Source organism: Acanthochromis polyacanthus, chromosome 21 (genome assembly GCF_021347895.1).
Source record: "Acanthochromis polyacanthus isolate Apoly-LR-REF ecotype Palm Island chromosome 21, KAUST_Apoly_ChrSc, whole genome shotgun sequence".
NCBI classification, from domain to species: domain Eukaryota; kingdom Metazoa; phylum Chordata; class Actinopteri; family Pomacentridae; genus Acanthochromis; species Acanthochromis polyacanthus.
The window spans coordinates 28,757,789-28,901,967 of record NC_067133.1 but is presented as its reverse complement, the minus strand read 5'-3'; the positions used below and the strand labels follow the sequence as shown (position 1 = coordinate 28,901,967).

The 144,179-nt window shown below is 39.8% G+C and overlaps 6 protein-coding genes, 1 long non-coding RNA gene and 1 other non-coding gene across 14 annotated transcripts in view; 5 read left to right on the top strand and 3 right to left on the bottom strand.

Annotated features, from left to right (window-relative positions):
* Window positions 1-192, top strand: part of il12rb2l (interleukin 12 receptor, beta 2a, like) — a 16,567-nt gene extending 16,375 nt beyond the window's left edge. The window contains exon 15 of the mRNA XM_022215567.2: window positions 1-192. This exon is cut by the window's left edge and continues 1,568 nt beyond it. The gene's annotated coding sequence lies outside the window, so the exon portion shown is untranslated.
* A 199-nt stretch (window positions 193-391) lies between these two features.
* On the top strand, window positions 392-23,482 carry LOC110966253 (transportin-2-like). Of its 3 annotated transcripts, XM_051941200.1 has the most exons (26): window positions 392-517; window positions 2,050-2,149; window positions 2,605-2,680; window positions 3,963-4,112; window positions 4,365-4,471; window positions 6,285-6,418; window positions 7,941-8,022; window positions 8,134-8,256; window positions 8,458-8,576; window positions 8,767-8,827; window positions 9,629-9,800; window positions 10,016-10,168; window positions 11,652-11,877; window positions 12,039-12,210; window positions 13,671-13,757; window positions 14,022-14,129; window positions 14,225-14,383; window positions 14,465-14,552; window positions 15,681-15,779; window positions 16,293-16,328; window positions 17,267-17,362; window positions 18,848-18,923; window positions 19,003-19,102; window positions 19,184-19,258; window positions 20,013-20,162; window positions 20,355-23,482. In XM_051941200.1, exons 2-25 carry the CDS (start codon window positions 2,051-2,053, stop codon window positions 20,118-20,120), a joined length of 2,706 nt encoding a protein of 901 aa, XP_051797160.1. In that variant the 5' UTR covers window positions 392-517; window position 2,050; the 3' UTR covers window positions 20,121-20,162; window positions 20,355-23,482. The 3 variants fall into 3 exon arrangements, with proteins under 3 accessions (XP_051797160.1, XP_051797161.1, XP_051797162.1); XM_051941201.1 differs by lacking the exon at window positions 16,293-16,328; XM_051941202.1 differs by lacking the exons at window positions 392-517; window positions 2,050-2,149; window positions 2,605-2,680; window positions 3,963-4,112 and having other exon boundaries at window positions 6,259-6,418.
* LOC127531739 (small nucleolar RNA SNORD41) lies at window positions 1,688-1,756 on the top strand. Its single transcript, XR_007938832.1, has one exon. It is a non-coding gene; the product is annotated as a small nucleolar RNA SNORD41 (small nucleolar RNA).
* Window positions 23,483-25,048: 1,566 nt separating the features above from the next.
* On the top strand, window positions 25,049-33,558 carry fbxw9 (F-box and WD repeat domain containing 9). 3 transcript variants are annotated; one of them, XM_051941108.1, is made up of 8 exons: window positions 25,049-25,377; window positions 25,552-25,669; window positions 26,910-27,042; window positions 28,528-29,542; window positions 30,281-30,429; window positions 30,567-30,770; window positions 30,845-30,910; window positions 32,582-33,558. In XM_051941108.1, exons 2-8 carry the CDS (start codon window positions 25,563-25,565, stop codon window positions 32,654-32,656), a joined length of 1,749 nt encoding a protein of 582 aa, XP_051797068.1. In that variant the 5' UTR covers window positions 25,049-25,377; window positions 25,552-25,562; the 3' UTR covers window positions 32,657-33,558. The 3 variants fall into 3 exon arrangements, with proteins under 3 accessions (XP_051797068.1, XP_051797067.1, XP_022070415.1); XM_051941107.1 differs by having other exon boundaries at window positions 25,523-25,669; XM_022214723.2 differs by having other exon boundaries at window positions 25,049-25,669.
* On the bottom strand, window positions 32,422-35,115 carry LOC110965614 (guanine nucleotide-binding protein G(I)/G(S)/G(O) subunit gamma-7-like). Of its 2 annotated transcripts, XM_022214728.2 has the most exons (3): window positions 35,001-35,115; window positions 34,812-34,913; window positions 32,422-33,768 (listed from the first exon to the last, which is right to left on the bottom strand). In XM_022214728.2, exons 2-3 carry the CDS (start codon window positions 34,908-34,910, stop codon window positions 33,643-33,645), a joined length of 225 nt encoding a protein of 74 aa, XP_022070420.1. In that variant the 5' UTR covers window positions 34,911-34,913; window positions 35,001-35,115; the 3' UTR covers window positions 32,422-33,642. The 2 variants fall into 2 exon arrangements, with proteins under 2 accessions (XP_022070420.1, XP_022070419.1); XM_022214727.2 differs by lacking the exon at window positions 35,001-35,115 and having other exon boundaries at window positions 34,812-34,994.
* Window positions 35,116-37,721: 2,606 nt separating this feature from the next.
* dhps (deoxyhypusine synthase) lies at window positions 37,722-48,099 on the top strand. 2 transcript variants are annotated; one of them, XM_022214726.2, is made up of 10 exons: window positions 37,722-37,878; window positions 39,362-39,561; window positions 40,358-40,510; window positions 40,854-40,975; window positions 43,199-43,295; window positions 43,409-43,495; window positions 43,882-43,987; window positions 44,059-44,162; window positions 44,822-44,947; window positions 46,465-48,099. In XM_022214726.2, exons 2-10 carry the CDS (start codon window positions 39,367-39,369, stop codon window positions 46,558-46,560), a joined length of 1,086 nt encoding a protein of 361 aa, XP_022070418.1. In that variant the 5' UTR covers window positions 37,722-37,878; window positions 39,362-39,366; the 3' UTR covers window positions 46,561-48,099. The 2 variants fall into 2 exon arrangements, with proteins under 2 accessions (XP_022070418.1, XP_051797069.1); XM_051941109.1 differs by lacking the exons at window positions 37,722-37,878; window positions 39,362-39,561; window positions 40,358-40,510; window positions 40,854-40,975 and adding an exon at window positions 42,463-42,610.
* A 31,747-nt stretch (window positions 48,100-79,846) lies between these two features.
* Window positions 79,847-127,160, bottom strand: LOC110965617 (Na(+)/H(+) exchange regulatory cofactor NHE-RF2). The gene is made up of 6 exons (XM_022214731.2): window positions 126,466-127,160; window positions 125,041-125,340; window positions 94,632-94,850; window positions 86,196-86,349; window positions 84,732-84,850; window positions 79,847-84,619 (listed from the first exon to the last, which is right to left on the bottom strand). The coding sequence occupies exons 1-6, from the start codon at window positions 126,670-126,672 to the stop codon at window positions 84,458-84,460; spliced, it is 1,161 nt and encodes a 386-aa protein (XP_022070423.2). The 5' UTR covers window positions 126,673-127,160; the 3' UTR covers window positions 79,847-84,457.
* Window positions 127,161-142,100: 14,940 nt separating this feature from the next.
* LOC127531595 (uncharacterized) lies at window positions 142,101-143,575 on the bottom strand. The gene is made up of 3 exons (XR_007938732.1): window positions 143,343-143,575; window positions 142,509-142,617; window positions 142,101-142,349 (listed from the first exon to the last, which is right to left on the bottom strand). It is a non-coding gene; the product is annotated as an uncharacterized LOC127531595 (long non-coding RNA).
* Between the last annotated feature and the right edge of the window lie 604 nt (window positions 143,576-144,179).

The following is a 144,179-nucleotide window of genomic DNA, read 5'->3' as shown; positions in this document are numbered from 1 at the left end:
CTTTTTATCACGGTGCCTTGAAAGATGTAAATACTGTTTATTGCCTTTTAATACAATTAGTTTTTCTATAGATTTTAAAATGCGAGTTTTTTTTTGTTTATAGTATTGTACGTTGTTATTATAGTTGTTATATGTAAGCTGCTGAATACTTTGAATTTCCCTTGAGGTTAATAAAGTATCTATCTATCTATCTATCTATCTATCTATCTATCTATCTATCTATCTATCTATCTATCTATCTATACACATATATTTTCTTTGACTGTATTATTTGTTGTAGAGTAACTTTATTTTTGTAATTTTAACTCTCGAGTTTTTTTTTATTAACTGTTAATATAAAAATTATGTGTCTCCGGGGAAGCTCCGCGTTAATCTCGCGAGGATAGCGAAATGTGTACTGAACGGAAGCCGCCATAGGCCAATTTCAATCGGCGTGCTCATTTGAACAAGTGGAACCGCTACGAAGCACGGGAGGAGAGCGGCCCAGTAGTGATCATTCAACTTCCAAGTCAACATTGTACGTATTGAATTAGCCCGCCTGTAGTTTGACTAAATAACTTAAATACGTCGATCTGACCGTCTTCGCGGGTAAGGCGTTGAAAAAAGCAAGTAGTGAAGCCAGTGTAGGTTAGGTAGCATTAGCCTAGCTTTAGCATTAGCACACTTAGTGCAAGTCAACCTCCGCACGGCTTAGCGGCTAACGCCAGCTTGCAAAACGTGTTCGCTAAGATTCCATCCAATATAGGCTTTCATTGTTGTGTTAACCGCATTGTCTTAGTCTGCTATTCAGCTCTTAGTCTTCTGTTAAAAGATACCGCGGTACAAGGCTTCCTTTAGATACGTGAAGGTGATATTTGTTCATTTTCATGCCGGGCACATTGCGAGCAGCGAGCCGGGAACTGCCCCGTCGACCAGGCCCAAGCAAGAAGGACAACTTTAGTAGCATCGGGTCAACTGTGTTTAGCCCAACTAACCAATCGATTATTCGGTGATGGGGCCTTTATAATGGGGGGTAAATCAGCCGGCAGCAGTCAAATGTAGCGGGGATAAAACTGCCTGATTTCTCGCCTGAAGCCGGACAGGCAACCCAGCTCCATAGCTAACTTATTTCCTGACAACTTTTCGCTCTGTGGCCGGCTGGAGGCAGGCGACCCTTCAGGTTCATCTCCGGCCCACGTGTTGGACAGGGCGGCGTTGAGGGAAAATAAAGATCAGACCTGGAAAAAATACGGAGACACAAAGCGTTTCCGTAAGTTGGACCGTGTGGGGGTGGGGATGGGATTAACTTGGAGCGGTTAAGCCGGGTCACAGAGATTTTACTAGGTCGTGTTGTCTAATGTCCTCGTTTTTCTGCTGCAAGCCGATTTCCAATTACAATTTTAGGTGTTGGCATGCCGGCAGTTGCTCCTGGTTCAGTGCCTCTCACATTACCCAGCTCTGGGGGGTCCACCTTGAACCATGTGCAGCTTTGTCTTCCTGCAGACACGCTTCCAGCTTGAATATTTTCTCTACTTTTAAGTACAGAAAACATGGTTTAGATTGTTAAGCGGTGGGCCTTCTCGCAGCCAGGACCATGAAACGACATTCACACAATAATCATTAGAGATACGTTTGACTGTATGAAATTTAGTGGATTTTTTTAAAAAAAGAGTATATTTTAGAGCTTTTAGTTTGCTCTACATGTGGTCTGGAGATGATGCATTAAAAACCATCTGACTGTCACTGATGGTGTTTGTATTCATACTGTCTGATCCAGAGACCACCCATGTATGTTTTTCCTCATTTACTGCCTTCAAAAGTTTGGGGTCACCCAGACAAAATGTAGATTCCTGGTAAAACTGAGGGCTGCAAAACACTTTTCTGAGTGTTCACATAACTGCACAAGGGTTTTCAAATCAATGAGCCTTTCAACGCCATTATCTTCAAAAATAAGGACATTTCTAAGCAACCCCAAACTTTTGAACGGTAGTTTGTGTAAATAATTGTAATATTTTGAGAAATGCTGTGCAGCAATTTGACGTGTGGATTTTTTTTTTGCGTGTTCCTCAGGATGGAGTGGCAGCCAGATGAGCAGGGACTCCAGCAGGTCCTCCAGCTGCTCAAAGACTCCCAGTCGCCCAACACAGTCACACAGAGAGCTGTCCAACAAGTATCCTGTCTGTCTAAAGGGGGGGAGCACTGGAAAGCTACTTCATTATATTCTACACAACTATGCCTCTTTAATGATAGGATTTTATGCTCATGTAGGAGGAGTTTTTTGAGTTTTAAATGTGATGTTAAGTTGAAGGTTTTGCACATGTTGAGTTACCGGAGCAGAGAGGGTGAGCAGTTGTTCCGGCTCTGATATCTGACACTTGAGTGATCTGCAAAGCTTTGGGAAGTATTACTTTACCCAAGTGTAAAATTGCACATAAATGCACTTCTGCTGCACACTTTTAAACATCTTCATGCTTTTCAACTGCACAGATAGCTAGATAGAGGCACGTGTAGACAGGAATAAAACACTGCCAAGTAAACAGGCTGTGTATTGAATATGTACTTCGCATGTATGTTGGAGGTTTTGCTGCTTAATTGAAGTGAAACGCTCCTTAACTGCCGTCCTAGAAACTTGAACAACTCAACCAATTCCCCGACTTCAACAACTATCTCATCTTTGTGCTCACAAGACTCAAAACTGAAGGTGAGTAGTCAGATTTGGGTTTCTTTTAATCTCTTGGGCTTATATTCTTGATCTTTAATAGTTAAATTTTAGTACTTGTGATCCTCCTGCTTATTACAGCAGTTACTCTGCCATAATGTCTGTCATAACCACAAACCGACATTAACAGCTCATCATGCAGCAGCACCCTCAGACACTCCATAACTAATTAGTACAACTTGCTTTAAATACTGACACTCACAGGCTTGGTAGAGTATATTCAGCCGTAGAGATTGAAAAATCTTGAAGTCAGACTGAACAGGAAACGCCTTCGTCTCAATCAGTCGAGGAGGTAAACTCCATTCACATTCCCTGATAAAGGTTTAAACTCATCTTAGCTCCATGGGGAATTTGAGCTGACTGAGATTAAGAATCTTTAAGTACCATGATTATTACATACATTTGGTTAAAACTGAGCTGAACCAGAAGGCCAGTAGTGTGAGTTTAGGTAGAACTCAGAGCTAGTATCCGTGAGAATAAGGCTGAATTTTACTGGTCACCTGGAAACATTTAAATACTATTAAAAGCATGTAGAGTTTGGGTTTTGTTCAACTTTATAGCTAATGTTCCTGTCCTCGGTATATGAGCTGAATATAACCAATAAACACCTTCCAAACATCAAGACTCTGAAGACATTTGACTCCTTATCCACAGGATTAATGACATTAAAAACTGAAGCAGACAAAAGGTAAAATAAAAGATAAATGCTGTGCTAGCTTTTAACGTGTACAGATATACAGCTCAAGTCACTGTCTAAAATAAATGAAATCCATACGTTGATGTTACCTGAAATATACAGCAGTGTATTTTAACATAAATAACTAGTCTTTGGACCTGTTTATTTGTAATTACTCTCATATGAGCTTATTGTAGAACGTCGATTAGCATATGTTAACGCTAGTAGCTGGAGAAAGTTTACAATAACAAACTTCTCAAACATAAAACTGTCTCAAAAATAAGCATGTGCAACCGTACATGGAAGCAATATGAATCCCTACACATCCACGATGCTGCAAAAGGCATAGGATGTATGCAGATGTGGCTGGATTAGCCCACATGCAACCAGAACAGCTGTTTTCAGTCGCATACTGCTCTGCTTCCTGACACTCCAAAAGTTCCCTCAGTTAAAAACAAAACACAGAACTTTGTAAAATGTTGCATTAGCTTTAACAGAACGGTTTCATTCCAGATCTACACTGATAGCTTTAATAATTTGGCTGCTTTCTTACTTTCAACGTTCTCTTCTTTCCCCTCCTCCTGTCAGATGAGCCGACCCGCTCCCTGAGTGGTCTGATACTGAAGAACAATGTGAAGGCCCACTACCAGAACTTCCCTCCAGCTGTGGCTGACTTCATCAAGCAGGAATGCCTCAACAACATCGGCGATCCGTCGCCGCTCATCCGTGCCACCATCGGTGAGTTTGTCATTTGGCATCGCTCTTGTTCTTGTTCTTTTTGTGAGCTGGCTTCTATAAACGCATCTGACGCTGCGTTTCCTCAGTCCTTTAACCTTCAGCTGCCCTCTGGAAGGGATGCATAATGTAATAATCTGAGTACCCGTGAAGGTGTTTGTATTCATACTGTCTGATCCAGAGTTGCTGTAAAGGCAGCTGCTTGTAGTCCTGTCAGTTGTAAACCACTGACCTGGAGTGTGTTTGCTCCTCCAGGCATCCTGATCACTACCATCGCCTCCAAAGGAGAGCTGCAAACATGGCCTGAGCTGCTGCCTCAGCTCTGCAACCTGCTCAACTCAGAGGACTACAACACTTGCGAGGTCTGCACTCATTATTATTATTATTTTGAAGGCGGGGTTGTAGCTTTTTTAGAGATCTACATAGCAGGATATCTCCTCAACTATCTGCACTGTTTAATGTGTATGTGTATTGAGGTCATGAAACCTGAAGTGCAGATAGAAAGATGAAGGTTTTATTTGTCCCTCCAGCAGAGTGAAAATCAGGTTAGTTATAACTGCGCTGCTTCCTGGAGCAGCAGTGTTAAACATTCTAGCCCTCGAGACGAACCAGCTACATAATATTCAAACTATTTAAAGTCTCACCTCCACTTCTTGCAGAAAAGTAAGCAAACTGCATCCTACCTACCATTTCCTCATCCAGACTTGTTTAACCTTCTGGTTCTGCGCTCTGCTTCCTGATTGCTCCCTGTGGCATGATAATGTTTATCCTGTAGTGTAGGAGTGTCAAACTGATCTTAGTTCAGGTCCACATTCAGCCCAGCGTGATCTCCAGTGATCCGGACCAGTAAAACCACAGCAGAATAACCTATAAATAACCATGTTTTCTTTGTTTTAGTGCAAAAATGTTCACATTTAAGGAATTCTCTTTTTACAAAACCTCATGAACAATCTAAATTTACTTAAGGAAAATAAATTCAATTTTAACAGCATTATTCCTCAGTTTATCATTTACACATTACAACTGACAGATGAGTTTATCTGCAGACACAAAACATTTAGTCACAGCTACCTGGAACTGAATGATGTAGTATTTTACTTTATGATCAAAACAACAAAAGTCAGACAAAAACAAGACAAAATGTTATAAAAATGAGACACAAAATGACAAAAATAAGACAAGCGACACAAAACGAAACAAAAAAGAGGCAAAAGAATTATAGAGCAACAAAAATATGGACAAATGACAGAAACAAGACAAAAAAATGACAAAAGCAAGAAACAAAATGACAAAAAAATAAACAAGAAGCAAGACAAAAAAATACAAACAATATGCAAAACAATGAAGAAAGCAAAATGTCAAAAATAGACAAAAATGAGACAAAAAATGACAAAAGAACAATTTAGTATTTTACTTTATGATCTAAACAGCTTGTCATGGTGTAGAAATGATTTTAAATTTATAGTTTTACTAATTTACAGTCTCCAGTTAATGTCTTCTCTGTAATTTTTACACTTTGAGGGCCGGATTGGACCCTCTGGAGGACCACTTTTGGGCCGTGGGCCACATGTTTGACACCCCTGCTTCAGTGTAATACGCTCTTATTTTGAAATGCTGTAGTGTGCACATGACTGCGATTAGAGAAAAGAATATGTGAATGTTGTTTATGTAGTCTGAGCGTTAGAGGTCTGATCAGGCAGGATGCTGGAGCACTGCACGGCCTTTTATAAAGAACAGACTGACATCGTCATAATTTATCTGTTTAAAACAACACTGTGGAAGGAAATGTAACTATTAACTTTAATTACTGCTTTTTCCCAGTTAGATGCTCTCATTAGCCAGCATACGTGTGACTTGGATCTGGCTCACCTCAATGTAACATGGATGTGATTAGTTTAATGTAGAGCCAATGAAATAATCTCCATTATACCTTCTGATAATAAAACCAAAATTTAAATGTTAGTTGTGCTTGATGATTGACAGAGGAAAACTTCTGGACGTGACAAAACCATTTCTCTGTAAAAACAAACATTCCCTTTTAAAATGAGCGTCTGTGCGGTTCATTCAGTGAGATTTTTCTCCACTTTGGTTTTCTGATGCGGTGTCGTTCTCTCCTCTGTGTCCTTGTATGTTTGCGTTTATTTGACAGCCTCTCTGTGTATGTCCGTGTCTCAGGGCTCGTTTGGTGCACTGCAGAAGATCTGTGAGGACTCGTCGGAGCTGCTGGACAGCGACGCTCTGAATAGACCCCTCAACATTATGATACCTAAGTTCCTTCAGTTCTTCAAGCATTGCAGCCCCAAGATTAGGTACAGGAGGAGCAGGAGGCGCTGTGGGTGGTGTGTGGGGATGTGGCATGCTAACATGTGACTGGCAATGAAAGCGTTTGATCCAGAACGTCATTTTAACCTCTCACACTGACACATGGCTTAGCTACAATGCCACACTGATTGATAATTGGATTAAATGTCACAATTAAGCCGCTGTTGTTGGCATATAATCTTTCTATCTCAGAAGGAGGTTTGCTTAGTGTTGACATTCTGACTTATAAGAACCATCATAAAGCTAACAAGAACCGCAGTCCTCCTCCAAGGCTGTCCATTCCCCTTTCATTCATATGGCAGTCAGAAATGCAGCATTTATTTATTAGTTATTGATGATCAGAAATCACTACAAGCTAAAATGTGTCTATTTAATATAGATGTACCCACAAACTAAATGACCTTGGGCTGATCACAGGTGTGTGTTCTGCATGTGTACGTTATGTACGGATACTGAATCATGTGACCTAAATATGTAGCGGGAATTGATGGGACTCAGAAACACCCCCACAGTTAAATCAATTGTTCCTTGTATCATTTCCAACAGATAAGTCCCGATAAGTCCACAGCGGTGGATGTTTTCCGCCTTAAGCCAGAACTCTGGTTAAAATGTAAACAAAGCTGTTACATGCATCGTGATAAGGATCAGTTCTTCAGAAAAGTCATGAATACCAACTACTTTAATGCATGTATGAATCATCTTACAAGCAGATAACAGAATATGCTGCCCTGTTTTTACAGCTTCAGTGTTTTATTATCCCCCCGCCTCCACGAAGTGGAAAAGAGGGATATAGGTTTGGCCTCCGTCCGTCCGAGATGAAGGGGACAGCTTTTCTCGGAAACTATTACAGCTAGGATTAAAGTATTTAGTGTGTAGCTTCACACCATGGACACCTTGATCAAGTTTGAAAATGAGACCTGTGCGATAATATTTAACCGAGTTATGGCCCTTTATCACTATTTTGGATATAGACTCATAGACATCTCATGTGGCGGGGGATATTGATGACCATGTCGTCTTGTTCTAATTTCACTTCCACGGAGACGACTTTCCTTTTCTTCCAAACATCACAAGAGTCTGACTTATGCTTGGAGCCGTAATGATGGGCAAAAAGTTAGTGAATGTAGCACAATCCGAGGTGGTGTAGAACTGGAGAATGTAAACAAAGTCGTCTTATGGCGCTGCATTTTCAGCTAGTTCCACATAACCAGTTCCATAGGTCGTAAACCGAGGACCCCCTGTAGGGATAAATCTACTTCTGTGCTTTGCTTTAGCTTCCATGATAGTCCGGCACCATTTCAGTTTTCTGGTGTTTTGCTTATTTTTTATCGCAAACTAAATATTCCTAAATTTGTATGCTTTTTACTGATATGTTTCTGGTGTCGTTCAGTTTGATTGGGTCACATGTTTTCCTAAAGCAAACTTCTGTACAGATGTTACTAAACGTGTGTTTTGCATTCTGATCGGTCTCATAAATCCCTGCTCTGACTCCATCGATCCCTCTGTCAGGTCTCATGCTATCGCCTGTGTGAACCAGTTCATCATCGGCAGAGCTCAGGCCCTGATGGACAACATCGACACCTTCATAGAGGTGAGCCACATCTTCGAATACTGATCCGACTATCGCTGTTTGGACAGAACCCGCTTTGTCCAGATGTTGAGCTAATTTCTCCCTCGTCTGGTTTCTTCTCTGCCCTATCAGAGCCTGTTTGCGCTGGCAGCAGATGAGGACTCTGAGGTAAGAAAGAATGTGTGCCGAGCGCTGGTGATGCTGCTGGAAGTCCGCATCGACCGCCTCATCCCCCACATGCACAGCATCATCCAGGTGAGTCACAGTCACCCAGAAGGCCGTCTAGCATCTGGACATGATGAGAAACCCAGCTCATTGATTCAAATGATACCTAAAGTTCCTATGTTTTCTGATCCAGATTCTAGGTTATTCCATGGCCGTAGTATTATTTCCTCTGAATCTCTGCTCATGTTGTCAGTTCTCACGTCTCATTCCCTCCTTGGTTATTTCCTGCAGTACATGCTGCAGCGGACCCAGGACCCTGATGAGAACGTGGCTCTGGAGGCCTGTGAGTTCTGGTTGACTCTAGCAGAGCAGCCCATCTGTAAAGAGATGCTGTCGGGACACCTGGTGCAGTGAGTAGCTCTTTACTTTCAGCTCATGTCATACGTTTGCATTATCTGTAACACTAAAAGCCAGATTTTATGAAACTTCTGCTTCATTAATGCATTTTAACACATTGCAAGCACATTTTCAGCTTCTATCCAAGTATTTTTTTACCATTTTTACCAATGAATTCTGTTTTTCCTCTTCCTCCCAACATAGACTGATCCCTATATTAGTCAATGGGATGAAGTACTCTGAGATAGACATCATACTACTGAAGGTGAGCACAGTCTCTGTTCTTTTACTGCTTTACTTTTAATGTGATTCAGAATATGACTGTGCAGAACTCGTTTCAGGCCTGATCAGTGTCTGCACAAACCGGAGTCTGATCGTTTTAAATCCGCTGTCGCACAGATGAGCTACACTAATGTTCTAAAGTTCAGTGTCATTCAGACAATTCCACGTTTTCCATGAAAACTCCCACTTTTATCCATGTGCTAACATAACTGCACAAGGGTTTTCTAATCATCAATGAGCCTTTCAACAGCATTAGCTAACACAATGTAGCATTAGAACACAGGAGTGATGGTTGCTGGAAATGTTCCTCTGTACCCCTATGGAGATATTCCATTAAAAATCAGCTGTTTACAGCTACAATAGTCATGTACCACATTATCAATGCAGACACTGGATTTATCATTCAATGTTGTCTTCATTGAAAGAACTGATTATAAGGACATGCCTAAGTGACTCCAATCTTTTGAACGCTATTGTGCATGAATTATAGTTGCTCTATATTAGTTGAGTTCTTCTGTGAAAGTTGCTCTAAATGACATATAAAATAAATAGGGACATTTGTAAGTGACATCAAACTTTTGCAGTGATGTAATTCTGGATATTTTTCCAAATAAATGCCAGATCATCAGTCTGTCATTGAGCTTTCTGGATGTGTGTCCTGTGCAGATATTACTGTTTTTAAACTCTTTGGCTGTCATGTCCCCACATAGACACTGGGGTTCTGTCTGATGACAGAGGGATAAAGATGTACAGGTGGTTCAGCTCACCGTTTGTGTTTCTGCAGGGTGATGTGGAGGAGGACGAGGCGGTACCAGACAGCGATCAGGACATCAAGCCCCGCTTCCACAAGTCACGCACCGTCACCTTACAGCACGAAGGAGGCGAAGGAGAGGAGGGCGAGGACATCGAAGAGGACGACGACGACGATGACGACACGCTGTCTGACTGGAACCTGCGTACGTGACGGGAGGATCTTATTTTCTGTCAGAGGCTATGAGCCTGAATGTTTGTGTCTGATTTACCTTTAAACAGCCAGAATGTAGCAGGACTCTGAATGGAAGCCTTTTGTTTTCAGAAGACTGCGGTTAGTTTTAAGGAAACCAAACATTTAAGTAGCTGCAGATTGGGCGTTTAAGAGTGATTTGTAACTAGGCTTTTCTTTCTGATGTAGGAAAATGTTCGGCAGCGGCCCTGGACGTCCTCGCCAACGTGTTCCGCGATGATTTGCTCCCCCACCTCCTGCCGCTCCTGAAGGGCCTCCTCTTCCATCCAGACTGGGTCATCAAGGAGTCCGGCATCCTGGTGCTGGGGGCCATCGCTGAGGGTAAGACTTCAGGAACTTTGACAAACTACAGCTTTGTAGCTGCCCCTAAACTTTGTTGTAAACGTTGAGCTTGTTTGCTTCCTCGTTTAGAAGCACAGACTGAACTCTTTAAATCTGCGTCTCCACTTGAACAAATGTTTCCACTTGTGGGATAAACTGAGGGGGTTGAGGCTGGACCGGAGCGAGAGGCAATAATGAGTCATTTGAAGTGAAAACTACGCAGTTCACTGACCTACTTAAAAGCTAAGCATGGCCAAATTGGGTTAAAGTTGGCAGATACTGGTTTTTGTGAAGCCTGTTCATATGACATGTGTTTGTCTTCTTTAAGGGGTTGAGTGTTTAGAAATGTAAGAAATTTAAAGCATCCACCAGCACCACTTGCTGCTGATTCCTGTTTTTCTAGTTCCTCACGGCTCAGTACTTTCAGGTTTTCTCAGTGGGAATGAGGGAATATTCAGAATACGCATGCATCTCTGTGCTGTGATTATCAGCATTTATTTATGTACCATCCTTTAAGAGGAGGCATTAAGTACTTCACAGTTGTTGTTTAAGTTGAACGGAATTACAACAGTGTTGAAAGTTTTCCTAAAAAGCCTGGGAGCTGTGAATCCTGATCTAAAGACCAAAAGCAAAGTGATGTTCTGGTTCAGAGAGCTGCAGCACCTGTAACGCTGCTCAGAACCCGACCATGCAGACTCTAAATGTAAAATAAAACGCCTCATTTGATGCACGTTGATGCGAAACTCAACTTCACACTTGCATGAAGATGTTCTGCTTTGTTGAATACGTCTGCATATTTTAAGTTGCCACACGACGAGGTTTTACTCTAAAGCAGGGGTGTCCAACATGCGGCCTGCGGGCCAAAACCGGTCCTCCAGAGGGTCCAATCCGGCCCTCAAAGAGTAAAAATTACAGAGAAGACATTAACTGCAGATTGTAAACTAGTAAAACTATAAATCTAAAATAATTTCTAGATCATGATGAGTTGTTTGGATCACACAGTAAAATGCTAGATTGTTCATTTGTCATTTTGCGTCTCATTTTTGTAAGATTTTGTCTCGTTTTTATTTTTTTTCCTGACTTTTGTCACTTTGATCATAAAGTGAAATATTACATCATTCAGTTCCAGAAAGCTTTGAGACTCTGTAGACACTCTGATCTGGAAGTCGTAACGTGTAAATGATAAACTGAGGCTGAATGTTGCTGAAATTTAATTTATTTTTCTAAAGAAATTTCAAGTTGTTCATAATATTTTGTAAGAAGGAAATTCCTTAAATGTGAATTGTTTTGCACTAAAACAAAGGAAATATTTGGAGTTGTGCTTATTTATAGGTTATTATGCTGTGGTTTTACTGTGGGCTGAATGTTCCTCCTGAACTAAGATGAGTTTGACCCCGATGCTCTGAATCATAAACTACAGAAGGAAAAAGCTGATGGTCTGTTTACCTTCAGCTGTTAACATTCTCCTTTGTCCGTACGTCAGGCTGCATGCAGGGGATGGTGCCCTACCTGCCGGAGCTGATCCCTCACCTCATCCAGTGTCTGTGTGATAAGAAGGCCCTGGTTCGCTCCATCGCCTGCTGGACCTTGAGCCGCTATGCACACTGGGTGGTCTCCCAGCCCCCCGACTCCTACCTCAAACCCCTCATGACGGAGCTCCTGAAGCGCATCCTGGACAGCAACAAGCGGGTGCAGGAGGCGGCCTGCAGGTGAGCAGCTTCACGCTCATCCTCTCCTGTTTATGTGGACATATTGATTTACAGTGATACTTTGTTCCCATGTTGTTCTCTGATCCACGTCCTGCATGCAGTATTATGTACACTCTGAGTACTGTTTGTGGATTAAATCTCAATGATGTTGGTTTGCTCAGTGCGTTTGCCACCCTGGAGGAGGAGGCGTGCACAGAGCTGGTGCCCTACCTGAGCTTCATCCTGGACACGCTGGTCTTTGCCTTTGGGAAGTACCAGCATAAGAACCTGCTCATCCTGTATGATGCCATAGGAACCCTGGCAGATTCAGTGGGCCACCACCTCAATCAGCCGGTGAGTGTGTTCAAGTTTAGATCTGCGCGTTTCTTTTGGTTTTTGTAGCTACATGAAAGGTCGTATGCAGTGAGATTTTATTATTTTATTGGTCTCAGGTTTGAGAACTTGCATTTTGCCCATAGTGAAGAGCAAAGTAAATACAGCTATTTGCAGACTTACTAGGGACTGAATAAAATAATTGATACTCGGTGTAGAGCTGAAACGATTCCTCCAGTAATTTATTACTAAAATACCTCAGGGCTTCATTTAGTCCACTATAATACTGTATATGCACAATTCTTATTTATGTTCTATCAGCTTCAGCATAAAAACATATTTATGTGATTTCTGCATCAACAACTAAATACATGTGGGCTTCCCATGGCTTTAGTTCTAGTGGCGTACCCCTGTACTTTATAATATCTACAGTATTCATGTACTATACATGTATGTACAATACACTGCAGATGTCCGTCTGTTCTGCCTGGATGGTTATTTCTGTTGCACAGCGTGCTCACTTCCTGTTTTGTTGCTGTAATGTGTATGGCAAGCGCCAGATAAAATACTCAGTTATTAAACTAACCGATAGCTGCAGCCTCAGTGTGAAGCTGAAGCCAGGAGATGGTTAGCTTAGCTTATGCAGTCATACAGGCTGGAGACAGGTGGAAACAGCTAGCCTGGTTCTGTCCACAGGGAGCTAAATCTGCCTCTTTTAAGTCTCACTTATTGACATCATTAATGTTTCTGTTTCCTGTGTTTTCTCGCAAATGCTTGCCTTCTCTGAAAACTAGTTCCGGTGTCTGGACATGATGAAACACCCAGCTCATTGACACAAAATGATACATTTTGTTCCATGTTTTCTGATCCAGATACTGTGTAACTCGTGTTTCAGCAGACTCTAGGTGGCACCGCTGAGCGTTTGTCGTCTTGTGTTCAGACAGATCTACAAGTCTGAGCAGATCGCTCGTTGTTCCCTCCAGGCAGAATGTTTCTGAGACTTGTGGATGTGTGCAGACGTTACTTGCAGTTAGGATTTTGTTTGACCTTGCCTGGTTGTGAAAGTGTGTGTTCACGGTTTGCCATTCCTCTGAACACCTCTGCCTTTTATTACACATTATGTATCGTTTGCTTCACCCTCACAACAACTTGACGTTGTTCTGTCTGTAATACTCAAGTCATGTCTGTGTTGAAAAGTTTATAATGTAAACTAGAGCTGCAGTGATTTGATTAGTTGCCAACTAAGAAATGAATCAACTAATGCGTTATTAATCGAGGAAAGAAGTAAAAACTCTGATTCTAGCTTTGTAAATGTCCGGTTTGTTTAAGGACGTCGTCTTGGGCTTTAGGAAACACTCATGAACATTTTTCACTTTTTGGCTTTTTATTGACCAAAAAAACAAATGAATCTGATAAGAATAATGGTTGTTGGCAGCTGTAGCGTAAACCCTGAGGTCTTACCAGTTTTTATTGTTTTTCAGGAGTACATTCAGAAGTTGATGCCCCCTCTTATTGCTAAGTGGAATGAGCTGAAGGACGAAGACAAGGATCTTTTCCCGCTACTTGAGGTGAGTGTTTAATTAGATATTTGTGGAGCAGTTAGCAGGAAGGTCTCTTTTACCTCTACGACCGTCTGGAGTGTTTCCTACACAAAGACTCATGTTGGGTCGAGGTTTTATTCTGGATTCTTTGATACTAAAATGACACAAGTCATTAGTTTGTCTCTCCTCACCAAACATGCACAGAAACTTCAGTTTTCAGTTGCTTTTGTGTTATTTTTTATGGGTATACGCTCCAGAAACCAAACTGTGCCGTCCTTGAATGTCTTTCAGTGTCTGTCGTCGGTCGCCACCGCCCTGCAGAGCGGGTTCCTGCCTTACTGCGAGCCGGTCTATCAGCGCTGCGTCACGCTAGTCCAGAAGACGCTAGCTCAGGCCATGGTGAGAATCCAGACACGCACAATAGATGTGGTGCATATTTAGTGACGTTTTGTGAACCGGTACAGAGGAGACGCTGACCTGTTGTGTCCGTTCAGATGTACAACCAGCATCCAGACCAGTATGAGGCTCCTGATAAGGACTTCATGATCGTGGCTCTGGATCTGCTGAGCGGCCTGGCCGAGGGTCTGGGGGGCCACGTGGAGCAGCTGGTGGCTCGATCCAACATCATGACCCTGCTGTTCCAGTGCATGCAGGTGTGTTTTTGGACCGTTTCCTGTGAACTGTGGGCTGTAAACTGCAGGAGTGTAATGCTGAGGTGTGTGGTTCTGTTGCAGGACACGATGCCTGAGGTGAGGCAAAGCTCCTTTGCTCTGCTGGGTGATCTAACCAAGGCGTGTTTCCTCCACGTGAAGCCCTGCATCGGTGCGTGTTCTTTATCAGAGCAGCTCTGCCACGTCAGCTGTCTTCTACTTTTTAGTTATCGAGGAACAACCGGGGTTTACTGATTGTGATATCTATTATCTGTTATTTATTAATAAATGTTGTCAAACTGTTTTTGAACCATAATGAATTTATTAGATTTGATGGTCAGTTACTAATTAAACTACATCAACATATATCACACTAATTCAGGTTAGACATTATGATGTTCTGGACCTTTGCTTTAACCCTCATGTTGTCTTCATTTGTGGGCTCCACAAAATATTGTTTCCTTGTCTGAAAAAAAAAAATCAGCAAAAAAATTCCTCAAATTTAAAAAAATTGCAAAACGTTCTGGAAGAAAATTCCAATAATTCCTTAAAAGTTTTCTTTTAAAAAATTCCCACAAATTTGGCAAGAAAATTTATGGAAAATTTTCAAAAAATGAGTAAAAAATCTTCCCCAAAAAATCCTAAAAATATCTAAAGTGATTCCATATTCATCACTACTACTTCAAATATTTAAGAACATTCTCAAAAAAATCTACCAAAATCCAGCGAAATTTGCTGGATTTCGTTAGATTTTTTTTTTTAAATGGTCTTAAGGAAGCTTTTTTTTTTCCACCAAAAAATGTTCAAAAATTTCCCAAAAATGTTCTAAATGTGAACATCAGAAGTTTCACTGTGGAAATGTAGAGTTCTTTTGCAAAAACGGGTAACTCCATTTTCAGAAAACTCATTTTTTTTTTATTGTTTACTTGAGCTAATAATAACAACACTAATAATTTATCTTTTCTCTATTTTGTCATGTATTTCTCTGAGTCAAATCCACTCAACTTCAGTTTGATTGATATTATCTCAAGTAAACAATAAAAAAAAGTTTACTGAAAATTTATAAAAACAGAGATATCTGTTTTTGCAAATGAACTCTTCATATATTTTTTTTTCCACATTTTCAAACTTTAAAACGAATCAGTTTTGACCTGCAGGACGACACAAGGGTTAAAACATTTTCTCTGACCGGACGTCTCTGAATTTTATCTGAATCCTCCTGTTGTAAAGAACTACATGCGTATAAATAACGTGATGTCATGCTTGTGTTGTAATCGGTGTGTTCACGTCTCCCCTCCAGCTGAGTTCATGCCCATCCTCGGCCTCAACCTGAACCCAGAGTTCATCTCGGTGTGTAACAACGCCACCTGGGCCATTGGAGAGATCTCCATGCAGATGGGTGAGAAAGCAGGACTGACTGGAGATGCCTTTTCTGTTCGGTTTCCTGTTCTTTTTCTCACATGCTTGCCGGTATCTGGACATGATGAAACACCCAGCTCATTGACACAGAATGATACGTTTTGTTCCCATAATGTTTTCTGATCCAGATTCTGCGTTGCATCAGACTGAGTGTTTGCCCTCTTAAACCTGCAGGTTAACGTGCAGTCAGACAGATCAGACCACACTGACTTCATCATTAACTCTGGTTTTGGCAGAACGTGTTCTATTGTTGCCTCCAGGCAGTGTTTTTTGTAGACGTGTGCAGACGTTCCATACGATCAGGACTTTGGTCGACTTTGCCTGAGTGTGGAAGTGGCTCTTGCAGTTTGCTGTTCCTCTAACACCTCCGCCCATAAATGAGGCGGCAGTAAAACCAGTGGTGTTGCTGTGTGAGCATGTCTTTGTGTGACTGCATGCCCAGCAGGCCGTTATTCCAGTCAGCCCAGTGATGCTCTGTGTGATGTCCTTACAGGCACAGGTGTCAAGCAGCAGACAGGCAGCTGTCCAGGTGAGCGTAGAGACGTCAGCAGTCAGGGAACAGATGATATCCACATCACTTCGCCTCTTCAGCAATCCATCTGGGATTTTTGAATCTTTTAATGTTTATTCTGACCAGTTTGCTAGTGTCATGTTGCTGTTGGATAAACTGAATATCAGTAGTTCAGTTTCCACAGAAGATGTTCGTTCTGTGCCTTTAAACTGCTGTCTGTAGTCACGACATCGTTAAGTAAATGATTTAAAGCTGGGAAATGTCCACCAATCCTTCAGTGTCCGTTTTTACAGAGAATTCATCAAAGAAAACAACTAAATATAAAGGATCTGCTAAACATCTGTTTCATCAACTTATATTTTATGCATTTGTGAATAGTTGAACACGTTAGTAAGACGGGAATTTAGGTCTTGGACTAAAAGTGTGTAGAAATTTGCGGTTTAAAATGTATGTACATGTCATCAACTTATCCTTATATCACATCTTAGCGGTAGAATCGTCACCTAAGTTTTAATCATTTAGAGCTTTATCTCTGTATGGCTGCTGGATGCACAATTTAAGAGTAAATTTATAAATTAAGTACTACTTTTTTTGTGCATAACTTTGGATAAAGTCAAACTGTTGCATCCAAAAACATAATTTATCACCTCAGCAACACTGTGTAAAAATATTTGAAATTTGTAACATCTCAATGATTAAACAGTAAAATATTTATTAAATTGATAGAACAAACTGTTAATTTTATCTGCAAAACACTTAAACTCTGCTGAGATTTCAACTATGGACAATTAATCATTAAGACGAGATGATCGTCCAGAGTTAAATCAGTTTTGATTAAATTCCTGTATTTGTATTTCTTTGGGCTCCTTATCTCAGAAGTTTATCATCGTGACGTTTGTACACTAGAAGTCTCCCGTTCTCCTCAGGTGTTCACTCTGTGCTGTTTGTGTGTTCAGGTGCAGAGATGCAGCCGTATGTGGGCATGGTGCTGCCACACCTGGTGGAGATCATCAACAGACCCAACACACCCAAGACCCTGCTGGAAAACACAGGTACGCTCAGTCACACAGGTTTACAGCGTGGATTATGCTTTAACCACCGCGAGAGAACACTGGTGGCTTTTATACTCCGCTCCCAATCTGCAGGATGCAGCGTATCGTAAACGCACATCTACCACATAATAATCTAGAAAAGCCCTCAGAGAACACAGTCCTCCTCCAAGGCTGTTATTGATCAGATATCAAAACAACATAGAATGTGTCCATTTAATATAGATGTACCCACAAACTAAATGAGCTTGCTCTGAACACAAGTATGTTATACATTGTGTACGTTATGTACGGATACCGAATCACGTGACCTAAATATGTAGCGAGTGGCGGGAATTGATGGGACTCAGAAACACCCCCTCAATTTAATCAGCTGTTCCTTGGATCATTTCTGATGGATAAGTCCTGATAAGTCCTGATAAGTCCTCAGCAGTGGATTGGTAGAGGGATCACAATCAGCTGATGTAGTGTTCACTTGTCATGGTTACAGTGACACCATGCCGCTTTCTGGCAGTGATACAGAAATCTCTAACAAATCTGTGGATCCAGACTATAAGCCGCATCACTGCCAAAATCTAATCACTTGGTCCTTGTTTCATTTCTGGCCTTCCCTGAAAGTTTCATCCAAATCCGTTTGTTTTTGAGTAATGTTGGTAACAGACAAATCAGGGCTGATCGTCACATAACTCCTGTGTTCCTTGGCAGAGTATCTAGAGTAGAAGAAGTTTTCATCGTTTACATCACTTACAACGTAGCATTTATAATAATACAGGGCGTCCTCAACTTACGTTGGATTTCAGTTCCTGCGGTGCGACGTAATGTGATTTTCACAGGAAGTCGGAACTCGCATAAGTACAGTTTTATTATGTTTAATTTCAGTTCCATGGAGATGACTTTCCTTTTCTTCAAAGCACTGCCATCAGAAGAGTCTGACTTCTGCTTTGGAGCCATAATGAAGGGCATAAAGCTTAAAAATAACAACTCGGATGAAACAAATGCAGCTCAATCCAATGTTACTGTAAACAAAGCTGTCTTCCTCGTATTGAGCCACATGATGGCGCAGTGGTCCGCTCACTAACGAGTTCCTGCACAAAATTAGTTTAAACGTAGCAAACGACGTACGTTGGACTGATGGAACAAGACTTTCTTAATGAATTTATGGCCCACCAGGTCCTCAGTTTATGACATTGACGATGTTGTAAACGGAGGACCTGGTGGAGCTGCATTTCAGAGGTTTTAGTTTCTCAGCATGAATTGTTCATAACCCAGTTGCCACGGTGATCTTTGTGATGAATCATATAAATACCTGAACTTCTGCTGCTTGGAGCTCCTGTTCTTCTGTGCGTCTCCGTCCACGTTGTTAGAAAAGTTTGGAGGTGTGATGATGAGGAACCTTCCTGCTAAAATGATGTAATTCATGAAGCTTAAAACAGGCTTAGGTCTGATGGTCACGTTGGAGGTGAACGGTTTCTTTTCTTCTGTGTGCAGCCATTACGATCGGCCGACTGGGCTTCGTCTGTCCCCAGGAAGTAGCACCACAGCTGCAGCATTTTATCAGACCATGGTGAGTCCTGTGTGTCAGTTACTTTATAAAATCACCAGATCAGTTCCTCAGTCTTTACATTTTTTTAACTTCTTTTCAGGTGCACGTCGTTGAGGAACATCAGAGATAACGAGGAGAAGGACTCAGCTTTCCGGGGAATCTGCGTTATGATCGGCGTGAACCCTGCAGGAGTCGTTCAGGTGAGCGGATGTTGGAGGTTTACAGAAATGAGGAAAGTTGTGCCTCAGTGAGTGGTGAAGTAACAAACCTTCTCTGTGCAGGACTTCATTTTCTTCTGTGACGCTGTGGCCTCCTGGGTGAACCCCAAGGATGACCTGAGAGACATGTTTTATAAGGTGAAAGGACTTCATCTCACTTTAGATGAGTTTAATCAGAGCACTGACTGTCCACACTCTGTGATGATCACTCATCAGACATTCGAAATCTGATTACATGGTGCGGATGATTTGTGAGTCTGACAAGTGTGGTAGAGCTTTAGGAGGTAAACGTCTTAATTTAGGATTATTTAGGATTATTGTTAGTCATGATGAGCTAAACCTGGTGATAAAATAACAGCAGTATGTCCCAGAAACAGCAATAAGAACATTATTGGATAGTTTCAAATAATTCCATCACAAAGCACGTAATAAAAACGGTTATCAAGGTTATTTCTGTCTGTAAATGTATGTTTTACATCGTTAACATCAAAACTACCTCGATAATTAGGCTAAATCTGACTTACTTTATCGATTCCTGAGGGAAAGCTGCTCCTGTTAAAAAACTTAGAAATTTAAGCTGAAAAACAAAAATACATTGGTGTAGGTCAACCTGAACTCATTTAGAGCAACTTTAGCTCTAACTCACTTTTGACCAAGTTTAGCTAATATAGAGCAACTTTAGCTCATTTTTGAGCAACTTCATCTAATACAGAGCAGCCTTAAATAATGTAGAACATCTTTAAGTCATTAAGTGCAACTTTGAATGTTTTGGATTTTGAAATGTGTAGAAGTTAAGCAGGTTTGGAGAATGTTTATGCTCCAGCAGCCTGTATTGGCAAAGACGGCAGTGAATCCTGTGAATGTGAAACCTTTACTCTGTTCTTTTTCCCAGATCCTGCACGGCTTCAAGGATCAGGTCGGAGAGGAGAACTGGCAGCAGTTCTCTGAGCAGTTCCCTCCTCTGTTGAAGGAGCGCCTGTCGGCCTGCTACGGTGTCTAACCCGACGCCCTCCTCGGTCCACGCAGGACGCTGACCTGTTAGGTACGTCGTCCAGCAGTTCAACCCGAGATTCTCTTCTGGAAGTGATGAAACACCCAGCTCATTGAGAAACCGTGATACACTTTGTTCCCAAATGAATTTCCTGATCCAGAATCGCACTTTTCTCCGACAGCGTGCCGCTTTTTGAGACGTACCGCCTCTGATTTGACCTCTGATGTGATTTTTGTTTTCCAGGTTGTGAAGGGGAGGGTACCAGGGGAACTCATTGCACTGCCCAGATCGTGGGGAGAAACTAGAGCTGGAGGGATGTGAACCCTCCACTCTGCGGATGGCCTCCTTTCCCCCCGCGCCCTGTTTGTCTCTGTGAGGGAGGGTGGGAGGAGGGTGGTGGGTGTGGGAGGGTAAACTGGGGATATATACATATACCTCTCGGATTAAACGCCTCACTAAATCCAACACGCTCAAAAGTGACTTTCGCCAACAGCACCGCAGGGATCCTAGGTAGGCGAGGGGCAAAAAACGGGGGCAGAGTTCGACCTCCCCCTCCTCGATTTGATTATTTGATAGATGACGGCTGGGAGGGGAGGGGGGTGGCAGATAGGTGCATAACAAGGAATTATCCGAACCAGCATAGGGTGCCACAGTCCCAAACACCACCTGTAGGCTTGTGCCAGAGGCTAAACATAAACTTTACTCTGTAACTAAAGTGCACAAGATTTATTTGCACCTTTTACTGCATCACATACATGGGTCTTTATTTTCCATATGTACATTTAGCTGAATTTACTTTCCTTCCTCTTCCCTTGGTTGCTGAATTCCTGTTTCTTTTCCCCCTCATCAGAGGCAAAACAAACAAAAAAAGGTGCAGTACGTCTTTTCCTTTCCTCACCACCGCAGTATCAGAACATTGCATGGTTTATGATCACCTCTTAGTGACGCATGTTTGAGTGAATGTTAGTAATCGTCGTCGGTTTGGGGAGGCTGCCATAAATTCGAAGCTGCCAGGTGCTCGGTTGTTTCGTCCTCCCGTTCTTGTGTGTCGTCTAATCAGTGGAGTTTAATGAAGGCAGATTGATGCAGGACTCAGCGTGATTGTTTGGAGACACTGCAGCAAGAGTTCAAATACTGTAGGCAGAATCATATTCGCTGCTTCTTCTTCTCTTTTTTTAATATTTACACAAACGGACGTAATGAGAGCGATAAGACATCACCAAGAATGAATTGGTTCTTTCTGGTATAAATGCACTTTTTTTCTTTTTGTAATAAATTTAGAATTTCTAATGTTAAGACGTACAGTAATATACTGAACTGAGCTCTAGGTTTTTTTGATAAGTGATTTTAGGACTGTTAACGGCTTGCTAACGTAAGCGTAATGATAATGTTAAGCAGTGGTAAAAGTGACTCGGTAAGACCTGAGGCCTCTTAACGTAGTTTTATAATGTAGCTCCTTTAAAATGGACTGAATAGGATTTAAGAAGAGGGAGGCGTCTTAATGACGGTGTTCTGCTGCCTCCGTCGGTCCATATCTGTCTGAGGACGTCGTTTTCATCCAACATCGAGGCTTCTGCTCGTCATGAACATTGCATGCTTTCTGACAGGTCTTTGTTCCTTTTAGACATTTTTCTAACGGATCTCTCGGGGGGGATCCACCTTTAAGAGCTTTGTCGATGGCACTGCACCTCGCTGCTGGACTAATAAGGTACTCCTCCAGCTTCTGATCAAACTAGTGATTGTCGTTGCCATATATACACCCGTCGATACTGTGTAGGAAATGCCTGGGAATACGCCGAGTCCTAATAGTTCTCCCCTGACAGAGGGAGCGGGGGTCTTTATTCAGCTTTATCTTTTAGTCTCTGTCCACAGTGGACGGTTGTATGGCTGTCTGCCTGTCGGTGTTTTACTGTTAAGGTGTTTCCAGGAGTACTACTTAGACATAATTTCGCACCGGCCCTGCTCTAGAGTCATGTTTGGGGGTATATTAGTCGTGCCTGTTGATGTGGCCGCTGAGTACCAACACTTTCCTGCCGGTTGACGGTTCGTCAGGATGCGAGCAGCTCTTAGGATGAACACTCAGATCTCAGAAGCATTAATATCTGCAGGTATCTCTGGATCATGTATTAGATGAGTTAAGCTTTAAGAGGAGACACTACAGGTGACTGAGGTTTAACTTCACCAGGTGGTTACTCACAAGAACACTTTTTTATTTTAATTTTGTAGAGCACATTTCCGGAGTGCAATGGGGCGTACGTTTGGATATCGACACTGGATACAATCACAATTCCTGTTTCATTTTGTTGATGTAGTTCTTGCAAATCCACTTTTTTTTGCGTTTTTAGGGATGAGATGTTCCATAAGGCTGATTTATGAACAAACCTCCAGTAGAAACCATCAGAATATAGATGAGGTTTATGATTTAGAATTGAAATCTGCAGATGCAAATACACAAAATGTACTAAACTACACACCTAGATGTGTGTTGGATGTTTTCTCTGAACTAATCTCCCCGTGCATGGAGGAAAGAGGACATATTTTTGCCTGTAGTGTCTCTTTTAAAATGAACTAACATGGATTTAGTTAGTTGCTGATGAGTTTTTGGATCTTTAACCACTTGTGTGAGCAGCAACGCTCCGCTGTGATCGCATCCTGTTCAGGTTAGCTGGTGGGGACGTGTTGAGATGCGAGGCGGCCGCTCAGCCATCAGACTGTTTGAAGCAGCGACTCGTGAAGCCTTCAGTACGACGTTTAGGATGGAGCTCTGTGCCGCAGAGGATTGGTCAAAAGAAGTCTAGACTCCACTACTTCTCACCACGTTGGGATAAACGAGCTGTGTACAGAAGGAAATTTAAATGCAAAGATGTCCGTTTTTTTTGTTACTGTTTTTTTTGTTTTAATGCTCGTGACAGTTTTTTTTATTTATTTCGTTTTATATTTTATTTTTTGTGCTCTGGCGCACAAATTTTTTTGGACTTTAAAAGTTTTTTCTTTCCTTTTTATTCTTTTTATTTAAAGAACCATTTGTTTTCGTTGTTTTATAGCGGACCATCTGATTATGTCAGGTTTGACGTGGTTGGACTGAAGGCGAGTCGGCGCTTGGTGCAAACCGTAGGGAAGAATGTGGAAAACAAATTCATGACTTTGTTTCAATCTATCAAGGCTGCCAGTTGACTTTAATGTAGTACCTTTTTTTTTTTTTTTTTTTGCTGATCCGTGGTGCAGGTGGGATGTAATCTGATGTATCCCTTTTTATTTAATTTTTGTGAATAGGGGAAAATAAAAGTTTTTCTATTAAGCTTGGTGTCGACTGAATGTTTTCTGTGTGGTCATCAGTATGTTGGAAACCTGAAATAAAACCATATAGCGTCCTTCTTTTGTGAATAAAATCCAGTAGTGTTTAATGGACCTTCCTGCACACCTGATGAAGTACAATTTGTGCCAGTGGACGGCTGAATAAATGTGTTAATCAGAAAACCTTGTTGAACCTCACAAAGCTATCAGTTTTAATTCTAATTAAATGGCATCAATGGTATTTTTAGTTTGTCTTTTACCGCTATAAGTACTTTTCTTTGAATGTTTGGGAGTAGAGATCCTGATAAAGTGAGATAAGACTGCTTGTTGAAAGGCATAATTCTGTAATAACGTCAAATATTCATTGCTGAGATCACAGCTGCATGGTTTGACCGGGATAATTTAGCCAATATATAATTGTGGGGCTTATTGTATCATAGTTGACATTTTTGCTGTTTTCAGGCCTAAAATCAACATGGCCGCCTGTAACCAAACACCACATGGCATTTTTACAGAAAGATTCTTTGAAATATTAAATAACTCAGAAAGCCTTGGAGTCTTTTCTTCAGGAGGAAATGACATCATGTGGAGCAGGTCATGTGATCTGGAATTAAACTTCCTTGAGAGGTGTTTTTATGTAGAATAACACAAATGACTCCATGAAACATAATTATTATATAAAGATACAAAATGATGAGGGACGCACAAAATAACCACAAAAAGTTGCAAAATGACTGGAGAGGGACACAAAATAACCACAGAACACCTAAAATCACCAGAAAACTGTCTGAAAATGACCAAAAAAACCTCAAAATGACCACAAAATACTTAAAACGACTACAAAGAGACTGAAAACGGCCAAAAAACTGCACAAAAAGACCTAAAATACCCACAAAACAGTCTGAAAATGACCAAAAAAGAAACGAAATGAGCACGTCATGTTATCTGGAATTAACATATTTCCCAGAGAGGTGTTTTTGTATAGTGGAACTTAGCTGAAAGTGATTTCTCAGACACAGATACAGTTTATTTTCTGTATAAATTTTGACATCTTGCCAAAAAAGAAACATCTGTCATGATTATCTCAACTTAATAAAAGAACACAATCCAAACTATTTTTGAATCAGCTCATTTTATTATTGTTTAGCGGATTAGAAGGTGTTTGGTATTAAATAGATGGTTAAGTAGACGGTTATTTAGTTGACATTTTTGTGATATTCAGTCATTTTTTATTAATAAGTGATTGTTTCCATAATAAATAATTATGGAATTTTTAAAGACATGATCATAATGAACATAAAAAATGTTTTTTTTTTAGCTTTTAGTAAAAATGTATGCAAGATACATCCCATGGACTTCAAAAGTCCCTCTGTTATATATTGTTCCAGTTGTATTTGTCAGATAACATTCATCGTCAGTGTTTGTGGGAATAATTAAGGTCTTAAATGCTTTTAAGATGGAAAATGTGACCCCAAGAATATTACTATTATTGTTATTATTAATACTTAATATAAATATGATAATATTAAAATAAAAATAGTAATTAATGTTATTGTTATTATTATTATTGTTATTATTATTATTGATGATGATGATAAAAATAAAAACTAAAAACTGACGGAGTGGTTGATGACGACATCTTTCTACACCGGAAGTACTACTTTGAATGTTTTCCTGGACTTTGCGCTGCTGACAGAAGACAAACAGCAGCTGTTTTTGCTGAATTGCTTCCGTCTTATTTAGGTTTATATTATAATAATGGCTCAGTTTTCTTAGCTTGACTCTGGCGACAGCTTGTTTCCCGCGGCTAGCGTTGTGAAAGCTTGTTATTAGCATCTTAAAGCTAACGCTAACCTCATGAAGTTACCTCAGACGTTTCCTGGTTTTTCTCTGAATATATTTCTAACAGACAGAAGCTGAATTCACAGCTTATCCTGAGAAACTGAAATAAATCAAAGGCGTTATACTCGAGGCAAGTGGCTAAATCTTTCTTCCAGTAATGTGCCTGTGGATCTGAACCGATGGAAACGAAGCTAAGAGCTAACATTTAGTCATTTTTAAAAATGATTTCAAACCTTTACTACACATTTAGAGATTACATTGATGCTGGCTTTCAGTGCATGAGGTGTTGGTGTTGTGTTGGAAGGAGAAGAGGTGATGTCTGAGGTCAGGGTTGATCTGAAGGAGCCGGAGGCAGAAGCTGATGGAGACCAGACTGGATCTTCTGACCAGAGCAGTGAAGCTTCCAGACTGGACCTGCAGGGGTGAGAATGTTTTCTGGAGTTCTGCCCTCAAACACCTGGATGTTCATATCACTGCACATCATGAGACACAAAAATATAAAAGCAACATGCACATGGTGTTCTTCTCTGACTCAGCGAACAAGTTAAAAATCCTATTTCTGTAGCTGTAGTTGGAAAAAAAAGGTTAAATTTAGACATTTCTGCACGAATTTGAAACTAGAGTTAATTCAGCCCCTCATCAAGTGTGGCTTTATCCCTCGTGTCGTACTGGGGGTCAGAATTGACCCGTTTTAAAGTTTGAAAATGTGGAAAAAAATATTTTCACAGTGAAATTTCTGATGTCCACATTTTCAGAATTTTTGGGAAATCTTTGAATATTTTTTGGTGGAAAAAAAGAAATATTAAAAATGTTTCTTAAGAACATTCACAAAAAAATCAACCAAAATCCAGCGAATTTTGGATTTCTGTTGATTTTTGTTGTGAATGTTCTTAAAGAAAATATTAGAAATTTTACTGATATATATATATATATATATATATATATATATATATATATATATATATATATATATAATCACTTTAGATATTTTTAAGATTTTTTTGGAAGATTTTTACTCATTTTTTGAAAATATTTCCAAGAATTTTCTTGCCAAATTTTGGGGATTTTGTTAAAAATTAAACTTTTACGGAATTATTGGAATTTTCTTTCCTCCGAAAGTTGCATAAATTTTCAGAAATTTTTTTGCCGATTCTTTTTTTTAAAAAATGTTTTCAGACAAGGGAATTTTTTGGTGCCCGTAATTGAGGACAGCAGGAGGGTTAAAGGACAATGGTGACATTTTTATTGTGACCTTTTGCCACCATTGTGTTTTCTTTGTGTGCCTTTGGTATCATGCTTTTAGTGTGGCTGTTTACTTTTCACCTGCCCTGCGACTGCTTATATAAATGATCATTGCTGCTATATTCCTGCATGTTTATGTCTATTGCTGCCTAAATAGATGTTTATAAACATGCACTGTCCCTGTCAAATAAATAAATGAACATTGTGTGACCAGTACACAGATGTTCCTATAAAACACCTTAAAATGCAGCTTATTTATACGACACGATTCTCAGATGACAAGTGAAAGATGAGAACAACTTTTTAGGGCTCTAGACCGGCCCTTGAATGTCCACAGCAACACCGTTCAGTTTAATTTAATAAAATCTTACATACGTCTTCCTAATAACTGAGCCTCATCGGTCTTCTTATTCCTTCCAGGCTGCTCCCTGCATCCTCTGCAGATGTTAGTCCTTCTGCTGAGCCGAGCGGCTTGCTGTCGTTGCCGTGGGAGATCTTAACCCACATCGCCTCACACCTCCCAGCTCAGTGTGTCATCACTGTGCTGCCAAAGGTGAGCTACAGGTGTTTTCTGGGCCCATTTTTCTCCCAAAAAAATCCTATAAAGATGTCACATCATCATCTAATCTTCTTGTCCACTTGTATTACCTCGCTAACTGGATAATTAAATCCTAATCAGTCGATTTCTGTCTTTCACTGCACACAGGACTTAGTGTTTTTCTGGAATACACAAAGAAACATGAATAAATTTCCACATATACACTACTGTTCAAAAGTTTAGTGTCAACTAATACAGAACAACTTTATCTCATTTTGAGCAACTATAATTCATGCACACTGGCATTTAAAAGTTTGGGATCACTTACAAATGTCCTTATTTTAGAAAGAAAATCTTTTTTTCAATGAAGATACCATTAAATGAATGATACAGTAAATCCAGTGTAGACATTGTTAAGGTGGTAAATGACTATTGTAGCTGTAAACGGCTGATTTTTAATGGAATATCTCCATAGGGGTTGTTATGTCCCTAGTCTAGTGGAACCATGAACACAACATGATACGCTCTGGACTCAGCCACCCCCAATGAAGCCAGCCTGGAAAACTCCTGAAAAGTGTACAAAAAGTTTATTTTTCAAACAGAGCAAACAAAAGTAACTTAAAACTCCCAGTAACATAAAACGCTAATTTTATAAAGCGAACTCTAAACGGGAGTTCCTAGAATAAACAATTACCGAAGCTTAGTCACTTACAAGTTTTTGGGCTTCCTGCCCCTACCACAGAATCAGTCTCAAAGTCTATCACACTGACACACAGAGCTGGTAGCGGGCGGCTGGATCCAGAGAGCACTGAGCAGGTTGCAGCAGCTCGTATTTGTAACTTCCAGATAGGCTCTCAGGTGGAAGCAGTCCAATCAGCCCCAGCACCAGGATCTAATCACTGCTGCAGATCCACAGACACAGCTACTGACTCTGCTGGACAGCCACACACACACACACACACACACACACACACACACACACACACACACACACACACACACACACACACACACACACACACACACACACACACACACACACACACACACACACACAGGAGGAGGAGAGGAGATAAAATTTCTTCAACATAAACACAACACAATATGACCCAGGGTCATCACAGGGGTACAGAGGAACATTTCCAGCAACCATCACTCCTGTGTTCTAATGCTACATTGTGTTAGCTAATGGTGTTAAAGGCTCATTGATGATTAGAAAACCCTTGTGCAGTTATGTTAGCACATGGATAAAAGTGGGAGTTTTACTGGAAAACATGGTATTGTCTGGATGACCCCAAACTGTTGAACAGTGATGTTTGTGTTCTTGAAGTCTAGCAGAAATATTGGATGTGTTACCTTCTTCATGAAACACTTGAAGACATTTTATATGCTACATTTATTATTTTCATCTACTAGTTAGCAGTCCTTGTGTTGGCTTCTTTGTTGCTGCGTTTCTTATTGAGAATTTAATTTAAAATAAAATATTCCCCTTTCCTTTAGGTCTGTCATGCACTCAGTGATGTGGGTAATGACAGCACCGCCTGCCAGCTCCGGGCTCAGAGACTCATCGGACCACGAGCAGCCTTCCCAGTGGGACCAAGGCAGGGCTTCGACTGGCCCACTGCTTGCCTGGAGTTAGAGCAGCTGATAACCTGCTGGACTCGAGAAGCAGATCGTGTAGCCAAACAGAAACGAGAAGGTGAGGAGGAGCGGGAGCAAGCGAGGAGGGAAGGAAGAGATGATGAAGCAGCCGCAGAAGGACAAGAAGACAACGGAGAGGATGAGGTGGAAGGGGTGGGAGTGCCGGCGCAGGAGGTGGCTTATGGTGTCGATGAAGAGATGGAGATGGCGATAGAAGGGGAGGATGGTGAAATGCAGCCAGTCCAAGGCGACGACCAACTAGCAAGACTGAGAGAGGAGTTGGAAGACAGACTGGAGGATGATGCAGCAGCACTGATGGAAGAAGGAAGGGACCCCAGGAGGGTTTTTCCGGCTGATGAGCTGCAGGAAGCAGTTCTTAATCACCAGCAGGACCTGGCAGAACCCGAGAATCTGGGTCACGGAGGGCAGGTAGAGGTGATGCAGCGTCAGTCCCCCAGAAGTCCCAGCCCTCCCCCAGCGCTGGAGTGCATCACGCTGCCTTCAGCCCACATCGCCCAGACCAACGCGGTGCTGTTCCTCGGAGGGGAGGGGAAGGTGTGCGCCACGGCCTCCAGAGACTGGAACGTGAAGCTGTGGGATCTGCAGGCAGGAACTAACGGAGCGCTCCTGTACACACTGGGAGGCCAGGGGAACTTCAGCACCCATCGGGGCTGGGTCTGGTGCCTGGCGTCCCGGGGGCCCCTGCTGGCCTCGGGGGGCTTCGACAGCACCGTGAGACTGTGGGACCTCCAGGCCGGCGGTGCAGAGAGAGGCCTGATCCGAGCCGGAGCTGCTGTCCTCTGCTTGTCCTGTCAGCCGGACGTCTTACTGGCTGGAACCTTCGACAAGAAGGTCAACATGTACGACCCCAGAGGTGAGGGGCTCCGACACGTAGCTCTTTATAGTTTAGTGGCTCAGTGTGCGTCACATGGAAAGTAACGTTTTCTAAATGTTGCTCCATATTAATTAAAGTTGCTCTAAAGGAGTTACAGTTGCTCTGTATTATTTAAAAATGCTCGATAATAATTAAAGTTGCTCTGTAATAGTCAAAGTTCTTCTACATTAAAGTTGCTTTAAATTATTTTAAGTCACTCTCAAGGAGTTAAATTTGCTCTGTTTTATATAAAGTTGCTGTTTCATGCTACAAAGAAATGCATTTGGTGTAATTCAGAAGTTTTAGTTTAGTTAATATTAATAGATACATTTGCTCTATATTAACTAAAGTTCCTCTAAAAGAGTCAAAGTTGCTCCATATTAGTCAAAGTTGCTCCATATTATTTGAAGTTGCTCTATATTAACTAAAGTTCCTCTAAATGAGTCAAAGTTGCTCCATATTAGTCAAAGTTGCTCTATAATAATTAAAGTTGCTCCATATTAGTCAAAGTTGCTCTATATTAATTAAAGTTACTCTTAATGAGCTAAAGTTGCTCTATATTAGTTAAAGTTGCTCCAAAATAATCTAAAGTTGCTCTATTTTTGTTGAAGTTGCTCTAAATGAGCTAAAGTTAACGATGCTGAACTTTATTTGTCAGAGTATTGATTTGTTTTACGATCCTGGTTATTGAATTTTAAAGACAAACTGATTCTGATTGTGTTTAAATTTCCTCCACAGCTCCTGACCCGCTGATTAAAAGCCTCCGTCTCCACGGTCACGCTGTGATGTGCCTGGCAGCGGACGACAAATACATCATCTCTGGGAGTAAAGACTCCACCGTGGCCGTGTACGACCGCAGGGCAGGCAGAGGCTTGAAGAAACTCCGGGTAGATGCAGAAACAAACACACAGTTCCTAAGGAGTTTATATTTATGTGCAGATACAGAATATACATATATAATACAATACAGTACAGAAGATACCTGTACGCCCTGACTGAATGCAACCAATCGCTGTCTTTGTAGCTGAGCTCCTACCTGATGTCCATGAGCTACAGCGGCAGTGAAATCTGGGGAGGAGACAGCAGCGGGATGCTCCACTCCTTCTCCATGCAGGCGGGAACCTTCAAGCCTCTGTCCCAGTTTGACGTGGGACACACAGCTCTGATCACCGGCATACAGAAGACACCTGGAAGCCTCTACACCTGCTCGTCTGATTGGACCATCAAGGTAGGCGGAGTCTCACTGTGAGCTCATTCAGCTGCAGCCCAACCGTCGCTCATCGTCTCTGCTCCGTTCTGCAGGTTCACATTCCCTGTTCGCCTCCGAGGACGTTGTGCACCCTGCAGCACCAAGCCGCCGTCCACGGGGTTAGTGCTGCACCTTCATGTCACTCTGATTTCATCAACAGTTAACTGCAGTCTTAAACATTTTCCCTCTTTAGTTAAATTCTAGACAATAACTGCCAAAATTGTGTGGGAAACATATTAATTTGTATATAAAACCCTGAAACAACAGGACAAAACTGTAAGTAACTTACAGTAATTTGATCTTTTACAATATTTTACTGTAATATTAGTAATAAATAATACATTTTTCTGTAATTTAATTAGCAAAAGAGAAATTTACTAATATTTTCCACTATTAAAAAAGAAAAATGAAAGATTTAAAAGTAGTGAATATGTTTTTTGTGTTATTTTACAGAGCGTCTTAGCTTTGTACAGATGATATCATTTAAAATCACAGGAAAAATGTGAATGTTGGCTATAAAAAAGAAAAGGGAAAAAAGCTGTAAATGATATCGATATTTTTGCAAATACTAATTTGTTCTTTTTCAGTCTGTGACCAAAAAAATGTGTTTTTCTGTATTTTAATTCACAAAAAATCTTATTTTGCAGAGATTTGCAAATATTTTTTCATAGTTAAAGTGTACATTTAGGATTGAAAAATAAATGTTATTTTAGAGACTTTCCCTGGTTTGCTGTAAAAAAAAAATCATTTAAAATCACATAAAAAAATATTAATTTCTACTGTGAATAATATCCACGTCAGAAATCTTTATTTTTCCATATGTGAATTTTTTAAAAAATATTTTAGTATTATTATTTTCCTGCATTTATTTTGCAAAAACTGTTATTATTTTACAGACATTTTTAAATATTTTAAAGACGTTAATAGATTGATGGATATTTAAATAAATAAATTTGGTTTAGTTAAAATACAGACAATATCTATTAAAATCAGAGCAAAAGAATGTATTAATGTAAAAAAAACGTCCGTAATTGTAAATCATTTTATAATGTGTGAGCATAAAAGTTAAGAAAAACCCAAAGGGTAGAGGGAGGAGGGGGACCCTGTAAATCCCCCTCGACCCAACTAAATTAATAATTGATCTTCAGAGAATCACTGGTCTCCCTACCCCCCCTCCTCAGCTCTCCGTCTAAAGGGTCCAGTTCTCCAGCCCAGTGGGTCTGACCCACCATTCTGAAGAACATTTAAGCTGGTATTTCGAGGAAAATTCGCCTAGCCTCTCACTGCCTTCATCCAGACGCCTGTCCTGCTTCCTCTGATAATTAATTTAACTGAGTAGCCACTTTCGAATGGTTAAATTAACTGCCAGTCACGTCTGTTAACGGCAGCTTTTCCTCTCACTGGTTTCGACACTTGGTAAGTTGCTAGGTTAAAGTTTAGAGGTTAGGAAAAAACCTCAAGGATATGTTTATAATAGGCCACCCACGACCCCAAAGACTAGTAACCTTTCAGAACCTCTACTATTGTTATGCACTGCATGCAGGCATTTTTTTTGTATTTTCCTGGATTTAAATGAGCTGAAAATGTCATTATGTGTCACATTATATCAATAATAAAGATGAACAATCTATTTTTATTGGCAGTATTCTGGCTTTAATTTGATTGTAGACACACAGAAATATCAGTGAGTAGAAACATCTGTTTGTGTTTTTCTTTGCATTCAGAAATATCTTAAACTAATTAATCTGTTCGTCTCTGTGTCTTGGTTCTCCTCATATTCCTCCTGTCAGCTGAGCGTGGAGGCTGGAGTCCTCGCCGTGGCCTCGGGTTGCGGAAGTGTGGAGATCTGGAGGCCCAGGAAGTAAAAATGGGAAAAACCTGGACACTACATGACACCACCTGAAGCATCTCGACACCTGCTGACCTCAGTGATCCTCCTGCATCGTCACGTTTAAATAAAAACGTAGTTAAAGCTGCAGCGTTGGTCGGGTCCTTACATCCAAGCATGTCCACCAGGTGGCGCTGCGACTGATCGCGTGTTTCTGCCTGTGTGTGTGTATCTGATGAAGGCCGGACTCTGGTCATACATGTAAAGTTAGAGGCAGATCTTAGCATGTTCAGGCTAGTTGTTCATCACTTCCTGTTTCATGGTGGAGTGTCAAAATTCTGCCGGCCGCCATTTTTACACCGTCAGATGTTTGTGGAGCATTTTGAGAACTTTTGATCACCCATGCCTGGTGGACATCCTGGACAAATTTGAGCTCTGTCGGGGTTACCGTGTTTGAGTTTACAGCTTTTGAAAATGTCCAAAAATGACCCAAAAACGTCCAAAATATGACACGTAATTCAAAATGGCCGACTTCCTGTTGTGTTTCGGGCATGGGTGTCAATCTCGGACCCTGAAAACAAACATCTCTGTTGTCCTGCAGACTGGCCGGCCACGTTGACCGAGGCAGAAGAGATAACTTATGAAGGTTTTCAGCTGAAGTTTTTGGAAAATGGCGCTTCCTGTTTAATTCAACGCTGCTATTCAGTTTTCTACATGTTTCCCAAACCTCCTTAAAGCTGTTTATTTATACACTACCATCACATCTACTCAGCATCATCTCATTTGTGTGTCTCAGTATACCTCGTGTGCATTAGTTCTGACAACATTTCATGGTGTGGATGCCGCTGTAATCCTGAATCTATAAATCGTTTACTTGACAGATGAAAAACACTGACAGACTGTTTCAGTGGAGGATGCATTAAATCTAGTGAAACTCCAGCGTGTGGTGGATTATTGGCTGCGTTTGTAGACGGTTTGTGGCTTCACTCTCAGACAGAAGTTGTTTGTTTCTGCTCAGACGTGTCAGAGCAGCACGCAGGTCTTCTTGTCTTTGAAAGGGTTGGACGAGGCAGCGATGCCGGTGAGCAGAGGGTCGCTTCTCCGGTGCTCCTGACAGTACTGGACTAAATCTGCTGCTGTGAGCGAAATCTGCAGGGAGGAAAGGGACGTTTCTAATGCAGGCGTGTGAGTAGAAACAATTAGAATTTAGTCCTAGCATGCAGAATGTGACTTTATTCCATGCATCTGGAGTTAAAGTCAACATGAATGGAGCGATTGCAGTATAAAACGACCTAATTATTGCAGCAATGTCTGTTTAGCAAGGTAAATGCAGTATTATGTTTACTCATATTTACTTTAAAACAGTTACTTTAGTGTTTCTATTGATTTATTTAATGTTGTAGAAGGAAATTATTTTTAAAATTTGAGCCTTCAGTTACAAGGTTTTGACTTAAATCTCAAAATAGTGACTTTTTTCTTGCAAATTTTGACTTAATTCATGCAAAATTAAATAATCTTGCAGTCTGTTTTGTTAAAAATACAAATAATATTTGTTAAAATCACAGAAAAAGTATTAAGTTACATGTTTACTGTTAAAAGAAGAGCCCCAAACTGTAAATAATATTCACATCGTCTTTGTTTTTATAAATAATTTTCTCTTTCACAATGTGTGATCATAGAATGTATTTGTTTTTAATTAGTAAAAATTATTATATAGATATTTGCAAATATTTCAAAGAAAGTTTTGTATATTAAGGTTTAAAAATCATTTAAAAAATAGATGTTATTTTGCAGTGTTTACCTGTTTTTTAAAAAGTACAAATAATATCTTATAAAATCACAGAAAATAAGTAATAAGTTACAAAAAGGGCCAAAACTGTAAATAAAACAACAAAAATTTGTATTTTTATAGATGACAGTTTGTTCTTTTATAATGTTTTTCTGTTAATTTACATGTTTTTTCTGTATTTTAATCAGCAAAAATATAATTATTTTGCAGATATTTGCAAATATTTTAAAGAAGGTTATGTATGCTAACTTTTAAAAATGGTTAAAAGAAATCCATGTTATTTTACAGCGTTCCTGTTTTGTTAAAAATACAAATAACATAACAGCAGAAATGATTCTGAATAACTACTTTACAAACTGCCGTTGTATATTTGGTCCTTCTGCAGGTTCAGATCCTTTCATACCTTGAATCTCTCCATGCTCGCCTCCACCCGCAGCTGATCCACCAGTTTCTGAGCCTGAATGATGCTGCTGCTGCTGCTGCTGCACATCTTCCCTGACATCACCTCCAGCGTGGAAAAACACAACAGAAAGTCAAAGGAAACATCAGCTTTCTTGAGCGAATTAAACGAGAAGCAGGAGAAGCGGTTTACCTGATCCACGGAGCAGAGAATCTGCCCAGAGCAGCTCCTGACTTCCTGTTCTGACCTCTTTTATTCACCGCTGGGGTCGGTTCAAAGCCTCTGTGATGGAAAAGGTCAAACGGAAATGTCACAAACTTCACACGTCGCTTCACAGCCGCTCTGATGAAAAGATTCGGTCCTTCAGGTGAGCTGTAAACTTACAATTATCTGTTTGTTTTTCCTTTCTGTTAACAGGCTTTGCAAAAGAACGGATTTCCTGTTTTTCCTTCAAAAAGGGAAGTTTGAGGTTATTATTTGGCTCAGCGTTTGCAGAGATGAACTTAAAAGTAAATACACTATTATGTTTACTCATATTTGCTTCAAAGGAGTTGCTTCAGAGTTTCCATTGATTTATTTAATGTTGTAGATGGAAATTATTTTTTAAAATTTCAGCCTTTAATCACAAAACCAGGACTGAAATCTCAAAATGTTGATTTTTTTCCTCACAAATTTTGACTTAATTCTCCAAATATTATATTTTTCCAGAAAAATGAGCACTTGTTTTTTTCTGAAAAATAAAATTTAATTTTTACAACAGACCTTTGTTTCCTTAAAATGGTCTGAAATATATAGTTACATTTTTACATTTTTTATTATTTATGTAAAAATATGATCATTATTCCATAAATCTAGTATTTGTTTCCCTCACCTGAGTTATTTAATGTTGCAGAAGGAAATTATTTTAAAAATTGGAGCCTTTAATTACAAAGCTAGGACTTAAATCTCAAAATATTTACTTTTTTTGCACAAATTTTGACATAATTTACCAAATATTGTAGGGTTTTTTTCTCAAAAAATGAGCAGTTATTGTTTTCTTCTTAGAAACATAATTTAATTTTTACAATAGATGTTTTTCCTTAAAAATGTCGGAAATTTGCAGTTTAATTTTTCTGATATTGGGATAATTATGTTCAAATATGAGGATTATTCCAAAAAAATATGCACTAAAACAGAAACAGCACAAAAACTTTTCCGTTCAGGATTTCATCCATGTGAAGGATTCTAATAGCTTTTCTCCCACACCCTGTTAACATTTTTAAAATGTTGTAATTATTAGAAATGACAGAATTAATGAAATAAAGAATTAAAAAACTAGTCTTCTCATAAGCGAATGTTTGTCCTGAGAAATATTATTTAAAGGGTTCAAATGAAGCTTCTGGTTCTGATGTTCAAGGAAAAGTTAAATTACATTTCACTGACAGACCTTTTTTAAAAATTTTTTATACATTGTGAAAACAGTGTTTGACATTTTACGTTCACGGTGTCTGAAATCTACTTTTCTATTTGCAGTAAAAAGGGAAATTTCTGTGCTTTTTTAAATCCACATCTGGTCTGCATTAGACCAGGTCGAGGCCAAAAACCATTATTTATACTGAACACATCTGGACTAGATTGCTCCTGAGAGGCGAAAGACTCTTTAAAACAGTTTCTGATTTGTGAAAGTCTGACTTTATTTATGAAAATGAAAGAAAAGGGAGATTTTTCTTTTCTTTTCACATCTGGAGTTTATTACACTCCATCCAGATCAGAAACTGCTACGCTCAGACAGGTTTGTTGTGCACTGGATTGACCTACAGAGGCTAAAGACTCTTTAAAACAGTTTCTGATTTGTGAAATCTTTGTTCTATTTGTGAAAATGAAAGAAAAGGAGATTTTTCTTTTCACATCTGGACATCTAAAACTGCTGTTTTTGGAGGAGGAAAATCTGAACCAGATTATCCTGCAGAGGGCAAAGATTCTTTAAAACACAGTTTCTGATTTTTGAAAAAGCAAAAAGGGAGATTTCACTACTTCTTCCAAGCTCAGACCAGGTCCAGATATAAAATAATGATGCTTAGACGGGTCAAATCGGAACTGATTTTTCTTACAACACAGTCTGTGTGTTTTTATTCTATCTATGGGAAAAAAAGAGAAGAATTAAGTGTTTTTTTAAAATCTCAACAATATAGGACTAAGTACAGATGTAAACCCACTTTGCTTCGATGAGTCAAATCTGAAAGTAGATTATGGCAGAGAAGCTGGAGATACTTTAATGCACAGTTATGGGTTTGTGAAACTCCAAAAAAGCTCGATTTCACAAGGTATGTGTCATATAAACCACATTAGGGTTGTGCTGGGGCGGAATGGCTCAAGGGGAAGAGGCCATGTTGCAACCAGAGAGTCACCGGTTCAATCCTTGGCCTGGAGCTCATGTTGAGACTTGAGCAAGACACCAAACCCCTAACTGCTCCTAATGAGCCGTGGTTAGCGCCCTGCATGGCAGCTCCCTCATCAGTATGTGATAGCAATCTCATTGTACACTGTGTAATGACATGAAAGACATTCTTCTTAGACCAAGTCTAGATCTAAAACCACAATATTTAGACAGCTTGAATCTGGATTATTGTCCATTAGAGGCTAAAGATCCTCAAAAATTGCTGATTTCTCAAAATGCAAAATTGTTCATTGGTTCTGAGAGCAAAAAAACCCTTTAAGATACACTCTACAACCTCAGCTTATAAAGTCATATTGAAAGAGAATAATCTCTGCAGTTATTTGAGCTGAAAACTGAAAGACACACGTGAGGATGCTTTGATTTATTTACAATAGAGACAAACATGAGAAAATACAAGAACTTTTTAACACATACACACACACGCACACACATCGTGTGAAAAAAAAAAACAATTCGCAGAAATACAACGTCTCCATATTTGTCCCTTCGCGGTTTCCGTAGACGGAGTTTCCTGTCACTGCGACCCATGCGATGTTTACAGGAGCACAAATCCTCAATATCTGTGTTGTTGTTCGTCCTGGCAGCCGTTTACTTCTTGAACCCTTCCATCACCTAGCATCTGCTCAGGAACAGGTTCGTTTTTAACTTTTCTTGAAACGTTTAATTGCGTTTTAAAGCTAAAAGCAGCTAATAGCTAGCTAGCCGGACTGCCAGCTAACGTCAGACCACATGGATGTTTTCATCCAGGTTTTGTTCTTTTACTGAGGTTTTAGCATCAATTTGTGATTTTCTAGAAACGTAAATCCCTCTTGGATGACATCCTTTCCCAGGGGGTGGAATTTAGCATGTAGAAAAACACGTTTTAGGTGATAAAGCTGATGCTATGTCTTTAAAAACACAGAAGCTGTGTTAGCCAGTTTAACTGTCTAATAGGTCTGATATCAGATGGTTCTATCATAAAGTTTACTAAACCCTCCAGATGTATATTATAGCTAAATAATATGACCCCTTTCTAAAATGTTTAATCTTCTGTAATGTCTTGTTAGTCCAAGTTGGGATTCTAAGACAAATATAATAACTGAAAACAATCCTAAACCCATATTTGCCTTTGTGTTAATAGATTATCATGTAAAACTGGATTATTATAGATGCATTTAGGTTTTAAATGCATTTTTCTGCTGTAGTTGGTGTAGATGGAGCTATTTTACACTGGTTGGTTGAATAGTCATATTTAACAGGCTTTAATGGCCACAACATCCAAATTTTCTGGTTTCATCTGTTGGTGTCAAAAAGGAAAAGACAATAATAAAATAAGTGTTTTAGATTATTATGTTTAGGCAGACTCCTGAACTCAAAACAATAACACAGTGTCACTTTTAATGGTTCAAATACTGCAATCTCCTGCCCATATTTATTGGATTTTATACTGTATTGTATAAATCATTTATTATAACCCTTATTATAGTCTCATTTTATATGTACATTTGATTTTATTATTATTATTGTTGTTAATTCATTTAATTTGTTATCAATACACTAGTGGCAGGTATTTATATTTTCATCATGCCCCCATGTATGATGACAATAAAGCTATTCTATTCTGACTGGTGAAACCACCGTCTTAAGTTGCTTTATGTTTTGCACGCTACAAGAAGCAAACGTTTGAGGAACAGTGAGCCAACAGGCCGGATAAACTAGTTGGTTCCTGATATGTAATTATCTCACTAATTATACTCAGAGCCTGCAGGAAGATTAATTCCACCGACACGATCTCCTGTGAAAACCTCCTAAATGTCTTCTGGAGAGCCTGTCCTTCTGGATGTCGGTGGAAACATTAAGTCACGCTAATCTTATGCTATTTAATAACGGATAGATCAGATATATTTTATTGGCTCACACACCAAACACATTTCTCTGTAGCAAGAATCAGCAACTTTGCGTAAAATAGAGCAACTTTAACTCATTTTAGAGCAACTTTAATATAAAACAACTTTAACTAATATAGAGCAATTTTAACTAATGTCACTGGTTAACTCAAACCTTTGAACAGTTTTGTATTGTTGCTCCATCAGGCCTCTACTAGGTGTCTCTAATTTGTTCCCTTTTATTTTTGCAGTGAAGATGGCAGACAAGGCTCCTTCTGTTGCCATGGAGGCCGTCCTGAAGCCCAGCTGTGAGCTTCCTGAGGACATGCCGAAGATCCGAGGCTACGACTTCAACCAGGGGGTCGATCTCCACGCCGTGCTGAAGTCCTACCTGCACACGGGCTTCCAGGCCAGCAGCTTAGGCCTGGCCATCCAGGAGATCAACAACATGGTGAGAGGAGCGGCTGCTATCAAACACATAAAACATACAGAATTTATCTTATTTACCCCTAGTAGCTTTGCACATAGTTTTGTTTTTTCTTGCCACAGTCGAAGTGATTTCAGGATTAATAAATACAAATACAGCCGCATAATAAAACCAGAAGAAATGCAAAAAAATGCCCAGAAAGAGTTTAAAACTGATGCAAAATGAAACAAAACAACAGCAGATGCACACAATTACTGAAAATAAATATGGAGAGCTACAAAAGAGCATAAAACAAAGACATACACAACTACAAAGACAGACAAAAAGTGACATCAAACAACCACAGAACGACAGAGACACATAAAACAATAAAAAAAGAGGTAAAAAAGACACACAAAATGACCAGAGAGAGACTAAAACTAATGAAAAGAGACACAAAATGAACACAAACAGCGATGAAGCATGAGTTTTATTCAACAGTAGCTCATTTAATTTGATATCTGCAGCATTTATCTTTTTAGAGGTTATAAATTCCACAAATGCCTGATTAGTTTCTTATTGTCTTCCTGTGAGGATTGCATTAGTTGTAGATTGTATGTAGTTAAAGGGGCTTCTCTACTGTGATTGGAGGGATTTATTTCTATAACAGTGTTTGTATATGGTTCAGTTTTTGTGTATTTTTGGTTCTGTGAATGTATTTACTTTTTTGATTTGACTTAAATTTTTTAAAGAAACATTTTATGCTCTTATTTTAAGAGAGCAGTCCAACAGCAGGGTGAAATCCTTTGTCTCTAATTTGACCTGTGGTTGGTCGCCACAGATAGAGAAGCGTCTGGAGCCGGTGGAGGCAGCTGAAGGAAATGAATCCGATGAAACTCCTAAGTCCGGCTGCACCATCTTCCTGGGATACACCTCCAACCTCATCAGCTCCGGAGTCAGAGAGAGCATCCGCTACCTGGCCGAGCACAGAATGGTACAAATTCAGCAGTAGTCATATTTCTACATTTTAATTTATATTTTATCCTCAGTGACGTACATCTGAGAGTAGATCCAACACCAGAAAAGATCTAGTGAAGAGAAAACAACCTGGAAAAGAACCATAAAACAAGTTCTAATGTGATAACAGGACTCTGGTGTCTGCAGGCAGTGCTGATGTAATAGAAACGTTTTATTTATTTTGAATTATTGGCAGCCTGATAGGTGCAAAGGTGTTCAGTGAAGAGCTGTTTAAAGTCGTTTGTTAAAGACTAAAAATGTACCCAGTTTAACAGGATGACTGTGATGTTTATCTGTCGCTTGGTGCTGCTTCCTGTCAGGTGGACGTGATCGTGACGACGGCTGGAGGCATCGAGGAGGATCTGATCAAGTGTCTCGCTCACACCTATTTGGGAGAATTTAGTTTGTCTGGAAAGGAGCTCCGTCTGAGAGGGATCAACAGGTTGGTGACCGCTTTACACTGCTGTGTTCATATAATATAATTATTCTAATTATTTTTTCTCTTCTTCTTTCTATAGTTATTTTCTTATTTTTATGATTACTATTATTTTTTAAATTTATTTTTCTTTCCTTCTACTCTTTTACTCATCTTTCTATAATTATTTTTTATACATACACACACACAGTGGGGCAAAAAAGTATTTAGTCAGCCACCAATTGTGCAAGTTCTCCCACTTAAAATGATGACAGAGGTCTGTAATTTTCATCATAGGTACACTTCAACTGTGAGAGACAGAATTTGGAAGAAAATCCAGGAAATCACATTGTAGGATTTTTAAATAATTTATTTGTAAATTATGGTGAAAATAAGATTTGGTCACCTACAAACAAGCAAGATCTCTGGCTCTCACAGACCTGTAACTTCTTCTGTAAGAAGCTCTTCTGTCCTCCACTTGTTACCTGTATTAATATCACTTGTTTGAACTCGTTATCTGTATTAATGGCACCTGTTTGAACTCGTTATCTGTATTAATGGCACCTGTTTGAACTCGTTATCTGTATTAATGGCACCTGTTTGAACTCGTTATCTGTATTAATGGCACCTGTTTGAACTCGTTATCTGTATTAATATCACCTGTTTGAACTCGTTATCTGTATAACAGACACCTGTCCACAGCCTCAAACAGTCAAACTCCAAACTCCACCACGACCAAGACCAAAGAGCTGTGGAAGGACACCAGGAACAAAATTGTAGACCTGCACCAGGCTGGGAAGAGTGAATCTACAATAGGCAAGCAGCTTGATGTGAATAAATCAACTGTGGAGCAATTATTAGAAAACAGAAGACATACAAGACCACTGATAATCTCCCTGGATCTGGGGCTCCACACAGCATCTCATCCCGTGGGGTCAAAATGATCATGAGAACGGTGAGCAAAAATCCCAGAACTACACGGGGGGACCTGGTGAATGACCTGCAGAGAGCTGGGACCAAAGTAACAAAGGCTACTATCAGTAACACACTACGCTGACAGGGATCAGATCTTGCTTCAGCCAGTACATGTCCAGGCCCGTCTGAAGTTTGCCAGACAGCATATGGATGATCCAGAAGAGGACTGGGAGAATGTCATGTGGTCAGATGAAACCAAAATAGAACTTTGTGGTATAAACTCAACTCGTTGAGTCTGGAGGAAGAAGAATGCTGAGCTGCATCCCAAGAACACCACACCTACTGTGAAGCATGGGGTGGAAACATCATGCTTTGGGCTGTTTTTCTGCAAAGGGGACGGGACGACCGATCCGTTTTAAGGAAAGAATGAATGGGGCCATGTATCAGGAGGTTCTGAGCCAAAACCTTCTTCCATCAGTGAGAGCATTGAAGATAAAACGTGGCTGGGTCTTCCAGCATGACAATGATCTCAAACACACCGCCCTGGCAACAAAGGAGTGGCTCCTTAAGAAGTATTTCAAAGTCCTGGAGTGGCCTAGCCAGTCTCCAGACCTCAACCCCATAGAAAATCTGTGGGGGGAGTTGAAAGTCCGTGTTGTCCGGCGACAGCCCCAGAACATCACCGCTCTAGAGGAGATCTTTATGGAGGAATGGGCCAAAACACCAGCTACAGTGTGTGCAAACCAGGTGAAGAACGTTTGACCTCTGTCATTGACAACAAAGGTTATATTACAAAGTATTGAGCTGGACTTTTGTTACTGACCAAATACTTATTTTTCACCATAATTTGCAAATAAATTATTTAAAAATCCTACAATGTGATTTCCTGGATTTTCTTCCAAATTCTGTCTCTCACAGTTGAAGTGTACCTATGATGAAAATTACAGACCTCTGTCATCATTTTAAGTGGGAGAACGTGCACAATTGGTGGCTGACTAAATACTTTTTTGCCCACAGTTTATATATATATTCATATATATTTAATTCCTTGTGTCCGTCTGACACACTTTCTCTCGCATTCACTCCTAATGTGAAATATTCAGATTGTCTTTCTTGCTGGAAGTTAAATGAGAAGATTGATCTTCTGTCAGTGTGGATGTAGCTGCAACTAGCTTAGCTTAGCTTAGCACAGAGTTCTTCCAGTCCTGATAAAGGACATAATGTAGGGTTAAGCAGGTAGATGCTCATATATTATATTATCATATAAAAGCCCCAGCTTTTCCATCTAACTTGTGTCTGTGTGTTTTTGTCGGTCTTTGTCTTCTCTGACTGTAGAATCGGGAACCTGCTGGTGCCCAACGATAACTACTGTAAGTTTGAAGACTGGCTGATGCCCATCCTGGACCAGATGCTGCTGGAGCAGAACACAGAGGTGGCTCTCACTCCAAAGCTGGGCTGTTGGGATGTTCCAGATGGGCCTTTAGATTTTTGTTTACACCATGAGAATTTTAATTTTTTTATAAACTTTGAGATTTCCTCTCTCAGGGCACCCGCTGGACTCCTTCCAAAATGATCCATCGACTCGGCAAAGAGATCAATAATCCGGACTCGGTCTACTACTGGGCGTACAAGGTCAGTCCTGGATTATATTAATAATGATTCTTAAAGGAATAGTTGTCAGCATCAGCCCGCTGCATATTTAGGTCACGTGAATCGGTATCCGTTCATAACGTACACATGCAGAGCACACGCCTGTGCTCAGTGTGAGCTCATTGTGTTTGTGGGTTCATCTGTATTAAATGTCACTATGATTTCTGATCATCAATAACTAATAAACAAATGCTGCATTTCTGACATCTGGGGGAATGAGCAGCCTTGGAGGAGGACTGGGCTCTCTGAATGCTTTTCTAGTTATTGGATATACGTACTTGTTTTTTTCTTGCTTTTTCTAACGCCATTCCTGGTGTCTACTGCGTGTTTTTCGCTGCAGATGAGTTCAATAACTGTGTCTTTTTCAGAACAACATCCCGGTGTTCAGTCCTGCTCTGACCGACGGCTCTCTGGGCGACATGATCTACTTCCACTCCTTTAAGAACCCTGGCCTGGTTCTGGACATCGTTGAAGGTGAGAAGAACAGCAAAGATCTCCATTGCAGCTTCAGTTTGTCCCGTCATGACTGTGTTTGTTTGTTCCAGATATTCGCAGGATGAACAGCCAGGCGGTTTTTGCCAAGAGGACGGGAATGATCATCCTGGGAGGAGGGCTGGTCAAACACCACATAGCTAATGCTAATCTGATGGTAAATACCTGCTGTGGTCTTTAGCTTTGTCAGGGTTGTCTGCAGTTCTGCAAACTCATGAATGAAATGAGCCACATGTCCGTTTATTTAACCTCCAGTTTTATGTACATGTGCTTTTCTTGATTATTTCCGTTTCAGGCTTTATCTTACTACACTGTGAAGTTATGTCAGTTATGCTCTGCTACATTCATTTGACAGCTTTTATTAATAACTGTTTACTAGATTAAGATTTTACATTAAAACAGGATGAGCTCATAAAGTAAGAAGCTCAAATTTTATAAAATATTAACATCTTCCAACTGTAACAACAAAAGCTTCCCACAGTACATTTAATTAGAATAATTAACACGTAGAACCGTACTCAAATATGCTATATTTCTTAATTATAAATATATTTAGCTAATGATTTAACTACATTTGATTAAAAACATTTTAAAGTGCACTTCATACAAAGATGGTTACCCAAAGCACTTTTGACGTTGTTTATTTTTCATTTCTTCTCAATAAAATGGAGATTTTTCTGTGAAACTGCAAAATCATGATGACGTTCAGAGAAATACAGTTTGATCCAGTGAAGCAAAGCTGCTCATAAACCTAAACCAGCATGCAGAATCAGTTTCCTGTCCTAATCCGCTCCTCTCTCCTCGGTTTCCCTGCAGAGGAACGGAGCTGACTATGTGGTTTACGTGAACACCGGTCAGGAGTTCGACGGGTCGGACTCCGGAGCTCGACCCGACGAGGCCGTTTCCTGGGGAAAGATCCGGACCGACGCCAAACCTGTGAAGGTACCGAGTTTATTTCAGCAACTTAGACCGAAACGACTCGGATGACGTCTGATTATTTGTTTGATTTTTGAGAAGGCTTCCTTTCATTTGTGTCACTTTTCATTTCCCAGACCTGAACTGTTTTTAAATATGGATTTTTGACATGATTTGTCAGCATTAGTCAAATAAAATCATCTAAAACAGACCTATGACAACGTTTAACAGGATGTTTTATGCAGTTTAAACGTGCTTCATGTACAGCGTTGAGTAAATGAACCCTGTAGATTTTTCTGCAGACAGTAGAGTCACATAATAATAATAATAATAATAATAATAATAACTTTATTTATAAAGCGCTTTCCGTCAAAGTGCTGTACACAGAAAAAAAAACAGATAAATAAAAACAGATAAAAATAAAAACAGAACAATAAAAAAGACATCAGTAAAACAAACAATTTAGGATTCATATGTAAGAGAAAACAAGTGGGTCTTCAGCTTAGTTTAAATACATTAATGGAGGATGCCTGCCTGGTTTCAGCAGGCAGACTGTTCCACAGTGTAGGAGCCCGGAAAGAAAAAGCCCGTTCCCCCACCGTCTTTTTACAGACCTTCGGGATATTCAGAAGTCCAATCCCCTGAGAATAGAGAACCCGAGCGGGGACATACAGATTCAGCAGGCTGGGTAAATAAGACGGGGCAATTCCAGTAACAGTTTTATAGGTTGGTAGCAGCACCTTAGTCTGCTCTAACATGAACTGGTAGCCAATGCAGAGAGACCAGCACTGGAGTGATATGCTCGTATTTGTTAGCTCAGATAAACACAATCTGAGCTAGCAAAGACACATTAGTGTCATCTGTACCTAATAACAGAGGTAGAAAAATATACATGTATAAAAATAAACAGAAGTAAAAAAATATGTCCTAAAAATGTAAACGTATGAATACGACCAAAAATATAAATATAAGTAGAAAAATGTCCTAAAAATATTTCCTAACAATAGAGACATACAGATATGACCTAAAAATATAAACATAAATAGAAAATTAACCTAAAAATATTTCCTAACAATAGAGACATACAGATATGACCTAAAAATATAAACATAAATAGAAAATTAACCTAAAAATATTTCCTAAAAATATAAATATAAGTACAAAAATGCAGTAGAAAAAGCTTGTTTTTATTTCACTTCTGTTTTTTTTCCCTTCTTTCTTTCATTTGACATCCTTCATTCCCGTTGAAATCAGCTTTATGGGGATGAAATGTGTTTAAAAATGATTTTATGTCACATCAGAATTTCCACATTGCTACGATCCTAAATAACAGTTTGCTGTGGACACGTGAAGCGAGAAAAAAGGACGTTTTAAACTCTTTTTCCTGTAAGCCTGAGCTGCGTCGCCCGTTTTGTCCTCACGGTGGCAGCGTCTGCACAGCCTTCCTGCTCTGCTGGCATCGAAGCGCCCAAACATAAATGTGGAGACTGTGGGCTGGTTTTAATTACGTATGACAGAGCGCTGATGTAATGATGTGTTCTCAGGTGTACGCCGACGCCTCCCTGGTCTTCCCTCTGATGGTGGCTGAGACCTTCGCCCTGCAGGCCCACAGGCTGACCGCCGGCAACAAAACAGAATAACCGGCTTCAAACGCTCCGTCAGAGACAACAAGCAGCTTTGTTCCTTCGTCTGGGTAATTGCACGCATGAGTCTGAATCTTTTAGTTGAGAGTAGCAGCTTACTGTGGGATGTAGTGAAACTGTAAGGGAACAATGGTGAGGTTTCCTCTTTAACGCCTGCCGTCCCCGTGTTTTCCTTTCTGCTCAGACAGCATCAGCACCAAAGAGACTGTTAGGAGGTTTGAGACGAGGCAGCCAAGAGTTTTATTTCCGTTTAACACACAGCATGTTCCTCTTTTCATTCATTTTACTTCACTGCTTCTGTGTTTTTATCATGAACCTGTTAGAGCAGAGGTGTCAAACTCATCTTAGTTCAGATCCACATTCAGCCCAGTTTGACCAGTAAAACCACAGCATAACAACCTGTAAATAACCTGTTTCCTTTGTTTTAGTGGAAAAATGTTCACATTTAAGGAATTATCTTTTTTTAAAAAAACATTATGAACAACCTGAAGTTTCTTAAGAAAAATAACTTCAGTTTCAACAATATTCAGTTCATCATTCCCACATTACAACTTCCAGATCACAGTTTATCTACAAAAAGGCACAAAACATTTCCTCACAGGGATCTGGAACTGAACCACACAGTATTTTACTTTAAAATAGACAAGAAACAACAAAAACAAGACAAAATATTACAAAAATGAGACAAACGACATAAAACAAAACAAAACGAGACGATAAATTTGACAAAAAAAGTTATAAAGCCACAAAAAAATTAGACAACACAAGCGAGATAAAAACACTACACAAAACAATGAATAAAGCAAAACACAAAATGACAAAAATGAGACAAAAACACGCGAGGCAAAGAGGAAGCAAAATGACGTGAAACAAAAGGACAAAAACGAGGCAAACGACAAGTCAGACAAAAACAAAACAAAATACTGCAAAAATGAGACACAAATGACAAAAAATAGACAACACAAGCGTTTTGCAAGTGTTCAGTGTGCAGTTAATGTCTTCTCTGTCATTTTTACTCCCGTGGGCCGCATTGGACCCTCTGGAGGGCCGGTTTTGGCCCGCAGGCCGCATGTTTGACACCTCTGTGCTACAGGATTAAAGACGGGGCTGAGCTGTTCATAGTTCAGGAGGTTTTTTCTGTGTTTAACGGAGGTTTAGTGAACTTTTACTTCTCTATCTGCTCTGAGTTAAAGGCTCCATGTGTTGTTGTACACTAATCTGATGCATTTAAGTGATGTTCAGGAAAAACAAAGGCTGTTAGCTGCAGAGAATGAGCAGTTTATTAGGTTAGAAATGAAACCGCTTGTCTGCCTTCACCTTCAGTTTAAATGTGTGAGTTCTGTCGTATTTTAATGACGCATTTCCAGGTGAGGAGGTGTTTCAGGACAAGTCTCTTTCTGCTTCCATTTCTCTGCCACTAACCCGATCATTGAATAAAACTGAACGTTTTCCGCCTCATTAAAGCAGATTTTATGGCAGAACAGTTGCATTGGGTTGTGTCATGTTGTACCTAAAAATAAACTTGTCTTTACATAACCAGTTTTCTCTTTTTTCTGTAATTGCTACATCTGAGCGTCTTTCTGTAAACTCTGACTCAGCTTCCAAACAGTCGACATTCCAAACAAACAAAAGCCCGTCATGCACTCCGTTTCTGCATCCAGTCAAAGAAAAAGCAGAAGAAGCTGCAAACATCTCACTGATTCTCCACTGAACGATGCTTCTGATAAACGCAGCGAGGCGGAGGGTCGATGTGTCGGTGGACTCCTTCCCTTTGAATCCAGAACCGTGATAAAACATTTCCCTCTGCATGCTGTGAGGAATGGACGCTTCCTGTGGCTAATCAGTGACTTCACTGCTAGATCTGGACCCGTTTTTCCTGTTGAATCTGTTTTTATTTTGTTCACTGGAGCCTCGTTTTGTTGTCTCGTTTTTTTTTTAAAGTGTCAGTTGTGGTTTTTTAGTGGTGACCTTTTGTGGAACTGGAGCTGGGATGAGGTCGACTTTCCCAAACCTCAGCGTCATGCTGCTTTTCCATTCAGTCCTTCTGGAGCAGGGGTGGCAAAAACGCAGCCCCCGGCCCAAAAACAGTTCTCAAAGAGTACAAATTACAGAGAAGACATTAACTGCAGATTGTGAATTAGTAAAACTATAAATTTAAAATAATTTGTAGACCATGACAAGTTGTTTGACCATAAAGTAAAATACTGGATTGTTCTTTTGTTGTTTTGTGTCTCGTTTTTGTAATATTTTGTCTTGGTTTTTGTCTTTTTTTTGTCTGACTTTTGTCGTTTACTTCATGTTTTTGTCATTTTGTTTCTTGTTTTTGTTGTTTTCTGTTTCCTGTTTGTCTCTTGTGTTTTCTTATTTTTGTCATTGTGTTTTGTTTTATTCATAGTTTTGAGCATCAGTTTTGTCATTTTGTGTTTTTTGTCTCACTTGTTTGTCTATTTTTTGTTTTTATTTCAAATTTTTGTCATTTTGTGTTTCCCTTTTGTCTCATTTGTGTTTTTTGTAAAAATTTTAGTCGTTTTGTTCCTTTTTTGTCAAACTTTTTGTTTCTTTTTTTGCTTTGTTCCGTGTCGTTTGTCTCGTTTTTGTCATTTTTGTGTCTCATTTTTGTAATATTTAGTCTTATTTTTTTTTGTCTTTTTTGTCATTTGTCTCATGTTTTTGATTTGCTTCATTTTTGTCTCGCTTGTTGTTTTGTTTCATTTTTATCACTTTTTTGCATGTTGTTTCTCACTTTTGTCATTTTGTGTCTCATTTTTGTAATGTTTTGTCATGTTTTTGTTGGTTTTTGTCTTTTTTTGTCTGACTTTTGCTGTTTTGATCATAAAATAAAATCCTATATCATTCAGGTCCAGACAGCTGTGACTAAATGTTGTGTTCCTTTGTAGACGCTCTGTGACCTGGAATGTGTAAATGATAAACTGAGGCTGAATGTTGCTGTTGTTTAGTTTATTTTTCTTAAGAAATTTCAGGTTGTGTTTTTTTTTTTATTATGCTGTGATTTTACTGATCTGGATCACTGGAGATCAAACTGGGCTGAACGTAGTCCTGAAGTAAGATGAGTTTGACCCTCCTCTTCCATAGTTTCCTACTGGCGGCGGCGGCTCTATCAGACGAGTTTACCCAGGGCTTGACAGTTATAAAAGATTTCCCCTTCAAAGGCGGCGGTGTGCGGATCCTCAGCCCTATAGAAATGCATGTTTGCTCTGTGCTTAAGGTTAAGATTACAGAGAGACTGCGAGGCTGGAATAAAGCGGCTGTGGATGAGCTGGAGTCACGCTATCATAATATTGTGTGGCGTCTGCACAGAGCAGACAGTGTTTCCACGCCTCCTCCTCTGAGGAACAATCAGCACACTGTGATGTGCAGAGAGCTGCACTCATAATGGCAATTATGTCTTCTCCTGGCCAGATCAGCAGCTTTTTCATGGTGAGAACCAAAGAGGCAGACAGAGAGGAAGAAGAAGAGGAGGGGAAGACGGAGCTGACCTGAACAGCTGCAGGGTGGAGCGCATCTAAGAGGGAACGCTAAAGAAATGTCTGCACGTTTACATATTTATGTCAGATTTGGAGTTCATAATTTATAAGTCTATCCTCGTAATAATATCCAGCCACCACATTCCAGGTAATAGATGAGTACTGATAGTATATGTAGAGCTTTAGCAAATACAGAGCAACTTTAATTCATCTACCATTCAACAGTTTAGGGTCACATAGAAATGTCCTTATATTTGAAAGAAAAGTGTTTTTTCCCCCCATGAAGATCACATGAAATGAATGATAAATCCAGTCTAGACATAGTTAATGTGGTAAATGACTGTTCTAGCTGGAAACAGCTGATTTTTAATGGAATACCTCCATAGGGGAGCAGAGTTTTAGGACGTAATTTTCTACTTATGTTTATATTTTAAGGACGTTTTTCTGCACTTACATTATTATTATTTGTAATTTTATATGCTTTGTCTGCTGCTTTAATTTCCCTAACACAATGTAGATTTTTACATGTTTTTGATTTTCTATATATGTTTATATTTTTGGGACATATTTTTCTACTTATGTTAATATGTTTAGGAAATTTTATTCTACACTAACGTCATTATTATTATTATTATTATTATTATTATTATATTTTTATTTATTTATATATCTTTTTAGTCATGGTAATATTTTTAGGATATATTTTATCACACTTACATTTTTTATTATTAATTTTTTCTTCTTTATTTTTCGATAATGATTATTATTATTATTATTATTATTATTATTATTATTACCATTTAGATTTTTATTTTTTATATATTTATATTTTTACTTCTGGTAATATTTTTAGAACATATTTTATTACACTTACATTTATTTTTGTTTTTATTATTAGATTTTTCTATTATATTTTTCTATTATTATTATTATTATTTAGATTTTTATTTTTATATTTATATTTTTACTTCTTGTAATATTCTTAGAATATATTTTATTACACTTACATTTATTTTTGTTTTTATTATTAGATTTTTCTATTTTATTTTTCTATTATTATTATTATTATTATTATTATTTCTAAGAATTTGAATAGGAGCAGCTTTAACTTCCGTTTTTAGATCAATAAATTATAAAGAAAGATGAATGTTTAAAGTGCGTGTCTTTTACTTTCTGTTTCACTGTCAGCTGTCTGATGAAGCCCAAAAAAAAGAGCCAAATAAATGTATTTATGACCCGTTATTAAATTATGATTAACATTATAAAACACATTACTGCGTGTCTTCCTGAACCCAGTCCACGCCCTCTCTTTACTCTCTTTTCCTCCCCTCTCCTCTGCAGCGTCCCGGCCGCTTATCTCCACCCTTGTTTACCTGTTGTGTTGCCATGGCAACCCCCCACCTGCGGCAGCAGGTGAGAGAGGGCAAGTGCGTGGGCGGAAAAGAAAAAAAAAGAAAAAAGACGCAATGTATTCGGTGAGGAGGGGCCGGAAAGATAAACGGAGAGATACCGGAGGAACCGTTCCCGCGGTAGAGACGCTTCGGAGGAACCGGAGCGCGTCGCTTCTCAGAAAAGGGAACTCGTCCGTCGAACCGCCGCCTCCTGTGACGCAGCCGCTCTGTGATGACGGTCATGTGCCCGCGTTGCCATGGCGACCGACCGGCAGAGGACAAACATCTGGGCGGCTGCCGTGTCACGGCGAAAACCGCGTTATCATGCGTTGCCATGGAGACGGACAAACGAGCAGACAGTGTTGACAGGATTCAGTGGAAGATTAAACCTTTTCTAGATAAGAAAAGCACACCGTGAGAAAAATAAAACCTTTATTAATAGATTTATTCAACTAGTACAGAAAATAATTAGTAACGTCACAGAAAAAAGTCTTATTTTATTTTATCTTGTTCAAAAGACAAATAGTGTATTTTGAAGTTTGAAAAATGTATGTGTTTATTTATTTATGTATTTTAACTGTATTTAGATCAGTAAAGCGCTTTATTTTAGAGATGTTGGCTGTTATCTGGAAGAGAAATTACAGGTATTAAGTGGTATTACAGAATATTTTTTCAAGTTTTGCACTTTCACAAAATAACAGACAATAACCTTTAAAATCACACAAAAAACTCAAATTACCTTGAAAAAAAAACAGGCCAATGCTATAAATAATGTCCACGTCAAAAATCTGTATTTTAAAATAAATGTTATTTATTAAATGTTTTTTTAGCACTTGAGTGTAAAATTCCACTTTTTTTTTTTTTTTTTTTTTTACTGTGGATAAGAAATTCAAAAAAATTGTTTTGGAGATACTTGCTGTTATTATTAATATAAATTATGTAGATTAGGATTAATCATTTTTCTAAACAGTTATTTTCCCTGTTTTGTTAAATTGCAGTTCAAATATACAGACACAGAATTTTATGTTTGATTTTTTTTTTTTAATTTTTAATTTATTTCTTTTCTCAGTTTTTTCTATATCTGAAACACCTCTTATTATTTTATTTCTGTTTTTGTTATACAGCATTTTATTTTTGTTTTTATACATGATTTTATTTTACAGTTTCGGAGACTCAGGCCTCAAAATAGCAAGAAAGTTGATTTACAAAACATCTTTTCCCCCACAGTGGTTATTTAAAGTTTGTTTTACAGGCAACAATAAAGAAAAAAAATAAAAGTGTAATAAATGAATGGAGCTGAATACATGAAAACAGTGCAGACGTGTTGATAAAGTGCACAATTTATTAACAGACACATCAGAAAAATACAAACATAATTGGTGTAATTAAGCAGACAGCAGTGGGTTTGTTTCTCAGTTTGGTTTTTTTACACCCCAGAATGAAGAATTAGTTCCAGCTTTCATGTGGTTCTTTAGATCCTCGTCAGTGATAATCAGTGAACGTTCTGCTCCTCTGAAATAAATCATATCTTTAGATGATCATGGTTCATGCATTAATGTGCAGTTTATCACTGGTTTTAATTATTTCCTCTCACATTTAGCCACATTTCCACATGTTCCAACCTCAAAATGGTTACAGATAAAGTCAAATTAAATACAAAAACCTGAAATTTCAGAGAAAACGGAAAAAAAAAAACTAAAAGTTAACTTCAATTAAAAAATGTACAAAAACAAACTGGAAAAAGTGACTTTACATGTAAACAGGCTGTGTTCTAGTTTTATTTCTGACATTTTTCTCCTGTATTTGCAGTTTTCATGTACTTTTACTTTCTTGGCAACTCTGTACTTTAATAAATTTTAGACTAAAGTATGTGAAGTAAAGATAGTTGTAAACAAAAACAAACGTACCAGTTAAAATTAACCAAATTCAACCACGACATTGGGTGGTAAACACACAGAACGTCATATTTTACAATCTCTCTTTAGATTAAGTGATAGTTTATGCCTTTTATTATGTGCAGAATGTCTTCATGACGGTAAAACTTACAGATTTTAAAGAGAAGAGGGGAATTTGGTGACAACATGGCTGAAAAAAACTACAATTTTTTTCTGCTTTTGTTTGTATTTTAAGGAAATACTTCTGTACTGATGTGTATATTTTGAGGACACATTTTTATACTTCTATTTATATTTTTAGGACACGGTTTTCTACACGTGTTTGTATTTTTAGGACATATTTTTCTACTTATCAGAATTTAAAGCTCTTCACTCATAACTCAGATTTTCATTATTTCAGCTTTAAATAAGTCTGTGAAAAATAAAAGTGCATTCAACATGAGGCAAATTTAAACATGTCTGATCTGTAGTACAGATATATTATCTTCCTTTGTCTCCTGTCTGACATGTTTTATTACGTGGTTTTCCTGCCAGCTAGAACCACAACACTGTGTTTTCATTCTTGGTTTTTTTTCTTAGTACCACCATGAAAGTGAAAGCTCGTTACGTCTGTCGGTTTTCTTGACGTTCTTCTTTCTAGTCTACAGTACGTCTCATAAAGACTTTCAGCCACGTAAACGTGTGGAAATGTCTTCTCACATAGGAAGTGAAAGGTTAATGTTGCGTAACTTTACAGAACTTCCAAAATGACCCAACAACTCAGTTTCCCACCTGCAGACTTTAACTTAGGTAAAAATAAAAAATGAAAGTGAAGAAGTCTTTTTTTGTAATTTTCAACCTGCAGGGTTTTTTTTCACTCGTCTGTGACGTGTTTTATTTCCTGTTCCTGACCTCAACAGATCAACAGACAAAGAGAGATGGAGAGAACAGAGAGGTGAAGGGTGAACGCCGCATTTGTGAAATTTATGATGCGATAATGAGTTCTTTCAAAGAGTTATGTGATGAGAGTCATTGGTTTGTCTGTCTGTTAGCAGCATTACTCAAACACAGACAGTTATGACCACAGTTTTTGCATATATGTCATCCTAAAAACAAATACAGTACCGTTTAAGAATTTGGGGCCACTCATTTTTGAGCAACTTTAACTCATTTAAAGCAACTTTAATTAACATAAAGCAGTTATAGTTCATCTAAGCTACTGTTCAAAAGTTTGGAGTCACTTAGAAATGTCCCTATTTTTGAAAGAGAAGCATTTTTTTTCAATGAAGGTAGCATTAAATGAATGATAAATCCAGTGTAGACCTTGTTAATGTGCTAAATGACTATTCTAGCTGTAAGCGGCTGATTTTTAATGGAATATCTCCATAGGGGTACAGAGGAACATTTCCAGCAACCATCGCTCCTGTGTTCTAATGCTACATTGTGTTAGCTAATAGTGCTGAAAGGCTCATTGATGATTAGAAAACCCTTGTGCAGTTATGTTAGCACATGGATAAAAGTGGGAGTTTTGACCCCAAATTTTTAACAGTAATGTTTATTAAATGTTAAATTCACTAACTGTTGTGCTGATAATGGAAACATGCTGTAATATTTATGCTAGGTCACACAAATTTAATTTTATATGGTATTTTCATGTACATTTTCAAGTAAAACTAAATATTTTGTAAAGATTAAAACACTTTTTAACTGTAAAATCAACACTATGAATACATTACTGTACTTTTGTGGTAGCGTTCTTTTCGACCACAGCTGATGGAATTTTACTGTATAAATGACTGTTTCTTTACTCCACCAAGGAACACGGTGAAGGCATGTGACAATCAGCGTTGGTTTGTCTGTCTGTCTCATTGTTTAAAAACAGACAAACAGATTTGGATGAAATTTTCAGGGAAGGTCAGAAATGACACAAGGACCAAGTGATTAGGTTTTGGCAGTGATGCAGCTTATAGTCTGGATCCACAGATTTATTAAAGATTTATGTATTATTGTGAGATAGCGGCACAGCGGCACTGTAACCATGACAACAAGCGCCTGCTGACGATCACATGATTGTGATCCCACTACAAATCCACCTCTGAGGACTTATCAGGACTTATCCATCAGAAATGATCTAAGGAACAACTGATTAAATTGTGGGGGTGTTTCTGAATCCATCGATTCCTGCCACCTGCTGCATATATAGGTCATGCAATTCAGTATCCGTACATAACGTATACATGCAGAACACGTCTGTGCTCAGTGCAAGGTCATTTAGTTTGTAGGTACGTCTATATTAAATGTTGTCATGATTTCTGATCATCAGTAACTAATAAACAAATGCTACATTTCTGACATATGGGGGAATGAGCAGCCTTGGAGGAGGACTGCGCTCTGTGAGTGCTTTTCTTTTTCTAGAGGTGAAGCAATGATGAGACACAACACAAGACACAGATGCTGATTTTTCAGAGAGTTTGCAATTTTTAATTCATCGAGCCACATTAACAGAAGACGCTGGATTTATACATGAAGCAGCAGCAGTTCGGTAAACACACAAAAACACTGAATTTATTGCAGCAAGACGTTCATGTTTTTTACATTTATTCATTGCTTGGTTTGTGAACGATACAGATTTAATGTGCAGGAAGAAAAGCGTCTCAGTAATACTGTCAGGATGTGAAAGTGTGTGTTTGTGTGGAAATGAGAGCAGTCCCCTGTTCCTGCTGAACTGAGCCAGCCGACGTCACACACTGATTATCAGCACAGCAGGCACAGGAGACCGACCCAGCAGGGGCTGTGGACAGACACCACGACACAAACACACACAGACATGGACAGAGCAGACACACAAACACACACAGACATGGACAGAGCAGACACACAAACACACACAGACATGGACAGAGCAGACACACAAACACACACAGACATGGACAGAGCAGACACACAAACACACACAGACATGGACAGAGCAGACACACAAACACACACAGACATGGACAGAACAGACACACAAACACACACAGACATGGACAGAGCAGACACACAAACACACACAGACATGGACAGAACACACACACACACACACACACACACACACACGCACACACACACACACACACACACACAGCCATGCTTCATGCAGAAAACCAACAAGTGCAAACAGAATATGACACACTTTCCTTGAAGACGACACATCGCTCGCCCTGCAGGAGCAGCAGCAGCCTCCAGCACTAATGAGACGGCTGACATTTAGCAGACTAAAGCTAATTCAACAGATCAGCAGCTCTGATATACCTGCATCCCATAAAGAAAAGAACCTCACATGCTGTCAGCTGATCAGGTGAGAGGTCAAGCTCGGTCGCCCCATAAAAGCAAAGTCAGGAACAGCCTGATGTGATATTTGACACTTTCTATCATATTTTTATGTGATTTTATTCACTCTGTAACAGCAGAATTTCCCCCCGGGCTTCACATGAAGTGTTTCTGTTCTATTCCGTTCACATGTTACCGACATTAGACCGCTTTCTGACACGCAGTTTTCACGCCAGCCGGGTTTCCGTTTAAGTTCAGCACAAAATATTTGCCAAATTTCCATCTGCTACAGTTAGATAAATCAACAAGAAATAAATGGTGGCACTAATTTTTTCCACTCAGAATGAAGGATCATCTGTAAAACCTCTCATTTATCAAAGAAGGTCCTCGCTTGATGAAAACAGATGCTTACAAATGCACTTTATTTTGAAAAAGCTTCAAAATTGGAATCACATGCATTAAAGAACATCTTCAGTGGTTAAAAAAAGGCGTCTACAAATGCAATTGAGAAAGTTTCATATTTGGGGGGGTCTCATGTATGAAAAAGTGTCCTTGGTGATTAAAAAAGATCTCAAAAAAATGCACTTTATATGAGAACGTTTCACATTTTAGGGTGTTGTGCATTTAAGAAGGTCCTTTGTGAATAAAAAAGGTGCCTTCAAAAGCAATTTATATTAAGAATGGTTTGCATTTTAGGGTCTTATGCTTTACAGAAGGTCCTCAGTGATTGAAAAGGATACTTAAAAACGCATTTTATATCGAGAAAGTACAAATTTTTGGAGTCTCATGCAATAAAAAACATCCTCAGTGGTGAAAAAATGTGCCTAAAAATTCAAATATATTGAGAAAGTTTCATTTTTGGGGTTTCATGTATTAAGAAGGTCCTTATTTAGAAAACAGGTGCTTTAAAAACACTTTATATTGAGTAGGTTTCACATGTTGGGGTCTTATGTATTAAGTAACATCCTAACTGATTAAAAAAGATGCCTACGAATGCATTTTATATTGAGAAAGGTTTGTATTTTGGGGTTTTATGCATTAAAGAAAGTCCACAGTGGTTCAAAAAGGTGCCCACAAATGCAGTTTATATAAGAATGTTTAACGTTTTATGGTCTTGTGCGTGAACAAAGGTCCTCGGTGATTAAAAAAGGTGCCGACAAATGCCATTTATATTGCTAATGTTTCATATTTTGGGGTCTTATGTACTAAATAACGTCCTAACTGATTAATAAAGATGCCTACAAATACATTTTTGTGAAATACAAGTTTCATATTCTGGGGACTCGTGTATTAAAGGAGGCGACACCCTTAAAAATGCAGTTTATATTGAGAAAGTTTCATATTCATTTCATTTTGAGGTTTCAGGTATTAAGAAAGGTCCTCCCTCATAAAAACGAATGCTTATAAATGCATTTTCTATAAGAATATTTGGTGCTTTAGGGTCTTATGAATAAAAAAAAGTGCTTATAGAAGCATTTTGTGTTGAGAAAGTTTCATATTTCTGGTTCTCATGCATTGAATGAGGCCATAAACTTACAAATGCATTTTATTTCGTGCGTGTTTCATATTTTGGGGTTTTTTGAGGATATGACTCGTACGCAGGAAGCAGTGCTGCAGCTTGTCGTGGTCATCTGAAGTCTGGTGTTGATGTTGGGGAGGTGGTTTTGACGCAGTGCGGCCCCTCCCTGACCTTTACTGCCCCCCCGCAGGCTGCAGCCCTGTGGCGGCAGAACTTAACCACTGTGAACATGGCACTCACTCACTGTTCACATGTGGGCTAAGTCCTGCTGCCGCACAGCCGGGCTCAGAGCGAGCATCTGGTGGCGACAGTCTGTGTGTGCGGATATGCAAATGAGACGTATGAGTGAGCAGACTGGTGAGAAATAATGCCGCTTTCTTTCGTGTCAGCCATTGGAAATCCCTGGCAATGTGATTCAGTCCTGTAGTTTAAAAAATCACTCTGCCAGGAATTCCCCTGGCCGACAGAGACACACGGACCTCCACCTCACGCCGTCCTCACATCTGTACCGTTTGCATGTTTGTGCTGAACACGCTCGCCTCTTGTCAACTCCCAGACTTCCCGTGGCCTCTTATAAAAATAGCTTTTCAATGACAGAATGGAGAATTGGGTTAGAAGGAAGTGGCCGGTCGAGTGGCACTCCCTTTAAAGACGTTTGCCCTGCTCTGCTCTGCCTCTTTATCTGTGCCCCTTGTGTGGAAAAAAAAATAAATCAAAAAAGACCGGAGAGCACCGAGCTGTGTTTCATCTCGCTGCTAAATCTCTCAAGAAACTGTGAGGAGTTCTCATGTCGTGTAAAGATACTGTATTTCCTACTGCCACAAGCTTACAAATGCAGTTTATATTGAGAAAGTTTCATATTTTAGGCTTTCAGGGATTAAAAAATGTCTTCACTCATAAAAATAGATCCTTACAAAAGCACTTCATATAAGAATTTTTAGTGTTTTAGGGTCTTATGCACTAAAGAACGTCCTAACCGATTACAAAAGGTGCCTACAAATGTAATTTATATCAAGAAAGTGACATTTTTTGGCATCTCATGTATTTAAAAACATCCTCAGTGGTTTATAAAGTTGTCTAAAAATGCACTTTATGCAAGAATGCTTTATGTTTTAGGGTCTTATGCATTAAAAAAAGGTGTCTGCAAATGAACTTTATATTGAAAATGTTCCATATTTTGAGGTCTTATGCATGAAGAGGGTCCTCAGTATTTAAAAAAGGAGCCGAAAAATGGAATGTACGTAAGAATGTTTTGTGTTTCAGGGTAGTATGCATTAAAGAAGGTCCTCATCAATTGAAAAAGGTACCTACAAATGCACTTTATATTGAAAAAGTTTCATGTATTAAAGGAGGTTCTAACTTATGAAACAGGTGGTTAGAAATGCAATTTATATTAAGAAAGTTTCCTATTTTGGGGTTATATGTATTAAAGAGCATCCTCAGTGGTAAAAACAGAGGTGCCTAAAAATGCATTTTATATGTGAATGTTTCATGTTTTAGGGTCTTATGCATGAAAAAGATCCCTGGTGAATAAAAAAGGTACCTACAAATGCAATTTATATTAAGAAAGTTCAATATTTTCAGGTCTCGGGTATGAAAGCAGGTCCCAATTCATAAAAACAGATGCTTACAAATACACTTTCTATAAGAATGTTTCATGTTTTTAGGGTGTTATGCACTAAAAAAGGTCCTTGGTGAATAAAAAAGGTGCCTACGAATGCATTTTATGTTGAGAAAGTTTCATATTTTGGGGTTTTATGCATTAAAGAGCGTCCGCAGTGGTTAAAAAAATGTTTATAAATGCACTTTATATAAGAATAATTTTTAAAAAATAAAGTCCGGAGAGCACCAGTCTGTTTCTTCTTGCTGCTAGGTCTGTAAAGAAACTGTGAGGAGTTCTCATGTTGTGTAAAAATACTGTAAAATCCAACATATATGTTCAAATTCCTCCTTGTTGGATGTCACTTGTCTGGACAGGACACATTTAGATAACTGAATGAGCTCCCGGAGGCTACTTTGACGTCCTCTCCTTGAGTTGTTTTTATATTTAGCTGCATGAATATTCCGCCGTGTACAAGGTATGAGTCAGTGGGACGCTTTTGGGGAACTCCAGACTCTAAATAAGTGTTCTCCGGCTGCCTGTTGTCACCGTAGGCCTGCTGGAGATTAGTGCCAGGGACACGGTGAACTCAGGCGCTATCGCCAACGCTGCATCATTGTTGTCACAAACCACTGCAGCCGGGCCCACGGTTTGGAAAGAGCTTCCGAAAAAAGCACAAAAACCTCAAAAAACTCAGCTGTGACCACATAAAATGTAAAAAACATGCAGTTTTCTCCAGGCCAGTGTTCTCTCTCTCCGTCTGTGGTCCAATCAACTGATAATTCTGAATTAGAACCGCCTCAGAACAAATGTGATTTTAGCGCTACTGGGAAGAAAGCATGGTCCTTTTTTGTTTGTTTTTGTACATTCTGCCACAGATCAAAAGCATTTCTGAGGCCTCGGCTAAATGTGTATAATTTTAGAATATCTACATGAAGTTTGCATGTACACCACCGTTCAATGGTTTGGGGTCATCCAGACAATTCCGTGTTTTCCATGAAAATCCCCACTTTTATCCATGTGCTAACATAACTGCACAAGGGTTTTCTAATCATCAATGAGCCTTTCAACAGCATTAGCTAACACAATGTAGCATTAGAACACAGGAGTGATGGTTGCTGGAAATGTTCCTCTGTACCCCTATGGAGATATTCCATTAAAAACCAGCCGTTTCCTGCTAGAATAGTCATTTACCACATTTACAATGTCTACACTGGATTTATGATTCTTTAATTGTTATCTTCATTGAACAAAAAATGCTTTCCTTTCCAATATAAGGACATTTCTGAGTGACCCTAAACATTTGAACGGTTGTGCTTTCTCCTGGATTTTAGCTGTAATCTTCTCCTTGAATGAATTCCGTTTGTCACTCTGTCTCCACACGGTCACAATAAGACGTTTCAAGAAGAAAAAAAAAAAAGGTCATTTAAGGTCCGCAGCAGCCATCAAAGACATCACGCTAACTCCTCTTTAGCTCCTCTCCCCCATCAACCTAAAACCCTCGATCCCGCCACCCTTTCATCTGGCACTGGCTCATCTTGTGTGTTATTTTCTCTGCCTTTTCATCTTTTCCATCGGTTTCTCTCTTCCCCTTCGCGTTCCCCCAGTCGAACCCGCAGCCGTTAATGTCTATGAGCTCATTCCTTCCCTTCCCCTGTAATGACGGCATTCTGGTTGACGCAGGCCGTCCAACACCTCACCTCAAACACTCGCTGCTGTGAGGATCTCAACACGTCTCCTTGCTGTTTTTTCTTTTGCATTTGGCCTGTTTTTACTTTGAGTGAGGAGACAGGCGATCCTGTTGTTACACTCTCCTCAAATTGGATGTTTATTATGGTTAGAAATAATCATACGGTTCTGGCATGTGGGCTTATTGGTTGCTCACGACTGTGCCAACATGTTGCATCCTGACGAGGCGTAGAGTCGGAAAATTAGTATCAGCGAGCAACGATCGCCAGCAGATGTACTCAGAGTGTTTTCAGGGAGCGTCTTCATGAGCCCCAGCCTTGTGTGCAAACAGTGTACACTTTACACTATGTGTGTGTTCCGCCGTGTATACGTTCATGCACATGGAGGTCTATGTGTGGACGTGGCCACTGGCTGTTTTCTCTTCCCTTCAGTTCAGAAGTGACATTGCCGTTTATACAAGGGCACACAGTTAAGTGGAAAAGCCTCTGTTGAGACAGCTGGATCTCAACCCCTTGTTGTTTCAACACATATCTTCTCTCTCCCTGTGCCCTTGTGTGCTCTCTCTCTCTCACACACACACACACACACACACACACACACACACACGATCCACCTTCTCCACACACAATATGCTCACGATCAATAAACAGTTATGTCAGTGAGCTGCCGGGTGAACACGGTGTGTGCGTTAGCTGGGTTTTTCACCATCCCATAAAACAGGAATAGTACAAATACATACCAAAGTGACATCATTCACACCTCTGAGCTGTGAAGTAATTAATGCAGAGCAACTTTAACTAATATAGAACAACTTTAACTCATTTAGAACAACTTTAACTCTTATAGAGCAACTTTAATTCATGTACACTACCGTTCAAAAGGTTGGCTTCACTTAGAAATGTCCTTATTTGTTGAAAGAAAAGCATTTTTTATAAACAAAAATAACATTAAATGAATCAGATATAGAGTCTCGACAGTTGAAAGGATCATTGATGGTTAGAAAACCTTTGTACAGTTATGTTAGCTCATGAATAAAAGTGGGAGTTTTCATGGAAAACATGAATTTGTCTGGGTCACCACAACCTTTTGAATTGTCTGTATTGAAGAGGAGTTATTTTGGTATCTTTCCACTGCATCACAGAATTTTACAGAAGGTCCAGTTTTTTCCACCCCGATGAGAAATCAATGTGTTTAAAGTCTAATAATTCAAGACGCTGTGTCAACACTGGAGCTGAAGGGCCACAAATACGTCTGAATTCTCTACTGAAAGTGTAAATATGCCGGGTTTGCTTTTCGTAATTACCGTTGTATCCATTACGCCTCTCTGTGTGGGCTTGCAGTGGAATAAAATGTGGAAAAGTACACGAACACCTGAGTCTGAAAACACCGAGTGACAGGCGCCCGCCGCAATCACACCTGACGCAGCAGAAAATGTGGATTTACTGAACATTTTAATCATTTAAAACAGGATTCCAAATCATCTCTCTCACTATAATATTAAACTAAAATAAAATAACACAAATAACTAAAATAACACACCTCTTGGAAAAATGCTTCTGAGATCTGTTCCAAACCTGCAGTGAAATTGCAAAACACCGTCTGATCCTACACACCTTCTGCATTTCCACACCTTGGCTAAATTGCTGCACAACAGTGTGTGTGTGTGTGTGTGTGTGTGTGTGTGTGTGTGTGTGTGTGTGTGTGTGTGTGTGTGTGTGTGTGTGTGTGTGTGTGTGTGTGTGTGAGCAAGAATGCGTTTGTTTCGTGTTGCGTGTGAGGGCGTAATTACTGCCGAGGCCGTGACATTCAGTGACATTCAAACGAGAACTCGGGCTCTACTATGGGCCTTCTTCTGTTGCAGTTTTCCTGAATTAAAGGCGGACGTTCATTGGCTGGCCTGGAATCAATGGAACGCGCCACATGTGGGACATTAGTCTGAGAATAAAAAGTATTTCCAGAGCGGATTCAGAAAAAAGAGAAAAGCTCAAAGTCTCTCCGGGCTGTAAAGCTAGCCTCAGCAGAGCGGAGCCCAGCCCAAGCCCGTGGTCCACTCCCTGTAGCCCGATGCGTGTAACTCTATCCTCAGCCTGATTCGCTGCCAAACACCCTCACCACCACCAGCCCTGTACTTAGTGTACAGCTGCCCCGCTGCCACCGAACCACACATGCACAAATGGATGCCGAAACTGTATGCACACACTTTTATTCCACTACGCCACGGTTTCCTGAGCCCAGGCCCAGTCCTGCAGACTTCTGCTGGGCACACCCACCCACTCAACCAGCCGCCAAAGCCAAGAGCTCTGGATCTCCACCTTCTCTCCTCCATCCATCCATCCATCCATCCATCCATCCATCTATCCATCCATTCCCAGTCACTGTAGAAGGCAAAATAACAACACCTCTGACCTCCGCCCCGTCTTTCCCATGTCCTTTGCTTTAAAGGTTATCAGTCGGATCCCGTTGGGTTAAATTAACTCGTCTTGTCTCTTGACTGAGCCGAACCTCCTCCACCTCCAGTTTTCTGCCTTCTGCTGCCCAGATTGGTTTGAGCAGGAAGGCAGAGACAGCCGGCCCTGATCTGTGGCTCTAACTGGGTTAGCTACTGTAGCCGCTGGATTCCCTTCCTTTCATGGAGGTTTGGGAGCTCGCAGACTTACAGGGCCTCTGAACAATGAGAGGAATGTTTGAGCGGCTCCGGCCTCGTTCAGCACTACCATTACGCCTCTCGGCTGCTTTTCTACGGCTTTTTATGACCTCTGTTTGCACTCTGAGCTGCCAGCGACACCCCACACACTGATGGACGTGTAGACAGACAGATGACACGCACGGGCAGACGGATGACACACACACACTGGAAGCAGACGGTTGCAAATGAAAGCAGTCAAACAGGTAGAGGCCAAATCATTACGCAGTAAATCACTCAGACGGGCGGTGATGAAATCTCTGGATCAACAGGCAGGCAGAAAGACAGGCAGAAATGAAGCCATCCCGTTTAAAGGAACTATTTACATCTGACCTTTGTAATGGAGCCGGTCCACAGTGGCAGAGCTCACAACAGGCAATATTCCAACATCACAGTACATTAGAACAGCAGGCGGACTCTACTGGGCTCCGTCTGTCCTGATCAACAGGTTGCAGAAAGTCTTCTCTGTGGAAGACCGGCGGTTCAAGATGTGAAAAAACAACAAAAAGTCAAAGAAAAGCGCACAGTTCTGCTGGGTCATGAAGTCATAAAACAGTTAAAAAAAAGGCAACAGTCATCTTCTGAGGAGGGGCGATGCTGCACCTACCTGACAACACTTTTACTCCTTCTCATGTCTCACTTTCTTGACGCTCTCCAGTGTCTCACTGTAAAGTTGAACTTCACACTCTACCTTCCCTCTCTCCCACACCGTCTCTCGGTGTCTCTCGCCCTTTTGTCTTCCTTGTCGGCCTGCCTCTCCTTCGGCTGTGCAGACAGGAGTGTGTGAACGCGAGTGTGTCTGGGAGCCAGACGGGGTGAGAGTAAGCGAGGGGGCGGGTCCAGCCCAGTGGAGGGGATTCCTTTATGACGATGTCAGAGGAGAGGAACCCTCCCCTTCTCTCCCCCGCCTCCCTCGCCTCCCTCCCTGTTGCTGCTGCTGCTGCTAGAACACAGGAAAGGGGGCAGGGAGATAATTGGCCGCACAGCTGCTAATAAATGAGCAAAGGCTGTTTGAGTCAATAGCAGGCAGGAAGAGCATGAAGCTAAATGTGCAGAGCGACAAACACACTGGGACGGTCTGAGGGGAAAGCTGGACAAAAGTTTATCCTGGAGAGTCTTTCTGTCTTTTGTTTGGATGCAGAACTTTTCCTGATTGTGACATGACACAAAAGCAAGTTAAAAATCATATTAAAATGGTTAGAAAAGGATGGGACGCAAACCAGGGATCTTCTAGTTGCAAGGCGACGGTGCTAACCACTGACCACTGTGCGGCCCTGCTCTTCAAGATGGACACAGAAATGCTTCGTACAAAAATGAGAGAGGACTTTGAAGCAGCAGGTGTCACACTTGTTGTGGGACATCAATAAAGAAAATGTCATTTTTTGTGTTTGTGCAGCCATTTAGAAAATGGTTTTGTTTTTGCACCTACAGAGGTCTAGATTATCAGTTTGCTTCAAGTTAGATGCAGTTTCAGCTCAGAAGCAACGACAAAAATGAGAGGCTCTTTAAATCAGCAGGTGTGACACTTCGTGCATTAACATCAGTGTCTTTGTACAGGATATGAAAAATGCAAAAATATGAGCAGTGATGTTGGTTTCAGGACTTCTTATAAGAAGAAAATATCACAAATCATTGTTTAAGCAGCTTTAAATCCAAGAAAGGTGATTGTTTTTGTGCAACCACAAAGAAAATGTTGCAAAAAAAAAAGTTTATTATGTGCTTTCTGGAGCTTTAAGGTGCTTTTTGTATTCTGAGAGAGGTTGTTTAGCTGAGACTGGAGTGAAGGTTCAGCAGTTCAAGTTCAAGTTAGACACAGTTTCAACTCAGAAATAATAAAAAAGATCTTAAAATCAGCAGGTGTGACACTTAGTGGATTAACATTAATGTCTTTGTCACAGAAATAAATACGTCTTTTTTCTGTATTTTACATATAAAGGACATAAATAATCAATAATGTTTAATAGCAATTAGTAATAGTAGTTTCAGGATTTCTTATGTGAAGAAAATAGCAAACATTATTGTTCTCATGACTTTAAATCTCATTAATGCATTTTTATTTGTGTAGTCAGGAAGAAAATGTGGCAAAAAAATAATTTATGAAGTTTATAGTGAAGCTTTAAAATGCCTTTTTATGCTGAGAGAGGTTCTTTAACTGAGACTGCAGTGAAGGTTTAGCGGTTCAAGTTCAAGTTAGACACAACTTCAGCTCAGACGTAATAATGAGCAGGAGAGAGAGCTATGAATTAAAAGATGCAACACTTACTGTGGGAACATACTAATAATAAATAATTAAAAATGCATTAAATGATTGTGATGGTTTCAACAAGAAAATAGCAAAAATCATTGTTTCTGCAGCTTTAAATCTCAGTAAGGTGGCAGGTTTTGTGCGTCCACGTCAGGTGTTGGTGTCCACACTTGGTTTGATCTGCACCTGTCAAACACTGGAGTTTCCTGTCCCCCCCCCCCCCCCCCCCCCCCCCCCGCCCGCCACCACCACCACCACCTCCTCAGCTCTCCCCCCCACCCCCACCCCTCCACCGCCCCCAGGCACAGGGACGGTAACCGGAGCTTCTCAGAGGGGCTATTAGGAGCTTTACAACTTCCCCTTCTTCCCCTGAAGCCTCTGGGTGTGTTCGTGTGAGTGGCAAAGTCCTGCACAGTCGACGACCACGCCCCTGCAGACGTCACACATTCCACACACACACACACACACACACACACACACACACACACACACACACACACACACACACACACAGAGCGCGTCTCCTAGCAACACACACACTCAAGCTTAGTGAAATGACTATGCCAGTAAGACACATGACCGCGACACGTCGTTTATCTTCAGATGGGATAATGTTTTGTTTATGGACCTCAGTTTCTATGTTGTCCTCACGGGGGGATTTACAACTTTGCATAACAGCCAAAGTTTAATGAGTGCCTTCGTTTTCTGATTGACGGTTAGCAAAGGTTGCATGAAAGAGCTGCAAAAAGCCTTATAAGATTCATCTTTTCCAACTCGTCTTGCTCTACACGTGCGATGAATCATCTGAGTGTGATTCTGTCATTAGATGAGCTGAGGGAATATGAAGTTGAACACCGTTTCATCTCTTTCTCTAAACCACAGTGCGTGCCGTGCATGCTGCCCTCTTACTTTGCCTCGCAGACATGCTAATTAGCATCGCCACACGCTACCCCAATACTGTAATGACTGAGATCTGAAACAGAGATGATCCGCTTATCATCAGAGCTGCTGACACAACTTTCAGTTCAGGCCAATACTGGCTGTTTCACTCTGAAATACGAACCCAACGAAACTGACGTGAAACTGTAAAACTGATGCCATATCTTGCAACTTTTCCATCCATGCCGGTTTACTGAGGGTTCTGAATTTTCTTCCTGCTGGCAGTGAGGGTGGCGGTATTCGGAAAATGGAGTTGAAAGAGAGTTCTGTGCTTCGTTTCCTCCTCAAGGCCGTAATCTAGACTTTATGCATCGGCACAATGAGATGTAAACGTGTGTTTTACCTGATGTCTGTTTAGTTTAGTGTAGCATACTTTGACCTTCAGCTTCTCTGTGGGCTGCAGAACTCCGTCTACGTTTGTGGTTGATTCTGTGGAGTCATGGTGGTGTTGTTGTGTCATCTTTGGTTATAGTAGTCAACTGAGAAATATTCTCCACAACATGTCCTGCTGTTTGGTTAGAGGTCACACCAACTGTACATGTACGTACACCACCATTCAGAAGGTAGGGTCACTTACAAATGTCCTTATTTTTGAAAGAAAAGCAGTTTTTTTCAATGAAGATAACATTAAATGAATGATAAATCCAGTGTAGACATCGTTAATGTGATAAATGACTATTCTAACAGGAAATGGCTGATTTTTAATGGAATATCTTCATAGGGGTACAGAGGAACATTTCCAGCAACCATCACTCCTGTGTTCAATGCTAATGCTTATGTTAGCTAATGGTGTTGAAAGGCTCATTGATGATTAGAAAACCCTTGTGCAGTTATGCTAGAACATGGATAAAAGTTGGAGTTTTCATGGAAAACATGGAATTGTCTGGGTGACCCCAAACTTTTGAACGGTGTAGATTTTTACTGTATTTTTGTTATATTTTTTACTGTAATTTTCCTATATTTTTACCATATCTTTACTGTATTATTACTGAATTTCTACCATATTTTTACTGCATTTTTTACTATATTTTTATTGTATTTTTTGCTATATTTTACTGTATTTTATTACAGTACCGTTCTAATGCTACATTGTGTTAGCTAATGGTGTTGAAAGGCTCATTGATGATTAGAAAACCCTTGTACAGTTATGTTAGCACATGAATAAAAGTGTGAGTTTTCGTGGAAAATATGGAATTGTCTGGGTGACCCCAAACTTTTGAACGGTAGTGTAGATAAGTAGACTACAGATTCTTGGTAAAGGTTTACCAAAACTTCACCAACTTCACCAAGAATCTACAGTCTATTAGCCTGAACTTTATTAAGAATCTATAGGTCTAAGAATCTATAGGACTAATGTATATAGGACTAATGTATGTAGATACTGTATTTAAAACATGTTTTTTAGTGTTTTCCTACACTACATGTGAATTTTTTGTTTATATTTTCCGTGCATACTAGTCTGTAAAATTGTGTTTTCCTGTTGTGGATGTACTGCATGCGTGTCTCGGTTGGTCACAGGGGACATTCAGCTCAGTGATCTTCGACAGTGAGTCAGATGACAGTAAGTGACTCTAATCTGGGCCACAGGGTCTGGGAAAAAAAAATAAAAAATCAACTTCCATTTGGTTGTCATGGTGAGTCAGATCCAATTATGCAACAAGCATTGGAAAATGGTTTTGGAGAGGGAAGGAAATTCAGGGAGACTGAGAGAAAGAAATGCTGCTAATGGTGCCAGCTGATCTGAAAGGTATCAGCGTTAGCCTTATTTAACCAGATACGCCGGCTGAGAGAACATTCCAGTTTACCAGCAACAGTTTCCCACATTCTCCTGTGGAGGTTTGACAGTGTTCTTCTGCTCTCTGTCGCCCAAAGGTACCTTGACAAAAACAACCTATTCACACTTTCTCTGCATTATTTACAACCCGTCTTTAGAATTAAAACAATCCAGCCTCCCTTCACCACATGCAGATAATACTTGCCTGATCAGTTTTTCATAAGTATAACACGTGCAAGACTTTCTGTCCACTGGGTAAAGATAGTTTTTTGATTTTTAACATTCTTGATTTGTGTAGATTTTTTTCATCTTTGCATTTTTGAGCCTTGCAAGGATGGATGGGAATGTCATTTTGACAAAATCAGCAACAGAATATGTCATTTTTGACAGAAGACAATAAATCTAGTGACTTTCCATGCAGTCACAACATCCCAAAGTCTCAATTTGTGGATTTTTTCGGTTTATGAGCAAGCACCCTACCTGTACAATTTTCCCCGGCCTTGTTTTCAGCGTTTGATAGACTGCAGGTTCAAGCTTGCTGCTGGGAATGCATTTCTCACAACTTTCTCCTCCACTTTTGCTATCTTCATGAGCTACACAAGCTTGCAACCTGCCACATTGAAAATTTCAAGTTTGCAGAAGATTTGGGATCATGACCACCCTGTTGTTTAGTTTTTATTTGCTGAATTACCATTTTATTGACAGCAGTTGCCCGTCTGTGTACAAATGTTTTACCAAAACAGTTAGGGGAGACTGCTGATGCATCATTCATTTAGCTTCGTCCCATACGATTCTAACTGCCAGACAATTCTTTGTGCAAAACATCTGCACAGTTGGTCAAAGCCCCACTGTGCTTTAGAGATCATACAAGTCTGAAGAAGAGCTGGATACCGTGTTTAAAGATGGCACCCGTTCCTTCATGAAAGCTGCTCGTTGACAAAGTGACTCCACATTTTGGGAGCTTTTTCTAGCCGAGGTGGTTCTAAATGTGATTATTTTCATGTAACTGAATGAAATAAGTTGACATCTTGTTCGGGGGATCTCCAGCAGTATTGGTATGGTTGCTAGGGAGGACAGAACCAGCTTCCTAATCAACCTGTCAACTCTTCATCCCTCTCATCATCCTCATCTCCACCCTGAATTAGCACCCTCAGGCATTTTCCTCTCATTCCTGGCCTCCATTTTCCCCCCCATCCACCCCCTGACCCAGTCCTGGGACATTTGAGGTCATAACTTTTCTACACCTCATCCATGCTGGACCGAGTCCCTGGAAACCGGTCCAGAACTCAGTCATAAAGTCCACGAAAAGACCAGCGATGTCTCAGCCGAAGCTCAGAGCAGCCGAATGGATCCACTTGACTTTGACTGGTCTGGCCTTATTTTTTCTTTCCTCTCTCTCTCTCTCTCTCTCTCTCTCTCTCTCTCTCTCTCACTCCCTCTCTCCTGCCTCTCTGGTATTTATGTGTTGGCAGTTGCCGTGGAGACAGGACACACAAACACTGTGGCGGTAGACAGGAAGTGCTGTGGAACCACAATGGCGTCACTGCGGCTCTGCACTCGCTCTGCTCTCTCTCTCTCCCCCAGCCAGCGTGCATGCTATTATCCTTAGCAAGCTATCCGGAGACCACACCGCCTTTTCTCTCTCTCTCTCATCTCTCTCATTATTATTAGCATTGCTTTTTCAGCTGTCGGCCTGTCTCTCTCCCTCTCTCTTCGACTTTATACCACATTAGCTGCTTCGGTGTTTGGAAAATTGCTGTCTGATTTGCGGTGTCTGGAATGCCTGGTGTTGGTGGATGTGCTGAAAAGCAGTCGGGCATCGACCCGTTTTCAGTATTTTCGACCTGTCTGCAGGGCGTTCACTGTCGAGAAACTACTCCCCTGCTTCAAAACTGGGTCAGGAATGTGTGTGTGTCGTGGAGTTTGTGCAAAGCCGAAGGGTGAAAAACATCAGCGTTGGATTCGTGTACGTAGACATATACATGAGGCCGCATGCTGCGTTCTGTAGAGGCAGAAACAGCGAAGGGCAGCGCCACAGAGGGAGAATAGCAGGAATGTGTGTGGTCCTATTGCACACTCTTACATCAGACAGACTGGAGTGTACAGTGCACATCCCTCCTGTTCTCCCTCTGTCTTTTTTACACATCCCGGCTCTAAATATACTCCTCTGGAAAAACCCCTTGAGAAGATACCGCCCTCTTCCACTCACCATGCTAAAAATATCCTGCCAAGACCACCTTTGCACCCCTCACCCCCCACCACCGTCTTTGCTTTTCTTTCGACCCTCACTCCCCTCGTTTCACTGTGGCCCCCACTCACTTGTTCACTTGTTGCACTCAACACCTGTTCATTATCTTCAGCTATTTGCTTTTTTTAACCTCCAACTGCTTTGACTCCGCTTTCTGCTCCCACCTACTCCTCCTATCAAGCCCCTTTGGAGAGGTCGCCTTCAAAAATCTCCTCAATCTGTCCATCCATCCGTCCATCCATCCATCCATCATCCATCCATCCATCCTTTCATCCATCCATCCATCCATCTGTGTGTCTGTCCATCATCCATCCTTCCATCCATCCATCCATCTGTCCATCCATCCATCCATCCGTCCATCCATCCATCCATCCATCCGTCCATCCATCCATCCACCTGTGTGTCTGTCCATCGTCCATCCATCCATCCATCCATCCATCCATCCAGTCTGGTCGTCGGAGGCCTGACCCGTGTTGAAACTCGACAAACAGACAAATTCTCAGTAAACACAAACAGTGAAGAAGAAGCAGAGATGGATTTTCTTCAAATGAGCTCATCGCATGGGAGTGAGCGAAAGTGCAAAGGGGAAAGATTAAAAGCAGATACGTTCAAGATATTAGTGGTTTGTATCCATCATCCTTGTGTGTCAGTAATGGGAAGGTTAAAAGAATGGCTCAGAGCACAGAGGAAACACTGCCAAGTAAGAGAAATAAGCAAATAAATATGCTGATTCTAGAATTTATGTGCTTTTAAATCAGTACAATGTATTTAATCACATAATAAGACTCAAAATATGCTTTTTTATACAGCATCTCTGATACTTTGAGCAGTTTCTATGTTGTATTTTCACTTTTATTTGACAAACTCTGTATCAAGTCATCCATTCTCTATACACCGCTTTATCCTCACTAGGGTCATGGGGGGTGCTGGAGCCTATCCCAGCTGACTCAGGTGAAGGCAGGGGACACCCTGGACAGGTCACCAGTCTGTCACAGGGCTACATATACAGACACACAATCACACTCACAATTTAGAGTCATCAATTAACCTCAGCATATTTTGGACTGTGGCCAGAGAAAACCCACACATGCACAGGGAGAACATGCAAACTCCATACAGAAAGATCCCAGGCCCACCCCGGGATCCTCTTGCTGCAAGGCGAACATGCTAACCACTACTCCACTGTGCAGCCCTGTATCCAGTCAGTTTAATTTAAATAGCTCAATATTACAAGGTGTAAATCTGCATAGCAAACTATCTCCTACTCAATTTGAGCATCTTTTTTTGGAGAAAATGAGCAGTTAATTAGCATTTCAGTAAATATTTGAACTTTTCTTAAGCCATGAATATACCTGAATGAGACTTTTTTTCCATTTCTGAGTTGAAGTTTTTCCTTTTAGTTTGCATACAACTCTAAGGTCAGGTAGCTTATACACTACCATTCAAAAGTTTGAGGTCACCCAGACAATTTCATGATTTCCACTTTTATCCATGTTCTAACATAACTGCACAAGGGTTTTCTAATCATCAATGAGCCTTTAACAGCATTAGCTAACACAATGTAGCATTAGAACACAGGAGTGATGGTTGCTGGAAATGTTCCTCTGTACCCCTATGGAGATATTCCATTAAAAATCTGCCGTTTCCAGCTCGAACAGTCATTTACCACATTAACAATGTCTACACTAGATTTTCATTTAGTTAAGGTTGCTCTAAAATGAGTTAAAATGGAACCACATTAGTCAAAGTAGCTCTAAATGAGTAAAAGTTGACCTACATGTAGCCTGAGAGGCAAACCCAGGGTAAGAAAACAGTTTTATCAGCTCTGATCTTCTATCATCTGTACAGACTGTTCTCATAACAACTCATTAAGAAAATAAATGTCCCAGTGGCCGTAAAAAAGTGGAAGAAGAAGTGAACCTCCAAGAATAATGAATGAGAATGAAGTAAACTTGTGCAACCAGCTTGGTTGGTTTGTTTTTTGGGGAACTGATGAAAAGCAGCGTACTGTACACGTGGGACAGTCATTTTCGGTGTTTGTTTGCGGTGGTCAGGAAGCCTATCTGAGGCCACATTTTCCCTCGTTCGACCGCTGACATCATCCGGAGTGACACATGGCCGAGTGACTTCCTCCGTCTCATTAATCACTGGAGTGCTAACAGGCGGCTAACACACTAGCGGCCTTTACAGCTCGACACCACATTCCCCTGTCCCCCGATAGCTTCCAGCCTCCATCGCCCTAAAGAGGGACAACTTTACTCATGTTAGAGCAACTTCAACTAACATAGAGCAACTTGAAATAATATAGAGCAACTTTAACTCATTTAGAGCAACTTTGACTCATTTAGAGGAACTAACTCATTTCAAGCAACTTTAACAATTATTGAGCAAATTCAACTAATTTCTGAGCAACTTTAAATAATATAGAGCAACTTTAACTCATTAAGAATTCCTTAAGAGCCAGAGGAACTGGGAAGCTATTGAGGGAGGGCAGATAGGCTGGATATAGGCCAGCCGGTGTTGCCCACTTAGCTCCGACCCCCTCAGCCCCTCTTCCAACCTCCTCCCGGCTATAAAACCTCTAAAATCCACACCATGCCTCCTCCACCTGCTGCTCGCCTGCTGTAAGATCTGAGATCTTTTGAAACACAGATTTTTATCAAGCATGTTGCTTTGTAACTGAGCGTGTACTTTGGCTTTGCTGCACTTGCGTTGTGAAACATCCGTTGGAGGACAGGTGATAGTTCTCCCCTCTTATCTCTGCACAGATAAAAACCTGACAAGAAGGATCATCAACTCTGACTCGACTATTTAGAGCTGAACTTCAGCCACAAAGAAAGAGAGCGAAAGTAGGTTAAAGTTGCAGATTAATCTAATTTTGCAATAGTTTTATATGGCTATATGAGACTGATTATCACCAGCTACTGTATATTACATTTTAAATACTACTACTTGTAATAGTAGAGAGGTTTACAGAGTTGTGCTGAATGAAAACTAAAAGAACGAAAGAGGCGGTGAGAACTTTCCATTTTTATGATAGTGTAAAAATACACATCATTCCAGGGAGAATATTAGGGGTCTGTGTCGGGGTCAACAGTAGCCAAAATACCTCTTTTAGCAGAGGATGAACTACAGTCTGTAGCTGCATGTAAATCCCAGCCAACATGAGCATAAATCTGCAGACTCCTCTGTGTAAATAAAGTTTGTCATTTCCACCCACGAAAAGCCTGAAGCACCAGGCCGTGGGAAAACAGTGAAGCAGAGATGTTGAGAATAACCGCTCCACCTCTAAGGTGTGAAATGTAAGCGGGTCATTCCAGAACTGGAGGACATTTGGGATTCAACATGTTTGAAAAATAAACCTTCTCTTTTCCAGTTTTCTGCTCCATATTCATCATTAATAGGTAATAAACTATTTAAGTCTTGATTGGCTCAGCTTCCACATCAATGGTAGCATTTTTATTCCATGTTTTCTGTGCTGTTTGCTAACCCTACTCCAATCACAGTAACAGGGTTGCTAATCCATGCTAATGTGATCTTTTTCTCAGCAGTAGAAGCTAGATATTTAGCTAGCTGTTACTGCTGACCAAGAGGACAAACTGACTGATGGAAAACAGTCCAAAGAATGAGTCTGATCCTGATAATATGAGGTAGAGAGAGACATTCAATCAAGGCTGACAATGTTCTAAAAATCAGAAAAATAGAAGAGAGGACATAGCTTTGCTCTGCCCATTCTTTAGGAAAACTGTTGGATGATGTTAATTCCAGTTAATCGTGTGATTCACCGTTTTCTTCTTCTTCTATCAGCTAAAAAGTTTATGCTAACATGTTGTGGGACACATGAATAATAATTAATCCGCCAAGGAACACGGTGGAGTTGTGTGACTATCGGCATTGGTTTGTCTGTCTGTCTGTCTGTGTACAACATTACTCAAAAACAGACGTACGGATTTGGATGACATTTTCAGGGAAGGTCAGAAATGACTCAAGGACCAAGTGACTAGATTTTTGGCAGTGATGCTGCTTTTAGTGTGGATCCACGGATTTGTTAAAGATTTCTTTACCGTTGCGAGATAGCAGTTGTAACCATGACAACAAGTGAACACTACATCAGCTGCCTGCTGATGATCACATGATTGTGATCCTACTACAAATCCACCGCTGAGGACTTAAAGGGACTTATCCGTTGGAAATCATACAAGGAACAATTGATTAAATTGTGGGGATGTTTCTGAGTCCCATCAATTTCCGCCACCCGCTACATATTTAGGTCATGTGATTCGGTATCCGTACATAACGTACACATATATAACACACGCCTCTACTCAGCGCAAACTCATTTTGTTTGTGGGTACATCTATATTAAATGGACACATTCTATGTTGCTGTGATTTCTGATCATCAGTAACTAATAAACAAATTCTGTATTACTTAAAAAACTGCTGCATTTCTGACAATGCCATATGGGGGAATGAACAGCCTTGGAGGAGTACTGCACTCTCTGATTGCTTCCCAGTTAATTTTTTAAAGTATTATGTTGATTAAAAAAAACATTCCCACAATTTCAAGAGATATCAATGAAAAAATAAAACCAAAAAAAGAAGATTTAAATTTTATTTGAACTGTTTTATTCAAGATTGAGTTTGGTCATCAGGGGGGTGGGACAAGAGAAAAATTACGTTTTAGGGGAAACTCCAGACTTATTTGGTATTTAAAAATATTTTCAAACATAATTTTCTTGCATTTTTTTTTTAGATTTGGTCTCAGGACAAGTACATTTACACAGCAACTACATGTTTTAGTATTTTGTTCATGGATTATTTGAATTTTGATGGGTGGGATGTAAAATGTCCTCCAGTTCTGGAAATGTCCCGTATGTTGTCTTCAGACAGTTTAAAGTTAAAAGCTGTGCTCGACCAGGTGGCCTTCCCAAATGTGTAGGCGTCAGACAATAAACGGGTGGTTTAGTGAGTTAAGCCAAGGTGTGCACAAGCTGGGTGTGTCGGTGTGTATATTTCCGCTACCCCCACCCATGTGAAGGGTGCTCTGGGGAGAGGGTTTGCGCCCACACTCATGCCCTCTGGCTCTCTGGTTTCCCTCCATTTTGCACTCTGCAACCCTTTAATCCTGCATCTTCTCTTTTTATGGTTCAGCTAATTTCTAGATTTCAGAGAATTATCCGACCCCGTTCCCCTCTCTCTCTCTCTCTCTCTTCTTTTTTTTGGTTATTTTTTCTGCCTTCTCGCCCTGTGCATGTAGCTGTCCTTATTTGGCTTCTCTTTGAGTTAGTATGAATGTGACTGTGTGTGTGTTTCCTCCTGACTGTGACTCACTGCTTGTCTGACTCACGAGCGCTAACAAAAACACAAGGTTGCCATGGGGACGCCTCCCCTCCGCCTCCTTCCATCTTACTCTCCCATGTCAGTTTCTGCTTTCCCTCTCTCTTCTTGCAGCCCTGGCACTGGTTAACGGGTGCCACTCTTGGGTGGGATAGCAGACATAATCGACATAAAAACAGAATAAAAGTAAAAAACAAAACAAAACACAGGTGAAAAACAAATACAGGGAGAGAGGCTGCAGGAGACAGAAAACCTAGGGTGCAAGACAAGCAATCATCTGTCATCAGCAGTAAGTAGAAATGCCTGCATTGACGGAGACGGGCTAAACAGAAGAAAGTGCCCACCTGTGGCTCTATTCTCTGCTCCTGTTCTCCTGCTTTTACTGCTCTGAAATTGCAGACTGCTTTGAACTGCGCCTGTCCTTTGAAGTGCTGGCGTCACCGCTCGGCCTTGTCGTAACCTCCAGGGAGCCTGATAATGTGCCCACGTGTGGCGTTTCGACAAAGATCAGGTAGGCCACTGGATCCACCTACGGCCCCACGCGGCCCAGGTTTGGCCTACTTCCTGGATGCTAAAATGCTGGTGCTGTGCCCCCTAGTGGACAGACGGCTGGTTGTTTACGGTGTTTCTTCGTCACAGTTGTGCATAAATGTCACAATGTTTGTACTGATTCTGATTGAGCCACTGATATAAACACTACTGTTCAAAAGTTTAGGGTCACTTGAAATGTCCTTATTTTTGAAAAAAAAGCATTTTTTTTCTAATGAAGATGACATTAAATGAATGATAAATCCAGTGTAGACATAGTTAATGTGGTAAATGACTATTCTAGCTGGAAATGGCTGATTTTTAATGGAATATCTCCATAGGGGTACAGAGGAACATTTCCAGCAACCATCACTCCTGTGTTCTAATGCGACATTGTGTTAGCTAATGGTGCTGAAAGGCTCATTGATAATTAGAAACTCTTGTGCAGTTATGTTAGCACATGGATAAAAGTGTGAGTTTACATGGAAAACATGAAATTGTCTGGGTGACCCAAACTTTTGAACAGTAGTGTACAGGAATTAAAGTTGCTCTATATTGGTTAAAATTGCCCTGTTTTATTTAAAGTGGCTCAAAAATGAATGCTCTGCATTAGTTAACAATTCTCTTAATGTTAAAGTTCCTCTAAAGGAGTTAAAGTTGCTCTATATTAGCTAAAGTTGATATTATCAGTAAATGTTGCTCTGCATTAAAGTTGTTTTATATTAGCTGTAGTTGCTCCATATGAAAGTTGCTCTTAAAGAGTTAGAGCTGCCCAAAAATAAGTTCAAATTCCTCTATATCAGTTAAAGTTGCTCTAAACTTAGATACATTTGTTATGAAAATATGTTGTTTCTTGTCCCATTAATGAGCTCATATCATTCCAGGTGTGTTATTTATTTTTTAGAAACTATTCAGCTAAACTACTTTGAAAATGCTGCTGACAGACCGATGCACCTGCATGAAAAAACATCCAAAAATGTCACACGTGATGAGAGAAAGCTCATTTTTCAGGCCTTTTTGCTGATAAAAAAAAGTGGCAGCAAAAGCATCCGAATACGTCTTTCGCCACAAACACAGGCCACATGTTGTACACCTGCATGCAGACAATGGAGACGCACATGAAGGTTCCAGACAAAGCCACAATCAAACGTGCACACAATCCCGCTTTTGACCTCGCGTTGACCTCCGTGTGTCCCGAAAGCTCGCAGCAGCTGGCCGGTGGAGAATTCTGAGAACAGGCTGAATCTGAAACTGTACGCCGACATAATCCTCAGCGAGAGAGAAAGAGACATGAGGGTATGAACGGGAAAAGAGAGGAAACACTGGAGCAAATGAGACATGCTGCAAGGGTAAGAAATGAAAGAGGAAAGGTGAGAGGGTGAGAAAGTTTCAATCTACACTGTTCAAAAGTTTGAGGTCACCCAGACAATTCCATGTTGTCCATGAAAAGTCACACTTTTATCCATGTGCTAACATAACTGTACAAGGGTTTTCTAACCATCAATGAGCCTTTCAACAGCATTAGCTAACACAATGTAGCATTAGAACACAGGAGTGATGGTTGCTGGAAATGTTCCTCTGTACACCTATGGAGATATTCCATTAAAAACCAGCCGTTTACAGCTACAATAGTCATGTACCACATTAACAAGGTCTAGGCTGGATTTATCATTTATTAAATGTTATTTTCATTAAGAGAAACTACTTTTCTTTAAAAAAGAAAGACATTTCTAAGTGAGCCCAAACTTTGAACAGTAGTGTAGATGAATTAAAGTTGCTCTATATTACCTAAAGTTGATATTATTAAAGTTGCTCTAAAGGAGTAAGAGTTCCTTGACAATAATTAAAGTTGCTTTGTATTAACCCCTTGATGCCTGAATTTATTTACAATTAAATAAAAAAAAACACTTTTGCATGTTTTGATTTCCATCCATTCTCTACACACTGCTTTATCCTCACTGGGGTCATGGGGGGTGCTGGAGTCTATCCAAGCTGACTCAGGTGAAGGCAGGGGACACCCTGGACAGGTCACCAGTCTGTCACAGGGCTACAAATACAGACACACAATCACAATCACATTCACACCTACAGACAATTTAGAGCAATCAATTAACCTCAGCATATTTTTGGACTGTGGGAGGAAGCCGGAGTACCCGGAGAAAACCCACGCATGTACAGGGAGAACATGCAAACTCCATGCAGAAAGATCCCAGGCCCAGGCCGGGATTTGAACCGGGGATCTTCTTGCTGCAAGGAGTACGTGCTAACCACTATGCCTTTTGATTTCCAGCTGATGCTAAAATAAGTAGAGATTGTTAATTTGTGCATTACACAAAGAACAGATATAAAAGATACATAATAATTAGGTCCCACTCCAACCGGTCCGCCGAGAAACCAGTGCTTGCAAAAGGTTCCAAGGTATGTACGTATTGAACACGCACAAACTGGCATTCTGTAAATGGATATACTACCTCTGCTGCAGTCAGCTGTGCGACAGTAGGTGTCAAAGTGTTAATTAAAGTTGCTCTACATTAGGCAAATTTGCTCCATATTAAAGTTTCTCTACGTTAGCTATAGTTGCTCTAAATGAGTTAAAGTTGTTCTAAAAAAGTTAAAGTTCCTATCAAGTTGAGACAAACACGATGACCAAAATGTGATATATTCAAAAACGCCATTGTCACACTTTATTGAAAAATGCAACCTGTATGCTTTTACTGTATTTACATGAGCCACAGTAGCAGACAGAGGTGTGCTGTGATTGTCAGAACATACAGAGCGACGGTGTTCAGAGACTGAGGGCGTGAACGAGTACAAAAACAACAAAAAAACAAGTTCTCCAATCCTCTTCCTGTAATGCATCATATGAACGCTGCTGGGTTGGTGGCGTATATACTTTCTCTGAACACACATTGCAGCAGACGTGTGTGAGCATGAGTACGACAGCTGTCCCTGCATGTGGAATAATCCTCCGTAAGTTCCATGGCTCCCACAGTCTCTTTCACCAGATCCTCCAGAGCATCTCTGACCTCAGCCAGCTCCTCCGACACTCCCTCTCCGCCCTGCAGCCCGCCAAACTGCAGAAAAAACTCCCAGCATGCTCTCTGCTCACAGAACCCTGCAGGGCATTTAGCTTCAGATACACTCTGGCACTTCTTAATTAAAAATAACAGACGTTACTGTAAATATTCTGCTGTGTGGAGGCGGGATATGAAAGGTGTGTTCATGTCTGTTATTTAAATAGAAAGCTACCAAGAGAAAGCAGCTAACGTAGCTCAGCACAAAGACTGGAAACAGGAGGAACCATCCAGGTGTTAAAATGTCTGAGAAAGGTGGAAAGAAGCAGGACGAACACTAATATCAGTGTGGGAATGCTGTTTTATAGGTAAAAGTCATCAAAATATCCTCAGAAGTACCAAAGTTAAAATACTTTTTATGTAGAATGACATAATTTGGAAAAGTTGGATTCTAATTTATCTGCTGGATCAATACATTTTTATCTTAATCTATAATATGACATCATTTTTTGTTTATGTTTTGTGTTGCTAAACCAAATCTGTAAATGTAGAGGAGCACCAAGTACAATATTTGCAGAAAATAGAAATACTCGAGTAAAGTAGTCAAGTAATGGATCATTCCAGAACTGGAGGACATTTTACGTCCCATCCATCAAATTCCAAATAATCCATGTACAAAATACTAAAACATGCAGTTGTTGTGTAAATGTTCTTGTCCTGAGACCAAATTAAAAAAAAAAACTAGGAGAAAAGAATGTTTGAAGCTATTTTTAAAATACCAAATAAGTCTGTAGTTTCCACTAAAATGACATTGTTCTCTTGTCCCACCTCCCTGATGAATCTCTAATAAAACAGTTTAAATTAAATTTAAATCTCGTTTATCTGGCTTTATTTTTATTTTTTTAAATATATTTTTCATTGGCCTTTTTCCTTTTATGTGATAGTTGCAGTGAAAGATAGACAGGAAACAGGGAGAAGACAGCAAAGGGTCGCGAGTGGGAATCGAACCCGGGGCACTGCGTCAGGGACCAGTTTTTGTCTTGTTTTTGTCACTTTGTGTGGTTTTGTTTTGTCTTATTTTTGTTGTTTTGAGTCTTGTTTTTGTCATTCTACATCTTGTTTTTGTTGTTTTGCGTCCTCTTTGTGTCGTTTTGCATCTTGTTTGTGTTGTTCTACATCTTATTTGTATTGTTTTGCATCTTGTTTTTGTCTTTTTATGTCTCATTTTTGTTGTTCTGTTCCTTGTTTTTGTCATTCTGTTTTGTTTTTGTCATTTTGTTTTTTGTTTTAGTTGTTTTGTGTCTTGTTTTTGTTGTTTCCATCATCGAACAGTTTTCCTAAAGAATGTGTAGAGCAAAGCTATATCCTCTCTTCTATTTTCCATCTTTTCATCCATTGTCAGTCTTGATTGAATGTCTCTCTCTACCTCATATTATCAGGATCAGACTCATTCTTTGGACTGTTTTCCATCAGTCAGTTTGTCCTCTTGGTCAGCAGTAACAGCTAGCTAAATATCTAGCTTCTACTGCTGAGAAAAAGATCACATTAGCATGGATTAGCAACCCTGTTACTGTGATTAGAGTAGGGTTAGCAAACAGCACAGAAAACATGGAATAAAAATGCTACCATTGATGTGTGAGCTGAGACAATCCAGCCTTTGATAGTTTATTACCTATTATTGATGAATATGGAGCAGAAAACTGTCAAAGATAAGATTTGTTTTGAATCCCAAATGTCCTTCAGTTCTGGAATGACTCACATAACTTTAAATTGTACTTGAATGCAGAACTTGTGTCACTTTCCATCAATGCAAATGTCTTGTTTCTTGTCTCCAAAGCTTTTTAAAATGGAAAATTATCGTTGGTAGTTGAATTTTGTTCCCTTTTTTACACAGTGAGGCTAGCTGTTTCCCTCTGTTTACTATCTTCGTGCTAAGCTATGCTAACCTGTTGCTACCGGTAGCTTCATGTTTGCCGTACAGACATGAGAATCTCATCCATCTTCACGTCTGTCTCAACCCTGAAAGCAGATGACTGCAGTTCCCAAATATTCCTCCCTCCAGGACACTTTTATCTGCCAAGAAAGCTCATTTTAACCTTTTGTATTTTATTCCAAAACTGCAAACTTGATTGACTAAAATGTTCTGAGTCGATCCCTTCCAGTTATTCATAAATGATTGATGAAGGTTTAACTGCAGTGTCTATATTCTTGCTACAATAATGTGAGAGATAATTACACAGAAACTTGGCTGACATTTTCCTTCTCAACATGCTCTCTGTCTTCACTTTAACAACTTCCACTCACGTCACAGTAAAGTCTGCCTCTCTTATACTCTTCTCTTAACAGCCACCTCATGCCACCGGGAATAATTCCTCTAATTATCCAGAGCAGGGGTGTCAAACATGCGGCCCGCGGGTCAAAACCGGCCCTCCAGAGGATCCAACCTCGCCCGACTTTGTAAAGTGTAAAATTTAAGACAATAACTGCAGGTTGTAAATTTGTAAAACTATAAATTTAAAACAATTTCTAGACCATGACAAGTTGTTTTGATTATAAAATAAAATAATACATTGCTCACTGTTCTTTTGTCATTCTGTGTTCATTTTTTAAATATTTTGTCTTGTTTTTTTTGTCTGACTTTTGTCGTTTGTCTCATGTTTTGTCGTTTTGTGTTTCCTTTTTGTCTTGCTTGTGTTTTTTGTCTATTTTTGTCATTTTGTTTCTCATTTTTGTAATTTTTATATCATTTTTTTTCATTTATCCATTTCTTGTTGCTTTCTAATTTTTTGTCAATTTTTTTTCCTCTTTTTTGTTTTGTTCTATCATTTTTCAAATTTTTGTCATTTTGTGTCTCATTTTTGTAATATTTTGTCTTGTTTTGTTGTTTTGTTGTCTTTTACAGTCTGACTTGTTGTTTTGATCATAAAATAAAACCCTCGATCCTTCAGTTCCACATTCTTGTGACTAAATGTTGTGTGTCTTTTGTAGATAAACTGTGATCTGGAAGTTGTAATGTGTAAATGATAAACTGAGGCATAATGCTGTAGAAACTGAATTTATTTTTCTGAAGAAACTTAAGGTTGTTTGTAATGTTTTACAAAATGACAATTCCTTAAATGCGAACATTTTCAGAATGTACTTTTTTGCACTAAAACAAAGGAAAGATTAGGAGTTGTGCTTATTTCTAGGTTATTATGCTGTGATTTTACTGGTCCAGATTACTTAAAGTCACACTGGACTGAATGTGAAACCTGAACTAAGATGAGTTTGACACCCCTGCTCTAGAGTTTCTTTTACCAGCCTCACCTGACTTAATCTTTGTTTCTGGGAAATTATGAGCTGATGAATGAAGTCTGGATGACGTTTAGTGCCAGAAGAGGTTTCTGTTCGTAGCGTAAGCTCGCCCTCTGCTGCACACATCGAGCCTCGTCCCTCATGCCATTTTCCCAAACTTCCTTCCTTCTTGTACTTCTGTTTAATAGTAATGTCAGTGGTGCCTCCCTGTTGCTGTGCATGTGTGCACCGGAGCACTTAGTGAGAAGAGGTTAGTGGTGATACACTTAAATAACAAGCATTCTTTCTGAATAATGATCTGATGCAGCTCAGTTAATGTAAAGGTACAAATACATGTAGGATGGACGACCGTCCTCTTCTGTCAGCGGCTGTTAGTAAACTCTTTCACAGTGATCTTCCTGGTCCAAAACTCCCACAATACTGTATCCACAATCAATATGGTCACAGTGTTCATAAAAATCTTTAAGATGCAGTCCAAGATGAAGGGATGCTGTTTATTTGTAGTTTTTTTTAAAAACGATTTTTAAATATAAAAATAGTTGTGGAAATGAGTCTCTATGAGCGGGAGAATGGGATGATTAAAGGATTAAAGTGACGGGGATCGAGGCAAATTTGTGAATGCGTGTCTGCAGGGCTCCCAGCAGTTCATGTACGTTTTTAAGATGCTCTTCCTTCTGAACAGTGTGATTTTAGCATTTTAAGCACAGTTTTTTTTAGTCGTTCAGCACTTTGTGTTGTACTCTGAAGGAAGAGGAGCTGTTAAAGCCTTTTTTTTGTCACGTTTGAGTCCAGCAGCAAATTATCTTCTGTCGTGTGGGTGATTTTTATGCTTTCTTCCAAGAAAAAAAACTGCATTGTCTGACTGACTCTGAAGAGGGACGTTCTCCATAGCACGAAGTGGTCCACGCTCAGGGCTCCGTCCTTTGGTCTTTGAAGTGTCTCAGAAAACAGATGAACATCTCAGAAATTGCTGAAAAGCTCGTATTTCTTCATCCAGTCCATCTGCGGCGCCTTCTTCTTTTCTTTGGCGTGAACCTTCATCTTTTCTTCTGCCGCCGTGGCGCTCAGAGTCAAACCCATCTCAGCGAACGGGTCCAGCCGGCCGCCCTCGTCGTCGGCCAGCTACATGGGAGATATTGTTAGAAAACAGAAAAGGACAGACACATGAGTGGAGGGCTTTCATGTGGAAGACCAAAGACCAGGAATAGCAACAGGCTTGAATGCCGACACCCACCTGCGTGCTGTTGCCCTGGCTGCTGAGGTCGGAGCGCGTCGACCGGATGGACTGTGTGGTGGAGCTGCCGTTGATCTGAGGGCTGGGCGAGCCGTTGGATATGGAGGGACCATCGTAGTCTGTGACAGCAGACACAGAACCCACAAGAGTCCTCATTTAACACATTAACAATGTCAAGACTGGATTTATGACTCATGTAATGCTATGCTCATTGAAAAAAAGCTTTACTTTCAAAAATAAGGACATTCTAATTACCTTATTTTTGAAAGAAAAATGTGGACATTGTTGGACTTGAATTAGTATAAAGTTTCTCTGTAATAGCTAAAGTTGATATTATTTGTTAAAGTTGCTCTAAATTAGTTTAGGCTGCTAAAAATGGGTTAAAGTTGACCTACACTACCGCTCAAAAGTTTGGGGTCACCCAGACAATTTCATGTACCGTCTTTACGCACTTATTACTCAAACAGTCGTTAAAATCTTACGAGGGACGTTGTAAGTCACCATCAGATATACTCCTCTGACTTTACAGGCACGTAAAATCACATTTTGGGTTTAGTTCAAAAATCAGTGCACAGGAAGCGATATGAAGAAATTTAAAGAGACCCATTCAGTTCAGTTGTGATCAAAAAACTCCTGGCAATACTTCTGCTGCATCTAAAGCAACAGGTACGAGCAGCAACTCTCATGAGTCGGGACTGCGTGTTTCGATGCATGACCAACATCATTTTTGTGAGAACTTGCAGATGTGCATTTGCGATTGTGGAAATGGCTGCGTGATGAGAAGAGTTGGTTCTACAGCAGCTGTATCTGCAGTGGAAGAGCCAGAAACATCCGAGTTTAAAGAAGGGGCATCAGATCAGGACTGCATCAAGAGCAGGCATATATTTTCTTCAGCATTCACAGGATACTGCATCGTGAATTTGTCCCTCGACACTGAGTTTTACTCTTGCATTTAGACACGTTTCAATGAGAAAATTTAGCCCAGACGACCTGAACTGCGGTGCAGTGGATGCTGTTCACAGCAAAATGAATCATCACCATAATCATGGCTGTCCATCTAGGGTTCTTTTTTGCTCCCTGTGACATTTTCCACTCCCCAGAATTGAAATTCAGTTTGAAAGTTCACAGGTTTGATGGTGTTTAGACAAGGACAGTGAATCATGAGGTCTATAAGGTAAAATGCTTTGAATAGGTGCAGATTAAACTTTTTGATTGCACCTCAGAGTTGTTCCTTCAAGTGCATTCGCTGTGACGTCACTATCTCCTGAATAACTCGACACGATTGATAGTAACAGTGGAGTGGTACTGTTTCACAAATCTTTCTAGAAAAGCTTGGAGCTCTGCTTTTGTCTGACAGCTGATCTTTTGCAACAAACACTAGCCATGGCTCCATAATGAGACACACTTCCAACCCTTTGTGATTTCAAATTCAAACTCAGCCTGAGAACAGAGCAGCTTTCCCACCTTTGAGATGGTTGACAGTCGGGATCGTTCCCCTCCTCTTGAAGTGTTCGTCTGTTTCTGGATCCACCACCAGCAGCCAGGTCTCATCTCCACCTTTCTTTATGAAGGCCACCACCTCTGCATGTCGCATGCCTTCGATGTTCACACCATTTACCTGCAGAACACACACAAACAAAAGCACAGTTGATTGTTTTGCGAGTTGGTGCACTACCATGAAAATCGCCTTGGAGGTTTCAGCATAGAATTCAGCCAACAACTGCTGCCTTACAAGCCGGATTTTTACCATTTGAACACATCAAGAGCTGATTAATTCACCAATGTGCTCTCATAATGCTGCTTTTAATCGCAGCTGTCATTCATTTTTAGGGTTATATGATGTTGGAAAGGAGCAGCAGTAGATAAGCGGTTAGCTAGCATTAGCATCAGCTGCTCTGCAAACTGTTTATTCTGACCCCAGCATCTTTGAAGACACTGCTGTCAAACGCTGTTGTCATGAACATATTCACCGATAGGCACAGACGTGAAAACTTGAACATAACACAGAAAACAAGTGCTTGGTGTACATTCAGCACTATTATAGACAATACTCTAGCAGCACATGCAGCAGAGTACGTATCATGGTCAGACGGGGGTGCACAGTAAAGCTTTGTCTTCATTAGTCAGCGAAATACGTTCCTAGACAGCTAATAAGCAACGACTTCCATCATTTCCCCTTTTAAATATCACTCCAACACACTATATGAATCTATATGAAAGATAAATCTGAATTTCTTGCTCCCTAAAATTGGTATCTGCCTCCAAAATTTCAATATCTTTTAGGTTAATCTCCTAAATACAATCATGATCAGTGGTAAGACCTTATATTCTCACTAAATGCCCAAAAGGCTGAATATGGTTAATAAATGGTCATTGATTTCTTTCTTTGGAGATAAAAACAAACAAACAATAACAAATAAATCAGGCTTTTACAGTAAAAGCATCTCCAGAACTGTTAATAGATATACACTACCACTTAAAGTTTGGGGTCACTTAGAAATGTCCTTATTTTTGAAAAAGAAGCAGTTTTTTTTTCAATGAAGACAACATTAAATGAATGACAAATCCAGTGTAGACATAGTTAATATGGTAAATGACTATTGTAGCTGTAAACGGCTGATTTTTAATGGAATATCTCCATAGGGGTACAGAGGAACATTTCCAGCAACCATCACTCCTGTGTTCTAATGCTACATTGTGTTAGCTAATGGTGCTGAAAGACTCATTGATGGTTAGAAAACCCTTGTGCAGTTATGTTAGCACATGGATAAAAGTGTAAGTTTTCATGGAAAACATGAAATTGTCTGGGTGACCCCAAACTTTTGAACAACGGTGTAGGTCAACTTTAACTCATTTAGAGCAACTTTAAGTCATTAAGAGCAACTTTATTATAGAGCAACTTTAACTAATAATATCAACTTTGGCTAATACAGAGCAACTTAACTAATATAGAGCAACTTTAAGTCCTTAACAGCAACTCTGACTCATTTTTGAGCAATTCTAAATAATATAGAGCAATTTTAATATTGAGCAACTTTAACTAACAATATTAACTTTAGCTAATATAGAGCAACTTTAGCACATGAATAAACGTGTGAGTTTTCATGGAAAACATGGAATTATCTGGGTGACCCCAAAGCTTTGACGGTAGTGAACGTTAGGAGTTTATTTCTTCCTGGTCACTAAAAGCCCGTGTTACCCATTCAGCCAGCAGGGGGAGCCATAAAACTACACACCAATTCCACACAGCCCTACATGCTTTCCAGAGAGGGGGGGATCTACAGGATGTTGCTCAAACTCTTGTTACGAATCCTGAATTCTTGCAGCCGTGGTTGAGGACAGCTGTGCCTGCAGATGTGGCTGCAGCCTGAAGCAGACACACAACCAACATGGGCTACATCTACGACAGCATCTCTCTTCCTCTACACCCAACCGGCGAAACACAACAGCCTGTTATTTTCGGTCCTTATCTAGATGCTGCGTATCAACAACTTTGTCTAGACCTCGGCTGCTTGGCAAGCAGCGTGGCACAACGCCGAGTCAGTGTTGGTGCACCATCAATTATTGACGGCTCTCCTGGGCTCCGGCTGGAGAGCAGGTTTCAGGTGTCGGTGTCCTGAGGGGGAATTTGTTTAAAATTCACTGCTTATGATAAGACAGGTGCAGTAAGTAGGGCAGAGGAGGAGAACGGAAAATATATGATCATCAAGTTTGCTTTTCCTTTCATTTGTGAGAAACAGGACTGGAGGTAAACAGGTGCACTGAGAGGGGATTCATGGGAAAAGACAGAACAGAGGAAATTAAAGAGAAACAAGGGAGAGTGGAAAGAGGAAACATGAAGAAAAAGATGGACAGATGGAAAATGTAAACCTCTCATCATCATTTCCATTTTCTCCCAGGACAGTCAGACAGTTTGATGCAGAGAGAACAAACATCTTTGTATCTGGCCAAACAACAGGTGTTGTGTCATGTTTCACAGTCTTCGTTAACGGAGCATCCCACACCACACAATACCCTCTGTTCTCTGCCCACTGGGACAATTAACACAAGCTGCAGGAGCTGATTTCTCATGGGACAAACCTTCAGGAAACCTCCTGAAGCTGAGTGAAATTCAGCCAGCCGAAGTTCTAGATCACGGTTCTGACGTGTGTCTGACCTTGGACTGATCAAAACAAGGAATTTCTAATGCAGACATTCGTCCAGCAGGTCTGAAGCTGGACGATCACCTGCTAACCTCCAGAGATCCTCTTAAACAAGCTATTACACATAATTCAGCAACTTCATGGTCTATTTGCTTCTTCAGATTTATTCAGAACCTGATTTTTGGTGGATGAATTAGTGGAAATTTAATGTTCCCAGAACAGTTGTAAATTTTTCCAATGGAGACAGTGAGTGGCACATTTGTTAATCATGTTTTATGGAGCTCTTTGGCTGAAATAAAGGCTCTTTGTGATTACTATTCATCCTGTGGAGGGCTTAAAACACTTTTCCAGGCCACCATTTGTTGTATTTATGTTAGATTTCAGTCTGACTAAAGTGTTTAACTTGATGACTGACACTGCTAGACCAACAACAGCTAACATTCTGGGCTTTTTCTTTGGGTTTTCTTCTGTGTTTTGTCCCTAAAAAACACAACTAAACCTGTGGAGGGCCTGAATGCTTGTAAAAATCACTTTTTCAGCATGGAGTTGTATTTCTGTTATATTTCAGTCTGACTAAAGTGTTTAACTCGATGACCGACAGTGCAAATCCCAGAACAGCTACAATTCTGGAGGTTTTTAGTTTTTTTTGTGTGTTTTGGGCCTAGAAAACACAATAAAACCAGCATAGGACGTGGTTGCTGATGAAAAACAGTTTTCCAGACAGTAGTTGTTGTATTTCTGTTATATTTCAGTCTGACTAAAGTGTTGAACTCACTGACTGACAGTGCCAACCTCAGTGTGGTTAATAAATAACATTCTAGCTCGGCTTTGGAAGTTTTTTTTTTTCAGTGTTTTGGCCTAAAAAACACAACAAAACCAGTGGACGGCATGGACGCTGGTTAGAAACACTGTTCCAGCCCGTAGTTGTTGTATTTACGTTATGTTACAGAGTGACTAAAGTGTTGAACTCGATGACTGACAGCCATTCAAAAAACAGCTAAAATTCTGGGCTTCATTAGGGTTTTTCTTTGGTGTCTTGGGCCTAAAAAAGACAACAAAACCTGTGGAGGCAGTTTTGTTTCCCTCCCATCCTCGCCACTCTCCACTCAGGTATTCCTGGTCTCAGGATGTGTTGTTCTCTGGTTAAAGTATCATTTTGGAAGCTTCTGTCCTTGTGACAGGTTTACTCACAGCACAATGAGAGGACCCAGTTGGTTAAAGAACAACTTGCAGTTGTTGTATTCATGTTAGAGTTCAGGCTGACTAAGTGTTTACTTCACTCTGCAAATCCCAGAACAGCTAACATTGTGGGCTTTTCAAGGCTTTTCTTTGGTGTCTTGGGCCTAAAGCCCACAACAAAACCTACTTTTCCAGCGCACGGTTGTTGTATTTATGTTAGAATTCAGTGTGACTGAAGTGCTGAACTCGCTGACTGACACTGCTAATCCCAGAACAGCTAACATTCTGGGCTTTTTTAGGGTTTTCTTCAGTGTCTTGGGTCTAAAAAAACCCCACACCAATCCCTGTATCAGACAGCACAGCAGGATTAAATGTGTCTTGTTTCGTGATGTAAGTGGGAGACAGTGGACTGATGCAGGTGTCTCATCGCTGTGATGTTTGTTCTCATGAAACTAGCGCTACACCTGGACGAGGTTCACATTTGAGCGACCTTCGCCGCCACGCTAAGGCACAGAGAGACGGATGCAGCCGGAGCAGAGACCGATGAGGCGTTCAGTAGTGTCAGCGCTTCTGCCAAACTTCGTCGGAAAGCTGAGCTCTCGTCATCGCAGGCTTTAGAGCGCCGGCCGCCGGTACATGTCCAGTGTAATGGGGCATGGTGAGAGGAAAAGATGAGATCTGTCATGGTTGTTCACCTCTCTAACAAGCTGCTGACAGATAACACAAGCGCTGTCTTGATGCATGGTCAGAGACGGTTGTAATTATCTGCACACACACACACACACACACACACACACACACACACACACACACACACACACACACACACACACACACACACACTATGTTTTTCTATCATTGTGGGGATCTACCATTGACTCCCATTCATATCTAACCCCTAACCCTAACCCAACCCTAACCTTAATCCATATCAAACCCTAAAGAAACATTTTTGCACTTTTACTTTTTTCAGTAACAACAACATGGCCAAGAAAACACTGTTTCCCCTCATGGGGACCCAAATGAGGTCCCCACAAATGACATTTCTTTTGGTTTTCCTATGGTTGTGAGGACATTAGGTCCCCACAACCCCTATAATTACCCGACAACACAAACCAGCTGACTGTCCGAACAAGGGCTCACATTTTTTGGTCCAAACTCCGTAAGATAAAGACGTTAAGATGTTCTTTCTTACAGCATCCCAGAGGAAATTAAACATAATTACAGTCCAAACCTTTATGCAAACAGCAAACACATTTCTTTTCTGCAGTAAAACTCCTTTAATTAACTGAATGTGGCCTGATAATGTCTTGAGGACCATCATTTGTGTTTACATGCAAACTTATGCGAGCCTCCACTGAGATCTCAGGGAGGTGGAGGACATTTAGTGCCTCCGGTGACCTGCTGCAGGAAGTTCCCACAAACTCTCACAAACCATCCGATGTGTCACTGAAATGGAAAAAAACAACAGTGTCGCCTCTTACAGGATTTTATTTTGATGCACAACCACATGTGTGCTTGGTAACCTGGTCCCAGTTCACATGAGTCCGACTAGAAACAGTCATAAACCTGCAAAACTGAAAACTGTGAGTGTGATATAAAAATAAATGTGGTTTACATATGGTAGCTGTTTCTATCTAACCCTTACAGGTTTTAATGCTAAGCTAAGCTAACTGTATCCACTTTCTCACCAGACTTTTCATGAAAAGGCAGCGTGGTCAGAGAAAATCTTTAAATCTCTTGGATTTTTATGTCCACGGCTCTTCAAAAGTTTGGGGTCACTCAGACAATCCCATGTTTTCTATGAAAACTCACACTTTTATCCATCTGCTAGCAAAACTGCACAAGGGTTTTCTAATCATCAATGAGCCTTTCAACACCATTAGCTAACACAATGTAGCATTAGAACACAGGAGTGATGGTTGCTGGAAATGTTCCTCTGTACCCCTATGGAGATATTCCATTAAAAATCAGCTGTTTACAGCTACAATAGTTATTTACCACATTAACTATGACTAGACTGGATGTATCATTCATCTAATGTATCGTCATTGGAAAAAAATGCTTTTCTTTCAAAACTAGGTGTATATTAACTAGTGTATATTTTTGGAGGATCGTACCATTAGTTAATTTAATTTCCATACTTAACACTGGAGGGTCTTAGCCTAAATATTCAGTCAGGAAAAGTTGCATTTTATGTTATATTTGCAGGGCTGTTTTTGCTTATATTGATTATAAATCCACACCATAAATAACGCTGTAAATTAATGCACAATGCTGGTTTTATTTCTCTACTGGAAAAGCACTTTGGTGCAGCGGCTTTTGCTTTAAATGTTCTGTATAAATAATGGCGACTAGACTTGATTTCTCTGCAGAGTATCTTACAAAAATAGAATGTTTTTAACAGGCCACTTGAGCATTGGACTCCAACTGAAAAGCACCAATTAAAAAGCATTTTCAAAGCAGATGCTTAACTGTAATACCGTGCATGAGTTGTGTGATGCATGTGTGTTTTGAATTGTCTGTTCGTGTACAAACTGCTACTAATTAATCAAAACTTGATGCATAAATCATCTAAAACATGCAAAACCATCAGGATGTTGCTTTACATTGTGGGTATTATAAATTCTGGTTGCTTAACCTTTCCATTAGTCACTGTTTTGGAGTCTGGTCTGGAGCCAGTCAGGACAAAGGTCATGGGAATGAAGGGTGAAGACGGAGTGTTTGGATGATGTTTCTGCAGTGTTTTACATCTTCTCTCTCTGCTGTGTTCTTTCTTTGCTATCTACTGCACTCTGTCCCTGTTTCTATGTGTTCTACAGAGAGAAGAAAAGACAGACATATTGTTTTTCTTCCCTCCTCCAGCATGCATCTCCTGTCAGACCCGGAGATCAAACTGATTTACAGCTGACCCACTTCTCCCCAGAGACCAGCCTCTTCTGTCTCTGACTGAGTCCAGGCTCCAGGTCCTGTTATCCTCAAAAACACACCAGTGTGACGTCTGTCGTCTTAATTACAGCTGCGCTCGTGCATCTGGAGGGGGTCACATCTGCGTTAGATCAGAGGTAAAGTAAACTGTTGTAAACTTGGCCAGCTTTCTGCAGCGTTAGGTCCAAACTCTCCCAGTAGCTTTATTTTAAATAGCAACTCGTGATAAATCTATGAATGTTTTCATGTCTTTCATTATAAATTTTAATATATTTTTGTTGGCTGGGGTTAGTTTTGGATAAAACGACGCACGCTTTGTGTAAAAATAGACTCATTTAAAGACATTATTTCCTGCAGTGTAAAGACATCTGTCAGCTCCTAGTGATGATGGAAAAGGGTGAGAATGTGTTCAACATACTGAGACGCACGTCAGCAATTTGTTTGGAAGTAACAAGTTATAGATGATTGTGTGGAAATACGAGCTCATGTGCAGAACCAGGAGTGTTTTCAGAAGGACACTGACTGAAGATACAGAGAAAGAAGCTGCAAGATGAGGGATTTTCTTCACACCTTGTCAAAGGAGCCCCTCTACAACGAGCACCAGACTAAACGGGTATCAGCAGCCGCCTCATTGTGTCGTCTAATGTGTCATGTATGCAAAAAACCCTCCAGCAATCCCCACTAATATCCCGTCCTTTTCTGACCCAGATTCCATTCAGCTTATCATCGCTGCAAAGGAGAGTCTCTTATTCACCTCCTGAACTTCTCACACATAAAAGAGGCTGGAAGTTCCACTCGATTGTCGTCCTAATTGACAAATCTGTCAAGTGTTTTACGACCATGGCTCTGTGGGAGTAGGAGTGGAGGCTGGGAACGCCCACATGATAGTTATTTGAGCTCCAAAATCTGGTTTAGCTGGTTGAAGACTCACTACGCCACAATTTTCAACTAAAATTTCTCACCAAAGCACCAAAACCAGTGTAATTATACTGAGTGTAAACACTGTATGTGCTGTAAGAAAGCTTTGAAAGCTAAATTGTATGTTTTCACTCACATCGAGCATCCATATTGACGTGTTTCCCAATGTGGTGAAAGTATGTTTAATGGGCATTTATTACTGCTAAAAAGACCTTTTGGAAAACATGGAATTGTCTGAGTGACTCCAAACTTTTGAACGGTAGTGTAGGTATTTGGATTTGTACTTTTAGTTCAACTTATTGATACCATAAATACTTTATATCTGTAAATTTAACTGACAGTAAAATATATAAACTAAAATTAGCTATTTCTTAATACTTGTCAACAATATTTTCACCATTAATGCAAACAAAAAAGACGAAACTCCACAATGGAATTTGTAGATTAGTTCGAATTTCAGGGACAAATATGACATAAATTGTGATTCTGTACGTGTCTGAATAATGCATCCCAAATATTAGTAGACACACAGAAATGAGATGAAAAAATGCAACCTCAGTTTACCACCTTAAATACTGGAATTCTAAAGTAGCTGGATCCACACCTCACTGGCACAGTCGACAAAATTGAACTTTTAGCTGTAAAATCTAGAATTAACTGCAGGATTATTGTATTAGTTTGTATTATGTGTTCAGAAATACACAGAGACTCTGTCTAAATGCATCTTTCCTACCTCGATGAGTCTGTCTTGCGGTCGGAGCCCGGCGTGGTCTGCAGGCGATCCGGGGTCCAGGGATCGGATGTACTGTCCGGGCCGCGAGCGCTCGCTGTGGAGGTTGAAGCCGTAGCCCGTCTCAGACCGGACCAGGTGGCAGAGACGTGGGGCGAGTTCAGACGGGTCACGGGACTGAGACGGGGCCTGGATGTTCGTTTCTACCGGGGTGACGGCCTCCTGGAAGACAGTCAGAGAAGCTTTATGTGTTTGTTGTTGGATGCCGAGCAGAAATCAGAATTGTTTTGCTTCACAATGGAGATGTTTTTCTGCACAGTTTTTTTTTATCCATATGAACAGCCGATGTTTTCATCCAATCTGATAATAATAACAATTAGAATATAAGAGTAATACTTCATTTATACAGCACAATAAAAGCAGCATTAACAAAGTGCTTTGACAGTCAAACCCCATAACCTTAACCCATATCTGGAGTTTTACTTCTGGAGATTCTGAACATAGATTTTGAACATTTTCTGAGACATTCTGAACAATTTTTGTCCTTTTTGGTGCCGTCGAACACTAAACTCTCAAAGTGGTTTCTGGCTCTGATGCTTTTGAGGTTGAAAATATTAAAATTCTGATGCTTTTGAGGGTGAAAATATTAAAACTGTCAGGTCTGAAAGCATGGAATTCTCAAAATTCAGCCAAAATATTTCATAGTTTTGGGTCCCAGATAACAAATAAGTGACTCTAAACTAAACCTGACTAAGAAATGGCAAAAGGTATAGTTAAAATAATTCAGAATCATGATAAAGTTTGTCTTGCTAAGAGAGTTTTAACTGTAAAATTTCCTTTCAGCATCCGTTTTCATCAGTTGGTGAGCTTCTCACAACTTAAAGCTGCTCAAGGAGACAATTAGAGACAATCAAACCAGACATAAGGAGACAAGGCAGAGCAGTCAGATAAAATAATTAATAAAAATGATAACTTCTTTAAATAATTAGCACTCATATCTAACAAAGGAGCTAGGCAGTTTGAAAACTGAAGAACAAGACTGAAGATTAAAGTTAGAAATTAAAATTCAAAAGAATCTGAGAATCAGATGACATCACACCAAAGAACCAATGAGATAAAATGAAAATAAAGCAAAAGATATAAAATAAACAGGTAACCAGTATATAAATACAGGATAAAACACTAAAATTAATTAAAGCTAAAAGTAAACGTTACATTAAAGCGAGTCTATAAAAGTGGGTTTAAGAAGTGATTTAAAGTCACTAAAGATTATAAACTGCCAGTTTGGGGGAAATAAGGAAAAGAGATAATTTGATACTTTATGTGAAGCTTTTATTGCTCATAACTCATAATAATAACGTGATATCATCTGATGGGTGTGAAAATGCTGCATTTGTGATGTATGAACATGTCTACTATTAAATTAGCACATACGTGTCAATTCACTGTTAGTGTCACACCCGTTAGAATCTAATGAGTCACGGCCAAAAACCTTCACACCCGAAGCTCACATACAGTCATAATCACAGCTGGAGGTGTCCGATGTCTTAAATACAGCTCAGCCTCTCTACATAAAAAAGCAGATATCACTGGGAAGAAAGATGTCATCTAGAAACACTGCCCCGCTGCAGTGTGTAAGCTTCGTCAAAATCTCTGGTGGCCCGTACAGGAAAACACGGGCCACCAACTCCTGCCAAATCTAAATTTCTGGTAGCCCGTACAAAAAACTAGTGGTCCGTACTTCGCGTTGTTTACATAAAATAAAAAAATAAATATAACTTCTCAGGAAGTCAATTTCTTTTAATGAGCTCTTCTCTTACAACCTGCTTACCATTAGAATCGAAATAATCAGTCTCTCATTACAAAAAAAATCAGTCTCTATTCATCTTTACAATCACAACTTAGTTGAACTAGATGTCCATCTACATCAGCTCATCAACATCTTCAAATTGTGCCAGTCTCTTGAGCCTAGCAACGACATCTTCCTCAGTCATTTCTGGGTCGAAATCATCTAGAAATCCCTCATCAACATCATCCTCCATGCCTTCCTCTTGCCATTGAACTTCCTCCTCCTCATCAATATCTTCCTGAACAGCTGCCTGCTGCTGGTCTTCTGCTTCCTGCTGCTGGTCTTCTGCTTCCTGCTGCTGGTCTTCTGCTTCCTGCTGCTGGTCTGGTGACGTCATCACCTAATTTGCATATTTCTCAGTTTGCATGTAATTGTAATCAACGTTGTAGGAGAGAGGAATAACGTTGTGGAAGAGACCAAAAAGTAAGTATAAAACACCCAAAATATGTTTTTGTACTAGAGGCTAAATGCTGTGGTTTATTTTAGTATGACAGTGAAGAAACATTTTCATTTATATCCCGCTCCGTAAGTCTGGATGGGATCTGTAGGGACTGCGCATGCGCGATTCATCTGTCGTCTGGCCACAGCCTGATGTGTCCTCTAATGAGACTGCTGCAGGGTTACTGGACTGACAGCCTGTGCTTTGGGAGGGGGAGAAGCTCACAGCAGCACCTGCTGCTTGTTGAAAACAGTAACTGCAGAATGATCCGAGTTTTCCTGTCAGAGTCTCCAAAACAGCAGAAAAAGTTGCTAGATTTGTTGCTAGTCGCTTTTGACAAAAAAAGTCGCTAGGACGCTTTGGAAAGTCGCTAGATTTAGCAAGAAAGTCGCTAAGTTGGCAACACTGCCTGCGCAGAACAAAGGGAAAGATTAGAAATGTTTCAATTTATTTATTTATAAAATGCTTGTCGCCCGGCCGGACGATGAGAAATGTATAAATTGTATCTGTTTATCGCCTGGGCATCGTTCTGGTCACGTCGGGCAACTTGGCCACCGCGAACCTTACACACTGCCGCTGTGACTTTTAGTGGCTCCATAGGGTTTTATAAATGCTTAAATATGACAATCTGTAATACTGTACATGGTTAGTTTTACTGAGAATAAGTGGGCATCTGATGTAGCTTTTCAGAGGCCAATGCCAGTAAACATCATAAGAGTCTGAACCCAAAGGAACATGTGCATTATCTGTTTCCTGAAGTAGATCAGCACTCTGTGTTGTGTTCTTATTTTAAATTTTCACAAAATTCATCAGTCAAAAACCCATAAATGCTTGAAAAATAAGTATTAGTGCACAAAATAAGCACATTTATCAGGAGATAGCTGCATTTCTCTGATAAATCTACTGACATTTGACATCATAGTTCAACTACTGTATCACTTTATGTTTTATGTTCATGTTGTTACACAGCTTGCAGATTTATGTTTGCTCATATGCACCATGGAAAATCAGTTACCTGCTGTAGCCCCTGTTAGCCGCAAAGATTATTGTAAAATGGAACTTAATCGGCTCATTAACTGGTCTGTCAATAAACGATGTCATCAAATTGCTTCAAATACTGATTTTTAAATCACTATATACAGTTAGACAACTGTAGTTCAACTTTGGAACACAGATGTACAATTGAATGAAGCATAAATAATGTAAATAAAATCAGCTATTAGTTCCTGATGATCCTCAGCTGGGGTTTGGTTATTAGAGAACATACGTGACACATGCTTCATAATGACCCTCTCTGAGCATCAATTCAACCCCTAAAACTCACCTCTGTGTATCAAAGATACATATTTACAAGGTTTTTCCTGCTAAAACATTCTCTTCCTGCCTTGAAATGTGCAGACCTACGGCTACACAATGCCATCTGTGATACTGGAATAATTTAGTCACACATGTTCGACCCAGAAACCAATTCCAAAGAAGGATGATGAGAGAAATCCCCACTCTGCAGCATCAGTTCCTTATGTATGCTGTGTGTGAGACCCTGTAAGTCAGACCGTCATCGGTGGTTTTAACTCTTCAGCCACGGTGCTGACTGCTTATTCGACTCATGACGTGTCTCCTAGCGTGTAAGAAACACCATATGGAGACGCTAACAAGGCAGAAAAAGGTCTTCAAATGGAGCAGCATGTGTAAAAAAGAAGTGGCTGTGATGATTTCCAGCTATCTGAGTCACTTCAGTCAACGTGATGAACGTTGTGCTCAGATAAATGTGGGTGATAAACGAACACGTCAATGCTCTGATGATAATAAGGACTGTCATTTAACGAAGTAACACTGATTGCTTTACATTATGAATAGTTCTGTAGCATTACTTGTGAATCACTCTTTGCAGCTCATCAGTTCTCCATTATTCTGTGCCGTCCCTCAGTGTGATTATAACAGAGTGCTTCATTCTGGACTGAATCGGTCATTTATAGAACCTGTATAATCGAGCTCTACGGCGTGATCACGCTGATTCCACCGCCTACACCAGGGAAGAAATGTGCAGCGAGAGAGAGGGATGATATTTAGTGGTCAGTGCTGTAACCTCAGCTGATGTTAGCAGACAGGTAGAGGATCCTTCTGGAACTGGAGGACCTTCTGGCTTCAGATGTTTGAAAAATATACGCTACTCTAATCACAGTAACAGGGTTGCTAATCCATGCTAATGTGATCTTTTTCTCAGCAGTAGAAGCTAGATATTTAGCTAGCTGTTACTGCTGACCAAGAGGACAAACTGACTGATGGAAAACAGTCCAAAGAATGAGTCTGATCCTGATAATATGAGGTAGAGAGAGACATTCAATCAAGGCTGACAATGGATGAAAAGATGGAAAATAGAAGAGAGGACATAGCTTTGCTCTGCACATTCTATAGGAATAGTGTTTGATGATGTAAACAACAAAAACAAGACAAAACGACAGAAATGAGACAGAAAATGACAGAAAGGAGACATAAAACAACAAAAACAAGACACAAAACCAAAAAAAGGCACAAAATGACAAAAACGAGACACAAAACAACAGAAACGAGACACAAACAGAAAAAACAGGACACAAAATGACAAAAACGAGACACAAAATGAAAAAAACAAGACAAAATGACAAAAAAGAGACACAAAACAACAAAAATGAGACAAAAATGACAAAAATGAGACACAAAATGATGAAAACGAGACACAAAACGATAAAAACAAGACACAAAATGACAAAACAAGACACAAAATGACAAAAATGATGTGGATTATGTGGAATTTGACGGGTCTGGAATGACCCTGGAGCAGGTGTTGGATCTCCAGTGGCATTACACAACGTGAGGAGTGTGTTGTTTCCACTGTGAATGTGAAGCTAACACGACGGTCCAGCTTGTGCCGGCTATAAATACATATGCAGCATGTGGGCAGGGTGAGAGAGAGACAAAGGTAGAGTGGTGTGTTGGTGACTTATTTCCCTGAACTCCATCTCCCCTTCCTGTGCATTTACTGCAAATGCATTTTCCAAATAATGACGGAGCCTCAAACGTCCGTCAGAAAAAACACAGCATGTCATTTCATTTCAGGCTCCAAAGTCTTCAGAGCAGCAGCGATCGAATAATAATTCTCATGAATGTGTGCAGATCCTGGAGAGGAAGCGCCTGGGCTGGGCAGCAGGGGTGGATCTTCCAAGGGAGAGAAAAATATATTTAAAACTAAAAACATGGATCTGGGTGAGGGAGAGGAGCGAGGGAATCGGCGAGGAAGGAGAAAGTGCGTGGGAGGGATTGAAAATTAGATGCAGCGAGAGGCTTGAGAGAGGAGACAAGCAGCAGGAGAAACACAGCAGACAGATAAACAGAGAGACAGAGCGCTGAGGAAAATCAGACATTTCCAGTAAGAGACGGACAAGTGGTGGAACTCCTCTAACATAAACAGTAAGAGTAGCACAGCTGGGAGTCGTTATGTGGGGAGACGTTAGTGTCTGCCAACCTCCGCCTGCCTCTCCACCCCGCTAATCACCCCCCGGGGCCGCTGCCATCTCCTAAACTCGTGTCCTCGACGCATTTAAGACACTTCAGATTTGTTTTTATTCCCTCTGATGTGGTTCGATCCCTTCAGAGTTAACTGTGTCTGTTTGCTGCCGGCCTGAACCTCACATGAGTCTGAAAGCGTTACTCTGCACTGATGCTGGACAAAAGTGTAAAAACTGAGACTCTGATGTGAAACATTTTAAGATTTACGACAGGGGTGTCAAACATGCGGCCCGTGGGCGAAAACCGGCCCTCCAGGGGGTCCAATCCGGGCCGCAGGATGACTTTGTGTAAAAATTCATGAACTGCAGATTTTTAAAAGTGTAAATTTAAAATAGCTTTTTAAATTTCCAAACCATGACAAGTTGTTTTGATCATAAAGTAAAATAGTAGATTGTTTAATGTTCTTTTGTTGTTTTGTGTCTCATTTATGTAATATTTTGTTTTTGTTGTTTTTTTGTCTTTGTCAGACTTTTGTCATTTGTCTCATGTTTTTGTCATTTTGTTTCTCACTTTGTAATTTTTTGTCTAATTTTTGTCATTTGTCCATATTTTTTTGTTTTCTAACTTTTTTGTCAAATTTTTGTCTCTTATTTCATGTTTCATGTCATTCGTCTATTTTTTGTCATTTTGTCTAATTTTTGTAATATTTTGTCTTGTTTTTGTTGTTTTTTTGTCTGGATTTTGTTGCTTTGTTTCTCATTTCTGTTGTTTTGTGTTATTATTGTCAATTTGTGCTTCCATATTGTCTCGTGTTGTTTGTCTTTTTTGTCGTTTTGTTTCTTGCTTTTGTCATTTTTTGTCTAATTTGTGTCGTTTGTCCATGTTTTTGTCGCTTTTCAAACTTTTTTCGTCTAATTTTTTGTTTCTTGTTTTGTTTCATGTCGTTTGTTTCATTTTTTTTTTGCCATTTTTATAATATTTTGTCTTGCTTTTATTGTTTTTTTAAACATAAAATACTGTATCAGTCAGTTCCAGATGCCTGGCTGTGACTAAATGTTTTGTGTCTTTGTAGACACTCTGGAAGTTGTAATGTGTAAATAATAAACTGAGGCATGATGTTGTTGACATGTAACTTATTTTTCTGGAGAAATTTCAGGTCGTTCGTCATGTTTTGTAAAAAGAAAATTCTTTAAATGTGAAAATTTTTAGAATGCATTTTTTAAAATCGAAAACAAAGGAAACATTTGGAGTTGTGGTTATTTTTAGGTTACTTGCTGTGATTTTACTGGTCACTGGAGATCTAATTGGTCTGAATGTGAACCTGAACTAAGGTGAGTTTGACTTCTCTGCTTTAAGATGCCTTCAGGGCCTGAAGTCATCACACCGACCTCAGATCATGAAGAGCGGCCACCGTGTTTGTTTGAACTGCGGGTGTTGAAACCTCGGCGGTTTTTGGGAAAAATATTTTGATGAGAGCGAGAACAGTTACATGTACAGTTTTCCCCTTTTGTCAGCAAATTAGCTTGTCGTCAGGAAAACTTTCGGTTATCAGCGTTGGACATTTTTGCAGAACAGAGTCCCTGATGGGAGGAGAAGCAGCAGGAACTGCTGGGAAACACTGTATAATCCACGTTTTGTTCCAGGCGCTGACTCAAAATAAGCTCAAATGGAAAATCCTGCAACAAATCAGGCTGCTTTTCTATAAGGAAGTAATATGTAATATTTCACACCCACTGCAGAACATTATGGAGTTATACTTTCACCACACACACTCATGCTCTGACCCCGGCGTTCTGACTGGAGCCCACTGAGAGGATGTGCAGTCAAAGTGCCATCCCATGAATTCCACCAGCTTCCTGCCACAATCGGCTTTTGTTTTGGTCGGTTTCTGTGAGTACATGTGGGGGAGAGAACCGTGCACACACAGGACTTGTGTTCTCCGCTGTGGTCGGATTAATTTTGAAAATTAAACTGCAGATTTCTCTTTAGCTTGATCTGTAATGTCACAGCTATAAATTGAATTTAAGGTGCATTCTCATTTAATATGAAGCTACAGCCAGCAGCTAGTCAGGTTAGCTTAGCACTAAGATGAGAAAAAATGACAAACACCCATCCACATGTAACACAGCTCACCTATCATTATCCCTAGAGCTCACTGATTACTACTTATACCTGACTTGTTTAATCTGTATTATACCGACGTCAGTTTACCATTTTAGAGCCGACAGAGAAGAATATTTAATACCTGACTATTTCTTAGCTGGAAACGGTAACTGAGAATTTTTGCTGGTTACCTGGAACCAGCTCTAAGCTAAAAAAAGGAAATAGTCCTGTATGCTACTGAAGCTGCAACCTGCAGAGTTAAAAACAAAGCCGCAGTTCCTCAAATGACCACTTGAGGCAGCCACCAAAAGCTGCTCAAACCCAATAGACCCCCATGTTGAAATGTTAACTTTACAGCAGAAATAAACACAATTCTAGTCTGGAACAAACAATAGTTTTGGTCTCTATAGCTAACTTACCCGTTCATGAACTCGGCTAATGTCATTAAAATGTTTGTTAATAATACGGGACTTTACATCACTTGTTATCACAACATACAGTGCCTTGTGAAAGTATTCGGCCCCCTTGAACTTTCCAACCTTTCGCCACATTTCAGGCTTCAAACATAAAGATATAAAATTTTAATTTTTTGTCAAGAATCAACAACAATTGGGACACAATCGTGAAGTGGAACGAAATTTATTGGATATTTTATACTTTTTTAACAAATAAAAAACTGAAAAGTGGGGTGTGCAATATTATTCGGCCCCTTAACCCCTAACCCCCTAATTTTAACCATTTCCCCTGATAGTTTAACATCGTAAAGTGACACCAAAGTGTGTCTGAAGTGGAGGGCTGTTTTTATGCAAATCATGATATCACATTAGATAACTGTACAGGAGTGAATTTTTATAAAACTCACTTGTTTTAATTGCATTAAGGGTTAAAACTATGCCTAGTTAAGGGCATGGCTGCTTTAATTGGCAGGTGGTTGCTGCTGCAGGACACTTAACAGCCCAGAGATGTTTACATGGACCATCTCAGCTCGACTCAGCTCCACCTTTTGGCTCAGTTTTGGAGTTCAGTGGAGTCATGCACGCTCTAGATGGTGATGTCAGCATCCACCACACTGAGCTTTAAAACTCAGAAAACCTTTTGGTGATGTTTGTTCGTCTTTACATTCAGTCTATTATGCTGCTTCTTGTTAAACAGTAAAATGCCTTTCTCCTTCATCTATGTAAAAATTAAACAGGACATAATACGTCAATTAGTCGCCGTAGAGCTGCAGGTATTTTGATACCTTCAGGTGGTGCTGGCCAAGCCGTTTCCCCTGTTTCCAGTCCTAATGCCAACAACTGCAGCCTGATATTTAACAGACAAATGTTTGTATGTAGTTTATCTTCCTATCTATGTCACCACCTGAAAGTAAATAAGTGTAATTTCCTGCAGCTAAGTTAAGGCTCTGCTATTAATTCATCATTAATCGTCAAAAACAGGCTTTTTACCCACATTTATGCAACAAAATTGTCATGACTGTGTGTTTTATGCTGTTTTTTATATCACAGACTTTATGTGGAAGGATGATTGAGTTCATGCAGGAAATGAAAGGAGTGGGTTGAACTGAAGTTTTCTTATAAATGCGGCCCCATTGTGTAAGTGTGTGTGTGTCTGTGCATTGTGTCTGATGTATGGCTGCAGACGTGACGTTTAATGTGTACGTCTGATGCTTGTGTATATTCCCCTTCCCTGAAGCTGGCAGCGGCGTTGGCAGCTGATGAAATTAGATCGGCGCTTGTTGAATAATTGAGCGGCGGCCTCCTGAGATGGATGGATGGTGACCGCTGTTAACCCTTTCACAGCCAAGGATCACTGGCTCACTGCTGCTGCACAATGCACTGAAGGATGTTTGGGCACGCATGCTGTTATACTTGACCTGGGTTTGCTACAAAGAGACTTTAAATCCAGTGTGTGTGTGAGCGCGTGCACGTACGGCCTTTTGTGAACAAAGCTCTGACTTACATGCTTCCTGCAGCAGATCATTGTAAACCTACACTATCGTTCAAAAGTTTAGGGTCACGTAGAAATGTCCTTATTTTTGCAAGAAAAGCATCGTCTCCAAGCATTCGGAGGGAAAATCCAATCTGCAGTTCAGCTAAAAGTACATTCATCCATTTTTTTACTTCCATGGCATGAATTTGTTTTACGACTTTCCATGACCTAAAAACTATATTCCAGTTTGGTTTTGTTATTTCTCAGCTTGGAAAAGTTCTACTGGAGTCGACAGCCGGTTTTCCAGCTGGGCTCACTATGCAGAAATTACCATAAACAGCTGAAAACACCGACTAATGCTGCCATCAAACGTCAATGAACTGGAGGATGCGTTCTAATGTAGCAGCTGACCGTGGACAGTTGCTGCAGTTTTTGACTACTCACTTGTCCAAGCGTGGTTTTCTATAGTGATTAAAGATTGGATTGTATTTTAAATCCATAAAAATAACTAGAAGGGCTCACGGAAAGAGCGTCCTCCGCCAAGGTCGATGAACAGTCTCACAATTTCAACAAAAATGAACCAAATCCACACCAAAGTTTAATGCTCCAGCTCCTCTCCACCCAGTTTAATGAGGTAGTTTCTGCAGAATCACGCTGACAAACATTCATAGCTGCATTATAAATAATCTATACAGTACGACAGCAGGGATAACCAGCTCCACTGGCAATTCATAGAAAGCATATGCTCCCTTATTTCCATGCATTCTTTGGTGCATCAGCTGCTGAGGACATATTTAGCATGATTCAATGTACAGTTCGTGTCCATCATCTTTATTTATCACCCAGGTTTTAAAAAAATCATCTGGAAACTATAAAAATCAGAAAGTTGAGCTGCTGGCATTGACTGATGTTAGTTTGCTGGTTGACTGATAAAATCAACAAGCGGCAGACAAAATCGAGGCTCACTGTGGGAAAAAAAAGCGCCTGTTTTTGTTTGGTTTATAGTCGTCGCCGCGGTAACGAAGGGCATTTAGCCGCTCTCTTCACTCAGTTAATGTGCATTTAAGGCATTTCTTTCCAAAGAAATTGTGGCGTCAAGAAAAAGAGTGAAACAAACAAGCATGCAGTAAATATATAATTACTCCATCAAAGAACGTGGTGAAGTTATGCGACATTTGGTGTTGGTTTGTCTGTCTGTCTGTCTGTCAGCAACATTACTGAAAAACAGATCAACAGATTTGGATGAAATTTTCAGGGAAGGTCTGAAATGACACAAGGACTAAATGATTAGATTCTGGCACTGATGCAGCTTATAGTCTGGATCATGGATTTGTTAAAGATTTCTGTATCATTGTGACACAGCGGAACGGCGTCACTGTAACCATGACAACAAGTGAACACTACATCAGCTGCCTGCTGACGATCACATGATAGTCAGACTTATCGGGACTTATCCGTCATAAATGATCCAAGGAACAATTGATTAAACTGTGGGGGTGTTTCTGAGTGCCATTAATTCCCACTACATATTTAGGTCACGTGATTCGGTATCCGTACATAACGTACACATGCAGAACACACGCCTGTGTTCAGTGCAGCATCATTTTTTATTAAAGATTTCATCCGTCAGAAATGATCCAATGTGCCTCGGTGGAGTACTGCTCTCTCTATTATTATTTTAATTACATAAAAGACTTAATTTCCTTGCAGTAACTACTCTTAATTGAGATCTGTATTTATGTTTTTTCATAATGTGTGTTCGTGCACTTTTTAATTGCCCTATTGAGGTTAATCTATAATTGGATGCTTTTTGAAATATTCAAACTTGTTTTTCATCCTGTAGGGTTAATTTAGAAAAAACACGGCGTATTTTTTTGCATCCTGGTAACAGCAGAGTTTATCTAATTTAAACATGGAGCTCTGAGTGGAAGCGTCAGGGATGCTGGATGACACGAGCTACAAACAAACAGCAACACATGCCACTTTTTTTCTCCGCTGACGTCATGGTTGACAACCAGTTGCCATGGAGACAGCAGTGGAACCAGTGGAGCCAGTTCCATCTGTCGGCTCATATCTCAAACATGCCGGATAACTTTTTCAAAGTCAGGTGAAGCAGACATTCAGATCTGTCATGTACATTAGATTATTCCTTCAGGGACACGTGGTTCTGGTCCGCGTGACACACAGGCGTCACATTTAAAAAAACAAAAAAAGCCCACATGGGGATCATTTTGAACCAAATTAAGTAAATTGCTGTGCCTCAGACTTTCTGGCCCTCAGACTGTGTTTATGTGTGTTTTTCTGCCCCACATGCAGCTGCTTGGAGTGTTGCTCAACCAGAGAGGGAAAAAAGAGCAGATGTGGCCGGTTCACAGTGGGCGAGAGAAAAAGGAGTTGATAGGCAGCTGCGGGGAAGCGGAGAGGGATTTGGAGCTTGTTGAATTGGAAAGTGGGATCGGAGCAGGGGAAAAAAGAGAAGGAGATGATCTACAGAAAGAAAAGCAAAGAGAACATGAAGACCGGCCTGAGATTTCACCAGTGTTTTCCTGCTGAGTTGTGTAAAATCTCTGTGACACGAGGGTTTGGTTTGTGTTTCTGCTCCACCAGGACAGACCTGCTGCTTACAGAGTCTCCTGCTCTGCTGCAGGTTTAATACATGCACTACCTGCTGTTTAAGTGTTTCCTGAGATTATAACTCACTGACAAGTACAAGAAAGAGACTGGAGTGTGTTAGAGGGCAAAACTGCATCAACTGGAGCAAAGCATGGAAAGAGAAAGTAGGAGCAACATGATCAGATTGGAAACTGATATGTCAGATTAGTCATGGATCAAGTTTTCATACTGTAGTCCACAGAATCCACAGACCCACTGTTTATCACGGTGAATTCTTGCAGGAATTATATTATAGCCTTTTAAGACCTACTATTGTGCCACTCTGCCAGGACATATTCTTACATTTTTATTACATACTGTAGTGCATTTTCTTGGAGTATTTTTATTTACATTACATTAATAGAACCCTTATATCCCAAGTTTTAAAAACATGTTTTGACATTAGTGTTAACTACTACAAAAAGTTGCTTTAAAGTTCAAAAAACCTAAAAAAAAAAATTAAAATCGGATCTTGTTTTTTTCACATATATTTCAAAATACAGAAATAGCATAGCTGTATCCCTCAGATTCGTAAAAACATTTGCACAACATCCCGTGGTCTGGTTGATAAAGATTTTTGTTTTGTGCATTTTATTGTGTATTTTTACAAACCAATCACTGCAACCAAAAAGTGCTCTGAGCCCTGCATGTGTGAACTGATAGTCTAACTGCCCAGATTTTATATGCAGAGAGAATGACTGATCTACCTTATCTTTCAAATCTAACGCCAATCAGAAATGAATATGAAATCGTAGTGTCGGGACTACACCGGGCTCTATATGGTTAAAGGATACTGCAGGTTAAGACATGAAACTCTGCTATTTATCATCCATTTAGCATTATTCTAATGCTTTGCTCTCATTTAGAGATGAAGCCTGCAACTCAGGCTCTCTTCCAAAACAACTAAATCTGCCCAACAGCACCGTTAAAGCTCATGTATAAATTAATCAGGACTGAAAACTTACATTTTTGACATTTTTAAAGGGGTTGTGTTCTATATTATGTCTTTGCTGGATTCATAAAGTGTCTGCTGGTTGCCTGGCAACTGGCCCCATCCAAGACATTGATAGCTTGTAAAACAGTGAACTGACATTTTACACTTTATTAAGACAAACAGGATTTAACATGTTCACCAGTGAGCCTTAGAGGGGCTGGTAGGCGGTCAGACGGGCAGCTTCTGGACTAAGCTAACCGCTCCATCTACAGCAGAGGTCATAATCTCCTCATCCAACACTTGGCAAGACAAGACACATCTGTATTTCAAAAAATATTGAAGTATTCGCTCTAAACCCACAACTTCAGAACACAGCAGCTTGATTTAATATTAAAACCAATAGGTGGCAGAAACTAGGCAGGCGAGAGCTAAAAAGGAATGACACTGAGAAAGATTTTCCACAAGTTTCAGTTCATGCCTCAGTATGTTCTGCTGTCACACAGTCCAGTAGAAGAAATGTGCACATACACTGCTGTTCAAAAGCTTAGGATCACTGAGAAATGTCCTTATTTTTGAAAGAAAGGCCATTTTTTCAATGAAGCTAATGGTGTTGAAAGGCTCATTGATGATTAGAAAACCCTTGTGCAGTTATGTTAGCACATGGATAAATGTGGGAGTTTTCATGATTGGATGACCCCAAACTTTTGAACATTTGTGTATAAATATTACTTTTCATTAACCCGCACACATCTTCCCTCTCCTGAGTGGCACTCTGTCATTGTTTCTTGCTTTACCAGCTGTAGTACATATGTGTCAAACTCAAGGCCCATAATACAATTATATCCGGCCCGCGAGATCATTTTACATTGATTTATTGTTATTGTTATTAATGGCGTATGTCCGCGTTTAGATACAGCTTTATAGTAAACGCTGACATCCGTGTTTACGATAGATCGTAGATGTCTGTGCTGCATACATAATACATGCACGATGCAGCGCCGATGTCCGTCCGTGTTCCGCGTTCCGGTCCGACGCTGATTTCTGTTGCATTGCGCGCTCACTTCCGCTTTTGATGACGTTTCGTGCTCAGACGATTAGTCGACGCGTCATTAGTTGCAGCCCTAATTTATTGTGGAATAATATTCCTGTCTGTTTTTATTCCTATTCATGTTCCATAAACATTTACTTTTAGTGTGTTCAATAAATGTTTATACTGTTCGGCCCGCGACCTACAGCGTGCTTTGAGTTCGACACCCCCGCTGTAGCAGGTTTGTTCTGTTTGCTGTACTTGAAAATGCTGCTACAACCTACAGCCCTACAACCTGCAAGAATATACAAGATGTTCTCGGGTGTTTAACAATTTTCGTGAATGATATTCAACTTTTACCAGACATTTCATCGACAACTTTCTCACGTTCTAGTTCTAATTACAGCTGAATAAGTGAGCTGGTGCAACAACAGGCTGAAACAAAACACACTGATTAGCTGCTTGTAAAAGTGTTTTGTCACGCCGACCTAATTGTCTGATGATGCAGGCATAGATGCTGATGACTGTTGTCACCTGCTGAAGACGCCTGCAGCTAAATTGCTGAAGCTGTAAATACTGAAACATATTGCGTGGGTGTCGCAGCTCGAGGCCATACAGCCACCGTGATGCACGTGAAAGTGTTGTATGCTGAAATTTTGTTTGCTTAAAAACTTCACGGTGCAAAATTAAAGCTGTGAAAATATGAAGATGTTTGCTTCTACTGAGCTTGCACAAGTCATCAGGGGGTGAGAGAAGAGAAAAATGTCATCTTAGGTTGAACTCCAGGCTTCTTTGGTATTTTAAATAACTTTTTCAAACATTTTTTTCTTCTAGTTTTTATAGAATTTGTCTCAGTACAAGAACATTTGCACAACAACTGCATGTTTTAGTATTTTCTACATGGACTATTAGAAATTTGATGGGTGGGATGAAAAATGTCCTCCAGTTAAGGAATGGCTCTTCTAGTAACACTCATGGATCTCTACAACAGAAGAAATGTCTTTGGCTGCGAAAAATGACAAAAAAGTGCAATCATAAACATATTGAGCACTGATTTCTGCATCTTTAGTGATCATTTAACTTTATATTGATTCACAGATGCAGTAAATTTATTTTTTATCCAGATTTTTTCATTTTTTAATGCAATGTTTTTTCTTAAATAATCATCACTGGGTTTAGTTTATTACAATAAAAGCTGAGACGATGACTTGACTTTGACTCTGTGGGAGTCACATCTCTGGCTCACTTTCTCATTTTGTCCTGGGATAATGAGAAAAAGATGTCGCCTGTCAGCTCTCATGGAGCAGCACAGGAGTCGACTGCAGGTTGTCGGCCTCAGTGATCACCTGTGTGACACCAGAGCTGGTGGCTTGTTGGTCTGATAAAAAAACGACGTCTGAGATTGTTTTTAATATGGCAAGAAATGCACACAGGCGCTACAGCTGGTACTGGAGCATAGAAACAATGTCAAAATCCTCCTTTATTTTGGCAAAAATGAGGCCTTGTGGTCGTTTGACCCTGATTTAACATCATTCTCCTCTCATAATAAAAGCATTTTATTAAGTTTACATGCATTTTATGTCTTAACGACTGTACATTGGTGAGAGTTTAGCGAGTGTGGGATCTTTTTACTAACATCTGGAGCTGGTGTACAGGACCCTCCACCCCCTGCTTTGAATACCAATGTTATTACATCAAGGGTCTGGGGTTGGAGAGTAAACCAAATTCCTGGAGTAGAAGCAAGTAGGACGTGTTGGGGATATTAAAGGACAAGGAGAAGGCGAGTGCAGTCAGTAAGGTGGGTTTATGTCGGAGAGACGTGAACAAATGAGTGTATTGTGTTAAGAGTGTGTGGGTGAGTGTGTGAGAATGAACACAGCTGTGAGTTTTCTGTGTATTATCTCCCTGTGCCGAGCTGATAATGTATTCAAACGGTGGCCAGGAGTTGCTGACCCGACTGTTTCTCTGCAGACATTCTAAAATAATTCATTATTGTCTGAGTGTCTTTGTTGAACTTACAGGGATATAACGTGAATTCAAATAAATTCGACATTAAATGGCCTCATTATGCATTTGATAGCAGTTTTTCACCTCATAGACTGTAAAAGTTGCTGCTTCAGATCAGTCAGTTTAGCTCTCTGGTGTACCTCAGGGCTCCATGCTGGGTCCCCTTCTATTTATAATAACATCTCTTGTATTAATAGTCCTACTAGCATAACATGCTTGAATTATTAGCTGCATTGTGGGTAATATAGGCTCCAGGTTCTAAAGAATGTGTCAAATAATTAAAAAAAAAAGTCATATCTCTCCAATTCGATGCTAAATAAATAACTGGAGTGTTTTCTTGGGAACAAAAAGAGATCGCGTAATCCTGTATTTAGACGTTGTGAATCAGATTCTAGTTGATTTTCCTATTTTCAGGTTTTATTCATTGCTGCACCAGCACTGCAATGTTCATAAAGCTGCATTTCTGCATTAATTTATGCTCTGTGTCGTCAAAAGTTTTTTTTTATACACTACCCTTCAAGTCACTCAGGAATGTCCATATTTTTTAAACAGAAGCATTTTTGTTTCAATGAAGCTAACATGAAATGAATGATAAATCCAGTGTAGACATTGTTAACGTGGTAAATGACTATTGTAGCTGGAAACAGCTGATTTTTATTGGAATATCTCCATAGGGGTACAGCAACCATCACTCCTGTGTTCTAATGCTACATTGTGTTAGCTAATGGTGCTGAAAGGCTCATTGATGATTAGAAAACCCTTGTGCAGTTATGTTAGCACATAGATAAAAGTGGGAGTTTTCATGGAAAACATGGAATTGCCCGTTTGACCTCAAACTTTTAAATGGTAGTGTATATTTTTTTGTTGTTACCTACCAACTGATAAGCATATGGATTATAAATCTGTAACATATGTTTATTGAAGCGTTCTGAAAATTGTATCTGTGGTGGTTAACATGCTTGGCCTAAATCCTCAGCATTATTTATAGATCATGCTACTTTTGTGTAGCTTTTATTGGACCAGAATATGTAAAAACAGGCCTGTCATCTAAATTATCTGGGCCTCGCCTCTAAAAACACTTTGGAATCGACAACAGTGGTATTTAGGGTCAGATTTTGGGGGTTTATCCCAATGAATAATTTCAGTTTGGGGTATATATACTCTGTGCTGCTTCTCTATCTCCATTTTTTAATGTCATCTTTTAAATACCAGTTGCTGGATGTGGGAATATCAGTGGAGTGTAGGTCGGCTGCAGCCAGGGTGACGATCGATCAATGCGCTGCCCACACAAAGGCACTGCTCGAAAATATGTGAAGAAAAAATCTGTAAATACAACAGGATGGGAGACAGAAACTGTTGTTTGCTGCACAGCTTCACCGGGACAGGTTTGAGACGTTCTTGACAGTGAAGACAGCTCGATCCACAGCTGATGACAATGTGACCATCAGCAGAAACTCCACTCCAGGCCTTCACTGATTCCTCCTGTTTGGTTTGCTGCTCGCACAGCTGTGAGCCAGCGTTCATTCCCACACATCGCTTCACACACATCTTGAAAACACACTTTGTTCCTGGTGTCCCACTGCTGCTGCTCACTGCTCACACATCTTGAATCAGTTTAATTGCAGCTCCGTCTGTGGGAGTTCTGCATCCTGATCGATCAGCCGGGGATTCTAGAGATGCCTGAGCAGCACTTAATTCATGCGTGCATGAGGTGAGGTTAAAGCATGAGAGGGGAGGATGTGTGTGGCAGGAATCACTTCTAATTGAATTATTATGGTTTGGAGAGGAAGGATGACAAATGCACATCTATCTGCTCGTTGAATGTAAATCTTTGGGCTGGTCTGAGCTACGAGGCCATAAAGTCTGTTTCTGTGTCCATGATGTACAGTCTGACGCCCACAAGGTTTAAACACACATTTAGATCCAGCTGCAACTACTGATTATTTACATGTTTAATTAAAAAACACTATTTGTCTGTTTTTTGATAATTGTTGGTAATAAAAATAGAGAAAAATGTCAGTTATATTAAGCAGAGTGGAAAAAAAAGCTATCAATAGTCTTGTTTTGTCAAAATAATGATCTAAAAATAATTTTTCAGAGGAATTGCTAATAGTAAACTGTTAGCTTCACTGTTTGTTTATTTACATGTTTAATGAAAAACTGACGACTATTTTTCTATTTTTGATAATTTTTGTTAATAAAAATGGAGAAAAATGTCCATTATATTAATCAGAGTGAAGAAGAAAACTATCAAATGTCCTGTTTAGCCAGAATTTCTTTAGATATTTAGCTCTTTTTTTAAACTATCACATAGTTTTATCAAATGAATTTTGTCAAAATAATGATCTAAATATTTCATATATTTAGTTTTTTGTGAGGCTCTCAGTGTCCAGTATTTACCTTTTAAAATCATCACAGAAGTCAAAGAAAATCTGAAAATATTTCAGTATTTTCATGCTGGAGCCAGAAATGTTTTGGTACGTTTTAGTTCAAAAACTCCTACAAAAAATAATGTAGATGGCCACATCTACTGATCATTTACATGTTCAATTAAAAGACTGGATGTTTTTCTTTTTTGGATGATTGTTGTTAATAAAAATAGAAAAAATCTATATTATCCAGAGTGAAAAAGAAAGCTATCAAATATCTTGTTTTTTCAAAAATAACGATCTAAAAAAAAATCTGTTTATTGAGTTTTTTTTAATTATCACAGAACATTATGCAATGATTTTTTCTGTGCTGTTTTGTCAAATAATGCTAAAAAATTAACATATTTAGCTTCTTTTTAAAAGCTATTTATTAATGTTTCCACTTATTTTGTGTCAGAGATTTTTTGGTACATTTTGGTTTAAAAAAAAAGACATTGTCAAAATTATCTGATCAATGTCAAATAAAACTCTGACTATTCTACTATTTTTGGATTATTTTTTTAATTTATTTTTGTTAGCTTTTACAGGATATGATAACAAAAATTTTGTTGAATATTATATTGAATGTTTATATATTTATAAAAATATTTCTATTATTCTATAATAAAAACTGTTATTATTAATATTATTTTTGCTATTATTATTATTATTATTATTATTATTACTATGATTATTATTATCCCTATATTCTAGTCTAAGAATTCCAAAACAATTGAGGAAAACTGATGCTGATAAAAGTTGTGATGAACTAATTGCTAATCAGTGACTTGACTAACTCTTCAAAACACAACAAACACTTCTTGCACGCTGAGCACATTTACAGGAAACACACAGAAATCCAGCGCCGCCTCCACAGACGAGGACTATCTGCCATGCGTTGATAACAGGGGTGTGGACACGCACACACAAACATTACATCACCAGCATCAACCGCCGTCCTGTCACGTGTGAAAAGAGAGAAAACATTTTCCATCTAAATATACAGACGATTAAATACTAAGAGAACGCGAGAAGAAGAGCAGAAAATAGCTGCGTTAACCTTAAAACACTCCTCCTCTGTGGCACAAACACACACAGCAGCACATGTCTGCTGAATACACCAGCAGCCCACACACTTCAAACTGACATTTAAATGCAAAAAGGCAGAAACGCTGAATCCTGCAGCCGCTTAGTTCATGCAGAACGTGTTGCAAGATAAGGAGAATGAAAGGGTTAAAGAATCCAGCAGAAAGAAGATGTGGCGTGGAGGATGGATGGGTGAAAACAAACAGCAGATTAGGGAAGAATGAAGTGCAGAAAGATAGCGAGAGACAGATGGAAGAAATGTATAAGAGGGTGAAACCACCTGCTGGTCCTTCCTCTCAGTCTTGGCGTGGTTTCACTAACCTCATGATACGCTCGGACAGAGAAAGACACGCAGGAGGGAAGGATGAGATTGCTCTTATCGGACAGTAAAGCTGATGTTTGCTGGAAAATATCATTTAGTCCAATAAACTTCATGCAGCAGGTTCTCAGGGAAGCGGGATCTGTGGCTTCCCAAAGAAAACAACGACACATCCGTACAATAAATGTTCAATTATTAGCATCTTAGCAACATTTAAAGAAGAAATCTGTTTTCTAGAAGTAACTTTAAAGTCGGTGAGGTACTCTAAAGAGAACATGTGGGTCATTCCAGAACTGGAGGACATTCTACGTCCCACCCATCAGATTTCAAATAATCCATGAAGAAAATACTAAAACATGCCGTTGTTTAAATGTTCTTGTCTTGAGACCAAATCTAAGAAAACTAGCAGAAAAGAACGTTTCAAAATGTTTTTAAAATACTAAAAATGTATGGCGTTCCCCCTAAAATGCCATTTTTCTCTTGTCCCACCCCCTGATGACCAAACTGAATGTCAAATAAAACAGTTCAACTGAAATTTAAATCTCCTTTTTTTGTTTTATTTTTTTTAATTGATGTCTCTTGTGATTGTAGAACAAAAATAGAATCAACATAATATTTTAAATAATAACTACTATGCATGGAACGTGTGTCCAACAGCATGTTAGCAGAACCTGTTGGTGATCATTTTATGTCTTGTTTCTGTCGTTTACATCATCATCAGTTTTCCTAAAGTTTGGGTAGAGCAAAGCTATGTCCTCTCTTCTATTTTCCATCTTTTCATCCATTGTCAGCCTTGATTAAACGTCTCACTCCACCTCATATTATCAAGATCAGACTAATTCAGATTAGTTTATTACCTATTATTGATGAATATGGAGCAGAACACTGTAAAAGAGAAGGTTTATTTTTCAAACATTTTGAATCCCAAATGTCCTCCAGTTCTGGAATGAGCGTTTTGTGTTTATTCAGTCCTGACCTTCTGACCTCCAGCCCTGACCCTGAAACACTCTGAGCCCTATTCATGATTTTCTCACACAGATCTTTTTCACCCAAACAACAACCACAAGCTGCATTTCTGTTGTGTGTTTCACTATTTCTCTAGAAGTTCTCTGTTGTTCTGCTCCATGTTTATCGCATTCAGTCTCTGCTGTTGTTTAGATGGAAATTAGAAGTTGTTATGTCCCGCCATCTGTGACACATGTGTGCAGAAATACGCACATAAACTCGTTTATTTGTGTCAGCGCCGACACGCATGCTGAATAAAACATGCAATATGTCTTCATGCGTCAAACAAATCTGTGTTAGAGTCTTGACCGTACAAATGTTAAACCTCATGCACAGAAACACACACATCCTTCTGCTGGGAGTGTTTTAACAGATGTGAATGTTCTATAGGAGGCAGACGATCTCTAGAGGGCCCCAGAAAATCTTTACCATGATGTAGTGACGTTTAATAAAACACAGAGTCACGTTCTTGTGTTGCCCTCTGTCCTGCAGCGTTCCATCATCGGGAGAACGGCAACGCTTTCAGGCTGGTTTGTGTCCAACAATGCAGAAACTTATCAAAGACGAGGACAAATGCATGTATCTGCACAACTCTTTCTCCTCCTTTACTCCCATTTCTCTTATGCAGGGTTTTGCCGTACGTATCTTTCCTGCAGGCTTAGTAGTGATGCCCACCGTCACCATAGCGATGACTTTCCATGCACTTCCTATCAAGCCCGGTGTTTAACCAGCCAGGAGTGGAAAGAACAACAACAAAAGGCCGCTACATGTTAGTGTGTGATTGGCCTCACCACCAACGGAGAGGGAACATGAAGCCACAGCCAGGCGGGAGAGGAGAGCAGCAGAAACAAAACCAAAACCAAAATGAAGCAATTATGACAAATGAGGCAGGAACACGTCTGTCTCTCTGTGGCTGCGCAGTGATGAAGGCTTCTCATGTGTCTGTCTTCTGGTGCTTCACTCATTTTTCAGATACTTCTGAGTCCCACAAAGCAATTTAATCAGTCTTTGGTGCTTTTAAATCTCCAGAGTTTAAACATCAAAAAATGTTGCAAGTTCTGTGTAATAAATGTGACGTTAATGTGCTGTAAGTAACATCTGACTCAGTGAACTTTCACTTTGAACACAGCAGTGAGTTCAAACGACATATAAAGATAGATAAATACTATTTATAGAAATGGAAAATTGGAGAGAAAATATCCCAGAAAACGTCATGTGAGAGCTGCTGGATAAAAGCTACTTGTGAACTTTTCACTCATGCAGATGATGAGATTACATCTAAGTTCAGCACACTCCACATTTACTGTGAAAAGGAATGCAGCAGAGGAAATGTGACAATCACGTCTATCTGTCTGTCTGTCTGTCCGTGTGCAACATTACTCTAAAACATTCTAACGGATTTGGATGAAATTTTCAGGGAAGGTCAGAAACAACACAAGGACCAAGTGATTAGATTTTGGCAGTGATGCAGCTTATAGTCTGGATCCACGGATTTGTTAAAGATTTCTGTATTCCCTGATAGTAGCACAGCGTCACTGTACAACAAGTGAACACTACATCAGGTGCCTGCTGACAATCACATGATTGTGATTCTACTACAAATTCATCGCTGAAGACTTATTGAGACTTATCAGTCAGAAATGATCCAAGGAACAACTGATTAAATTGTGGGGGTGTTTCTGAGTCCCATCAATTCCCGCCGCCCGCTACATATTTAGGTCACGTCATTTGGTATCCATACATAACACACACATGCAGAACACACACCTGTACTCAGCGCAAGGTCATTTAGTTTGTGGGTACATCTATATTAAAAGGAGACATTCTATGTTTCTGTGATTTCTGATCATCAATAACTAATAAACAAATGCTGTATTTCTGCACTCTGAGTGCTTTTCTTGTTTTGTTAGGAACTAATTTAAATTCAGTTTTCTTCTGGCTGCTGCACAGGGCCTGGGATCTTTCTACATGGAGTTTGCATGCTCTTCCTGTGAATGCGTGGCTTTTCTCCGGGTTCTCCATCTTCCTCCCACAGTCCAAAAACATGCTGAGGTTAACTGGTGATTCTAAATTGTACGTAGGTGTGAATGTGAGTGTGACTGTTTGTCTCTATGTGTAGCCCTGTGATAGACTGTTACCTGTCCAGGTGAACCTTCACTCTCAGTCAGCTGGGACAGACTCCAGCCCTCTGTGACCCTAATGAGGATTCAGTGGTGTATAGATGATGGATGGGGGGGTGTTTTCCTCTGTATTAGATGTAGATGATTGGCCTTCAGCCAGATCCAAAAACTGAATGTTCCACAAAGTTGAGCTATGCAATAAAACCTAAGAGTAGTGTAAAAATAAATTTTGCTGATACTTTGGGTGAAATTGTCATTTTAGCAGAACTGTTTAGCCATGTTGAAGCTACGCTAACATGCTAGTTGTCCTGATGGACTACAGCTGTGATGTGTGTGAGCACTGATGCATGTCTGCATGTGTGGATGCTTAAAAAAGGTTCTGGTGAGAAAGTGACACCCAACACTTATCTTAAGGCTTAGTGTTAATGACAAAGCCACATGGCACACCTCAGTGCATGTGTGTGTCTGTGTGAGCAGTGACACCTCAGGTGTGTGATGAGGAAAGACAATACATCTCAACCCGACTCATAATCTTCCTGTCCTTGAAGCATCTCTTCTGTTCTCGCTGCAGCAGGCACACGGATCATCGTTGTTCCTATTAAACGTGTTGTTGTGACGGATCGGGAAAGAGGACAGAAAATAACTGAGCTCAGCTTATGCCCTTAATTTAAAACAATTTCCTGCAATCTTGTCTCAAAAAGCCGGAGCAGCAACAAGAAAAGATGTGTTTAAAGTGATTTTTACTCCTCAAAGGAACACGGTGGAGTTATGTGACGATCAGCGTCTGTCTGTATGTAACATTACTCAAAAACTGGAAAATCTATATAATCTATAAATCTGGATCACGGATTTGTTACAGATTTCTGTATCATTGTGAGATAGCAGCACGGCGTCACTGTAACCATGACAACAAGTGAACACTACATCAGCTGACTGTGATCCTACTACAAATGCACCGCTGCAGACCATGAATTGCCGTCAGAAATGATACAAGGAACAATTGATTAACTTGTGAGGGTTTTGTACTACATATTCAGGTCACGTGATTCGGTATCCATACATAACACACACATGCAGACACACACCTGTGCTCAGTGCAAGGTCATTATGTTTGTGAGTACATCTATACTAAATGGACACATTCTATGTTGCTGTGATTTCTGATCATCAATAACTAATAAACAAATGCTGCATTTCTGACACATGGGGGAATGAGCAGCCTTGGAGGAGGACTGGGCTCTCTGAGGGCTTTTCTTGTTCTATATTCTGTGGTTTAGTTGAGAGGTGTGTTATGGAGCACACTTCCAGTTACTAGAAGTGGTTGTTGAGAAATGATTAGGCTGCTAAATGACAGTGACATGTCTCTCTGACGTCCATAGGTCCACTTATAACAACAAAACAGCTCTTATGCTTATATAAGGTTGAATAAGTCACTCTTGGGGTGGTCGGCTCCACAGAAGAGAGAAAAATGTTGGATTTTTCTGTCTTCAGCCTCCAATACTGGTTTAAAATGCAGTAAGAGGATGCAGATAAAGAAAATGCACATGCAGAAGTCTGTCGGTCAGCAGACCTCTCGACTCTCTGCTGACACAAATCAAGTGGGAACTAAACATTAGAGGAATGCAACAAAAAACGAAACCTGGGGGGCGAATGGTCATAAAACAGAAGAAAAATACAGGCAGTGTCATGTAACCTGGGCAACACGAGCACAGAAAAAACCTCTGGTTGGGATATTTATTGTCCAAATGTGCAGTGTTTATAGCTGCAGAAATGTTTCCTCTGCATGTGTGTGAGTCCATACAGTCCATGAACTGGAGGCTTTTTACTGCATTAAACTGTAATCTGTAGCTGAAGTAGTTCCTGCAACAGAATAGGAAACAAATAGTAAGGCTTTCTGGAGTTTGCTGACTTAAAATCTTGCTGCTATATTTTGAACTTTCAGTCCTGATATTCCCTCTGCTGCTGGGGTTCCAAAGGTCTGACTCTGTGGGACCTCCCTCCCTCAGTGTAAACAGGAAAAACGACTCAACTCGAGCCCCACTTTCAGTTTTTCATCATTATGTTTTCCCCTTTAGCTGACGGGAGCCAGCAAAGTAATAAATCCCTATATTTTTGTGCAAACTTACAGAGTTCTCCCCCACACGACTCCTCACCTGCCTGAAACACCTTCTTTGCAGCAGAGGGTTTACTGACGTTACAGGTAACCAGTTTGCATAATTTATGTCTTGCTTTTCCAAGATGTTTTCCAAAATTGCAAAATAATAAGGACTGAAACATCTTACTGACCTGATTGGAGGCAGGACTAATCTATTTTGAGCTTCATTCACTGACAGAAATACATTTTTATGTGAAGTTTATTCGGAAAAAGAGCGACTTTGTTTTGCACCTGCATCAACTAAATGAATACAACTTTATTCAGTTTTCGTAAATAAAGAGTCTTTTGAAGCCTGAGGATTAGAGTTCACTCTGCTGGCTTCTTCATACTCACATTTTCTCACTAATACACCTAAAAACTTTAAACTATTTTTGGTTATTGAGATGACCTACACGGTTCATGCACTATGTGAGCAACCACAAGCCCCATTTTTGGCCTATGTTTACTTACATTTTGATGGACTGTCACCATTATAAGTTTTTTTAAATGATCTACTACCAGATGCTGAGTCCTAGATTACTTTTATGCTGAAGAAAACCTAATAACATGCCAATTCTCTGCCAAGTTCTTGAAATATATGAGGCCATTTAAGTCATTCCTATGCAGATTTATGACAGAAAACAATGCAAACGTGCACTGCAATACCCATACTCCCCTAATATATAAAAAAGATTCAGTATGTCCTCATACGCAGTGTGTCAAATGTCATTTTGTAATGTGCTTTTTTGGCCATTCTGAGCCACAATCCTACAGTCTGTGCAGCAGAAGATCCCTGTGCAAAAAAATCCCTAATATTTTAATGAAGCAGCATGTCTTATGTGTGCATGCTGCATGCAGCAGTACTTTGCATGGGTTGGCAGCAGCCACAGAAAGGAAGAACAACAACTTTGCCATTTGGAAAGCAGGAGAACATCCAATAACTAACCTCTTGTTGTTTTCAGATTAGCATTTATCACCTGTTTCTTTCACCTCATGTAGTGTCTTTCCTTCACCTCACACTGCAAAAACTCTAGGGGCTAAACACTCAAATAAGAAGTGAAACAAAATGCAAAGTATGAGTTTGCTGCACAGCCCAGTGGTGCTGGTGGTAGGAGGGTAAAAAGGGGGGCTTCCTGAAACTCCTTCCCACAAATCCTCAAGGTTAGTCCTGACTGATTCCCTCCATCCAAATTCCTCTCTGTCTCTCTTTTCCTCATACCTTTCCCAAAAAATAAAATACGAGAGGAAATTTGCTTCTCTCAGCAGCTCAGCTCTCTGGAAACTCAGCAAAGTCAGTCGACTTCTTCAGCTGTCAGATGCAGATAAAAGAAACAAGAAGCAAAATGATTTGCTGTGTTGTTGTTTTTTCCTCTCTGTGATTCATTTTCCCTCGTGTTCGATACTTGACACAAGCTTCTTGCCAACCAGATGGACAAATGACCGCAACACAAGACATATTCTGCTGTATCACCATGCTGTGTCAATACTGAGTTTGCATATTTGTATCGGAGCAGCTTCCTTTGAGACAGAACAGAGAACAGAGACGTAAACTAGAGGAAGGTTTCGCTCTCTGCTTCAGTCCCTGTATAAATGGAGTTGCTTTGTCTCACTAATCAACAGAAGTGTTCCCTCAAACAGAAGCTTATTCACTTTCCTGCAATTTCTCTGCTTTTAATCTTGCACTGCTAATGCCTCTTGGCTCGTTTTTCTCAACATTCGGTCCAGTTTTTCATTGGAGTCGTTAAGACAGAGAGAAACGAGAGACTTTGAAGCATTTCCTGAACCTGGCCGAGCCAATCCAGCCCCGCTTCTCTCCCCACAGGTCGGTCACAAAGCCAGAACTGAACAAAGACACACTAAAGATTTAACTGATTGGCCCTGTCACTGCTCTGGTAGGAGCAGCGGCTGAGTGCAGCTCACATATTGGCAGGGCAAACCTAAGTGAAAACACATGTTGTGTAAATGCAGAAAGCAGAAGCTGGGCGGCCGCGTCCCCCTGATAGGGACCATGTGAAACCAAATCTGATCTGATTTTCCAGGAGAGACAGAGCGAGCGGAAGCACATCCTGTTTTCCATGTCAACATGGAATCATAAGAAAACAGAAAATCCAGCAAAAATTCAAACAAAAATGCCTGCTGAGCATTATGCAACCAATCCCCAAACACAAGAATATGAGATGCAAAAACAACTCCCTCTTAAATACCCCTTCACAATAAACCCACAAAATGAAGGCATTCTGAAGATCTCCCAGCCAGCCGTCTGTATTCATAGCTTCTTTACGATTTCTGTGGATTTCCTGTTCTGCAGAGTCATTGCGTTGTCCGCTGCCAGATTCCAAACATCTGACGGCTGCCAGCCTCTGACCTTTCACGGCCTCTCCGACCTCTAACGTAACATCTGGAATGTTTTCAGCTGGCTGACTTTACCGACCAGAAACACGACACACACACATGAAAGGCTGCAGAACTGGTACGACATCAACTAATCTTAATCTTAAACTGGCAGAACGACAAGAAAAGAAGTCTGGGGTGAAAGTATGTCTGAGCCGAGGAGGATCTGTGACTCACTACCTGCAATCTGCTCACTAATATGTTAAATATTTCTGACTCTGTATCTGGGAGGAGACAGATCTCTAAGAATACTTCATGAGTGTCTGAGAAAACTTGTATTTGTTGGCGTGTTGCTTGTTGTTTTATGGAGGTGGAGGTTTGCAGGACTGTAGCTGTGCAGTTCAGTGAGAGAAAGCAAGTCCAAAAGCTCAGTGGCACTTTAAAGGCTCACTGATTAGCTCAGGGGTCGGCAACCCACAGCTCCGGAGCCGCATGCGGCTCTTTCAGCCCTCTGTTGTGGCTCCTTATAACTTTGGAAAAAAAATTGTTCTTCCTTTCAGGCGCTTCAATGCATTTTAATATAGAGAGTTTTATTGTGAAATTACCGCTCTTATTTTGACGTGTCACTCCACCGGATGTGCTGCTGGGGTTTTCCCCTGGCTGGGACATGAGAACGCAAAGTTGATGCAGAGAAGATGGAGAAGCAAGATTGTAGTTTCACATCGTTTTGTACTCAAGAATGGCAAGCCTGTATATTAAAGCTCCACTCCAAGAAAGACACGTGTTGTCTTTGAGTCAAAAGTACTCATGAGTACTAAGGTTACTCGCAAGAACACGGCTCGATGTCACGTCCAGCATCCAGGCAGCAGGTCAGAGAGTCAGAGGAGTGTCGTCTTGGAAAATAGGGCAGCGACTTATCGGAGAAAAGTTACTAGCTTAAGATAAATAGATTTTACAAGTTAAATAGACATTCGCAAAATATTGATTTCCAGCTAACATTACATAACATATGAGGTCCAGGAGCAAAAATGACATTAACCAAGTAAGATAAATATTAGTGGTAGGACACAATTAAAAAAATGAATCTATCTAATTAGAGGCTTTGTAATTAATTAATCACGACTGATTAACAAGGGCATAGAGGTAAAAAAGCGATTTATGCAGTGTTGTCTTCATTTTAAATGCCAAAAGGATTTTGCGGCTCCTGGTGTTTTGTTTTCTGTGAGAAACGGGTCGAAATGGCTCTTTGAGTGTTAAAGGTTGCCAACCCCTGGATTAGCTGAAACAAGCTACATATAAGTGCAGAATATCTACCATGAAACTACATCCACAAGACGACATAACAATGCAGGAGAATTTTACACGTGAAGGAAGAGTTTGACTGTCATGATTGTTTTGCACATCCTAACATGCACAATGCTGCAGAGGAGAATGGTCTGACTGCATCACATTATTACTGTGGTATAGGGCAAAAATGCCAGGCAGTGCTGAGCCCAGGATGCAGCGATGGTGCCCCTTCAAAATAATGACGGGGAAGAATATGGAGCACAGCGTTGTTTAAATGGGTCATTTGCTGCAAGAATCAAGCAGGTCTGCCTGATAGCACAATCCAGATCTGACAAACCTTACAAACTTCTACATATAAGTTCCTGTTAAGCGGTTGCTGTTTCCCAAAGAAAAGGGAATTTTGAAAATGATAACACGTAGACAGAAGAAGAAGATTAGAAATAAGAAGAAATAGTAAACATATACCCGAAGTCTCCATCCAGTGAGTCAGACTGGTCTAATTTAACCAACAATTTATAGTTGGTTATCTTAGCTTAGCACAAACCACCCAGCATTTCTACATTTCACTTAATAATACTAAAATATCTTAAGTGTAAAAATAACACATTTTTCTGTCATCGTTGCCTGGCAACCAGTAGCATGCCCAGGAAATTCCAAAAAGATTCAATAAATGAGAGTATATGTGAGAGTAAAGTTGCTGGTAAATTCCAACTTGGAGGTTATTTCCCCAAGTTAAGGAAATTTGAAAAAGAGGATTAGAAAGAAGAAGAAACGGCAGAGTTATATTTGAAGCCTCCATCCGGTGAGTCAGACTGGTCACATTTAAGCATGGCAAATGTAAAGTAATTCACAGTTGGTTATCTTAACTTAGCACAAACCAGGCAGCGTTTCTACATTTCACTAAATAATATAACAATGATTTTTAAGTGTAGAAATAACTCATTTCCTGAAGTCTTGTTATCGTCATTAGGTTGCCTGGCAACCAGCAGCGTCGCCAGGAAGTTGCTGCACTACAGCATGTTGTTGTTCTGCTTTTGTTTTGGAAAAGAGTCAATAAACAAGATTATACGTGAGAGTAAAGGTGTTGGAGGTGGAGCTGCTCGTCCCTGTTTCCAGACTTTGTGATCAACCACCTACTGCTGCCTCATGCACCTATATGAGAATATTTTCATCTAACGCTTATCAGGAAAGTGTGGAAGACCGTTTCCAACATGTCTGACTGTTCTCCATCACCTTTATGTCCCAGTGAGTAGAGCTGATCTGATGATAAGCTGAAAACAACGGAGGGACCTTTACCTTCTTAGCAGCCTTTGACGGCGACCTCCTGGTGGGTTTCTGGACCTGAGCGCTCAGAGCGACGGGCTGCTTGGACACCGAGCCGTTCTCCCGCTTCTTTATAGGAGACGATGGAGTGGAGGACGGTGCAGGGGAGGGTGAGGCCGGGGGTGAGGAGGAGGAAGGAGGAGGAGGCCCCGTCCCCACGATGGCCATCTCCTCTGTGGCCGTGAGGCGAAGGCTGCGAAGACTTTCATGGGTCTCATGGTCGACCACCAGCAGCCGGGTCTCGTGGTCCACGGCTTTGATCCGCTGGACCACCTGAGACACAGGAAACAGCAGGAGTTAGTTTAGAAACAAAAGAGCAACAAATGTCTCAGAAATTTACTCCAAGATTTAGCTGCAGCTAAACTACAGCAGCTTCTGTAAAGCAAACAGCAGCTCTTTTCTTGGTGCTCTACCTGTCAGAGTGGAAACATCAGATGGAATCAGCTGTAAATTGGCAATTAACTTATTGTTTGAGTCAAAATGTCTGATGTGTGATTGTTCTGGCTAATCAAATGTGAACATTAGGTGCTTTTCTTTGTCTTCTTTGTCTGAGAAAACAAAACATCTTAGGAAGTGACGCGCAGTAGGAAAGTGTGGAGCGTGACTAATGAAGAAAACAACCTGAATCGATTATGCAGCTCTGAATGAGTGCTCACTGTGAAAACATGTGTCATATACTGAGAGCAGAGCAGAGATGCTCCTCTAACAGTAAAAATAATGTGACAACCGAAGCATTAGAGCGGATCACGACGCTCCGTCTGAACCTCAGAGCAGCAGATTTGCTCTGGCAGCCTCAAACATGATGATCAACAGGTTTGTTTTGTATCTGAGCTGCAACAAGGTTACAGAGAAACCTAATCTGCTGTACTGGGAGGAGGCTGCTGCTGTGACTGAGGCTTGGGAAAATAATGATCTGAGCCTGCTGTCTCCGTCTGACCACCAACCAGGGCTCAGAGTGCAACAACACCACGTGTAAACAGAAGGTGGAGGCTGCTTGGTAATGATGTCATTCACACTGACAGCTTCACACTCATATTTAACAAGCAAACATTCACCAGAGAGAAGTTTCTAGTATCCAAAACAACATTCTTGTGAAGGCCTTTGTCCGTGCATTCCTTCTTCCTACACAAAGGCCCTGCACAGGTGAGTCAAATGGATCATGTGATTGGAAAGTACAACTAAGGCAAAAACAGGTTTTTAATTGAAGTGTGCCCGAGGAAACAACAAGCATGAGCAGTAAACAGTTTGGAGAGTTTCCCAGCTGTATCTTGCAGACTGCAGCCCAGCAGGAGGGTCTGGTTGTGCCATGGCACTCTGCGTCCGGACGCGCAGCAGCAGCCAGTGTGACCTGTTGCTGCGTCTCTTATCAGTAAAAATCCCACATAGGAGTGTACTTGCCTGGTGGTGCGTCTCTTTCTCCACATTAGCTCCGTTCACCGCCACCACTCTGTCCCCGGCGCGCAGCCCCGATGCTTCTGCGGGGGATCCAGCCTCCACTTTGCGGATGAACTGCCCGCTCTTGCCTTTCTCGCCATGCAAGTGAAATCCATACCCGTTGTCCCCTTTTGCCATGATGCAAAGCCGCGGTTTCCTCTCGTTGGCCATTTCTCCCCCACGTTTCAACCCTTAGTTAAAGTTTAATAATCAAAATGCAAAGATGGGAGTGTAGGAGGCTAAACTTCCACGGTGCCAAAGCATATCTGCCCCAGACGCGCGCTTTCCTCCATATCAAGAGCGACGCACACACACACGAAAAGCAAAGCAAAACGGCTCCAAATGCACTTTAAAACAACAATCCTCTGCGCAAAAACAACAACAACAACAACACACCAGCAAAGTTAAAATGTAAGGAACCGATGCAACCAGTCCAGCAGATCGTGTGTCCAAACCGAAGCGCACCGATGGAGACTCCAAAACTGCTCAGAGACCTCAGAGCCTCCAGCAGAGCATCGTGGACGTTTCTGGAGAAGTGGAAGAGATCCTCGGAGGCTCAGCTCTGCCTCGACAGTTATACTTATCAACTGTTCGGACAGATAGGTTCAGTTGTGCTCTAGTTTGCGCAGCAGCGAGCGCTTTGTGCGCAATAGCACCACCTCCCTCCAGAGCGTCTACCTGTCAGCGAGCCGACAGATAGAGGAGGGAAAGTTGGACAATATTGCCCCTGGGTGGCAGAAAATGGTTTATCAACAATGTTTAACTAAAGAGGTGTCACCAAAGTATACTTATTTAAAAGACAAGAATGCAGTCATGAATAAACCACGCATTTCATTTTCATGATTTCCTTTCAGGGACTCTTATTTAATAACAGGCAGCAGTGACGTCATTTTAGCCCATTTAACGCACCTGTTAGGTTTCTGAGGAACATTTATCCAAAAATGACAGAAACCAAAAAATCCCAATAAACGTTGTTTATATCTCAGTATTGAGGTTAGGGTCTATCAATATTTAGAGCAGTGATGTTCTTTACCTCTCACAGATCAGGGTTCAATGGGGATAATTCACTCGTTTTTCATTAAAAAAAAAACATTTTTTTTTGTAAATGTACATTGGAAAGACCTACATCTAAAATACCGTAGTTTTACACGACATTGATTTGTTTAAAATTTATTTTACATTGTGTTTTTTCTTTTAATGGAGTGATGTTGATAAATGAACACGTCTTCTCATCAGGGTGGGTTTTGTGAAAGGAACCATTTTACACTTATTAAGCCGAGCAGAAGAAGTTTCATACCGAAAAATACTTTTAACATTTAATTTGATTATTGTTTATGTGTCATTACCATTTAAATCAGTATTTAGTGGAGTGGTTTTCTTTACCTCTATGAGGACAATTCCCTCATTTTTCATTAAAAAATGCAAGTTAAAACTTTTTAAAATCTACATGGGAAAGAATTCAACTCCAGCTTTACTATTTGTCCCTTAAAGGGCAATTTGTTATACAGCAGTTACACAAGAGTTCACAGTAAACACACAATAAAAACAATAAAAACTGTAAAAACAAGCAAACAAACAAACAAACAAACAAAAAATCCAAAACAAAACACAGTAAAAACACAATAAAAAACAATAAAATATCACACAAAACATAAGATAGGGGCAACCTTGGCTGTTTAGTCAGGTGTAGTTCAGAGCAAACAGCCGCTTAGTCAGCAGCAGAGACACAGTTTAGTACCTCCTCCTCAGAATTTAGAGCTCAGATGGAGCCACAGAGAGAACTTGTACCTGTTTTTTGTGGCCTGGAGTCCTGGGGTTCTAGGATCCGGGGATCCTGGGGTCCTGGGGTTCTAGGATCCGGGGATCTTGGGGTCCTGGGGTCCTGGGGTTCTAGGATCCGGGGATCTTGGGGTCCTGGGGTCCTGGGGTTCTAGGATCCGGGGATCCTGGGGTCCTGGGGTTCTAGGATCCGGGGATCTTGGGGTCCTGGGGTCCTGGGGTTCTAGGATCCGGGGATCTTGGGGTCCTGGGGTCCTGGGGTTCTAGGATCCGGGGGTCCTGGGGTCCTGGGGTCCTGGGGTTCTAGGATCCGGGGGTCCTGGGGTCCTGGGGTACTACCAGATGAAGGCCGGAGGGGAGAAACTTCTGCTCCTGATGAAGACGATGAGCAGCATCTATAAGAACAGAATGAGCTTTCCTTTTAACTTTAATATTAAAAATGTCTTCAGGACTGTTAAACACACCCCACACTTTCACTGTCTTCCAGAGGAAGTTCTTTTCCTTGTTGCCACGGTTACCATACCAGCATATGATGGATAAGGAACTGATTGGCTGGATACCCTCCATAGAGTATTACGCCCACCACCTAATTAAATGCATGGTTGCAGAATTTAAAAAAAACGGTTGGATAAGACGATTTAAGTTATTCTGAGTTGAGTTGACAGAATAATGTTGGTAATATTTTGTGTTATTTGCACTGAATTTATTTGAATTTAATAAAAGTAGCTTGATAACCCAAAGTCCTCTCCATTATCTACTAAACATGTTTGGACAGTTTCAGACGGTTCATTTAAAATACATTTACCTGCGCAGAAAAAAATCTAAATACCCCCAACTCAGTGTGGTTTGTTGGTTGAACATAATTTTGTCAGAAAAAAATTATGCAAACTATTTCATTGTCATTATTGTTTTTGCACCAAAACATGATCTTAATTCCTTATTTTGAGGAGCACTTTAATCTGACCTCTAGGTGACTAAAGCACCTTATTTCCAGATGTTGTTGTTATTGTAGAAATCACACGAATAAAGAGTTTTGCATTTGAAAGAATTTCAACACTTTTCCCTTCAAATTGAATGTTGTGTTGCTTTTGCTTTCAGCGGCCACTAGAGGGCAGTAAACACTCAGGATTGTAAAGATGCTCAGTCATCATCATCACAATTCAGCTGAAATTTACTGAAAATAATAAATTAAAAACATCTGTTCAGTCCACCTAGGCTGATGAAGTGAAAAAAATAAAATTTTATTAAGGTGGTGTTTTGTTGGGGGGTAAAATAATAAATATAAAGGCAATTTTTTAAAAATAAAAAATGGTTGCATTTTCTCATTTATATTTATTTTTAATGTATTTTTGGGGATTGTTTGTCGACTATTATTTGTACCTTAATGAAGGAGTGAACAGAAGGAAAGTTTGTTCATCACAGATAAAAGTATAAATTAAAAATACAAGTATGTCCGACTATGCAGCAGCAAAAATGGAATAAGGTGCAAGAAGTGCCCAATCATAAAAATGACCAAAAAACTGTTTGTATATGATAAGAAGAATGTAAATGATGTGTCAAACGTGTGGCCTGCGGGCCAAAACCGGCCCACCAGAGGGTCCAGTACAGGACGACTTTGTAAAGTGTAAAAATTCCAGAGAAGACATTAACTACAAACTGTACATTTGTAAAGCTATACATTTAACATAATTTCTAGACCATGACAAGTTGTTTTGATCATAAAGTAAAATACTAGATTGTTCATTGTTCTTTTGTTGTTTAGTGTCTAATTTTTCTAATATTTTGTCTTGTTTTTGTTGTTTTTTGTCTGGCTTTTGCCGTTTGTCTCATGTTTTTGTTGTTTTCTTTCTCATTTTGTGTTTTCTTTTTGTCTCGCTTTGGTTTTTTGTCTAATTTTTGTCTTTTTTTGCCTTGTTTGTGTCAATTCTTTTGCTGCTGTGTCATTTTTAGTCTCCTTTTTGTTTTGTTTCATATCGTTTGTCTCATTTTTGTGATTTTGTGCCTTGTTTTTGTAATATTTTGTCTTGTTTTTGCTGTTTTTTGTCTGGCTTTTGCCATTTGTCTCATGATGTTGTTCTCTTTCTTGTTTTGTGTTTTCTTTTTGTCTCGCTTGTGCTTTTGTCTAATTTTTGTCTTTTTTTTGCCTCGTTTGTGTCAATTCTTTTGCTGCTGTGTCATTTTTAGTCTCTTTTCTGTTTTATTTCATGTTGTTTGTCTCGTTTTTTTGTGATTTTGTGCCTTGTTTTTGTAATATTTTGTCTTGTTTTTGTTGTTTTTTGGCTGGCTTTTGCTGTTTGTCTCATGATGTTCTCTTTCTCGTTTTGTGTTTTCTTTTTCTCTCGCTTGTGCTTTTGTCTAATTTTTGTCATTTTTTTGCCTCGTTTGTGTCAATTCTTTTGCTGCTGTGTCATTTTTAGTCTCCTTTTTGTTTTGTTTCATATCGTTTGTCTCATTTTTGTGATTTTGTGCCTTGTTTTTGTAATATTTTGTCTTGTTTTTGCTGTTTTTTGTCTTTTTTGTCAGACTTTTGTCATTTTGATCATAAAGTCAAATACTACATCATTCAGTTCCAAATAGCTGTGATTAAATGTTGTGTTCCTTTGTAGACACTCTGTGATCTGGAAGTTGTAATGTGGAAATGATAAACTGAGGCTGAATGTTGTTGAAATTGAATTTATTTTTCTGAAGAAACTTCAGATTGTTTATAATGCTTTGTACAAAGATAAGTCCTTTAATTTGAACATTTTCAGAATGTACTTTTTTAAATCAAAACAAAGGAAAGACATGGAGTTGTGGTTATTTATAGGTTATTATGCTGTGATTCTACTGGTCTGAATGAATGTGGAACCTGAACTAAGCTGAGTTTGACACCCCTGGTCTAGACTTCACTCCAGAGTAGAAAACTCTTATTAAATCCATTTAATCCATTTAGCTAACACTACATTAAATTCAGCTTCTTGTTGAGCATTATGTGCTGCAGTTTTGTGTCTAAACCCATAAACGTTGATAGCCTTGTGCAATGAAAAACAGACAGCCAATCTGTGTTCATCATCATTTCTACTACGGTGGCACAGCGGTTTTCCAGAGCTGCACATCTCCCTGTGTGCTGCTCTGCTCTGCTGGCTGTTTGGTCCCCACTGATGGTCTAATCTTGATGGATGTTCTACGTAACTCACTGGTTTCCTCTCTATCAGGCCTGCAGCGATCATCCTATCCATGGGGGCGTTTACGTGGATTTATTCCACCAGAGACGACACAACAACAGAAACTGTGTCTCATGTTGCTGCTTGGAGGTTTAGCGTATTTTTAGACTGTTGCTAGCATGTCCTGAGGAGCAAACAAATCTGTCCTGGCTCTTGGTGCTGAAAATGTGATAAGCCATGTTGATACTTTTTGCAGAATGCAAAATGTTTTTAGAGGAAGCACCTGCAGTAAAGCTCCAGTTATTAGTGGATTTACCTGATTAGTTATTGATCATATAACACATTACTTGCTCCAACTTCTCAGACATGTTTGCTCATTTTTGTTCAGGTGTAATATGCAGATTATGAAGATAAATAAAGCATTACCAGAGCAGCAAACAACCATCTGTAATTTAAATGTGTGTGTGTTGTAGTCCGAGCTTCTTTGTTTTATGTTGCTGTCCGGATGCTAGTGTACGTGAGTCCTTCCCATTGAAACTGTTGGCCATTCCTACACTTAAAACAAGACCAACTGGGACCTCCCACTCTGCACAAAACCCAGATTCATAAGCAAAAGTGCATTCCAGTTTTTAGCCATTGCCATGAAATTCTGCTGAGGTAGTGTTCAGTTGTTGTCATGGTTACAGTGATGTCATGCTGCTATCTCGCAGTGATACAGAAATCTTTAACAAATCTGTGGATCCAGACTAAAAGCTGCATCACTGCCAAAATCCGATCACTTGGTCCTTGTGTCATTTCTGACTTTCCCTGAAAATTTCATCCAAATCCATTAGTCTATTTTTGAGTAATGTTGATAACAGACAGACAGACAGACAGACAGACAGACAGACAGACAGACAGACAGACAGACAGACAGACAGACAGACAGACAGACAGACAGACAGACAGACAGATGCCGATTGCCACATAACTCCGCCACATTCCTTGGCGGAGTAATAAAGTATTTTTTTTAAGGTTATTTTGTGTCATTTATGTGCATTTGTTTAGTTGTAGCTCAGTGTGAGAGTCTCTGGTACCGTTTGTTTCAGTCAGGTACGTTTGACTCCAGTTTTTATGCGTCTGTTTCCATGAAAAGCTCGACTCCGGTCCGTCCACAGCGGAAAACAGACACATACATTGTAAAACACCTTGAATTTCCTTGTGTATGAAATAAACTTGCTTTTCCTACTAAACTTTCAAAGGGATGCATTGAAAAGCTGCATTCCAGGACACAAAATCAAAGTGAAGGAGAAAACTTTGAGGGTTTAGAATAAGGCCAGTGTTATACTTCAAGTCTGTGTGACATAAATGAACCTAAAATGAGAAAGATGTGTGTGTGCACATCTGCAAACATCTGTCCAGCTTCCACTGCATCATCACATCACCTGTTTCTTCTCAGGATGGTCTTTTGTCGGGGTTTGACGGGGAAACTTGTGGTTGTGGAGCTGGAGCATTCAAACCGACTCCTGGAGGTGAAAGGAGAGTTTAGTGAATGTTTGCAGATATAAAGAGAGCCAGATGTGGACTGTCAGCTGCAGATGTTTCCTGATAGATGGGACTGTCCGTCATCTGTCAGCATCTTCTCAGAAATGCATGAACACAAACTCAGTGAGACTTGTTTAGGTGTGTTCCTTGGTGGTTATATTAAAGGAGACACTCGGTGCCGTCGGGGGAAAGTTTAAGTTTAGTCTTCATCACAGCTTCACCTAAACCGCTCCATGAGTCAACAAACACACAAACACACAGTGACCAACAACAACGATACAAGTTGCAGGTTTTTCAGGCTGATAACAATAAATCTGAGCTCTGCCTGAAGCTGCTCACTTCTTCTTTTTTACATCCCTTACATAAGCTTCAGTCTTATGTATTCAGCCTCCAAATATTAGGTATTACAGTTTTTCTCCATTGCTTTGGCTCATTTCCTGAAACAGAGATGACATTTTCAAAATGGTGACAAAATTTCTCCAAACCAGCTTGCAACTGGTCAAAATGGAATTGCATTTTTCATTCATTTCATCAAATTGCAAATGATTTAGTACATGGTTCAATGTCCCAGAACATGTTTGCAAATGATTTAGTACATATAGCCTGCCTTTAGCACATTTAACCCATATTCAGTACACCTTTCAATGTCTGAGAACATGTTTGCAAATGATTTAGTACATAGAACCTGATTTTGGCACATTTAACCCACATTAAGCACAATTCCCAACTGAAATGGTCCTGTTGAGCCAAACTGATTGTCAATTCTCAGTCTAATTGTCTTTCACTTCAAAACATGCAAGCGACATGCCATCGTTTGAGCCATCATATGCAAAACAGTACGCTCATTTTTCAAAATTAGTCAAGAAGCCAGTATATCATGGACCTCTTTAAGCACTTATTAGTTATGTATTATATATATGATTGACACTCAGTGGAGGCTAGAATGTGACTCAGAAAGGAGTAGTTTCACCCATTTCAGATGACGAATCAATTGTTGAGTTACCTGACACAGGTGTTACTCATGATTGTCAATGTGGCCAAGTACCGGTATTTAGAGACCTTGGTCAGGACTTATGCAACCAATGCCTAAACATGTGTTTGAATACTGTAATACAATAAAGATGACCATTTTTGTGGCAATATGAGTGCAGTTTGTTATATTTCAAGCTTGGGGGGCGACTTCCATACATTCCATTTTGTTTATTCAGTTTTATACACAGTGATGTGAATTCAGATAGCATGGCAAAACAATTTAGTACAATAACCCTTAATCAGGAACTTTGCTGAGACTATGTGGAGTTTATGAAACTGATATTCCAATGATCTTTTGCAAAATTGGCAAACCGTCTAAACATTTTGACCTGTAGGGCTCATACAATGGAACTATGATGAGGCATTTTGGGGGTATTGACTATTTGCATGAGAAGGAAACTGCATTTTGACTTAGAAGTGATCAGTTTTGGGAGAGATATGAGCATCTGAAGATGATCCATGGTGTTTGGCTGAACAGTCCAGATTATTTTGAGACACAGGACTAACAGAATCGAGAATGTCCGTCTGTTTCCAGAAATGGGCCAAAGTTACCGAGAAGGATCTGCCCATTTGGATGTTGGTGACTATTTATGTGGTGGGCACATTTGCTTCTGAGGCATAGGTTTACCATTTTGGGAGAGATATGAGCATCTGAAGATGATCCATGGTGTTTGGCTGAACAGTCCAGATTATTCTGAGACACAGGACTAACAGAACTGAGAATGTCCGTTCTGTTTCCAGAAATTGGCCAAAGTCACTGAGAAAGATCTGTCCATTTTGATGTTGGTGACTATCTAGATGGGGTGTAAATGTTCTTCTGAGACATACATTAACAGTTTTGGGAACAAAATTCCATTTTGCAAGGGTGCGTCTCTGTTGTGCTGAACTGGAACACTGTTGTGCAGATTGATTTTAGAGTTTTGAAAATGTCATCTCCGTTTCAGGAAATGAGCCAAAGCAATGGAGAAAAACTGTAATGACTTTAAAACGGTTTTTCTTTCAGTTGAATTAAAATGAGCATGGATGTTTTAGATACGGTTTAATTATTCATCCAGACTCAGTTTTGTGGTTGCATTGAAACCTGTCTTTGTGTATTTGAACAACAATATTTCAGGAATTACTGAAGATAAAAGCCTATTTATGTCGTATGATTGGTCATACTCGCTCAGTCAAGTATGAAAGTTTCAGTAAAATTATTTACTTTTCATTTTCAAGACCAAGCATTTCAAATTAAAAGCATTCTATGTGTTTTATTTTTGTATTATTGTCACAAGCAGCTACATGCTTTAGAAGATATCACTATGACTTCTGCATTATTGATTTTTTTGGTGGGACTTTTCATGAGGATTTTTTCACATTTCACTCAGAGATTCTTCAATCTACTTAGTCTAACATTACACATTCTGAATCAATGCCATGATGAGACATTAAAGTAAAAAAGTCAGGCTTTTATCTTTAATAGCACCTCAGATATTGTTGTTTTAGTATAGCCTCAACTGTTACAGGTATTAAGGTAATATAAAGTACAGTAATTATTATATTTCCTAAATATCAGTGCAGAATGTACTTAAAATGGGTCAATGGGCAAAAATTCTTAAAATATTTCTCAGAAGGTGTTTGATATAAGAAGCTAAAATTTCAACGACATCTTTAGAAATTTTGAGGTTTCATGCTAATTAATTTTTAAGGCAAATGTCCGAGCAGTTTGATGATTTAAGAAGGAATAATCTAAAGTGTATTTCTTGTTTTTAGCTATACAGTGACAGACAGTGAACAAACACAGGAGTCTCTGCCTACAACAAAGAACAAAATCATTTGTTTTGATTATAGCAAAGCCGTTACTACACAGAACCTAAACTACTCAGAGCAAATAACAGGAGCCGGACACAGACTCCTGCTTTTCACATAAGTTCTAATAGACAGTAAGAAATAAACATGAAGGAAATTGAATGTGTTGTTCCTTGGGGTGTGGGGTGCTCTGAGGACGCTGTTCTGAGGATTTACACTGCAGGCTGTGAACTGCAGGGAACACTCCTTAAAAAGACATGAGCTCCCTGGATATATGGTTTGTGAAACGTTGCAGGCGGTCTCTGAAATATTGATTGCATGTTATTTTTGCTATTTGTATGTTTCTGTATCTTCATCACCGTGGATCATGCACAACATTAGGCTGTTACTGATGGATGCATGAGGCTGATTCATCACTGGTTCACTAGAAGATAAAAACATGCAGGTTGTGGCAGCAGACTATTATAAACGTCATGCAATTAAAATGAAAGATCAAGAAAAAAACTTGCTTTTTAATGCTAACTGCTAAACTAAAACAAACCAGCTGCTTATCATGTGTTTTCTTATTACTCATATTTTTATTAATAGGAACAATGAGAAATAAAAACTATATTCAGTGCTTTATAAATGTTGTATCTGTCTTTTCTGACCCTGAAAAAATGAACAGAAGTGACCTCCTCCTAAAGCCACGGTTCACTGTGAAGGAAAAACTCATTACTCTGTGAGCAAAAAACAACCTGCTGGCACTGTTAGCATTCAAAATCTAACTTTTCAAGACAGTTTTTTATTAGATTTTATATTTTAAATTTGCTAAAATGAGAAATAAAAATATGTTGAACATGTGTGGACAGTGGGGCTGCACAGTGGTAAGTGGTTAGCACTTTCGCCTGGGATCTTTCTGCATGGAGTTTACATGTTCTCCCTGAGTATGCATGGGTTTTCTCTGGGCGCTTCGGCTTCCTCCCACAGTCCAAAAACATCCATTCATCCATTCTCTATACAGCGCTTTATCCTCACTAGGGTCATGGGGGGTGCTGGAGTCTATCCCAGCTGACTCTGGTGAAGGCAGGGGACACCCTGGACAGGTCACCAGTCTGTCACAGGGCTACATATACAGACAAACAATCACACTCACATTCACACCTACGGACAATTTAGAGTAACCAATTAACCTCAGCATATTTTTGGACTGTGGGAGGAAGCCGGAGTACCCGGAGAAAACCCACGCATGCACAGGGAGAACATGCAAACTCCATGCAGAAAGATCCCAGGCCAGGATTTGAACCAGCGATCTTCTTGCTGCAAGGCAAAAGTGCTAACCACTATGTCACTGTGCAGCCCCACTGTCAAAAACATGCTGAGGTTAACTGGTTACTCTAAATTGCCTGTAGGTGTGAATGTGAGTGTGATTGTGTGTCTGTATATGTAGCCCTGTGACAGACTGGTGACCTGTCCAGGGTGTCCCCTGCCTTCACCCGAGTCAGCTGGGATAGACTCCAGCACCCCCCATGACCCTAATGAGGATAAAGCAGTGTATAGAGAATGGATGGATGTGTGGACAGTTTTGGAGCCGGGGTCTACTCAAGGTTTCTTTCTGTTAAAAGGGAGTTTTTCTTGCCACTGTCACCTTAAGGCTGCTCTGGGATTCAGGAACACAGGTTCTGGAAAACGTCTTGAGACAATTTGGCCTGTAATTGGCACTATATAAATAAAAATGAATTGAATTAAAAAAAAGTGAATAGATTTCATTAAATATCCACTAGTGTGGACTACGACAGTGGTAATATGAATAATAAACAGTTTCCATTACTTCTCCCTCTCCAACATTCGGCTGCTCTGAACCCTCTTTATCACTCATTCTGGAGAAATGTTCATAATGAGCAGACAAAAGCTGCAGCCAGCGAGGTTAACTATTGTCTTTAACATTATTCATGGTGGCGTTGCAGGAAAGTGATACTTTTTAGATGAGGACGAAAAACAGAAGAAACTAAAGAAATGAAAATTAAAGCTGCAAGCAGGGTTGGTCGGGTCCTCACATCCTTGCTGGTGAATGAATCCAAGCATGTCCACCAGGTGGTGCTATCACTGTGAATGTGTATCAGCCTGTGGACGTGATGAGGGCTGGAATCTGAAAAAGCTTGAAGCAGACTGGAGCATGCAGTTGCTCTTCCTGTTTCATGGTGATTATTGAAATTCTGCCAGTCACCATTTCCACAGCTTCAGACGACTGCAGAGTGTTTTGATAACTCCGCCTGCCGGACATCCTGGACAAATCTGAGCTCTGGTGGGGTTACCCTGTTTGAGTTTATAGCTGTTAAAAAATGCAAAAATTGATCCAAAATGGTCCAAAATATGACACATAATTCAAAATGGCTGACTTAGAGTTGTATTGAAGGTGTGGTTGTCAATTCCATTTTCATGCATCATAACGAGTCACTTCTGCCCACCAAACCTCATAGCTGTAGGTGACATGCAGTGGCCGTAGTTAGTGTTGGACATTTTCCAGGTGGAGCTATGGAGCCATTTTTGCTCACAGCTATGCAGTGTCCCTAAAATATCACATTATTCCCGATGTGTACAAATTTTCATGTGTTTTCCAATATTTTTAGGCCTTCAAAACTAAGATTCAAAAGACAGACGAAGAATGAAAAGTAATAAGTCTTCACAGCGTTGGTGCTCAGATCCTAATAAAGGAAAAAGCATGAGAAAAGTTAGAGGTAAAGTCATCATCAGGGATCACAGACGCATCATTATAACAGCATGAATGCCTAAAATTCCCAGTAGAGGCTGAGATATTAGAGGGAAACAGTGGTGCTGGGAGAAAAGTCACTCACAGTAGAGAATAAAACATCCATCCATTCTCTATCCACTGCTTTATCCTCACTAGGGTCATGGGGGGTGCTGGAGTCTATCCCAGCTGACTCGGGTGAAGGCAGGGGACACCCTGGACAGGTCACCAGTCTGTCACAGGGCTACATACACAGACACACAATCACACTCACATTCACACCTACGGGCAATTTAGAGTAACCCATTAACCTCAGCATATTTTTGGACTGTGGGAGGAAGCCGGAGTACCCGGAGAAAACCCACACATGCACAGGGAGAACATGCAAACTCCATGCAGAAAGATCCCAGGCTGGGATTTGAACCGGGGATCTTGTTGCTGCAAGACAAAAGTGTTAACCACTACTGCACTGTGCAGCCAGAATAAAACATGACTTTAGAAAAGATTATATGCAGGACTGAAACAAACTGTGAACAGAAGTCATTTCTGCAGCTCTGCATGTGTTTCACTGCAGCAGTTCAAGTCTCAGAGAAACCTGTGCGTTGATTCTGGAGCTGAAATGAAAGTCTGGAAGCTCTTCTCTCGCGGTTTGCGGTTTGTTTTAGCTGCACAGAGAGGCGTGATAAAGGCTGAGGGGATCAGAAAGGAAAAGAGGCAGCACTGAGCTGCCCTGTGTGGCTAAAGCTGAGAGAGATGTGCCCTTCTCCACCCCACAGTGGCTTTCCTGGAGAGGCAGGATGCTTCTGTCCACTTTAATAATGCATAAAGGATAACAGCTCCAATGATACAAAGTGAGAAGTATGAACGCTGCCAGTAGAATGGTGCAGCATACACACCTCAAGAGATCCAAAACTAATCAGATACCATCACCATGTAGCGTTCCAGCCCTGGTTTAACCGTACGAACAGCGTAGAGTCACCAGGAGAATGAGGACGGTGACTCATGCAGGTTTCTTCTCACCTTCGCCTGCTTGATATTTTGGTTTCTTTGTGTAAAACTGAACACAATCTGAAGCACAGCAGGGAGGGTTCCTGTTTGTCAGTAGCAATTAAAACAGGTCAAAAGCATGTAGCAGCTTCTTTTTTCACATTTTTACCAAATTATATTCATTCAAACCAATAAATGGCTGAAAAGTTTTAATTATGGATGACATGTTTGGATCCAGCAAGAAGAAAATAAAATACATTTTTCAATACAAGCCTACAAATAGATCTACAACTCCTGATCATAGATAATGATAAATAAAAGTCTTTTCAGTTTTTTTTTGTCAGGTTTGTTGGTTAACATGTAAACTATTGTTCCATCAACATTAAAGCGATCTCTAACCAGAAGAACTTCTTAGTGAGCTGAGACTGAAATACTGAACTCAAGGTGAAAAAAAATAACTTATCAAGCAAATTTCACTCACTTCAAATCAACTAATGCAGAAATTTAATTTAAATGACACAATGTGAAGCTGTTGCAACGGCCAGCATTATTATGTCAACGTCAGCTCATTTTTCTTTATTTTACAACCAAACATTTAACTCTTAGATGCATCAGTGGGTCAAAAACGATCCGGTGACGTCCTTTTCTTACATCTTTCATTTTCCAGCTATTCCTCAAAAAACATGTTTGATATCATTCCGTTTAAATTTTTAAGTTACCTTTTATACTTTGAATAAAATTGTATTTTTTGCATTACCTTAAGCTCTTTATCACTGATAATAACCATACTAGAGGTGATGGAGGGAGAGCAGCAGCAGATGGAGGAGAAGAAAACGGATGTTGGCATTCTTCTATTGCTGTTCTGTGTAAAATTCTTCTTTTTCAATCATCAAAATGTTCAAAACATGTTTTAAACTGAAAAATAAACATATTTCGAACATGAAATCATTCTTGTGTAGACAAAAATATAGATAAAAAACAATAATAGAAATGATTATTTTGAACCAAAATGAGAAAAACGGTATAAAAGCACACTGATTCTGAAACAGGTCATTTTTTAACCTAATGGAAGAGTGTAGGGTCCAACCACTGGAGCATCTAAGGGTCAATAAGCTGAAATGCATATATATATATATATATATATATATTAATATGGCATGTATGGCATGCCGTTTAGGAAATTATATATATAATGAAACTTGATATATATATAATGAAACTCGATATATATATAATGAAACTTGATATATATATATATAATGAAAGTTGATATATATATAATGAAAGTTGATATATATATATAATGAAAGTTGATATATATATAATGAAAGTTGATATATATATATAATGAAAGTCGATATATATATAATGAAACTCGATATATATATAATGAAAATTGATATATATATAATGAAACTTGATATATATATATAATGAAACTTGATATATATATAATGAAACTTGATATATATATATATAATGAAAGTTGATATATATATAATGAAAGTTGATATATATATATAATGAAAGTCGATATATATATAATGAAACTTGATATATATATAATGAAAATTGATATATATATAATGAAAGTTGATATATATATATAATGAAAGTTGATATATATATAATGAAACTTGATATATATATAATGAAAGTCGGAATATAGAATGTTCAGATTTTCATTCCATCTATTCAAAGTTTCATTCCATATATTCAGACTTTTTCCTACTGAGCCCTGGAAGGACATGGCAAACAAAAACAGGAACCTTATTGGACATTTGCTCTTCAGATGAGCTCTTCTGTGATTATCTATCTGTCTTCATGGTTGTCACAGGGAACGGCGACTACGTTTGAGAAAACAGGTAATTTTTAGAGATGTTTTGATTCTGAACACTGAACGTGTTAGCATTAGCTTAGCTACTTAGCTTCGACTACATTTGCATCCCTACATAGCTTAAAGGTTAAACACATGCACCATATGTTGATGATAATGATAATATCTATGTTTATCTTTATAGCTGGTCTTAAGGCTAATTACGAGGCAGAGGTCAGCTGCTGCCTGGACACATCCATGATCACGCCACTGGTGGGACACAATTGTACTGGATTTCAGCTGAAGGCTGCTGTTCTGTCCAAACTGAGACATTTTTATTGTGACATACCCTCCACTGTTGTTAGCTTTTGATTCAATAATTTTTTTTGAGATGAGGAAATCACTATTGCATGTTTCTAGTTAAATACCCTACTTTTATGATATATCACTACAGCGTGCACTTTTTATATTTTCCATCAATTTCACCCAAAAGTTGAATAACTACTTGTGAGCAGTGTATGTAGACACATAATAGAAGCACATTTCAATAATATGTCTGCTGCAGTAGTGCAGTTTATCTACCTAGATTGGTGTAACAGTAAAAAAAACAACAATATATGCTACTGATGTTTCTGACTAAAATCTGCTTGAAAAGCACAACTGCTTATCTGTCAAAATGTGTGTAACAAAAGTGTGCACTGAACACTGAATAAAGTCTCTGTAGATTATAGACAAAATTTGCATCTCTCATCACAAATTTCTGTTCATTCATCCAAAGTGCATGAGTAAAATACAAAACAGGTGAAGTACTAAAAAAGATTTATTTTCTAGAAAAGCCAATAGTCAACAATGCAGTTTAATTCTGGGACAGTTGCTCCAGCACCGACACCATGCGTCCCATCAGTGCAACCAAGGTTTTCATTCATCTTCTGGATGTTCTGGAGCATGGCAGAGGTCACGTCTTGGTGTCTTCCAATCTGTTCCAAGAACCGTTCCTCTGACCTCTCCAGATACTGCAGAGGATCCACAGCAGCTTCCCGGTTCCCTTTTCCTGCATAAAAGCACCAAAAAGTACTAGTTGTCAGTAATTATTTTCTATTTTCATAAACACAGTTAACTTAAAGTAAATGTTCTATTTCGTGATTTTAGGATGGGTCAAAAGATAACATACTGATCATGTTGATGTCTGCATAGTCTAAACAGATCTTACTTGATTTGGTCTGTAGAGAGGAGGACAGCGTGGAGGAGCTGCAGTACGGAACCAGTAAGCTGCAGACTAGTGCTCCTGGTAACTGGACCTCATCATCCAAGGCCGACAACTAAATAAAATGAACAAGACATGCTGTTGATAGCATCTGTAATACAAATGATTTTATCCATTAACTGATTTATTGCTTTGTCCATACAATGTTAGAAAGTGTTACAAATAATACCTGTAATAATTTCCAACAGTGATAAATGCCTTGTTTTATTTTACAACAAAAACACCAAAAGCATCTGTGTATAAGAAATCAGTGCATTGGATTTCCACATCTGCAAAGCTAGAAAATCACACATCAGAATTTTACCTTGAAATTATGAAAATAGCTGCAGATTACCAGTACTCTTTACTTCATTGTGTTAACTTGATCATTTGAATCAGTTTTTTAGACTTGTATTACTGATACAAACATAATCTACACATAAATTAAAATGTGTTCGCAAAGAGTTCACTGGTTCTTCAAGGAAAATTTCAATGATAACCATATAGTTCAGTAATATGATTAATGGGTCATTGTGTAACAGCGTGGGAGGTTCTGAATACAGGTCTTGGACTGAAATATTGCTGCTGCTTTCCTCCGGTTTATAAGGAGTTGTTTCATAGCTTGTTAGCTTACCAGCAGCTAACTGGCTGGCAAACAATAGTTCAACGCCAACCTCTAATCAGTGATCCGGTGTCCGGACCGCGTTAGCTGGCGGAACGTTCATAATACTGATGTGGGACTGTTGCAGCTAGCGTATTCATAGTAGGATAACAGCAGGATGTTGGAGAAATAAAACTTACCATTATCAGGATCGCTGGTCTGCATGGCAGACTCTTAGCGCATCGCACTGCTTGAATGTCTGTGTATTTCAGGCCGATTTCAAAATAAAACTCAATAAAATTCTCGTCCGGGTGAGTGTCCTTCATTGTCGCTTCGCCATACGGACATGTCCCTTCCGGGGCTCGGTAGGAAAAAAAGATTTGATATATATATAATGAAAGTTGATATATATATATATATAATGAAAGTCGATATATATATATATGAAACTTGATATATATATAATGAAAGTTGATATATATATAATGAAAGTCGATATATATATAATGAAACTTGATATATATATAATGAAAGTTGATATATATATAATGAAGTCGATATATATATAATGAAACTTGATATATATATATATAATGAAAGTCGATATATATATAATGAACTTGATATATATATAATGAACTGATATATATATATATATATATATATATATATTATATATATATATATATATATATATATATAATATATATATATACTTATTATATATATATCGACTTTCATTATATATATATCGACTTTCATTATATATATATCAAGTTTCATTATATATATATCGACTTTCATTATATATATATCAACTTCATTATATATATATCAAGTTTCGTTATATATATATCGACTTTCATTATATATATATCAAGTTTCATTATATATATATCAAGTTTCATTATATATATAATTTCCTAAACGGCATGCCATACATAGGCATGCCATATATATATATATATATATATATATATATAATATATGTCAGGGTAGAGACTGCGATTTGGTAGAGTTGGAGTTTCTACCAGTAG

Coding starts and splice junctions, on each gene's coding strand:
- dhps (XM_022214726.2), top strand. CDS start 39,367: ATGGCAGACAAGGCTCCTTCTGTTGCCATGGAGGCCGTCCTGAAGCCC. Junction 40,511..40,853: donor ACCTGGCCGAGCACAGAATG/GTACAAATTCAG, acceptor GCTTCCTGTCAG/GTGGACGTGATCGTGACGAC. Junction 43,988..44,058: donor GGTTCTGGACATCGTTGAAG/GTGAGAAGAACA, acceptor TGTTTGTTCCAG/ATATTCGCAGGATGAACAGC.
- fbxw9 (XM_051941108.1), top strand. CDS start 25,563: ATGTCTGAGGTCAGGGTTGATCTGAAGGAGCCGGAGGCAGAAGCTGAT. Junction 27,043..28,527: donor TCATCACTGTGCTGCCAAAG/GTGAGCTACAGG, acceptor CCTTTCCTTTAG/GTCTGTCATGCACTCAGTGA. Junction 30,911..32,581: donor ACCAAGCCGCCGTCCACGGG/GTTAGTGCTGCA, acceptor TCCTCCTGTCAG/CTGAGCGTGGAGGCTGGAGT.
- LOC110965614 (XM_022214728.2), bottom strand. CDS start 34,910: ATGTCAGGGAAGATGTGCAGCAGCAGCAGCAGCAGCATCATTCAGGCT. Junction 33,769..34,811: donor CGAGCATGGAGAGATTCAAG/GTATGAAAGGAT, acceptor TCCTCCCTGCAG/ATTTCGCTCACAGCAGCAGA.
- LOC110966253 (XM_051941200.1), top strand. CDS start 2,051: ATGGAGTGGCAGCCAGATGAGCAGGGACTCCAGCAGGTCCTCCAGCTG. Junction 9,801..10,015: donor GCTGTCTGACTGGAACCTGC/GTACGTGACGGG, acceptor TTTCTGATGTAG/GAAAATGTTCGGCAGCGGCC. Junction 10,169..11,651: donor GCTGGGGGCCATCGCTGAGG/GTAAGACTTCAG, acceptor TCCGTACGTCAG/GCTGCATGCAGGGGATGGTG.
- LOC110965617 (XM_022214731.2), bottom strand. CDS start 126,672: ATGGCCAACGAGAGGAAACCGCGGCTTTGCATCATGGCAAAAGGGGAC. Junction 86,350..94,631: donor CGCAAGACAGACTCATCGAG/GTAGGAAAGATG, acceptor TGTGTTCTGCAG/GTAAATGGTGTGAACATCGA. Junction 84,851..86,195: donor GACTGTCAACCATCTCAAAG/GTGGGAAAGCTG, acceptor CTGCTGTCACAG/ACTACGATGGTCCCTCCATA.